A 144,179-nucleotide genomic window follows, 5' to 3' on the forward strand; every position below is an offset into this window, starting at 1 on the left:
ATAGCTTTGATAGTTTAGGGGAAAAGTTGACCTAAACATAAAACTTAACCAAGAAATCTGATATTTTCTAAGTACAAAAGGGGCCATTAATCTTGCAAAAAGCAAGATGGAGTTATGTTTCTTGCTATACAGGGTCAGCTTATGATGGTGAACAAGTATTCCAAGTTTCAAAGCAATAGCTTTGATAGTTTAGGAGAAAAGCTGACCTAAACATAAAACTTAACCAGGCAACGCCGACGCAGACGCCGACGCCGACGCCGACGCCGACAACCGCTCAAGTGATGACAATAACTCATCATTTTTTTTCAAAAAATCAGATGAGCTAAAAACCTTGTGACCTCTCTAGAGGCCATACTTTTCATGGGATCTGTATGAAAGTTGGTCTGAATGTTCATCTTGATGATATCTAGGTCAAGTTTGAAACTGGGTCAACTGCTGTCAAAAACTAGGTCAGTAGGTCTAAAATTATAAAAATCTTTTGACCTCTCTAGAGGCCATATTTTTCAATGGATCTTCATGAAAATTGATCTGAATGTTCACCTTGATGATATCTAGGTCAGTTTCGAAACTGGGTCACGTGCGGTCAAAAACTAGGCCAGGAGGTATAAAAATAGAAAAACCTTGTGACCTCTCTAGAGGCCATATTTTTCATGAGATCTTCATGAAAATTAGTGAGAATGTTCACCTTGATGATATCTAGGTAAAATTCAAAACAGGGTCACGTACCTTCGAAAACTAGGTCAATAGGTCAAATAATAGAAAAACCTTGTGACCTCTCTAGAGACCATATTTTTCAATGTATCTTCTTGAAAATGGGTCAGAATTTATATCTTGATAATATCTAGGTCAAGTTCAAAACTGGGTCACATGAGCTCAAAAACTAGGTCACTATGTCAAATAACAGGAAAAACGTCATACTCAAAACTGGGTCATGTGGGAAGAGGTGAGCGATTCAGGACCATCATGGTCCTCTTGTTAGGAATAAGGTATTGTGAAAAGTGCATTATGATTTTTCCCACACTGAACCGTGGAAAAACAGGTTTAATAGAAATCTTACTTTTGAAAGTATGAAATAAATGCTTTTAGTTTTGGACATATAATTTGATTTTTGTTTTTGTTGGGTTTTAACATTACACCAACACAATTATAGGTCATAGACAATTTTCCAGCTTTTGATGACGGAGGAAGACCCCAGGTAACTATCTGGGCATTATTTCAGGCACGGGCGAGCACCTGGGTAGAACCAGTAGCTATCGGTGAGTCAGCTGGAAGGCTTCCTCAATAAAGTCTACACCCCAAGCCAGCTTCGAACCCAAAATGGTGAGTGGCAAGTGATTTGAAATCAGTGACATTAATCACACAGCCACAGAGGCCACTGTATAATATGACATTTCTATAAGAAATATGTGGTATTTAACCCTTATCATGCTGCACATGACTGAATCTGCCTTTGTGTCCAGTGTAGGTCATGATCAGCCTGCACATCCATGCAGTCTAATTATGATCTGCACTGTTCGTAATTCAGTCAGTATCTTTTTTGGTAAGCACCCCTTTTAACAGTTATTGGTAATGTTCAAATTGAAAGATAGGCCAAGTTCATTGGAGAAATTTAGCAAGGTAAGGGTTAATTGTATACAGAGTAAAAATGAAACATGCTCAAATATTTGACCTTCAAGGGTGAACTAGTCGTTGGAAGATGGGTCAAGCACCTTATGTTGATGGACACAATCAGTAATATCCTTCAACGTGATATATCTACTGGACATGAAATCTGGGGCTCAAACACGAGTCCTTTAGTAGTGACCTTAACCTTATGTCTGTAAAACTGGAGTATTGGTACTGAACAACAACTGGATGAAATAAACATTCTACCAAAGTTTGAAGAATATCCTTCAAGAGATTTCAAGGAAGGAAATCTGGTAAAATCTTAAGGAAGGAAATCTGGTAGTTCACCAAAACAACATTTACGCAGATATTTTCTAAACTGTGGCTGGTGATTTCAGAGAGCGATTTCTCAAACAGTCGTTAAAAAGAAAACTAGTCACTTATATTTTTACTCATTAACACGACCTTGAAAAATTTGGTACAGGGTTGCCCAAGGTGCTTTTCAAACTTTTTTGAAATTAGGTCAGCTTTTTCAAAGTATAACACTATCAAAATCTGTCAAATTACCATATAGAGAAAACTGGCCCCATCCTTTGATGGCTATGACTAATCGCATAATCACAATACCTAAAAGGAATTTTGACCAACTTCACCTTGGGAATATTGTTTCAAAATTGTTTTGGAACTGGGCCAGCCTTTCCTAAGGAAAAGATTTTCAATGTTTTCTATTTAGAAAAAGTCAGCACCAACCCCTGAAGGCCATGTTCTTCTTTCAAATATGAAACAGAATGATTTGGAAGAATTTGGTCTCCTAAGGAACATTTCTGTGAAAGTACTTTGAAATCGGGCCAGTGGTTTTTGAGGAATTTTTTAAAAGCTTTTCCTTTTGGTTACCATGGCAACCAGAATTCTGCAGAGATGACATAGATTTTAAAGGATCTGAATGGGATCTACCCAAGGAACAAATTGGTTAAAATTGGCTCAGTGGTTTAGGAGATGCTCTTTAAAGAAGTTGAAGACGACAGAAAGTTACCAGCAATTCTATGAACTTAACCCTTACCCTGCTGAATTTCTAAAAGAACTTGTACATCCTTCAATATGGACAGTACCATTAACTGTTAAAAGGGGTGCTTACCTAAAAGATACTGACTGAATAGCGTACAGTGCAGATCTTGATCAGACTGCATGGATGTGCAGGCTGATCATGATCTACACTGGTCGCAAAGGCAGAATCAATCGTATTCAACATAAGAATTTAACACGAGCACTTAGTGCTTAACAGTATACTATATGGGCTAAAAGCATTTTCATATTTAATCGATAACACATCATACTGATACTTTTCATTTAAATTTCTAATGAACAAACTTCCAGAGGTATGATCCAGAAGTGAGCACATAAATATATGACATTATGACAATATGATGTCATACAATAAAACCTCTGCATTTTTCTGTAAATTTGGTAATTCTATTTCATAAATGATGGTTCAATTAAGAATTTAAAATAAAACCTCAAAATTCTGTTGTGTAATATTTTGCAATAGTAATGTAAACTCGAGTTATCACAGGAGTGACGAATTATACCCCCACAATATGGCCTTGTCACAGAACTAAGCCAACGTCAAAGCTGAACTTGCTTGACCTTTGACCTACTGACCTCAAAATCAATAGAGGTCATCTGCTGGTCATGATCAACCTCCCTATAAAGTTTCATGATCCTCAGCCCAAGCATTCTCAAGTTATTGTCCGGAAAAGATTTAAATGACTTTTGACCTTTGGAACCCTAAATAATTATGGGTCATCCGCTGGTCATGACCAACCTCCCTATTAAATTTCGTGATCCTAGACCAAAGCGTTGTGAAGTTGTTGTCCGAAAACAGTTTAAGTGTTCCGGGTCACTGTGACCTTGACCTGTGACCTCAAAATCATTAAGGGTCATCTGCTGGTCATAACCAACCTCGCTATCAATTTTCATGATCCTAGGCCCAAACATTCTCAAGTTATCATCTTGAAACCGTTTAACTGATCTGAGTCACTGTGACCTTGACCTTTGACCTACAGACCTCAAAGTCAAACTTGACCTGTATTTAATGATGTTACATCTGTGTATCAAAAATTATGATCCTAGGCCCAAGCATTCTCAAGTTATCATCCGGAAACCGTATAACTGTTCAGGGTCACTGTGACCTTGACCTTTGACCTACAGACCCCAAAGTCAAACTTTACCTGTATTTCATGATGTTACATCCGTGTACCAAAATATATGATCATAGGCCCTGGCGTTCTCAAGTTATCATCCGGAAACCGTTTAACTGTTCAGGGTCACTGTGTCCTTGACCTTTGACCTATTGACCCCCAAATTCGAACTTGACCTGTATTTTCTCATGTTACACCTGTGTACCAAAAATTATTCAAATCAGTCAAGGTTTTCATGAGTTATCATCCAGAAACCACAACAAGAGCTGTTCGTAAGACAGCACGCTTGACTTTTCTCAGTGCTTGACTCTGAATTAGAGCTTTGCCTGTAAAAAAATTCCAAGTTAAAAAGGGACATAACTCTGTCAAATTTCAAATCAGAGTTATGGGAATTGTGTCTCCTGGTGTAGACTTTGATAGTAAATAACTATTTTGAGTTTCAAGTCAAAAGCTTTGATAGTAACAGAGATATCTGACTTTATCAAAAACCTTAACCAAAAATTCTAAGTTAAAAAGGGGCATAACTCTGTCAAAATTCAAACAATAGTAACAGAGATATTTGACTTTATCAAAAATTTTAACAAAAAATTCTAAGTTAAAAAGGGGCATAATTCTGTCAAAATTCAAAACAGAGTTATGTGATTGTTTCTCCTGGTGTAGACTCTGATGGTAAATAAGTATTTTAAGTTTCAAATCAAAAGCTTTGATAGTAACAGAGATATTTGACTTTATCAAAAACCTTAACCAAAAATTCTAAGTTAAAAAGGGGCATAACTCTGTCAAAATTCAAACAGAGTTATGAGAATTGTGTCTCCTTGTGAAGACCTTGATAGTCAATTACTAGTTTGAGTTTCAAGTCAAAAGCTTTAATAGTAACAGAGATATTTGACTTTATAAAAAATTTTAACGAAAAATTCTAAGTTAAAAAGGGGCATAATTCTGTCAAAATTCAAAACAGAGTTATGGGGATTGTTTCTCCTGGTGTAGACTTTGATGGTAAATAAGTATTTTAAGTTTCAAGTCAAAAGCTTTGATAGTAACAGAGATATTTGACTTTATCAAAAACTTTAACCCAAAATTCTAAGTTAAAAAGGGGCATAATTCTGTCAAAATTCATATCAGAGTTACGGGGATTGTTTCTCCTGGTGTAGACTTTGATAGTAAATAAGTATTTTAAGTTTCAAGTCAATAGCTTTGATAGTAACAGATATTTGACTTTATCAAAAACTTTAACTAACGGCGACACCGACGCCGGGGCGAGTGCAATAGCTCAACATTTTCTTCGAAAAGTCGAGCTAAAAACCAACCAACCGACCGCCAAGCTCACTCCTATAAACGCCCCCCAAACTTCGTTTTGTGGGGGTATAATAATAACAGAAAATGGACCAAAATGCTAAATTAAAGTTAAATTATCGGAGTGAAATTTTGGAGTTGAAATAATAAATGTGTTCCTCTATTTTATCTGTGAATAAAATACAGGCAGTATTAGTACTTAATCATTGAACATCCAAACTCATGCCTATATTTTCCACATTTCTTCTTTACAATATAGCTATAATATAAACACTTTTGATATACTAGTATGTAACAATGGTCTTTGAGATCAATCTTGACAAATGAACCTGATTTTTCCTCTTTTTTTAAAAAAAATTAATTTCACCAATAATATTTTACGTAATTTCATGTCAACTCACAACCTGTTCAATTAACAGATTAAAGAAGTCAGACCTAGACATTTTGAGACAAATCTGGGCCAGTCCAAATTATACCAACAGACAAATGGACAAAGGGAAATAATTCAAAAAGTTTCCAAATGCATCAAAAACATATTACAGCGCAATTATCTAAAAAAAAAAAAAAAAATACAACTGAACTTCAATATGTCGAAAATTTAAAGTGTTGTTTTTCAAAATCAAAATAGAATAAGAATAAGGAAATATCCTTCAGTATGAACACATTTATTCATTTGCAAATTTTTAAGAGCATATTTAAGTACATATTTACATCAATCCTTTTTCATGTACAATATAACAGCACAGCTTACATGATCAATAGTAACACACTTCTCATATTTTCAATATTCACATTTCAGACTGTTAGCCTGAATGCATTTTCTGTTAAATATCTCACAATTTTTTTTTTTAGTTTGGTTTAATTATAGTTCTCCAGCTGTTGATGGCGGAAGAAGATCCCATGTGTATCATTGGGCACTGCTTCTGGCACCTGGAACCACTGACATTAAGGATAATAAACAAATAAAAATTTAACAAAATATAAGATGGGTACCGTGCTATTTCAATAACCACATTTGGTTTATCTAAAACTCTTCACAACTTTTAATTCATTACATCTATTTTTGTTGCAGTCCAATGCCCACAGAGCGTTTACAACAAAATAATGAGTCTTCAATGGTTAGCATATTGTAATGTTCGCCTTTTTGTTTTGATAACTAAAACATAACAACTCGGTATCATTTCTGACCTCACTCCATTTAACTCAGCTGTACTGAATATTAACGGAAAAGCTGTTTCTATGCCTATTCCTTCACACTGAGATCATTATTCCCGTTTTAGTACCATTTTCCAGTACTTTTTCAAGTCAACATTTCCCCATAGGCCAGACGAGATTCTTCAGTATCCGCCCTCATAACTGTCATAGTTACCTCCCCCTTGAGGAGGTGGTGGCGGGGGAGGTCCTCTCATTCCTGGGGGAGGGGGTCTCATACCCCTTGGTGGAGGTGGGCCTGGTGGTCCTCTCATACCAGGGCCTCGGGGCGGTCCCATACCTGGAGGAGGTGGACGCATTCCTGGAGGTGGGCCTCTCATACCTGAATACAAACCAAACAATAATTTTGATTTTCTCAGCCTTACACAAAGATAGCTAATATAAAGCTAATATAGAGCAACTTGTTCAATGATATATAGCGGAAGTGACACAATTTCAGCCTTTTTAATCTTTAGCCTGCTCAATTTCTAAAATGGACTGGTCTATCATTCAATCTGGATAGTACCATTTATTATTTGAAGGGGTGTTCACTGAAAATTTACTTACTGAATAGCAAACAGTGCAGACCATGATCAACCAGGATGTGCAGTCTGATCTTGGTCTGCACTGGTCGCAAAGGCAAAATCACTTGCCGCCAACAGGCTAAAGGTTAAAAGAATTGTAATCTAAATTCTTTAGTTATCTTTCACTTATACTTTTTCTCAAATCTATAAATCTATAAAAAGAACTATGTACTGTTACAATTTGTTAAACCAATTTTAACTTTATCTTCAACATTCTACATGGGTGCTTTATTTGCTTAATCCAAGTTTTCTCAATGACTTTTATGAACAAATTTCAATTTAAGCCAAAAGTAAATATTATTTACCAAATGGATACAATGGATTGTATCCCATCCTTATAACGATTATTAAGTACAGTATCTTACCAAATGGAGGAGGAGGCAGTCCACGAGGAGGTGGACCTCTCCAGCCTGGGGGTGGAGGTCGCATCCCTGGGGGCGGGCCCATTCCTGGCGGAGGACCACCACCCATACCCGCTTGTTGAGTTGATGGTGGTTGGGGTGGGAAGCTTCCCATCTGTTGTGATGACGATGTTGGGTTCATGGGCGGAGCTGGGGGAGGGGGTATACCTGAAAATATGAAATTTATCAAAAGTTTACAAACTTTCTTACAAGAAAAATATTCACCAAATGGTGATATTTCTGTGATAAATTGGATATTCAATGCAATTTTCCCTTACACAATAACCTCTATTTTGTTGTTTCTTAGCTTCTGTTTGTCTCGTTTTTTGGCTAACATAGTTTTTCAACAGTATTTCAGTTATGTAACAACAAGAAGTTAACTTCACCAGTATTTCCGGATTTGTACCAGTACACATCTGTTCACTTCAAGTAACTTGCCAACTGTTCCACAAGAATCACCAATTGGAGGATGAATGTTTTTCAGACACAATGTCTTCAACCAAATAGTCACGAGGAACATACAACTCGCCCTGGGACTGAATTGAGGACACTATTTCCACAGATTTCTTCTTCTTCAGCAGGCAGGCAATTCATAACTTATAATAAGTGTTATATTCATTTTTCTACCATACATGGCATGGGTTACAGGACTCTGTCTTGTAGTTTTGTTTATAGTAGGGTATATAACAACTAAGACTACTAAATTACTCTTTATATAAATCATCCATTTTTAAGACCAATGTATATATTCAATACATGTTTACTGAGCTAATAAGTCAAAGAAGGAGCTGCGTTCAATAGACGCTTGATGCCCCCGGTGGCATCCTTGTCGATACAAAGCAACCTAAGTCCAAAACGAGGTCAAGTTCAAACTGAGGTCAGGTGATGTCTGAAGATGAGGAATGGTCACAGGTTACATCTGCATTAATATCAAGTCATTCTAGTAAGGGGTATTGATGCTAGACGGAACGGTCCCATTTGGTTAACCTCGTATGGATGAACGAACGGACGGACAGGACAGGACAATCACTATATGCCTCCCGCATCAGTAGATGCCGGGGGCATAAAAATAAAACTGAAAATAAATTTTTTTGATGTCATGTAATAATAGAGTCATGTCCTTTAGACCTCATTCAATAGTTCTGAATACTATTTGGCAAGCCGTTCAATAAGTGTATAATATAAACCAGACAGTAAATATTACATAAATGGTTTTCCTACATGTGTCAAAACCTCAACCTGTTCTGTTTCGAGACTGTGAAATCCAATTATGACATGTATTTTGCGGCAAAATACTTTGTGGTTCTGGCAAAAACAAATAACGCACCAGGACTTAAATCTGTCAAACCAAAACTTCAGTATGAAATAAACAGGAAATTAATTGGCTTGCTGGAATTTAATACAACCAGGAAACAAAGCATCCTATGAAAATTGATAGACTTCAAAGTATGCAAATTTTTTTTTTTAAATATAATTAATAAAACACATGAAATAACATGCTGTGTCCTGAAAGGCAATATGACAAAGGCTTTAAATCACAAATTTAAATTACAGTTTACTTCCTCTCTAGGAGTAATAAATTCACTTGTGTTTTGTCTTTACAAGGATATCGTTTACAATGTCATTACTTTATTGAAAACTGTACCATGTAGCATTAGTGTTCAGTGAAACAATTGAGAAAATATAAGGCTTCTGCTATCTACAATTAAATAAGTGCACTGCCTTGCGGGTGCAGACGCTCATCTGATTTTTTTTTGTCTCTGTGTAATAGAAATATTGTCCTACCCATGATTTTCTTAAAGTCCAAAAGGGGCCATAATTCTGCAAAAAACAATGTAGAGTTATGGTACTTTCTGTGCAGTGTCAGCTTTTAATGGCGAATAACTGCTCCAAGTTTTAAAGCAATAGCTTTGATCGTTAAGAAAGTTGACCTAAATGCAAAACTTAACCAAGAAATCTGATATTTTCTAAGTCCAAAAGGGCCCATAATTTTTGCAAAAAGCAGGATGGAGTTATGTTTCATGCTGTACAGTCAGCTTTTGATGATGAACAAGTGTTGCAAGTTTTAAAGCAATAGCTTTGATAGTTTAGGAGAAAAGCTGACCTAAACACAAAACTAACCAAGAAATCTGATTTTCTAAGTCCAAAAGGGACCATAATTCTTGCAAAAAGATGGTTTCTTGCTGTTCAGAGTCAGCTATAGATGTTGAACAAGTGTTGCAAGTTTCAAAGCAATAGCTTTGAAAGTTTAGGAGAAAAGCTGACCTAAACATAGAACTTAACCGGGCAACGCCACCACTGATCAAGTGATGACAATAACTCATCATTTTTTCCCCCAAAAAATCAGATGAGCTAAAAGTTACATGTATTAATACATGTACATTTTGTCAGACTTTCTGATAAAGTTAGCTATTTGCTTGAAGATCAGGGCGTGAGGTTATAGACCAGTTTTGAAACTCAAAAATAATCTCATTGGCTGATTCTGAGAACAATTTTTGAAATTAACTAATGGCAAGGCTGCATTCAGTGATTGGTCTCAAAACTCAAATTAATAATCTTGAAACATTTGTGTAAAGACTAAAGGTCAAGTATCAAAGATTGATAAAGGTGTGCAGTTCATCTGGATTCCTTACCAGCACTAACCAGTTCACCTAAAGTAACAATTCATTACTTTATCATGACATCAGGAGATCTAACTGACCAATCAGAGAGCTGCATTTTCAAGTACCTGCCAGTTTCCACTAGGGTAAAACGAAGTATTTTTTACAATGAACATATAGTGAAATTAGAAATAAATATCACACTATTTCAGAAATCAAATGAAATTTTTGACTGCAAATGCCCCCCAACGATGCAACAAACTACAAAACTTCAAAGTTTCATTGAAATATTATATGGCTTTAATACTTTGATTTTAGTTTAAAGTTTGAGATTTTACACAGGGAGTCTATGACAAAGTCCGAATAAAATCTAATCATTACCAAAGTGAAATAAGTATCATTCCGCAATGTTTCGAGCATGTTAAAATTATGAATGGTACTGAGTGTCCATTCATTGCTTCACTGAAATCCCTCCAATAGTTTGAGGAGTAGTCCAGGAAAACATATGGCAAATGAAAAAGCAAGACAAAATCCGTCTGCTCACATATTGGCAGACATAACACTTACCAGGCCTTGGAGGCATTCCTTGTGGTGGCATATTTGCCATTGAGCTTGGGGGAGGTCCAGGGGGTGGAGGTCTGCCCATTCCTGGTGGCATAAATGGTGGTGCCCCCATTGGTCCTGAAACAAAAAAACTTTGTAAATAACGATTGTCAATACAAGACAAGAATTATCTATTTTGTTTAAACTCAAATATTAGACAGTTCTTCACTGTGATTGTAAGCATCATGAACTTTCAGAAACTAGCTAAGAATCTGAGTTATATGCACCAGTACTGGGAATCAGGTCAAAAATTTGCACATCAGTTAATAATTAAAACGAAATAGTCTGATCCGTCTTTAATCATGATTCATAACAAGTGCTGTTTGCAAATGCCTATCCGAGGCAGACAGGTATGTAATATTTAATGTTGTAACCATGACCTTTCACCAAATGACCTCAGAAACACAGGGGTCACCTAGTGACTACACGCAACCATCAAATGAAGACTTACAGACAAAGTGATGTTTGATTATTCAGCCTAGAGGTCACTGTTACTGTGAACAATACTGCAAGGAATGGAATTCTTAGAACAACTTTGGTAACGGACCACGTAAGGAACATCCAGTCTCATCAACCAAATATTTTCATAGAAGATGTCGCTTGAAGAAAAATACGGACAGGACAGACAACTGACAGTGAGTGATCAAAACAGCTCACCGTGAGCACTTTGTGCTCAGGTGAGCTAAAAAAGCTGAAGGTAGAGCATGGGTAACGACAATCAGAAATTTCTCTGCAAAAGTTTTCTCATTATGTTTTCTTGGCATTATTCAGCAGTTAATCACATGGCTTTCCGCAGCAACTGGAGAATACCAAAACTGTGGATAGAAAATATATAACTGAACAGAAATTGTTATCTCGGGGTCCATGACCTCAAAACAACACAAGAGGGCCATGATGGCCCTATATCGCTCACCTGAGTAGAGTTGCTTACTTGAACAAGATCTAGGCCTTCTGGTTTATTTTTAGCAAATTTATGAAGATTTCCCTATGTACAATCAAGTAACCCTGGGGCGGAGCCAATTTAACCCCAGGGGTCATGATTTGAATTTTTTTTGTAGAAGTCTACTAGGCCATGCTACATGTCAAATATCTAAGCTCTAGGCCTTCTGGTTTATTTTTAGAAATTTTCATATGTAAAATCAAGTGACCCCTAGGGCGGGGTCAATTTTGACCCCGGGGTCATGATTTGAACAAATTTAGTAGAGGTTCACTAGGCAATGCTACACGTCAAATATCTAAGCTCTAGGCCTTCTGGTTTATTTTTAGATTTTTTTTTTGAAGATTTTCCTATGTAAAATCAAGTGATCCCTGGGGCGGGGTCAATTTTGACCCCTGGGTCATGATTTGAACAACTGTAGTAGAGGTCCACTAGGCAATGCCACTTGTCAAATATCAAAGCTCCAGGGCTTATGCTTTTTGAGAAGAAGATTTTTAAAGAATTTCCTATGTAGAATCAAGTAAACCCTGGGGCGGGGTCAATTTTGACCCCGGGGTCATGATTTGAACAAACTTGGTAGAAGTCCATTAGGCAATACTTCACACCATATATCTAAGCTCTAGGGCTTTTGGTTTTTGAGAAGAAGATTTTTAAAGATTTTCCTATGTAAAATCAAGTGACCCCTGGGGCGGGGTCAAATTTGACCCTGGGGGACATGATTTAAACAAATTTTGTAGAGGTCCAATAGGCAATGCTACAGGTCAAATATCTAAGCTCTAGGCCTTCTAGTTTATTTTTAGAAATTTTTTGAAGATTTTCATATGTAAAATCAAGTGACCCCTGGGGCGGGGTCAATTTTGACCCCGGGGGTCATGATTTGAACAACTTTAGTAGAGGTCCACTAGGCAATGCTACATGTCAAATATCTAAGCTCTAGGGCTTCTTGTTTATGAGAAGAAGATTTTTTAAGATTTTCCTATGTAAAATCAAGTGACCCCTGGGGCGGGGTCAATTTTGACCCCGGGGTCATGATTTGAACAAAACTGGTAGAGGTCCACTAGGCAATGCTTCACACCAAATATCTTAGCTCTAGGGCTTCTGGTTTTTGAAAAGAAGATTTTTAAAGTTTTTCCTTTTGGTTGCCATGGCAACCAGAATTCTGTATGGAATTCAATTCTTTGAACAATTTTTAAAGAAGACCATCCAAGGAACATCTCTGTGAAGTTTCATCAAAATTGGCCTGTTGGTTTAGGAGGAGATGTTGTTTAAAGGAAAGTGTGGACGGACGGACGGTGAGCGATCACAATACCTCACCCTGAGCACTTTGTGCTCAGGTGAGCTAATAACAATATAGAATATGTTACCTGCACCTGGTGGAAGTCCGCCGAATGGTGGCATCCCTGAGGGAGGTACTGGCGGAGGCATCATAGGAGGTGCTCCTGACGCTGGTGGAGGTACTGGGGCTCCCATAGGGGGAGGTACCGGAGGGGGCAAAGAAGTCTGTGTTGTTGAAACTGGCCCACCTACAAATCATTAAAACAGAATATATTTTTTTTCATACATCTTAACGAAGTCTATTGATACTGGTCCACCTAAAAAAAACATATAGACAGAATAAATCTTTTGATAGATCTTACCCTAAATTTAAAACACAAGATGACTTAAGCATACTCGTACTAGACAAAGTCTTGTAAATACATGACTAATGAATATTTATCAATAGCTAAGGAAAATGTTCAATTTTTTTATTTATTTATTTGGGTTTTACGGCGCACCAACACAGTACAGGTTATATGGCGCCAAACAGGACTACAAATTTTGGTTTCACATCTCATTTACATCGAAATAAAAACATGAGTTATGTTAATGCCATGTTAACCTTTGATCTCAAAATGTGAACTTGACTTTTAAGCTAGTGGTCTGTAAGTTGAGCATGACACATTGTCTAATTTGAGGGAACATTTTTTGTTTAACTTACAGACTAACTTACAGACTGGACAAAAGTAAAATCACTGTTGACCTTTGACCTCAGTGTGACCGTGACATTTATGTTAGCTGCCTTGGTGTTGTGCATACAGACATGTCCTCTCATTATTAAGGAAAATTAGTGCCAAGTACTATAAAATACTGTGGTGGATGGCAGAGTTATGAACTGGACATGAAAGTGTGGACAGACTGATGGACAGAATGACTGACTGATTGGCAGATGGAAAAGTGCAATTCTAGCAATTCTTTAGTCCCCGAAACTGATTTTCAACCAGTTGGGGACTAATTACCACCAATAAGTTTATACCATTTCAAAGAAAAACAGGTTTTTACATACTTGTATGCCCTAATAACACAAATATTACATTAAAGAATATACAGTTGAAACTCGATTTCACAAACTCGCTTATCTCAAAATTCTGGCTATCTAAGTATCTTGAAGTCATTTTGAAATCCTGCCCCGAAAACACATGCACAAAATATCACTTTAATTTAATTATCGGTTATCTTGAAACAAAAACCTTGATCCCTTGGAATTTGGGATAACAACTGTATGTACCTGGAGCTTGTCCTGGAGCCATCTGTTGTACAGGAGGAGGCGGGGGTGGCACTACACTGCCAGCCGGGGCTGGGGGTTGCTGAGGGGGAGGAGCATCTGCAAATAACTGATGAGGTCTGTCTGTTAGTGATAATGGATTCTTTGCTGCCATCATGCGTTCTGTAACGAAATCATATATAAGAAATGAGAAAGGTTCATCAAAAATAGAATCAAATCATGTGGACACAAGTTAGTCAGTGAAAATATAACAGCTCTTTACATGATGTTAGAAGTACGAGTATGGAATAACGAGGGTATCCATTTCAACAGATGAGACTGAGCTTATGAATACATCAGATACCCAAGTTTTTTCAGTATTTTATTCATTTAGAATCAAAGTTAACCAGTAAGTCAGGAAAATTGACAGTAAAAGTAAATCGTACCACAACTGTAAATTTTTTCATAATAATATCATAGAAATGAAAAAAAATGGATTCATAAAATCTATTCCAACTTATTAAATTCACTTTTGGCATAAAGAGCACTCAAAATGAATGAGTTAACTACAGGCATAGGTAAAATATAATTGCACTACTATGAAACATTGCTTGCTCCAGCTGGAGCATAAAGACTGTGATCTCTGGGCAGTCTTCCTTATTTTTCCTGTTCTGGTTGCTCAAAATCTTTGATAATTCAGGCATTTTGCTCATGTCCTCAACTCTGAGCAATCAGCATTCTACTGCATGTCTTGATAGACTGAATATGTCTAGAGGATTCATGTAAAATATCATGTGACGATTTAGCAAAATGACCTGTTTAAGATTGCGCTATTGGCATTTTACAAAATTGCCATTGAAAGAAAATAGTTCAGAATACTGCTTACAAATTTATTATTCTTATTACTGTAAAATCATTAAATTTCGCGGGCATGAAATTTTGTGGTTGTGTCAAAACAGCAATTTCTTGGGGATATGAATTCGTGGATTTCAACTTTTGAACATAAAATGAATGGGAATTTTACTTGTTCGTTGGGATTAAATTTCATGGATTGACTCAACCACGAAACCCACAAAAATTAGTCCCCCACGAATATTAATGATTTCACAGTATATAGTATTATTTTTGCGGAGTTATTTTTAAATTCAAGGCTATTTACGAGAAATTAGAGCAAATATCTGTAGTTTTCATTTCAAATTCTGCAACTTTTCCATTCCTTTTTCCAGTTTGTGCAAACTTTTCTATTCCTTTTTCCAGTTTGCATGAACCCGTATTTATTGATGTAAGAAAATATACAATTGAACTAAGAACTGACCTGCTGCTGAACCATGTCTCTCTCCTTTGGAATCTTTTCTGAATGCGTATGATATACTGATAGCTCTATTGCACAAAAACTGTCCATTCATTGCTTCTATGGCTGAATCGGCTGCCTCAAAACTGGCAAAGTTGATGAAAGCATAACCCTTAGAATTCCCTGTATCAGGATCTCTCATGATCTGAAACAACACAAATTTTTCCAGCTAATTTATACATTATACCAGATTTACATAGCGCCCTTTTCATGATAAACACATTCAAAAGCGTTTCACATAGCACAAAGGCAGCCATTCAGTGCGCCAAATTCATCCTCTTCTAGTACAAACACAGAGCAATCTGACTAGAGGGACAGTGTGCAACAATGCCTCCTGAACAGAGAGAGAAATCCTTTTTAAGATACAAACCTGACTTTTTGTAAGGCTAATTTTAATTATATTTGAGCTTTCAATGAATTTCATCTCAAGGATATGTTCAAAACAACACCTGTGAATGAACTTAACCCTTACCATGCTAAATTTCTATAATGGACTGGTCCATCTTCCAATTTGGACAGTACCATTTATCATTTGAAGGGGTGTTTGCTGAAAATTTACTGACTGAATAGCGAACAGTGCAGACCATGATCAGACTGCATGGATGTGCAGGCTGATCTTGGTCTACACTGGTCGCAAATGCAGAATCAATCGTCTCCAGCATGGTAAGGGTTAACCACTCTGCCACAGTGGATCCTATGCAGAAGTGAATGTCCCTGCTTCACGTAAGAGAAGTAAAACTAGTTTCCGCACTTTTGTTATGATGAATGTACTTGTCCATGATTTTTATTAACTTCAATTCAATTCTGATGTCATGTGACTTTTTTAACAAGACTTTAACAAGAGGAAAAGCATCAAAGACAAGAAAACAAGTTATTTCCTCTATACAATAAGCCTGTGAGATGAAGGTCTTTTTTAAAACACTTTGCCAAATCCCAGTGTGCACATAGCTTACACATGGTCTGTAAAAAACATCTGCTATAAAATAATACTGACACTTTGTGCCAGATAATCTTTGATGCATTGCATGTTATCGAAAATATAATCTTGTGTACGGTACCAAAAAGTCACATTGGTTGGCCATCTCAATAATATACCACAATTCCTAATTTGACGCCCCAGAATTAGAAGGGCGTAAGTGTTAGTTACGCCCTTTTATGAATCATACATTTTTTGAAACTACACACCAAGGGGCATAATTCTGTAAAAAAAAATTTTCGTCACAAACTGCTGTGTTGACCAAATTCACCAATAATAAAAGGGCGTAAGTGAAAAGTTTTTCAGAATCCTAGTAACAGAAGGGCGTATCTGCACTTAATTGTTGTACCAGAAAAGTCCACCTACCCCCTTAGAATTAGAAGGGCGTATCTGTCATAGACAGTTTTTTTCGTTTTGCCGAAAAGTATGATTTTCAATTTACGCCCTTCTAAATCTGGGGCGTTGAATTGTACAGTGCTTAAAAAAAAAGCTGCCTTGGTAATTTAATCATTTGTGGTATCATATAGAAAAACATCCAAGTTTAAACACAGTAATAATCAGATACACCACTGAATGACCCCTCAACTATCCAGTATTGTATGGTTACTCAAGGTGACTGGTATATCATTTGTAATGTATGAAACAGTAATTCCAATATTCAATCACGTTTTACAATAAAGCACTATGTATAAATATGGAGAGTGGGATAGAACCAATTGAAATTGAGCGGGACGTGATTTCCTCTCAGACTTATTGAGTTTTCAAAATTTCTGATGTGCAGGTAGCAATGTTCACATACAAACCCTTTCTGAGTTCCATCCAGAATATTCTTACCTTTGGCGTTTGTAATATCACACCGAAAGCACTAAATGTGTCGTAAAGTAGTTTTTCATCCACTTCAGGATCCAAGTTTCCAATAAATATGTTGGCACCTACGTCAAGATTCCTCTGGTTTGCTGAGGCCTAGAAAACACACAATCACAACTTACTATGGCAAACAAATGTAAGATCTATCCTGCAACTGCAAGCTGAGTTTATATCTAAATGCAAAACATTTTATTTTATAAAAAAAATTACCATTTTGTTAAATTCAAGCACATTTTTTTTGGTCTTCTATTTCTAACAGTTTTAGTATATTTCTGATTTTTGTCTTATGAAAAACAATTTACATTGTTTGTTAGTAGAGATACAAGAACACAGACATACCATATCATATGGCGACTTTCCAGTTCTAATGATAGAAGATGACCCCTGGCACCCATCTGAGCATTTCTTTTGCCCAAATACTGAGAAATTTGTTTGTCACTGAGCCCGCAGTTTCACACAAGATTTTTATAGTTCCCACTATAAATATATAGGGCAAAGTGACCATGTCCATTGGCGGCCATGTTTTTTGACGATTCAGAATAATTTGAACAATCTTGGTAGAAGGTTATATAGGAACCAATTGTGTGAAATTATTTCAAAATTGGACCAGCAGTTTAAGAGGAGATAATATTTGAAGATTTCCCTATTTTTAGCTCTGCGGGGCCCCTATGTGCAACCAAACAAAATGATTTGAACTATTTTGGAAGAAGACCACCCAAGGAACATTCAGGCCGACTTTCATCAACTTACATCAAAGTGTTTTAGAGGAGATGTCATTTGAAGAAGTATGGATTGATGGACTGATGCCGTAATGTCAGTGATCACAATAGCTCACCCTGAACACTTTGTTGGTTACTATTACAGCATGACCGTTACTTTCAACAAGAGCACCACCTTGCGGGTGCAGATGCTCATCTGATTTTTTTGTCTCTGTATAATAGAAATATTGTCCTACCCATGATTTTTTAAGTCCGAAAGGGGTCATAATTCTTGCAAAAAGCAATGTAGAGTTACGGTACTTGCTGTGCAGAGTCAGCTTTAAATGGCAAATAACTGCTCCAAGTTTAAAAGCAATATCTTTGGCCATTAAGGAGAAAACTTGACCTAAACACAAAACTTAACCAAGAAATCTAATATTTTCTAAGTCCAAAAGGGACCATAATTCTTGCAAAAAGCAGGATGGAGTTATGTTTCTTCCTATACAGAGTCAGCTTTTGATGGTGAACAAGTGTTGCAAGTTTCAAAGCAATAGCTATGATAGTTTAGGAAAAAAGGTGACCTAAACACAAAACTTAACCAAGAAATCTAATTTTCTAAGTCAATAAGGGGCCATAATTCTTGCAAAAAGCAGGATGGAGTTATGTTTCTTGCTGTACAGAGTCAGCTATTGATGGTGAACAAGTGTTGCAAGTTTCAAGCTGACCTAAACATAAAACTTAACTAGGCAACGCCAATCAAGTGATGACAATAACTCATCATTTTTTTTTAAAAACAAGAGCTGTTACTAATGGTGACAAATGCCCCCGCAGCGCCTTGACCTTTGAACTGGTGACCTTGACCTTTGACGAAGTGACCCCAAAGTCAATAGGGGTCGTGTACTCAATAAGCACTATAAGCATGTAAAGTTTGAAGGTCCCGGGTGCAGTGGTTCGTGAGTAAAGTGCCTTCATGCAAAAAGTTAACGTTGGCCCCTGTGACCTTGACCTTTGACCTGGTGACCCAAGTTAGTAGGGGTCGTGTACTCAATAAGTACTATCAGCATGTGAAGTTTGTAGGTCCTGGGTGCAGTGGTTCGCGAGTAAAGTGCCTTCATGCAAAAAGTTTATGTTGGCCCCTGTGACCTTGACCTTTGACCTGGTGACCCCAAAGTCAGTAGGGGTCATGTACTCAATGAGTACTATCAGCATGTGAAGTTTGAAGGTCCTGGGTGCAGTGGTTCGCGAGTAAAGTGCCTTCATGCAAAAAGTTAACGTTGGCCCCTGTGACCTTGACCTTTGACCCCCAAAGTCAGTAGGGATCGTGTACTCTGTGAGTACTATCAGCATGTGAAGTTTGAAGGTCCTGGGTGCAGTGGTTCGCAAGTAAAGTGCCTTCATGCAAAAAGTTTATGTTGGCCCCTGTGACCTTGACCTTTGACCCCAAAGTCAGTAGGGGTCGTGTACTCAATGAGTACTATCAGCATGTGCAGTTTGAAGGTCCTGGGTGCAGTGGTTCGCAAGTAAAAAGCCTTCATGCAAAAAGTTAACATTGTGACTAACGAACAAACGAACGGACAGACAGTTGAAAACTTATATGCCTCCCTTAGGGGGCATAAAAAAGCCAGATGAGCTAAAAATAAGTAGATAAACTGGGGTGTCTTAATTACCTTATTTACTCTAATGGGCTTCCCATACATTTTGATCATGTTCATGATTTTGATGGCATAGTCTGCATCCTCCTCCCCCATAAATTCCACAAATCCATAACCTTGATGTGCTTGTGTTACTCTGTCTTTTGGCATATGAACATTCACTGAAAACATAAACAAGTTTAGATATATCAAAAACATTGTTGAAAATTTTAGATTCATTGCTTCTGAAAACAAGTAGCTGCGTTCAATAAACGCTTGATGCCCCCGGTGGCTTCCTTGTCGATACGAAACAACTCAAGTCAAAAACGAGATCAAGTTCAAGGTCGAACTGCAGTCAGGTGATGTCTGAAGATGAAGAATGGTCACAGGTTACATCTGCATTAGTATCAAGTCATTCTAGTTAGGGGTACTGATGCTAGACGAAACGGTCCCATTTGGTTAACCTCGTCAGGGATATAAATTAACACTCGCCCAGTCGCCCAGTGCGACCAGATTTGAAGCTGGTCGAGTCAATTTTCCAAAATAGTCGCCCAGCCGGCGAATGGCTTTGGATTCACCTATTAATGTCAATATTCTGGGTTTTTCCGAGACTGTCTTATTAATATGCACTACGTCACTTAAATCGACCAATCAAAATTACCGATATATACTACGACCAATCGGAATAGGCGGATCATTTACTCCGACACTAACAATGGCTGCGCCCATAGAAATACAGCACTAGAAAGTAGAGAAAGTAGAGGTTTACTGAAGGTTGTTAAAGAGCTTAGAACGGCCGGTCGTGGGGACAAAAGGAAATATTATCAGGATTATTTAAAGACCTAAAGGCCAATGAGGACTTTTAATGAAAAATGGGCTGTTAACAGACCGCGGCTGCATAGAACACCGACCGCAACATGGTGTGTACTTTTTGTACAAGCAATAATTTCATAATTGTGAGTGACCTGTAACACGACAATGTAACAAAATACTACAATTCAGGTGTCCATAAGCGTGCAGCCTCTATCAAAATGCCCATAAACAACCCAAATCCTCTAGTGCTGCAAAAATCATTCAAACTTTAAGTGCGTCTGTGTTTGAGAGTCTGTGTCCGAATGTGTGAGTTTGATGAGTGTTCTGTAATTATATTTAAGAAATTGATGTATTTTGGCAGGAAGCAAATTACAAGACTTATCATTAATTATGTCGATCTAAACTGCTGTTAGTATATTTTCCCGCTAATAATAGCTGGGCCCCTAACTTTTAGGCTGGGCCCCTAGAATTTGCCTGTAATGAGCCCAGTTGGCTAACAGGGTCTGAGTGTTAATTTATATCCCTGCTCGTACAGACGGACGGACAGGACAATCACTATATGCCTCCCGCATCAGCAGATGCCGGGGGCATAAAAAACAACTGGAATCTTTCAACTTCTTACAAAAACTAGAGTTGCTTTTGAGAAAAGCGCATGTCTCCCACAACTGCGGCCTAATCATCTAAATAGCAAGTCAGTCTTTATATACTGTTTACTCACTACAAATATACCTTTGAAGAGTAAAAAGGCCGATTCTGGGTAATTCAAGGGCCATAATTCTGGAGTGCCTCGGGCGATTTGGCTAGTTAATGAACCTTGTCGAGGAGTTATGGTAAAAACCATTTGGTTTAAGTTTGGTGAAGATCGGGTGAGAAATGTTGGACTTATAGTGCGGACGAGAATAAAAAGGCCGATTTTCGGCAATTCAAGGACCATAACTCCAAAGTACCTGGGCCGATTTGGCTAGTTATCGAACTTGGCTGCGGACCTATGGTCAAACACATTTTGTTAAAGTTTGGTGATGCTCGGATGAGAAATGTTTGATTTAGAGCGCAGACAAGAGTAACAAGAGCTGTCCGTAAGACAGCCAAGCTCGACTATTCGAAATATTGTCCCAGAAGCAGGAAAATATTACCCAAAAAGGTTAAATATCAAAAGAGTTTTAAGTTCAAAAGGGGGCATAATTTGACCAAAATGCATATCAGTTATGGGACTTGCTGCTATCAACTAGTTTTATAACCCCGAAGGCACATGTGAAGTTTCAATTCAATATCTGCATTAGTTTTGGAGATAGAAACTCGCATGTAAAACTTTAACCAGAATTTTCAAATTCCAAAAGGGGGCATAATTTGCCTAAAATACATGCCAGAGTTATGGGACTTGACCCAGTGAGGTTGGTAATTGATCTAGAAAAAGAAAAAATAAGTTTCAAATCTATATGCCTTTTAGTAATTGTATGTACTTGCACGCAAAACTTTAACCAGGATTTTTCTAAGTCCAAAAAGGGGAATAATTTGCTCAAAATACATGTAAGAGTTATGGGACTTGATCCAGTGAGGTTTGTAATTGATCTAGAAAAAGAAAAAATAAGTTTCAAATCTGTATGCCTTTTAGAAAAAGCTGTATGTACTTGCACGCAAAACTTTAACCAGAATTTTCTAAGTCCAAAAGGGGGCATAATTTGGCCAAAATGAAGGTCAGAGTTATTGGACTTGCTGCTGTCAACTAGTTTTATAACCCCGAAGATACATGTGAAGTTCAAATCAATATCTGCATTAGTTTTGGAGATAATAACTTGCATGTAAAACATTAACCAAATTTTCTAAGTCTAAAAGGTGGCATAATTTGCTCAAAATACATGTCAGAGTTATGGGACTTGACCTAGTGAGGATGGTAATTGATCTAGAAAAAGAAAAAAATAAGTTTCAAATCTATATGCCTTTTAGAAATAGCTGTATGTACTTGCACGCAAAACTTTAACCAGAATTTTCTAAGTCCAAAAGGGGGCATAATTTGGCCAAAATGAAGGTCAGAGTTATGGGACTTGCTGCTATCAACTAGTTTTATAACCCCGAAGACACATGTGAAGTTTCAATTCAATATCTGCATTAGTTTTGGAGATAGTAACTTGCATGTAAAACTTTAACCAAAATTTTCTAAGTCCAAAAGGGGGCATAATTTGCTCAAAATACATGTCAGAGTTATGGGACTTGACCCAGAGAGGTTGGTAATTGACCTAGAAAAAGAAAAAATAAGTTTCAAAGCTATATGCCTTTAATTGATGGCTGTATGTACTTGCATGCAAAAACTTATCCAAGGTGTGACGCCGACGCCGACGCCAGGGTGAGTAGAATAGCTAGACTATTCTTTGAATAGTCGAGCTAAAAAGGCCGATTTTTGGTAATTCAAGGGCCATAACTCCGAAGTGCCTGGACCGATTTGGCTCATTATCGAACTTGCCCTACTAGAGCGCATGCATATTCATCAAGTCAAAAGGACTCCTATACTTCTCAGACTGCATGCGCATTCCTGGAGCCAAAAGGACCCCTATACTACTCATGCCAAAAGGACCCCTATACTACTCATGACCTCTCATGAGTAGTATAAGGGTCCTTTTGGCTCCAGGAATGCGCCTAAAATCTGAGCATTTTTCGGTAACTCAAGGGTCATAATTCCAAAGTGCCTAGGCTGATTTGGCTAGTTATCAAACTTGGCCGAGCACTTATTGGCAGACACATTTTGTTGAAGTTTGGTGAAGATCGGATGAGAAATGTTCGACTTAGAGTGCGGACAAGCTTTGTGACAGACACACACACACAGAGACTGGAGTAAATCAATATGTCTCCCACACCACTGTGTGGTGGGAGACATAATAACCATAAGCGGGAATTATAACCAAACATGGATATTTCAAAAGGTAATTGGCCTGCCGGGATAAGTTGCGCCATTTTGACATCATTTTATTCCGTGCAGTTGCAATAAAAAATTCAATGACATCAATATCTTATATGATTGACCGATGTACAGTTCAAAGATTATATGCCTTGCACACCTGAGCCATATCATTTCCTTCTCCATGTTGAATGAAAATTTCTATGTTATTTCCTATCTATTTAGGCTACTCTTGTTTATATATATCTTTTTTATGGTTTCCATATTCCAAATTCTGTATCCATTTATCAACTTAACCATACTACCAATACTTTAATCCTTACCCTGCTAAATATCTAAAATGGACTGACCCATCATTCAATTTGGGCCATACCACTTATTATTCAAAGGGGTGTTCACTGAAAAATTACTGACTGAATAGCGAACAGTGCAGACCATGATCAGACTGCACAGATGTGCAGGCTGATCTTGGTCTGCACTGGTCGCAAAGGCAGAATCACTTGCCGCCAGCAGGCTAAGAGTTAATATTGTCATTGACGATGGCAGCCCTCCAGACAGAAATAAGATATAAAACTTGTTCACTTACCTACAGGTCCTGCCTGTAGAAACAGCTCCCAGAGTATAGCTTCAGACACTTTCTCATCCAACCCGCCAACATAAACTGTTGCATCTGAATAGCAAAATTTACAAAAAGTTTTTAAAATTCAAATTTTTCAGTTTCTTACTGCATGCATGCCACTTCACCAAGCAAAACAGGCACTTGACTCTGCCAGAATGTCTTGACACATGTTGTGAAAATGAATTTTGGTGCCATCATTTATCTGCCTAGAGGATATTGCCAAATCTGCCTAAAACAACATATTTTGTTTTAATCATCAAATTCTGGGGATGCAATGCTTCTGATGCAAGAGTCCAGTATTTAAATGCTAGGTCTAGATTCCTAGTGTGCCTAATGTGAAATAGCATCACTTAGATAAATGTCAGAATAAACATGAAATGCACATGTATGCATTATTTCAGACTGAAATGAGAAGTGCCCATGCAATTAATAATATTTTGACATGCCAGATTCTCTTCACTGTTTAAATCCCATATAAACAGCTGAGTGTTTTGCAACAATTTCAAATCAAAAATACCCCCTCCCCATCTGGTCCCTTCAAATAACAACTGTCCCCTCCCATTTATCAGTAAAATACCCCTCCCTCAGCTTGAGAACTGCTTCCAAACTACACAAAAAATATGCCTACTCCTTCCTGCTAGACACACTTTATTTGTAAATTACCCCTCCCCAGTCCAAAAAAACTGCTTCCTCATAGGTCACTGGTGTGGACATTTTTCTGGAATAATATGTGCGGATCCAGTGGAGGGGGTGGGGGGTGGGGGGAGGTCCAGCTGTCTGGACCTCATAGGAAAATTCTAAAAAAAAGAAAAGAGAAGAAGGAAAGAAAATGGTTTTTCAAAAAGGCAACAGCAGGACTGCATTCAAAGTGTATGTGACAGCCTCCTTTTTTCTTGTACAGGTCCCACTCTGGGGCAACATCGTACAATGGTGTATGTACAAGGTGGTGTGTGCAGTGCTCAATTATTTACAGTGCAGAGTAAAATCTGATAAAAACGACGTTGCAGCTTAGTGGGATGATGTCACCAAACACTCTTAAAGGCCTCAATGCTGTCGGCCATGAATGATGACTTCCTGTGGGAGCCAGTTCCATAGTCTGGTGGCAGTGGCAAAGAAGGGGTGAAGGAGGATCTTTGCCACAAAACGGAGGATAGAGTCTCATTGAGTGGCCACGGGTGTTGATAGAGGTAGGATGGAAAAACCTCGCTGGTGGTGTTATGTGGACAAGGCCGTGAACTATTCTGTAAGTCATGACCAGCTTGGCATTGGAGTGACGTATATGGAGGGGTAGCCAGCAGATATCAGTCACCATCTGGCTAGTACTGCTAGTGGTGCGGTAATCGCCCTTCACAAAACGTGCTGCACGGCGCTGGACGGCCTCAAGTTGGTCAATGTGTGAGGGTCCCAAGCAGAGCTGGCATACTCTAGAATAGACCTGACGAGGGTCTGGTAACACTGTGCCTTGACTTCCTGTGGGCAGCTCATCAGGTTCCTTCTTAGAAAGGCAAGGCTGTTGTTTGCCTTCTTGGCTGTGTTGGCGATGTGGGTGTTCATAAAATGTTTTAATTTGGGAGTCCATGGACTCCCATGGCTGCTAATTTAACGGTCCCTAATAATTTTTGGGGGTCCACAAATTACTGATCTTGAAAATAGACATTATTACTATAAAAATTTACCCTAAAACCGAATGAACTTGTATCTTTTTAATTTAGATAGCAGCTGATTCAGTATTTCGGAATGGTATCTTTCAAAATGACATGAGCTTCTCAATTCAGACCGAGAACAAAAGGTGTGGTAGTCTTTTTGTTACGATCAAATAGCCAGTAACTACCGGCAATTTTAAAAATGTGTCAACTCGTGTCAATTATGTCATTCACAGTTTGATCTCGGTTAAAGATAATACTCGATCCTTAATTAGTATCATAATTTTTGTGATTTATTAATATTTTTTTTATCAAAATACATTAAATTTTAAATTTATATGAAATTAATTTTGTTTAAACAAAAAAAAAAATCATTCGATCTTTTACGGAACGTAACGGCAATCTTAGATTTTAGAGGCGACAGTTAGCGCGGAGAGTAGTTTCCCTCTACCAGAATGGCAAACATTGGTAACAAAACTTGTTCTGAAGTGGTCCAGGGGGTCAAAAAACTGCACATTATACATGGGTATCTGCGCAAAAGAGGCTTGAAGCCTTCAGTGCAGAGGAGTTTCGTGACCGATTTTACGGGTCCATTGGACGCAGAGGCATTAAAAAAATGCGAGTGCAAAGCAGTAAAAGCGTGTCACGGACGCAGAAAACCTGCGTCCGGGAAAACCCTGTACAACCCCGACGTAATTCATATTATGCAAATTATCTTAAAGAAACAAAGAATTTTATTTAATTGAAATTTAATTTTATTATTATACCCATATTTAGGTGAGCTCATAAAAATGTGAAAATAAGGGGTATATTGTATATGAAATTGCAGTGGAAAAGGTGTCTTTAAGCCTGTTTTATTGACAACCCTGTACTTGTACACGGCCAACATCCACAAAAAACGCATCAAATTATTTAGTGTATAAAGCCACGTTTGTCATTGTAAGGGTTCAGTCGGACCCCACTGAGAAAAATGGCTGGATCCGCGCATGAATAAGTCATTGAACTAAAAAAAATAATATGAAAAGTAAGAAACTAGAATCTATATTTTCTTTCATTTTTAAACCATGAACAATACATTTATTCTTTAAACCTAGCTTAATAAGAGATCATTCTCACTTTTAACAACTGTGATAGCGAGCATAGCTCGCGAGCAATTGCGCGAAGCGCAATTGCGAGCGCGTAGCTCGCCTTACGGCAATGTGTAGGCGAATATAACAAAGGTGTGCCGAATGGGGCAAAGTGATGTAGCTGAAAAATTTTCCTCTTGTCTGGGCGCCGCCATTTTGGGTGCCGTCATTTTGGGTGCCGCCATTTTGTTCTACTTCCGTCAAAGTCGGGAAAATTGTTTGTTTTTTTTTTAATTTTATATTTGAGTTACAATCTCTATGTTCATTAGGTGTCTTTATTTTTAAAAAATTTATGTTATGGAAATAATTTCAATTTTGCTTTTATTTTTCAAAGTGCGTGTCCCTAGACGACAGGTGCTCAGAGGAAATGCTTTGTTGGCAGTGAATACAGAACTTCATTTGATTGCTGAATATTATCCATCACTCAAAAATAATGCAAGAAAGATTTCCAGTTGGTAGAAAAAAATATGATTTTCTTTTAAAAGATCAAGCATTGGCCAGAAAATGGGATAGAATATCATAAAAAAGCATAAAGCAATAAGAACGCCACAAACAGGTAATGACGTCACCGTGACACCGGCTTTCCATAAATTTTGCAACGTACGATATTCGCTGTTACAGGTATAATGACACTAAATTTTTGTTTCTTTTCAAGTGAATAGGTTCTCGGAATTGTTTTAAGCAGTGAATAGTTTCTTTCACGTTTAAGCTACGCTCGCTCAGAGGATTTGCCTTTTTCATATTATGACTTGTGCCACCTGTTAATTAATGTGCGGAGTAATGCTTCAAGTTGAACATTCAAGACAAAAAAAAATGGGGAAACACTACTTTCTATAGTTTTGTCGGCCATAACCCAAATGGGGAAACACTACTTTCTATAGTTTTGTCGGCCATAGTCCAGGCTTTGCACCACTAAAATTATGACTCTAATATACTGACTAGAGGTTAGGGTTAGGTCGACTATGGCCACAGTGGTTCGTTTGCCCTATGGAAAATAGCCTTACCCAAAAAAATGTACCCCACCCACTTTTTTTAATGTCTATGCGGGATATTTCCGCACGTTAAACGTTTAATTTCGAAATTTTGTTAAATAAACCGGAAGATATATTTTCAAACTCATTCTGTACACAAACCTATACATTATAACTATGTAAATTTGTTTTAAATCGCGATCAAACCTTGATTTCTTTCTGCAATCGGCCCGGCAGCCATGTTTACGACGCCATGCAAACGTAATATAATGCTGGCTAAAACTCATTCAGTATCGTAGTCGTCACTGATCTCAAAAGCGGCAAGAAAGATTTTAGCGAAAAGAGCGTCAAGAAGGTATCGTTTCATTTTAAGTCATTTTTATTGATAATAGTGATTGTAATTAAATGACTTTAGACATTATACCGATATAAATGTCGTTTTTACATAACAATATCTTCAATCCGAAAAAAAACATACTTAAAGTTAATCATTACGCCAACGACTTCTCATCATTATTTATCATTAATTAATTTTCTTGCAAATATATGAGCCGTGCCATGAGAAAACCAACAGAGTGGCTTTGCGACCAGCATGGATCCAGACCAGCCTGCTCATCCGTGCAGTCTGGTCAGGATCCATGCTGTTCGCTAACAGTTTCTCCAATTCCAATAGGCTTTAAAAGCGACCAGCATGGAGCCTGACCAGACTGCGCGGATGCGCAGGCTGGTCTGGATCCATGCTGGTCGCACACCCACTATGTTGGTTTTCCCATGGCACGGCTCATATGGTTCTCATTTATTGTCGATATCTTTTAATTTTTGAACAAATAACAGTGAATAAGAAATCGTCTCTTGTTAATTATAACTTCATTTCAAAAAAATTTATTAAAAGAGGTTATGAACCAACTGTTTTGATACACACTTCGTGTTTAGTTTTCAATACATTTTACATGTGTATGCTACGCTTTCCAGTTTGGCAGTTTTTAAATCCCATCGCGGCGGAACTGTTCTGGCTGGTTTCGTCAGGCCCTTAAGGTTTCTCTTGATTCATGCATTGAGTATATGTATGCGTTTTGGGTTCTTATGTTTTTTTTTTATATATAAACACAAAAACATTTTTTTGTGTTATACATAGCATACCTTCAGCTGTCATTGCGCATGTTAGGGAGTCATCTGGTACAATCATTTACTCCTAATTACTCTGTCTTGTGATCTTGAAATATGGTGGAGGTAAGAGTGAGGTAAAAGTGAGGTTAGACCTGTGCGCACCATAAACCAGTTTAAGCTCCCCAGTGGTGGTTTTGCCACTGAACGTTCTGTGTATGTGCGTATGTGTGCGTGCCTTTTTGTATGTATGCTAGTCGTGTGAACGTCGGTGTGCTGTGGGTTATGTTTTAGGGATGCTGCGTTTGTTGAACGTGAATCTACTTGTTGGATATTAATCCCCGTTTTTAAAGTTCAAAACTGTGTTTTTTTGTGCCGTGTGACAGTCGTAAAAAAGTCTTCCTGTGCATTCAGTCAGTGTTGTTATATTTTCATTCTTCACGGATTACATTCTAAAGTCTGCAGCTGTCAAAGATGAGGATTATTTTGTACCACGTCAAGGATTCTGTATTCACTGACATCGGGGTCCATACTAGCTATCCCGTCCCTTTGTATTTGCAGGTACCTACAGCGCTTTTTCAAGTTTGTATTGAACTGTCGCTTAACATTTTTATCTTGCCCATTTGAAGTCGATGGCTTCTCTTTTCTTCCCAAACACCAATTTTCACAGAATGGTATTACATTATAACACGAGTACACGTAATAGAGTTATCAAATTAATTCTTTCACCTCTTCGGTTTCACTCTGCATCTTCGGTACATCTGCCTAAAACCAATATTTCTTTTTTAGACATACACCGTCTATCAGCCTTTCTCCAACGACTTTCTGCTAAGTCATTTTATATTTCTTGTACAAATTTAGTTGTTTTTTGTTTTTTTGTAAGAATCTGTGAATCTGTCTGTCACCTTTAAACTCTGCTATACTGAAGAAACAGAAAATAAAACATACATTTTTTCCGCAAAAATATAGAGGGTACCGTTCTATTAACAAGTTTCTTTCTAAGAGGTGCGGTTGCTGCAATCATTTATCGCTCAGGCCCCGTGTTCACAAAACATTTTTCGGTCTCAGCTGAGTTTGAGTTTGAAATTTTAATATCAGTTTTACTAAAACTTCATGGTTAAATTCCAAATGAGACTGACTATCAGTACTAATCAGTCACTAATTAGTACTAATTAGTCACTTTACTAATTTTAAACATGCTACTTAGATATAAATGACAAATAAAGTTTCGTTATCAAACTCAGCTGAGACTGAAAATGTTTTATGAACACGGGGCCAGGTCTACAATTGCTTTAACAATGTTAATAGCAGAATTTTCATGTGAACAGGCTCAATCAAACCGAGCCTGCAACATTTTCGTTCATGTCGTGTTGAGCGACATGTGGTTTTCCACTTTTTTTATTTTAAATTCTGACATTGATTGAAATACGTACGACATGGTTGGTTGAAGTACTGACGCGAAGCGCGTCCAACTGTGGTATTCAGTATGTTGTTCAAACTGGGAGATCTTTGAAACTTCATTTCAGCGAATATTCGTGAAAAATGCGCAGTCGAAAATCAAGTGTACTACCTTTTTGTACAACAGTTCATATTATGTCTGACCATACATTTGATAACATTTTAGCCAGTAGAGCAAATCGTATGCTGGTACGATATAAATTCTATTTCTAGTTTTGAAATTAAGGCCAGATATTCAGCAGAATTTAAATGGATAAAAAATTGCAATCACCTTTTCCATTAGGCTTAAATGATAATATACACCAAGAATGTAATGTCTTTAAAAAACCTGACATTGATATCTTTTCTATTTTCAATATTAAAAAAAAATTTCGTATCATGGAATTAGACAAAATGGTAATATTAAGCGCAAATCTAAAGTTGATATATCTGTCGCAGACCTTAAATTTAATTCTTTCAAACCCTGGTAGACAACCCATGTTTTCTTGTCTCGCATCTTTATCTATTCCGTCTCTTAAAATATTAGACGAGGAAGTAGACCAGTTCGTTATTCAAACAGTTCCTTTTTAGACTGTATCATATCGTATTCAGAGTAACACAACACATTCTCAGTCCACATATTGACACTCAATCTGACCATGACAGATATTTTCACATATTTTTTATTAGTAAATGTATTGACTTCATCGATATACCCAGCAATTTTCGAGATTCGCATGTCATTGATTTTATGGCTAAATATTCAAGAAATTTCAAGAAGTTTCCATTATCTATCGGAACTTTTTGTGTTAAACGGTGTCATCGCGAGAATGCTGAACTCAATGCTTTAACGTTTTGGAAATATAATCTTTTTAACATTGTCGATTCTCGTACATGTATAAAATTTTATATGACAATTCCACCTAAATTCAAGTTTACCTTAAGAAATCTGAAAAAAGAAATCCAAAATTTCATTCTATGTATGTTTTAGTCCCAGCAGAAGATGTGGTCAACATTATCAATATCATTTGACGCCTGCACTAGTTAATTGTTTTACGAAACAAACCAAAGAGTACTATAGCTTATATATACTGAGTCCTTCTGTTGTACATCATTTGGTTACTAATGACGTCATTGCAAAATTGGTACAGATGATCATCCGCAATTTAAACTTCCAACCAAGTGTTGGATTTTAATCTATATTAACAACCATATAAAGTTCGTTTCATCGTTAAATTAAGCTCTTGTACAATTACCAATATTTCTAAATTATTAACATCATGTCATATATGTAAAACCCATATGAAAAGACTTAACGATAAAGTATGCCCGTAGAACCCGTGAGAAGAACATATTAAAAAAAAAAAAAAAGAAAACATTTTTCAAATAAAAACGATTTACCGATAGTGATTGGATTTGAAAGAACACATATTTGTATTACCGTAGTCCCGTTCCGTGTCCCACTCTCGTATGATCCGTGTACAAATATCCAATACTATTTATAGCATATTACGACAACATTTTGTACATGTATCCTCCAGCATTTGATTGGTCAGACGATTATTTGTTCGGATCATAATCGCTGATTTCCGTGGAATCTCGTTAAAAATCGTAGTTAAATGGGCTATGTCCGCGAACAAGTCCAAGATAGGGTATACGGGTCAGCTCCGTATTCTTCTGGGAAAATCTCCTACTCTATAAATAGAACATGAGGTCATTCCAGTAGATCCAATATACCATTTCAAATACAATGTATAATCTTCTCACGTCATTCTAATCCGGACAAAGTGAAATCAACACAAGATATTACAAGCTTTAGTAATATCAGGCCAAAGAGCTATAAAAATAAATAGATCGGCAACTAGACAGGCATATAGAGCAAATCTCGCTAACATCCCGTGATAACTGAATGAGATCTCGTTTACCGGAAGTGACACTTTCTCCACGCGACATTTTGTATGCGAAAGCAATTATTCAACGGTAAATTAATTATCACCGTATGACCACGCTTCTTTTGATGGCAAGAAACGTGTACTTTGTGTCTTAAGACTATTTCACATTAAACTAATGTTGTTTTAGAAGCCAACATGTATTTTAAATGTAGTTTTAGAGGTACAAATTGTAACTCCATGCTCGCCGATGTTTGTTTTTACTGAGATAACGCCGATTCACGCTCTGACACGAGATCACGCGAGATTACAGCCAGTTGCCATTATGTGTATTTTATACTTCTTTGATCAGGCCAATATTACTAAAGTGCTTTTCGCCCAATCGCAATGAAAAATAACCGTGTATTTAGCTGGTAAACTGCAAACAGAGGTGCTTCGCTGCCAAATTCGTTCAGATTTTGGATAGGATGACGGTCTCGATTTGAAATTGAAATGTACACCAGACAAAGTGAGAACCGCACACGATGTTACAATCCTTAGTTACTAAAGTCATTTTCGGTCAGTTGCAGTGAATCATAACTGAGTCTTTAGCTTGTGAACTGCAATGAGAGGGGGTGCAGTGCTTCTGAATTTGCTCAGGAGTAAGGTTTGGACGAAAACTGAAAATGTGAGAACTGCATATGATGTTACAATCCTTAGTTACACTGTTCCTAAAGCTCTATTCGCTAAACTGCAATGAAAATTAACTGTGTATTTTACTAGTAAACTGCAATAAGAAGTATTTTGCTGCTTAATTCGTCACGTAGTTAGGAACGGATGACGTTCTCTATTCGACAAAAATGAAATTTTACAAAGGACAAAGTGAGAACCTCGCATGATATTGCAATCCTTAGTAATATCGGGCCACTACTAAGTAAAGTGTTTTTCGCTCAATTGTATTTCAAAAATAACGGTGTATTTAGCTTGTGAACTACAATAACCTTAGGATGGCCAGCACATATTTATGCGTTCCTGCCAGGCATATATATGTTTTTGACAACCGATGTAACTCATAGCAGAGTTGGAGCGGTCTTCTGCGCATGCCCGAAAGTGATTATCAATTGTAGCGCACGGCAAAAATACGCATATTTTTGCATGTCCGCACGCATTTAGTGTACAATTTGCATAAAATACTGACTAAAGGTTAGGGTTAGTATCACCATGGTTATAAAATATATACATTTAAGATATTTTCGTTCAAATTTAGTTAATCCGGTATGTACCGGAGTCTGTAATTTATACTAGCGCTCCAAGTCTGCATTGAGTCACAGTCTGTGGGCGCATTCGGCATACAAGCCCGTGTAACCGTGTAACTCTGACCAGATCACCCGAGTTCACCTGAGTGACACGAGTAACAATTGTAGTCCGACCGCTTTATCGAGTAGCTGAAAATGATGGAGAACGTTACCTATATGCTAACAGTTCAAAAGCTTCTGAGCTGTAACAATAATAAAGAATAGTTGCTACTTTTGACACATAATAACTTAATTTTCCAAAATAAACTGCTGATCAGACAAAACAGTATCCCTCGTATCAGAAATTATGTTGAATTAGTGGACTTTATGTTTTATGTATGTGATATAGTGCTGTTAGTTGATTACATTGCCGCTGCGTGTATCTTACATAATGTTTGCATTTTCAATGACAATACAATAAGTGATTTTTGTGAAGAAGCTAATATAGATATGTTTGATGGCCATTATGAGGGCAGACAATCTGTTAGAGATGAACTGGTACGACCTCTGTCAGAGTGAAAAATCGGACTGGATTATTATCAATCGACATTTCAGATTCTAGGATCAAGTAACACTTGGAAAAAATGTTCAGCCCATATTGTTTAATAGACTAGAAATTTCTATTTTATGTTGATTTATACTTTAAATTATTACAGAAGCAAGAGCTACAACTTATACTAATCCTCTTATGTCTACACATGACTCTACTACCCCGAACTATTTCAAATTAAAAGGGTGTTTGGTATAATTATTTCGTTTTTTTTATTGTTCTAACTGAAAGAAGGTTTGTCGGCAAGTAGGGAGGTAGAAACTTTTACTTAAAACTTCAACATCCATGTGTGGCTTCTTTTGTGGATTATTTGTCCTTATCACTCATTTTGTGTTCTAAAGACTAGATGTTTTTTTCCAAAAGTTGTCCCATGTGAACCTAGAAAGAAAACTTACAAGCTTTAAGAATCAGATCGAGAACCCTCGAAATATGCTTGACAAGGATGTTACTGTAAGAAGCAGATTTCTCAACCACTGTCCTATTCAGCAGTATTTACAGATGGGGGCATGAATGCCAGAAAGAGCATTTCAAAGTTACTCTACATTTAGAAGAAAGTAAAAGGTTTCAAAAGAACACAGACAGTTCGCTCCACTATTTGAAGGCAACTGTCGATATGAATAATTTTCGATTCTAGAACTGAAATAATGATTCAAGGATTATTTGACTTGATTCTAAGATCTCGCTTTACAACCTAGCACCGCCCTTAGACAAGAGCAACTTGATGGTAAAATTTTAACCGTCATTTTCTTACTACAAAAAAGGGACATAACTTTGCCAAAATTAAAGTAAGTGTTATGAAACTTGATGCTTTTATCTGGCTTTACAACCCTGAAGACATGTGAGAAATGTTAACCCAATGCTCCCATCAGTTTTGGAGATAACAACTTGCAAGCAAACAGAACAAAATCTATGCACAAGAAAGAGGGCATAACTTGTCCAAAATTAAGATTATGGGAATTGATGCTTTGGCTTTCCTTAACATCACTGGAGACATGTATGGAAGTTTCAGTCCAATATCTGCATTAATTGCCGAGATAGTACCTTGCATGCAAAACTTTAACCAGCTTTTTCTAAGTTTAAACAGGGGGGCATAACTTGACCAAAGTTCAAGTAAGAGTTATGGAAGTTGATGACATGTCCTTTACAACATGGAAGACATGTGTGAAGTTTCAATCCAGTATCTGCATTAGTTTAAAAAAAACTTGCATGCAAAAATTTAACTCTAAAAAGGGGTCTGACTCAAGTAAGAGTTATGAGGCTTGTGATATGTTGATATGACCTTATTTTACAGACCCGAAGAAATGTGTGAAGTTTTAACCAAACATCTGCATTAGTTTGGATATACTAACTTGCATGTAAAACTTTAAATTGCACTTTCTAAGTCCAAAAGGGATATAATTTTGTCAAAATACATATAAGAGTAATGGGACTTGATCATCTGCGGTTAGGTAATGACCTTAAAAAGTAAAAATAGGTTTCAAAGCAATATGTCTATAAATGAGACCCATACTTTACATAAGATTTGATCAAGAATTATCTAACTTGATTATTTTGGTAGGTCTGATGAGCGCAAAGACTTGTTTGAACTTTCAATTCAATATCATCTCTGGTTATTGAGATAAAGCCTTGATAGTAACTGCACCCAAAATTTTACAAGTGTAGACGCCTTGTTTAAAGTGTTAATGCATTCGGATACGATTACCCGACTTTCCCAGCTTCAGGAGGTGGGTAGAATTCGGGTGACACAACTACTATCGCCCGGGTTACACGAGTTATACTCGAGTTATACCCAGGGTGACTCGGGTTAGCTCGAGTAAGTATGCCGAACGCGCCCTGTGACAACACATGAAATGACGTCACTCGACCTTCAGCTATTTCCGGAAGTAAAAGAAAATGAAAGTAGAAATGCTAAACTTGAAAACGAAAGCCGTATTTTGATTGGTAGATAGTCAGGGGTCACGTGCAGGGGTCACGCTGTCTAAATGTATGCGCGTGCACTTTTTTTTTGCTGTTGTGGAATCAATTTTCAGCACTTTCTAACGAATTTAAATTACTTGGGCATTAGTACTGCATGTCAACTTTTCATCTACAAAAAGATATTTGAGCATGGAATAAACACAAATCCCACAGGGGTTCGTAACGGACCAAGGGTACATTGATGATTTTGGAACTTTATCAAATCGCTCGAAAGGTCGTTTTTGATGTTGTCTGAGTGTCAGTATATGCCTCGGATGTACGATATAACCGTATTTGAGAGCTGCAGACCTAGACATTTCAGAAATATTTTCAAAATAAATAAATGTTGATTCTACGGAAGCGTGAAAGGGCCATCAGACGCTAATACGTTTTAATACATTAAGGCTGCGGAAAGGATATGAGGTGCTACGCTGCCGAATTTGTTCAGTAGTTGAACAGGATGACAATTTAGACAAAAATTGAAATTTTACACCAGACAAACGAAGAACCTCACACAATATTACAAGCCTTAGTAATATCAGGCAACTGTTCATTCAATTCCGATGAACAAATACATGTAACTGTGTATCTGGCTTGTGAACTGCGATAAGAGGTCCTGTACAACTGAATTCGATTATTATTGAGGACAGGATGAGGGCTCAATTTGGACAGAAATTGAAATTTTACTCAGGACAAAGTAAGAACCGCACACGATATTACAAGCTTTGATAATATCGTGCCTCTAGGACTTAATTGCTTTTCACTCAACTGCAAAGAAAAATATTTAACTTGTGAACTGCATTGAGTGTTAATGGTGCAACGCTGTGGAATTTGTACATGTGCGGCGCTGCTGAATTCGTTCAGTAGTAAGGGCAGTATGACGGTATCAATATGGAGAAAAAAATGAAATCGAACATCGGACAAAGTGAGAACCATACGATATTACAAGCCTTAATAATATCGAGCCACTGCGTTTTTGGCTCAATTGTAATGAAAAAAAAACCTGTTTATGAAGCTTTTGAAACTGCAATTAGAGGTTCTGCATTGCCGGATTCATTCAATAGTTAGGGTAGGATGACGGTCTCAATTTGAACAAAAACTGAAATTTTACACGAACAAATTGAGAACCGTACACGATATTGCAAGCCTTAATATTTTTAGTGGTTTTCGCTCAATTGCAATGAAAAAAAAATAACTGTGCATTTAGTTTGTGAACTGCAGTCGGAGGCGCAGCACTGTCGATTTCGTTCAATAGTTACGGCAGGATGGCAGTCTCAATTTGGACAAAAATTAAAATTTTACACCCGACTAAGTGAATTACAAACCTTAATCATATCCAGCCATTGTGACTAAAGTGCTCTTTTGCAATGAAAAAGGAATGTGTATTTAACTTGTGAACTGCAATATGAGGTGCAGCGCTGCCGTATTTGTTGAAGAGTTAAGGCAGGATGATGGTTTTAATGTGGACAACAATTGAAATTTAACACCGGACTAAGTTAGAACCTCACACGATATTACCAGCCTTAGCAATATCTCGTAAATGTGATTGAAGTGCTATTTCGCTTAATTGAAATAAACCAGTAACTGGGTATTTAGCTTGTAAACTGCAATTAGAAGTGCTGAGTAGCGGATTTCGTTAAGTAGTTAGGGCAGTATGACGGTCTCAATTAGGAGAAGAAATGCTGTTTTAAACGGACAAAGTGCGAACCGCACACGATATTGCAAGCTTTAGTAATTTCGAGCCACTGTGACTGAAGTATTTTTCGCTTAGATGCAATAAAAACTAATTGTGTATTAAGCTTGTGAACTGCAATTAGATGTGCTGCGCTGCCGTAGTAAGGACAGGATGACAGTCTGAATTCGAATAAAAATTGGATTTTCATACCATACAGAGTGAGAACCGCACATGATATTACAAGCCTTAGTAATATCAGGTCACGATGACTAAAGTCTTTTCGCTCAATTGCAATGAAAAAAAAAACAACAAACAAACAAACAAAAAACAGGAGATGATATATTGGTATACTTGTGTCTTCGTTGCAGACCCTAGTCAAACAGACATTCTGATGGGGTTTCATGAATATTGGAGAAAAAACATTGTCTTTATAGAGTGAGCAGAATTTTACTGTTGTATTTAGTGACCTAAATATTGACTTATCATGACCCATATGCGAAATTTGTATATGGAGCAGAGAGGTCTAATACGTATCAGTTGTTCCAGGTGGAATGAAATGTATTGTATACACAAGGTTGTGGTTAAATTCAGACTTATGTAATTGTTCATCCGGAGTGACTGAGTTTCAAACTTCTCTCAGATGTAATCAAGACCATTATTCTGATAAATGACTAATCAGGCGAATCTCCCCTTATGTCTCTCAACACTTTCCGATTTACCGTTGATACATGCAACTTCGCATACTATTTAGATTATTTTGTTAAATAAAACACGATTTAGCGTGAAATTTCTTAATGGGCTAGGGGTAAAATATCGTCAAATATTGAAAAATAAAAGTCGGTGACCCCTCAGTATTTATATGTCTGTTAGACGTACACATACTGTGAAAGAACATACCAAAGTTATACGTTTTTTTATCGAGCCGATTTTTTATAAACTGGATTTTAAGGTAAAATTTATAACAAAACTTGATGGAGTTTTTCCGTTCTGACGTCACAATATCGTCTCTGACGTCTTAAGCGTCAATCTTATTTCGCTGAATTTTGTACCACTGAGTAGCATTTTCTAAATTCAAAGTGACAATTATTTTGTAGTTTTGATTATTATGACATTCAGAGCGCAGGAAAGGAAAAATGCCGAGAGCATTTGGAACTGGGTGTTGCACGAAAAGTGACGTCAGGGGCCATGTTTGTGACACAATAGCAAAAAACTCGAACAATATGGCGACAGAGAAAAATCGGAACCTAATCGCATATATCCTGAATTTTGTATAGTATAAATTTCAGGACGAAATTCGGAAAAAAAAATTGGGGCGCATACGAAAGCGTTTGCAATGTAAAATCATCTCAAACTTTTATGGTCATTTTTTTGCCATTTAATGGTGGCACGTTGCGATATTCCTGACCGACGATCTGTGTAGTAATACCATAATAAAACTAATTCGAATACTAGTTCGGTGGGCGGTAGTGACGCTTCAAGCAGCATAAAAAATACAATTGCTGCCTGTATTAATTGTGCAAAGATGATAAATATATACATAACGAAAATCTGTCTGGATTTCAAAGATTGCCTGTAGCGTTTTTTAAAACATGTTGAGTGTATGTAAAATGAAAAAAAAACAACAAAAAAATCAAATAGAAGTTAATATCTAAGCAATATCAGAAGTACAAAATGTATGTACTTGTAAGTGGTTAGAATAGCTTATTCGTTCATCAAAACCCTTAACTATGGTGGCTGATTTCTGTCATTTCGTTCTGGCGAATTGGAGCAATTAGCGCGCCTAGCTATTTCTCGTTCTGGCGGACAAGGCAATTTGGGTACAAGAATCGCGATATTATAATATAATTTTAACAAGCAATGTCACAAACGATGTATTGTTCAATGTATATACGTGTAGACCTATGATACACTGTGTTAAATCTGATATTATGCAAGGAATACTTTAAATATTACACACAACTGTCTAATGTAGCAAACGACGTATGTACCCAGTACCGAGTATGAATGTCATATAAAATAAGCAGTATCAGGATACACGGACAGACACATTCGGATAGACACGTTTCCATGAGTGGACAGAACGTGTGTCTAGAACAAGAAGTATCTCTGCGCCAGAGAAAGTCTTGATGCTGGGGGGCAAGTCAGGTGTTCTTTTTCTTCTTTCCCATCTTTCTTCGTCACAATATGCACCTTGTAGGAGTACGGATCCACTGAAAATAGTATAGAAAGCTTGGTTAATGGTACATAATCTACTACAACAAAAGGGAAGCCTGATTCGAAGTTTAGAAGAGATCGTATGAGGCTACTCATCCACAGACCACGAGTCCGATCCACAGACAGGATAAAATGTTCTCCGCGACGAAATGTCAAGAGTTAAAAAACTGAAACCATTCGTCCGGATCATTTATTCACAGAGAACTAATTTGTACATGTAAGAAATCCGTTTTATGACAGAAAGAATGATTGCTTTATATGTTATTTTTCATTTTCGTTTTTCTTTCAACGGGATTTCAATAATAAAACGGCACTAAATGCACTGAGTCCATTCTAAAGTGTGTTCCAGGATTCCATACATTATCTGTTCGATCGACAGCTGGGCTTACTGCTACAAAAGTCAAAAATGAACAGCGAATAATTTTGGGATTTAAAGTGTCACATAGTACACTCGCCTCGCCCAGGGATAGAACTGGTAACCATTAAATGTATAGTGCAAAGTTTTCCTTCTATTAAATTAATGGAAAGGAATTGAAATATTATTTCACACTGATCCGATTGCCAAAACAAAATCAAAAGTCAAACTAGCGGCTGACAGAAATACTAGAAACCTGTGAGTATTGGTAGGTAGTTGTTCAGAACCATATTCTGTTTTGTAAGCTGTCTGCAGCCGGTCACTGGTGCAAGTCTTTTACTGAGGCCATAGGTAGATACAACATCTCGAGATGCCTGCAGAAAAAGATTAAATTTGTCAATTATGAATACATGTATTCTGTAGTACTCCTATCTACCAGCAAACCAACTTGCTCAAATATATATAACTTAGATTTGAGACCAGTCTCGGGAAAAACTGTTCATATGTTGGCTTCAAAACAGTCAAGTTTGTGTTGGAAACAGATTGGACCCTGCCTTTTGCACCCACATCCATTCTAATCCACCCAAACACTATGTTTTTGTCCCTCAATCCATTTTGATTAGTTAGCAGATCCTGTTTTTTTTATTGCACCTCCATTCTAATCCATTAAAGAACCTTGCTTTCTTTCCCTCTTTCCATTCTAATCCGTCAGAAGACCCTAACGTTGTGCCACTACCTCTACCCATTGTAATACGTCAAAGGACATTTCCCCTACCCCACTGTAACCCCTCGAAGGGTTCGCAGATTGAAGACGTATATTATGCGAGACTGGTCCCATATATATTTAGATAACAGATAATAAACAGGGTTTGTTAAAACTGAACACTCCAGCACGTTTTTCCTTTTGATGTTTCTATGTTTTAAATATTACACAGTTATTGACATCACAAAGGATACCACTTGCTTGTTGATTTATATAAAATATACTTATGAAAACATTTATTTAATTGTTTTCTACCTGTGAAATGAAGGCGACAGAGTGAGTACCGACAGATTTCCCGTATGCGCCGAACATCTTCCTTTGTTTCACAGGTTCAGGTGTAGGTATAGATGCATTTGGCATACCTATGGTAAGTAAAGTCAATATTATGACCTAATAAAAATGAAAATCACTGTTACTTTTTTTTCAGTCCAGTACATACACAGTCAAACCTGTAATTAAGCTGAAAATCTAGAGAATGATACAATCTGGCTGTTTAAGATAAGTTGATATAAAAACAAAAATAGTTTGGAAAGTAAGCTGATTGGCTACTTTAGGCAAGCGACTGCTCAATACATGTGGTTCCTAAGGTATGTTCAACTGTACATTTTCATTTTTATGTTTGTTTCAAGATGTTCCAGTTAAAGACAGCATTAGATCACACTTTTTCGCTCTTTCAATCTCTTTTTCTTTCTTTTGCAATACTAATTTTGACCGAAAATTGTTCATTAAAACAATGTTACATCCATACTTTAGATACTGTTCAATTTTAACTGTTTTCTTCTTTGTATTTAACATTTAATTAAACTATTCAGACCAAACAACATCTTAAGTTTCTATTTTAATAACTCTTACAATAAACGATAAAACGAATGCTGTTTTTTCTTCTCACTTAGCCAGTACAAACGATAAAAGTCACCAGTATACCAAAATGAAGTGAGGAATTCCACCACTATATTATATATAACAGTAACAACCAGTGATAACTTACCCATCTGGCTCCACGCAATTTGTCCTCCTTTCAGGATAATTTCTGGTTTAGCGCCGAAGAAAGCTGGGTTCCAAATGACAATGTCTGCTAGCTTTCCGATCTAATTACACAAAAATATAAACTTATTTTTGATATTTTATAATTAAACTTTCAAAGGCTTTAATAAAGACTGCCTGCGATAGTTTTAGCAAAATTACGCAGTAGAGTAATGTTCCATGCAACACCATAATTAGTATTTTGCTTAGTTTTGGGAACTCAGTTGTTTGTACACACAGAAGTGTATTTCGTCTATATTAGCAAGACATCACTATTGAAAGCCGTTCTTCATTTTTGTTCTAGGCTTGCAGTGGCAATTTATATAATTATCATGAGATTTTATGTTGTGTTAAAGTGATGATACTAACCTCTACGGATCCTATGAGAGAGTCCATTCCATGGGCTATTGCTGGGTTCACAGTGTACTTGGCAACATACCGTTTAATTCTCATATTGTCATTTTCTCCCTGTGCCAGTATGCAAAATATGAATAAGTATGAGGAAGTACTTTCAAAGAAAAAACTCTCCATGTTACCGCTAAAATGTAACTGTGTCATCTGCGTTTTTTCCTCCAAAGACTAAAGGAATATCGACGGGTTATTTAACGGCAAAGTAATGCCACCTACATTCCCAACAAATCTCCACTATTATTACATTCCTTTGTTAAATACCTATATTCATGTTCTTTCAATTTCACAAATAAATGAGAACTCACAGAAACTGAAATCGATACTGCAACCGATTCCTAGCAAGAATCTTACTGCAGCTTTCTTATTTACCCTCGGTGTTGAGTTGATGCAACACAGCTTGCAAAATGCAGAATACATATTAATACATATACAACGAACTATGGTCTTTGTGCGTTGCACAACGATTTCGTTTTGCATTGTTACAATGTCATATCCAAATGTCTGTAATCGAGAATGTGTCGTACAAAATGCAGCACCTACAACTTTGTGATGTAAGAATTAGCATGCAAAACTGTCCATAACTAACTGTAAAAATATGTTTTGTGGATTTTGACACGAGAATTCAAATTGGTCACGACGCAAATTTCGAAGTTCGACAATTTTACCTTTTCTTCAGCAAGACGTCCTCGGAATAATTTCATCTTGTCTGCAGTCTGCCACGTGCGCGTTATCACCTCACCGACACGACCCATTGCCTGAAAAAAAATTAAATGCAATGTAAAATATTTTATATTGTACTTAGCCTGGGTATAAAGTCTAAAAAAATAACTTTTGTTTTCTTTCGGGAAGTTGATAACATCAGAAACTCAATCAGAACTTAATACCAGCCAATTCAAAGTTGTGTTGCAGAGATAATAGCAGACAACTGAGGCATCGTTCAAGCGTTTGTACTTTACTTTCCTTCAAAAATAGATTATGATTATTACTGAATTGCATTGAAAGATGATAACGCCTATGGTAACTTTACTACAGTAAGTTGTATCTATAAAATGTTGAAATCACACGAACATATCACGGGCGTAGGCGTAGGGCGGTGTGAGGGGAGGCAGCATGTGCACAGGCAACCAACTTTGTCCAAAAACTAATTTTTCACAGAAAAAATAACAGTAAATGAGGGGGGGGGGGAAAACATAAAGAGAGCGTTAAGATGTAATGACTTTATGACGACTTCCACTTTTTTGGTTGTCAATTTTTTTTTCTAGAAAAAATGAGTAGGCTTGGCTGGGCGGTCCTCCCCCTACGCAAGTGATCTGAATAAAAATATAGATCATTATACTTATATGGTGGTATTTAAAACTAATTTACGCTCGAATCTGTTCAGTTACCGATATATAGTGATATATAGACGTTTTATTGTCTTATTAAACATTTGTTTATTCTAATAAGAGTTCGTACATACAGCTGTCTATCTAAACGGTACCTGTGAGTCTGAGGCCATGATGCTGATTGCGCCCATGTCATGCAGAATATCTTCAGCGGCTATTGTCTCAGCTCGAATCCGGGATTCAGCAAAGGCAACATCGTTTTTGATGTTCCTGTAAGTGTTAACATGTATTCTAGTGTTTAATCTGTATCGCTTTTAAAAAATGCTCATATACAATTTACCTTATGTACGTCTGATTACTTTCACACAGACCTAGTTACATGACGGCTTTCAAGTTTTACTGCCGGAGTAAGACCCATGTATGTCTCTCCTAGATCTGTTCCAGGAAGTGAAAGGCATAAAATAACTGATCTTAGCAAATTAGTGTTCGAACCTACTGAGGTGAGGGGCAGGTGGTTCAAAGTCTGCGGTCATAACCACTCAGCCATGGAGACCCCTCAAAGTGCAATAAGGATGACATTCATCAATAATCAGGTTTAGTTGTAATAAATTTCATAAGTAATTGTCTTCAGACCAACGATTACGGAATACGCTCCAAGTAAAATTGTCTTGAAAGACTGTTAAAGACCACCTATGATACAGATAACCAGCAAAGAAAATCTGTATTGCTCCCTGCCCTTGTTTCAATGTCGGGAAGACTTTACTATTTTTTTTGAGAAAGGATGAAAACAGTGAAATTCAAACATACTTATCTAGATGATGACACACCATAAGCATGTCAAGATGTTCGTCTATTGTATTTGCAGTGTACGGTCTGGTAGGGTTTGTTGAGGAAGGTAGAACATTTTTCTCGCTACACACACGTATTATATCAGGAGCGTGACCTCCGCCCGCACCTTCAGAATGGTACGTGTGGATAGTTCTACCATTGAACGATTCGATAGACTCTTCAACGCACGCGGATTCATTGAGTGTGTCGGTATGAATAGTCACCTGAAAAGACAAGAGGACCATGATGGTCCAGAATCGCTCACCTGTCCCCAAAGGACCCAGTTTTAAACTGAGTATGATGTCGTTTTTTCTATTATTTGACATAGTGACCTAGTTTTTGAGCTCATGTGACCCAGTTTTGAACCTGACCTAGATATCATCAAGATAAAAATTCTGACCAATTTTCATGAAGATCCATTGAAAAATATGGCCTCTAGAGAGGTCGCAAGGTTTTTCTATTATTTGACCTAATGACCTAGTTTTTGAAGACACGTGACCCAGTTTTAAACTTGACCTAGATATCACCAAGGTGAACATTCTCACCAATTTTCATGAAGATCTCATGAAAAATATGGCCTCTAGAGAGGTCGCAAGGTTTTTCCATTTTTATACCTACTGACCTTGTTTTTGACCGCACGTGACCCACTTTCGAATTTTATCTAGTTATCATCAAGGTGAACATTCAGACCAATTTTCATGAAGATCCATTGAAAAATATGGCCTCTAGAGAGGTCAAAAGGCTTTTCTATTTTTAGACCTACTGACCTAGTTTTTAACCGCAGCTGACCCAGTTTTAAACTTGACCTAGATATCATCAAGTTGAACATTCAGACCAACTTTCATACAGATCTCATGAAAAATATGGCCTCTAGAGAGGTCACAAGGTTTTTCTATTATTTGACCTACTGACCTAGTTTTTGTCGGCACATAACCCAGTTTCAAACTTGATCTAGATATCATCAAGATGAACATTCAGACCAATTTTCATGAAGATCCATTGAAAAATATGGCCTTTATAGAGGTCAAAAGGTTTTTCTATTTTTAGACCTACTGACCTAGTTTTTGACCGCAGTTGACCCAGTTTCAAACTAGATTTAGATATCATCAAGATGAACATTCAGATCAACTTTCATACAGATCCCGTAAAAGATATGGCCTCTAGAGAGGTCACAAGGTTTTTTTATTATTTCACCTACTGACCTAGTTTTTGTCGGCACGTGACCCAGTTTCAAACGTGACCTAGATATCATCAAGGTGAACATTCTGACCAATTTTCATGAAGATCCATTGAAAAATATGGCCTTTATAGAGGTCAAAAGGTTTTTCTATTTTTAGCCCTACTGACCTAGTTTTTGACCGCAGTTAACCCAGTTTCAAACTTGACCTAGATATCATTAAGATAAACATTCAGATCAACTTTCATACAGATCCCATAAAAGATATGGCCTCTAGAGAGGTCACAAGGATTTTTTATTATTTGACCTACTGACCTAGTTTTTGTCGGCACGTGACCCAGTTTCAAACTTGATCTAGATATCATCAAGTTGAACATTCTGACCAATTTTCATGAAGACCCATTCAAAAGTTTGCCCTCTAGAGAGGTCAAAATGTTTTTCTATTTTTAGACCTACTGACCTAGTTTTTGACTGCAGTTGACTCAGTTTCAAACTTGATCTAGATATCATCAAGATAAACATTCAGACCAATTTTCATACAGATCCCATGAAAAATATGGCCTCTAGAGAGGTCACAAGTTTTTTCTATTATTTGACCCAATGACCTAGTTTTTGATGGCACGTGACCCAGTTTCAAACTTGACCTAGATATCATCAAGGTGAACATTCTGACCAATTTTCATGAAGATCTTCTGAAAAATATGGCCTCTAGAGAGGTCACAAGATTTTTCTATTTTTAGACCTACTGACCTAGTTTTGGACCGCACTGACCCAGTTTCAAACTTGACCTAGATATCATCAAGTTGAACATTCTGACCAATTTTCATAAAGACCCCATGAAAAATGTGACCTCTAGAGTGGCCACAAGCAAAAGTTTACGGACTAACGGACGGACGGACGACGGACGCTGCGCGATCACAAAAGCTTACCTTGTCACTTTGTGACAGGTGAGCTAAAAACACGTAACTTCGGAGAAAAGGTAGACAATTTTGCCCAAATGTATACCTAAATAACCTTAACTAATGTATGTATTGTATTTCACAAAGGAATAGAAACAAAATGACTAGCAGAAGATGATCTTCCCGATTCAAACTGTCGATACTATGGTGATAAAGATCTTAAATGACTACATTTCTTATCTGGAACGCGGTAAAATATTTTGTTTGCAACCGCAAGGTTTGTATAGTGAAATCGTCCCTACACCAACTTTATAAACAAGATGACCATGATGGCCCTGAATCGCTCACCTCTTCCCACATGACCCAGTTTTGAGTATGACATCGTTTTCTCTATTATTTGACATAGTGACCTAGTTTTTGAGCTCATGTGACCCAGTTTTGAACTTGACCTAGATATTATCAAGATAAAAATTCTGACCAATTTTCATGAAGATCCATTGAAAAATATGGTCTCTAGAGAGGTCACAAGGTCTTTCTATTATTTGACCTATTGACCTAGTTTTCGAAGGTACGTGACCCTGATTTGAACTTGACCTAGATATCATCAAGGTGAACATTCTCACTAATTTTCATGAAGATCTCATGAAAAATATGGCCTCTAGAGAGGTCACAAGGTTTTTCTATTTTTATCCCTACTGGCCTTGTTTTTGACCGCACGTGACCCAGTTTCGAAATTGACCTAAATATCATCAAAGTGAACATTCGGATCAATTTTTATGAAGATCCATTGAAAAAAATGGCCTCTAGAGAGGTCAAAAGATTTAAATAATTTTAGACCTACTGACCTAGTTCTTGACCGCAGTTGACCCAGTTTCAAACTTGACCTAGATATCATGAAGTTGAACATTCAGACCAACTTTCATACAGATCCCATGAAAAGTATGGCCTCTAGAGAGGTCACAAGGTTTTTTTATTATTTGACCTACTGACCTAGTTTTTAAAGTCACGTGACCCAGTTTCGAACTTGACCTAGATATCATCAAGGTGAACATTCTGACCAATTTTTATGGAGATCCATACACAAGTATGGCCTCTAGAGAGGTCACAAGGTTTTTCTATTTTTAGACCTACTGACCTAGTTTTGGACCGCACATGACCCTGTTTCGAACCTGACCTAGATATTATCAAGATGAACATTCAGACCAATTTTCATACAGATCCCATGAAAAATATGGCCTTTAGAGAGGTCACAAGGTTTTTCTATTATTTGACCTACTGACCTAGTTTTTGATGGCACGTGACCCAGTTTCAAACTTGATCTAGATATCATCAGGTGAACATTCTGACCAATTTTCATGAAGATCTTCTGAAAAATATGGCCTCTAGAGTGGTCACAAGATTTTTCTATTTTTAGACCTACTGACCTAGTTTTGGGCCGCACGTGACCCAGTTTCAAACTTGACCTAGATATTATCAAGTTGAACATTCTGACCAATTTTCATAAAGAACCCATGAAAAATGTGACCTCTAGAGTGGTATTATTTGACCTACTGACCTAGTTTTTGAGAGCACGTGACCCACTTTCGAATTTGACCTAGATATCATCAAGATGAACATTCAGACCAACTTTCATACAGATCCCATGAAAAATATGGCCTCTAGAGAGGTCACAAGGTTTTTCTATCATTTGACCTACTGACCTAGATTTTGACGACACGTGACCCACTTTCAAACCTGACCTAGATATCATCAAGGTGAACGTTCTGACCAATTTTCATGAAGATCTCATGAAATATATGGCCTCTAGAGAGGTCACAAGGTTTTTCTATTTTTAGACCTACTGACCTAGTTTTTGACCGCACGTGACCCAGTTTCGAACTTGACCTAGGTATTATCAAGATGAACATTCAAACCAACTTTCATACAGATCCCATGAAAAATATGGCCTTTAGAGAGGTCACAAGGTTATTCTATTATTTGACCCAATGACCTAGTTTTTGATGGCACGTGAGCCAGTTTCGAACTTGACCTAGATATCATCAAGTTGAACATTCTGACCAATTTTCATGAAGATCTTTTGAAATATATGGCCTCTAGAGAGGTCACAAGGTTTTTCTATTTTTAGACCTACTGACCTAGTTTTTGACGACACGTGACCCAGTTTCAAACTTGACCTAGATATCATCAAGTTGAACATTCTGACCTTTCATACAGATCCCATGAAAAATATGGCCTCTAGAGAGGTCACAAGGTTTTTCTATTTTTAGACCTACTGACCTAGTTTTTGAGTGCACGTGACCCAGTTTCGAACTTGACCTAGAATTTACCAAGATGAACATTCTGACCAACTTTCATAAAGATCCCATGAAAACTGTGACCTCTAGAGATGTCACAAGGAAAAGTTTACGGACGGACGCTGCGCGATCACAAAAGCTCACCTTGTCACTTTGTGACTGGTGAGCTAAAAAACAATTCTGAAACGCAGCGTTAATTCATGTTTTCATTCAAGTCTCATTTCTTTACTTCAGTTTTTTTAAGACATGTTACCTAGAATACTTACCACAGAACGACCGATAAACTTTGATTTGATTCAACATACTAATTTTAGGGACATTCAAATACACTTAAAACATTACACACAAAAATACAGTGATTCGATATCTCCCAGTCAAAGGACAAGTATAAAATTGAAAGAAACGATATTGACGATCTGATAGTTCTCGTGTATACAGTACCATGATGTTGTATCAGTGTTTACCAAAAGTATTTTTGTATTTAGTTGGAATTGGCCTCCATCTCCAGAATTATGTTGCCCTATCTGGAAATTCTACAGGTCCAAAATTTCAGTCAACATAGGGCAGCGATCAAAATGCAATGTTCAGTGACCCTACAAAATTGTTGACCCCACTTTGATATGGCTAAAAGATCTCTCTATAATAGTTAATGGAATTTCCTTAAGACAAACCTCCGTTACTGCAGAAAATTTGCTTCATTAAATTAAAGTACAGACCTGTACGTCATATTTATCTGCTATCTTCAGGCACGTGTCAATAGCCATTGGCGTTGTTCCCCAATCTTCGTGAAGCTTTAACCTGATAACATAGAAATAATAACACTTATAAAGGACATTTGTTATATGAGCCGTGCCATGAGAAAACCAACATAGTGGGTTTGCGACCAGCATGGATCCAAACCAGCCTGCGCATCCGCGCAGTCTGGCCAGGATCCATGCTGTTCGCTTTTAAAGCCCATTGGAATTGGAGAAACTGTTAGCGAACAGCATGGATCCTGACCAGACTGCGCGGATGCGCAGGCTGGTCTGGATCCATGCTGGTCGCAAAGCCAATATGTTGGTTTTCTCATGGCGCGGCTCATGAGATTCCGAAGTTCCTATTTTCAGACTGACATTTGTCACATAAATAAAAGGATATTACATAATTATTCCATTTTAACAACTGCTTCGAAACAAACGTTTTTTTGGCCATATTATACAAAATATGAGTCATTTTAACAACTGCTTGGAAACAACATTTCTTTTTCCGCCATATTATATAAGTTTCATCTAAGTCTATTTAAAGTAACCGTCGGTTATTTACAAGACAGACTCATCAAGAAGAACGCTTACTTATCATTTTGAGGTTTAAGAGGACAGAGCAAGATAAGAAAAGGCACACATTCCAGAAGTAACTCATGGCTCTTTTAAGTACAGAGTGTGAAGCACACTACATGGGATCTCGATTTAAAGTCAAATCCAAAAAGACTTTTAGTCAATTTTATTAAGAGTCCAACCTCCGATCGAATGAGAACACATAACTTTACTAGCACTAGTCACTGAGCTGTAATGAACATGGAATTACCCGATAGCTCCAGCTTTTATTTGCTCCTCTAAATCCTGTGCCAGACCATCGGACCAGGAAGAATTGCCCTTGCCAGTGAAGCCAAAATTGAGCGGGAAAGCATCCGTGCTCTGCAGCATATCTCTGTAAGCAAAAATGCAAAACTTAAGTTTTATCCCAAAGTAGGCAACGTAAATGCACTTGTCTTTGTTTTTCTTTTACAGAGATTCATATGTTGTAACCTGCCGCCAGCTTGTAGCACCATTTTGTTCTTTGCATGTTAATGACAGCATCATAAAAATGGAGGGTGCGACTGTCGTCAGACGTAACGTCTTTAATTGACCCGTCATCAGAAACACCGGCTTTGCCTGCATGGGAACCGAAATCGCGGCGGAAGGCGCATTATATTTCTATGTTAAAACTTGAGTATACCTATAAAACTTTCCTATCACGGTGAAAATACCATGCAGAAACTGTCGCTAATGTATAAAGCGCTAGGCCCAGAACTGTCACATTAAGTCCTGTTGAAGGAAAATCAACCAAACGAAAATACACAAATTGGACCGACCTGATATGGTTAGGACCAGGGGTGCAGGTTGTAGCGTTAGTTCCTGTAGCCGGGCCCGTCCCTCCGCCGAACATTGTTGTTATACCAGAGGCGATAGCCTCACGTGCCAGCTGTGGACATATGAAATGCACGTGTGCGTCCAGTGCCCCAGCAGTTACAATGAGTCCTTCAGCCGCTATTGCCTCTGTGCCAGCACCAACAACCATACCCTAGACAACACCACAAAAAGATTTTTTCCGTACTTTATTTTATCACGGATTGGCACCTGGGTAGAACCACCGACCTTCCTCACTTGAAGAATTCAACGCCCCGAGTGAGGCTTGAACCCACATCGGTGAGGGGCAAGTGATTTGAAGTCAGCGACCTTAACGACTCGGCCACGGTGGTCCCCACAAAACGTTAAACGCCTCTTTATTGAAAAAAAATCCCGTATCATACTTAATCAGACGAGAATAAAATAGTTATTCTCACTTTATAGGGAGGAGTTTGAGCTCATTCAGTTTTACTAAAACACATTTTAAAGTATGAATTGTTATCAGGCAAAGCAGGAAAAATACAGTTTTCTCATTATTAGCTTTTGCAATCATTTTACTAATAAAGATCAGGATATTGTCAAGAGACAAACTTGGTGTAACAATATAAAATGAAAAACAAAACTTTAGATGTGAAACTGGTACAAACCGGTGTAACGCCTTCCATTACATCTGGGTTCCCTGCTTTACCTATGCCAACGATGTTTCCATTCTGAAAATGACAAGTGAAATATATATCACTACCAGTTATTGTAAACAAAGCAATGTATTCACTAGTTTCTTTAAAGTTGTATAGAATTGTATTCAGGCTTTGTTTTTTAATTGAGCCATGCCATGGGAAAACCAACATAGTGGGTATGCGACCAGCATGGATCCAGACCAGCCTGCGCATCCGCGCAGTCTGGTCAGGATCCATGCTGTTCGCTAATAGTTTCTCCAATTCCAATAGGCTTTAAAAGCGAACAGCATGGAGCCTGACCAGACTGCGCGGATGCGCAGGCTGGTCTGGATCCATGCTGGTCGCAAAGCCACTATGTTGGTTTTCTCATGGCGCGGCTCAATTGTCTTATCTATAGAATAATATTTTTGACTTTCCTACCAACAGATGGAAGTAAAACCATTGTCTAACAGACACAAAAATCTTTGCGTGTTGTTGTTCATTATTTCGTTCATTTTTCATAACATCCAATGTCATTACCTCCCTGCTTGCAAGATGGCGGGAAGAGGCCACAGTATTTACATCCTTATGTGACACCTTGATGACAGCATCAACAACTGAAGTGTTTGTTCGTTTCAAAGACAGTTAAGTAAATCCGAGTCCAGGTTGAGATTTTCACCCAAATGAAGATATACCGAGCTGTTAGACAACTCTCTAAGAGCAGGATTTCCTTATGAATGTCCTTAATGGGCGTGATAAAGTTATTTTTTATTTTAAGCTGAACCGGTATTTTCAAGTTTGTATGGCAAACACATTGTGCACACGTAAAAAATAGTCCTTGACCGGATTATTTCAACGCGGTACCTTATTCCGAATGCTCTGTCACATAGGTATGAAAACATTCGTTATCCGCCATACGTAAATACGGACAATTACATTGATTCCAATATCTGCTTTGCCAATGCCTGTTTTAGAATCGGCAATTACCTTGATTCCAGTGTCTGATTTGACAATGCCTATATTAGAATCGAAATTACCTTGATTTTAATGTCTGCTTTGATAATGCTTTTTTACAGAATCGGCAATAACATTGATTCCAACGTCTGCTCCTACAATGCCAGTTATAAAATCGACAATTACCTTGATTCCGATGTATTCTTTGATAATGCCTGTTATGGAACCGGCAATAACCTTGAATTCTTATGTGTGCTTTGACAATGCCTTTTACAGAATCGGAAATTACCTTGATTCCAACATCTGCTCTGAAAATGTCTTTTATAGAATCGACAGTTACCTTGATTCCAATGTCTGCTTTGATAATGCCTGTTACAGAATCGACATTTACCTTGATTCCAATGTCTGCCTTGATAATGCCTGTTATAGAATCGACAATAACGGCATTTGTGATAACTGTGTCCAATACGTCCCACTGCTGATTTGTCCTGTTCGCTTGCTGACCCATACCTTCTCGGAGGGACTGCGGACGTGGAGCGTAGTATAGTAACATATAACAAACATAAGTACATGAGAACTATTTAAGTCTCTGGTTAAAGTATTAAAAGATTTTTTAACGAAAAGAACAGAACTTTCAAATAAGCAGACGGCCATTTTATGATTAAGACTACGCTTTGAAAAATGAATATATTTAACACAGTCCCTTTTACACTATCAGATATCTAATTATACAAAATATATAACGAACATATTCAAAATGAGAAACTCAGGCTATATTCTTCTAGCAGTCTAGATATGCAAGAAAGCAAATTTTAGTGTATGATAAAATCAAAATCACCTTTCCTCCTCCGAACTTTAACTCATCTCCATAAACTGTGAAATCTTTCTCAACTTCTAAAACCAGACTGGTGTCCCCAAGTCTCAGCTGTGCAGGAAATTAGAGAGAAAAAACATATCTCATTAAACAAATATTACCAAAATTATGCCCGCTCGCTTATAAGACATGCGTGTCTGTTAGAAGTATTGCCAGACTAATAGTCCAAGCAGTTCTTCTACTACATGTACATGTATTAACATTTTGAATATGGAATCGGTGTAAGTGCGAACTAAATTAATTAACTGAGGTATTCAATTTGGAATTTGTTCCTATACTTTAGCAAGATTTAAGTCTTTATTTGATACAGCATTCCTGAAGTATCCAGGAGCTACTGTGAAAAAATATATATAATTATACGCACCTTATCCCCGACTGTAGGTCCGTACAGATAACTATACTGTCTGTTGGTCAAGGTCATTGTCTGTTTGGGTTTTATATCACTCTAAAAAAGATACAGGCCCCGATATCTCTAACGGTCTCAAGTTGAAATATTAGCTAAAGTCTGAGAAAGTTCCGAGTCAACTTGAGACTTCTCATGTGACGACAAGTTCAACTACTTGTATAATGAACTTTTACAATTGAACAGTTTTCGGCGTTTTAAGATTATCAAGCACAGCACGTTGAATATGCGCATATTAGAGAGCGTGGGTCTTAGTAATGGAATGCGAAGCCCTCGGAAAAAGCCCTGTGTAGACAGATTCGTACCAGATAATTTTAGCGCATTTTCTACAATACATGATTGCCCCCTAAACTTCGATTTTAACACTGACAATTTTATTATTCCTTCCAAATTACACGTTAATACAAAATATGTCATTTTCGTTAAGCATGAGAATTATTAGTACTAAATTTCTAAAAAAATTAACTTCATCAACCTGTTTCTTGTTTCCAAAATTGCCGTCTGCCACTCGTTTCATAACGAGGCTGAGATTGTTATCGCTTATTTGACCATCACACAATCCATTGCCACCTCGGACAATTCTGTAATTTATCAGTATGATATAAAGTATAGTTAATTTTCTTCTATTTTACATCAAATTTTACACCATGACTGACGCAGTACATGTACAGAGCTTTTCTCCATATTTTACAGATGACATAGTACATAAATTACTAATTCTATCAACTCAATAGTGTCGCATTGTCTGCTTGGGTTTTATATCACTCTAAAAAGTTTTAGAAAAAGGCCCCGATATCACTAACGGTCTCAAGTTGAAATCTTAGCTCAAGTCTGAGAAAAATCACAACTTGAGACTTCTCATGTGACGACAAGTTCAACTGCTTGTATAATGAACTTTTACAATTGAACAGTTTTCGGCGTTTTAAGATTATCAAGTACTGCACGTTGAATATGTGCATATTAGAGAGCGTGCGTCTCAGTAATTGAATGTGAAGACCTCGGAAAAAGTCTACACGTTCGGTTATAAGTATGGCGGCTTTCCCCTTAAAACACTGATTCGACAAAATTAGGCTTTAGTCATATCATTTCTTTCTTTTTTTCAAAATAAAATGTCAGTTCCGATTAGTGTTACCAGTTAAAGAGGTAGGAGAAATTCTAGGGAAACTCTAAACTTTTTACCGACGGTAATTTTTAAGGCATAGACAAGCAACCTTACTCTCGCTAGAGAATTTTATGCCAACCTGTGTAATGACCATGAGATACAAAGAAAAAAATCGAACAGGAAGTGGACACAAACCGATTTCCACCAATTTTAACAAGATCGACGCTACGTTCTTCACCAGGCTCAAATCTAATTGACGTACCGGCTGGTATGTTCTGAAAGAGTACGAAATACAAGTTGCTCCGAACAGACAGTCAGAGCAAGAGGGCCATGAAGGCCCTGTATCGCTCACCTGACCTATTGACCTAAAGATCAAGATTAACATTCTGACCAAGTTTCCTTCAGATATGGTCATAAATGTGGTCTCTAAAGCGTAAACTAGCTTTTCTCCGATTTGACCCGTTGACCTAGTTTTTTACCCAACATGACCCAGATTCGAACTTGACCTTAAGATCATCAAGATTAACATTCAGACTAAGTTTCATGAAAATACAGTCATAAATGTGCCCTCTAGAGTGTTAACAAGCTTTTACTTTGATTTGACCCGATGACCTAGTTTTTGACTCCACCTGACCCAGTTTTGAACTTGACCCATAGATCATTAAGATCAACATTCTGACCATGTTTCATTAAGATACGGTCATAAATGTGGCCCCTACAGTGTTAACTAGCTTTTCCTCTGATTTGACCTGGTGACCTAGTTTTTGATCCTACATGACCCAGATTCAAACTGGACCTTGAGACCATCAATATTAACATTCTGACCAAGATTCATGAAGATACAGTCATAAATGTGGCCTCTACAGTGTTAACAAGCTTTTCCTTTGATTTGACCTGGTGACCTACTTTTTGATCCCAGATAATCCAATATCAAACTCCTCCAAGATTTTATTGAGGGTAACATTCTGACCAAGTTTCATTAAGATTGGGCCAAAATTGTGACCTCTAGAGTGTTAACAAGCTTTTCCTTTGATTTAACCTGGTGACCTAGTTTTTGACCCCAGATGACCCAATATCATACTTGTCCAAGATTTTACAGAGAGTAACATTCTGACCAATTTTCATTAAGATTGGGCCAAAATTGTGACCTCTAGAGTGTTAACAAGCTTTTCCTTTGATTTGACCTTGTGACCTAGTTTTTGAACCCAGATGACCCAATACCGATCTCGTTCATTATTTTATTGAGGGTAACATTCTGACCAAGTTTAATTAAGATTGGGCCAAAATTGTGACTGCTAGAGTGTTAACAGTCAAATTGTTGACGACGGACGGACGACGACGGACGACGGACACAGGGTGATCACAAAAGCTCACCATTGAGCACTTCGTGCTCAGGTGAGCTAAAAATTTAATATTCAATTTAAGTTCAAAGGGTATATTTAATAGCTAGTGAAGACGGAAAGTTTATACGAAAAACAATGGATATTGTTGTGGAAGGTTAAATGCTGAGCTTATTCAGATTTACACACATATATATATATTTAAATCAAGAAAATATCTACAAAATTTCTGCAAGTATAAAATAAACTTGATAGAGGCCTTGTAGAGACGGAAAGACCTGTCTCAGATTTAAAACTTACCAGTCGGAAACCATATGATGCAGCCCTGTCAAAGAAAAGCCGCTTGTTAGTCTCAATGAAGTTATAGTGGCTTCCAACCTACAATATACAAGTTGATACTATAGTGGCTTCCTACTTACAATATACATGTTACCTACAATATGCTGAACTTCTAGTGGCTTCCAACCTAAAATATACATATAAAGGTATAATAGTACTAAATAGATAAACAAGCAGCACTTCAGGGCTAGTCAGACAATAGCAGAAAGAAAAAAAAATCTCTTTTTTTCCCAGTTAAAGTGGCATTTTCATGTTTTATGTAAGCCAGTTCCTGATTTCATTTCATTGTGGACATATACTTGTCATTTTAGCAGCATTTTCAAGGAAATTTGTTTGCATTTATAGACATGTAAACAAACCTTATTACTTATTACACATGTGCTCATACCCACATTTTAGTTGTCAGTTTTATAAGATATTCCATAGTGTTGACCCGTCAGACAAATAATCTCTCTTAGAGGAAAATGGGCCTGGCTATGTGTCACAGCTCTCAGAAGACTGTTAATCTTATATAGAACATATAGCAATTCTATTTACTACTGTATTATCTAAACATCACAAATAACAACAACGACGGCCTGGAAACCATGAAGAGAAACTCAATATTTGATTTCATGCAAAAATAAATAATTTCTCAACGGACCAGTCACCTCATACTTGATGCAGAAAATGTTAGATAAACCGCGAACAAAGTATTTGTTTCGAAGATTTACAAAATCATGTAAATAAAAGTAAAAGGTAGTTCTTTTTTTAAGGCGGTGGTGGTGGTGGTTGGGTGGGAGGTGGGGGGGGGGGGAGAGAGGGGATGGTAACGTCGCACCGACACAATTATAGGTCATAATAATAATAATAATAATAATAACTTTATTTTCTGAAGGTTACATACTAAGTGTACAAATACAGATATTATACAACTTATTTCCAGTATGGCCTTCAACTGATATACATTTACACATACACACAATCATACAGTCAATTTATAATTAAACATTTATACAAAAAATACACATATCAGAATTACTTAAATTTTCTGGACAAACACATCTCAAATTAAAGAAGTCTTAAATAAACGTAATGTAACAATAACTATGTTTTAAAAGAATTACCATGCGTCACAAAGATTATACATGACAATTAAGATGTACAAAAAAGGAAGTCTGTCCCATAAAATAATAAATAGTTCCAGATTTGAATAATAAGATAATATGAATATTATTATTATTGGAAACGAACTCAGTAACATCAATTCAACAAAATTCTTGTAATTACAAGTAATTAATTGCTAAAAACTATTGTAACAAGAGAAAATTCTTTAAATCATGCTTGAAAGTAGTTACATGTATATTGTTTTTATGAAGTTTAATGTAAGAAGGAAGTGAATTCCATATGTCTGTTAAGAAAAATGCAATTCTTCTAAGTAGAGCAATTTTTGAGTTTAGTTTATTGGCCACGGTACTATATAACGTGGGATTGCCAAGACAGAGTTTCATCGATATATACACCTAGAACTTTCTGACACTTCACGTTTTCAATGACCGAACCGTCTAAAATTAACTCAAGATTTTTAGTAGGTTTTATTTTGACTCTAGTGCTCAATACCATACATTTTGTTTTTGAAGGATGAAGTGACATGTTAATTTATTTTACACCAATTATGGACACTTATTAGGCTATACTGAAGTTCAGACTGAATTTTTGTAATACTGTTGGCGGATTTATGTAAGGTGGAGTCATCGGCATATAGATCAATGTTGGTAGTATTTGAAATTAACGCCATGTCATTGATATATATCAGAAAAAGCAGGGGTCCTAGTATGGATCCTTGCGGGACACCGGATTGTACTGACATTCTTTTGGAATGCAGCTTCTTTACTTCTAGAGTCTGTGTTTGATTAGCTAAATAAGATTTAAATATATCCAATGTTCTGTCTGTAAAATGGTAAAGTTTCAGTTTATAAATCAGTATTTCATGATCCACCATATCAAAAGCTTTCCTAAAGTCAAGAAAGATAGCCCCTACATACTCCCCATAGTCAATGTCTTTTAGCCACGTTTCTATTAGGTATGTTAAAGCAGTCTGACAGGAGTGGTTAGGTCTGAATCCTGATTAATTTTTGTGTATTATATCTGTTCGTTTAAAGAAGTCCTGTAACTGTGTAGCAATGTGACGTTCAAATATTTTAGATATTGTATTAAGTATGGAACTAGGTCTATATGGCGACTTTCCAGCTTTGGATGTTGGAGGAAGACCCCAGGTGCCCCGTGCATTAATTATCCCATCACGAGTGGGGCTTAGTTCATCAGAATTTATATGAACCTATTTTAGTCTCGTTAACTGTTACTTAAAAACAATAAAAAAACTTATATATTTCATATCTAACTCTTCACTTGCTTAAAGAGGGAGGCTGGCTCACAGTTAATGTAAAATATTGAATATGTTCAAACACACACATAAAGTTTGATATGAAATTCAGAGAAAACTGGTATTAGAAGTCTGTAAACCCATGTAGAATGCAACAGAACAAAAACACCCCTTTGAATGATAAGCGGTACTGCTCAAAGTGAATGATGGACCAGTCCATTTAGGAAAGTTAGCAGGCTAAGGGCTTCAAACTACCATTTATCTGAAACATCTTCAATCGCCAAACTTGAATGGGTAGGACACCGATAATTTTGGAGCGGAGAGATGTATCTCTTCACGTATTCAGATTTAATGACCCGGGAAGGATATCTTTTTAATGAATGAAATTGAAGATGTCACCCGATCATTATACTTACATTTCAATTTGTAAATACATCAATGCAACCATCCATATCTAACGAGGTACAACTATACTTGATTATCAATGCGACTTGTTGGTGCCTTATTATGGAAGGCCGGTGCGCCATACAAATTGACAATGCCAAATATCTATCGCAAAATTATTAATGTCAAATACTGGCTTTGAATTGACAATTGATGAAATATGCTAATTGTTAACAGTAAAATGCGAGTCAATTCATGTTAATTGCTTATCGTTAAGTGTTGTTTTTTTTTAAATAAAGATCTCAGTGTAACACTTGTTGTATGCGTCCTAAAGGTCATCAGATTAAGTTTTCTTTGTTAACATTATCTTATTTAAAACTCTTTCTCAACAGCTTCGGTCACGTGCAGAGCATAATATTGCCTCAAATCAATTTAACATAACACTAAATGGTTTCCACTAACAAAAAGTTACATCAGATACAAATCAAATGCAAATGTGCTTCACTTTTATATTAACAATGTCCATATAGATATCACATTTGTAAACAGAGAATTTAACTGCGTACTCGCTCATCTTAATAACACTGAATAAACAACGCTTGTTAGGATTGTTTGTTTGAAAGTTTATTTAACCTTAGCTCTTAGCCTGCTGGCGGCAGATGATTCTGCCTTTGCGACCAGTGCAGACCAAGATCAGCCTGCACATCCGTGCAGTCTGATCATGGTCTGCACTGTTCGCTATTCAGTCAGTAAATTTTCAGTGAAAACCCCTTTGAGTAATAAGTGGTACTGTCCAAACTGAAAGATGGACCAGTCCATTATAGAAATATAGCAGGTTAAGGGTTAAGACTGCTGTGGCGGCAAGTGATCCTGCTTTTACGATCAGTGCAGACTAAGATCAGCATGCACTGACCAGTCTGCACTGTTCGCTATTCAGTCAGTAAATTTTCAATGAAACCACCCCTTTGAATAATAAGTGGTACTGCCCACTTTCAACTATGTACCAGTCCATTTTAGAAATTTAGCAGGGTAAATGTTAAAGCCGCCACCGGCAACCCATATCAGCGACTCCTCCAGAAAACGTTTAGAAATCTTAGTGTGATAAAGGAGACGCTCTAATTCCAGAAGCTGATACGATACCTCAGCATGCCAAGGTAAATCACCCGTATACATGACCCCAATGCCCTAATCCCAATGTAAATTTAGTTAGAGGTGCACTGGACCACCGAGTCCGCTCTTGACGCTCGCTCTTTGTGCAGAGAGATCACTTTCACAAAATACATATTTTTCAGTTTATGTAGTGTAATTACTTATATACAAAGCAGTCCATGTCTGCACAGTCTTTACAACATGATGCACTTTCAAAGACAATGTCCTACCTTTACAGAAAACCTTCGTAAAGTTTCTATGTTTAAAGTTAGTGATGGCACCATCTCTTAAATTGTTACGGCAATCAATTCCATAGAAAACGTCATCGCTCCCCTCTTTCTTTTGCGGTCAATGTCAACGGCATCATTCTTAAACGCATTATTTGATCACTGTTTATAAACTTCACTGTTTATAAACTGCATTTGTAAACCTTCTGAAACAATATTCCCAGTACTTGTACTGACAACATTTGTAACTAAATTATATGTTCCGTCTTACCTGTATCGGGCGATCGCATTTACTGACAACTTTCAAAGATATTCTATCACGGCCTTTATTTAGTTCTATTGTTCCTTCTTTCGGAATTCTCTCGCCAGGTGTCACTTTCACCGGAGCTACAACATTAGTCTCCTCCTGAAAATGTAACAGTGTACAGTTTATTTTCAGGATTGTTTGGCGAACATTTAAAACTATTTCCCAGATGTAGCGGTAATGATTTTAGAACTGTTGTGAGAGGTCGATACAGAATGAAGGTAACTTATAATGATTTTCAAAACACCAATAAAACGAGTACTTTATGTGCGTAGTTGTTTCTGAAAACATGAACTTTTTCTCAGTAGAACTCTTATAAACGAATATAATAAAACCTAGCTCAGTGACCAGTCTCACAATGGTCGATTTAAAGTGTGAGAACAGATTTGAGACTGGTACCCAAACTCAATTCTTATAACATCGAGCTTTTGTCCAGGGCCCGACAATATGTAGTCGGGTCATAAGACCCAGTCCTTGAACTGCAGCATCTGAATGTTTGTTTGGCTAACAACTATCATCTAAAACTGACCAATTGGCATATTCCAGTGTAATTAATTATAGTACTACCGGCACTGGAAATTAATCATTTTGTAATGTTCTGGGACTAGAGGCAAATGTGGAAACGCATGAACACGCAAATTTTCATCTTTGTGCCATTCGGAGAAGACGACACTTCCTTAATGTGGACAAGAAAAGTCATCAGATCTCACATAAAGTAATGTTTTTTTGCCATTGATAAAGGATTTTCATATTAAAGTCATTTTAATGCGAAAACATATAAGGAAAATAGATAAATGCCCCCACCCCTTATTCAAGAGACCGTGTTTTCATATGAACCTCTAGGATTGCGATAGCACCTTTTCTTTCGTGCCACGTGATGGATTTTCAAGCAGCTTAGTATAGATGGTTCAATGCTCAAAGCTTCCAGCTGTAATACATTTAACATGAAATAATAATGAAATAAAAATGGACTTTGCCTTATTGTCCCATGTTTTGTTGAAGACTTCCAAGTTAGGAACCGGAAGAAAACTTCCATATAAGGCAATTCCAAGGTCACCGTCCTGACGATTTATCGGGCTGTGAACTGTTACCTAAAATAGATAAAAAGATCTTAGTTTGAGCCTATGTAATGTACGCTGCTCGAAATAAATGAATTCTACAATAATTCTAACACTAAAATATTCAACTTAGTTTAATAATAAACTTAACAGTAACATAGCGTTCAATGTTCCCGCGCTATCCTTGCAAGACGTTACTGACTCTGGAATCAGGCATAAGTACAATATATTTCTATCAAATTACTTGGAATAGAAGTTATTAATCAAGAAAATTTGAAATCATTCAAATAGTGCGTTTGCTTTATACAAACAGAGAATGTATATATAATTATATATAAGTACATTAAAGGGACTAACCCACACGTTTTTGGCGAAAGTGACTAGTGGTACAAACTTATTGAAGTAAGATTTTTGCAAAATATTCTTATAAATAACCAAAAATATTGTGCAGGAGGTAGTAAACCGTTGCAACACTTTTGAAATAATGCAGAAAATTTATATTCTTCTGGCATTTTTATCAAAATCTAAGTTTTATTTTCAACCACTTTATCATTTTTCATTGTCACATATACATTCTTTGCCAAACTTTGTGGAAATGAACATGTTGAAAAATTCCACCCATACTGTGGGTGAATACCTTTAAATCTTTGCTAAATTGTCAATCAAGAACAGATATGTCATATTTTACTTGCTTTTTTCGTCAATTTTAATGGAAATACAGACTTATCGCAGCTAAACTATTTCAAAACATCAATGATATGTTAGTTATCAAGACGAGACGATCTTGATGTGTTATAAACTCACTGATGTAAACAAATTTTGTCACAGATATGATTGGTTGTTGATACTTGTTCATTAAATACTCTAATTGAATTTTCTCTACCGTACTCACTAGTATTTCGAGTTTTCCTATTTTGGTACAAAAATACCTTAAACATGCGTCTTTATAAATAAAACAGAAAGGTAAACAACGGTTTTGAAGAAACATGACATCTGCTCAGTTGGTTTATAGTCAGTTGTACTCCACACCTTTTAGCATGTAAGGAAGTTTTCTGTCACTTGTGGAGAACAAGTCATGAGTAACTCGTTTGGAGTTACATAACCGCTATTAAACATTAAAATATTCTTGAAAAGTGGGCTTATTTTCGAGACAGACAGACAGACAGACGGGGACAACTAAATTGTTTGGGAGTTTCGTTTACCGCTACGTTAATTGTGCTCTAGAAGATAAAGTAAATGATTTGTTGGATACTTTACCAACTTAGTGCCGTCCGGAAACGTTCCTTCCACCTGTACCTCACCGATCATTTCAGGGACCCCTGGCAAGACCTGTCTGTAACCTGTAGAAACACAAAACTCATTCAAGAACCCCTTGCAACTGTAAGCTGTAGAGTTACAAAAATGATTAAAATAAAACATCAATAGTGCATCCGCACCAAATACACTGAGGGAAACTTGTATAATAAATAAACCCTTTGTCTTACAGACGTCACAAAGAAATATCAATTTATTCTTTATTTCTGAAGCCGTTTTCTTTTTTTTTTTTTTTTTTTTTTTTTCTTTTTTTTTATTTTTTTTTTTTTTTGGTAACCCCGTTTATTTCAAATTGTATACATATATAGATACATATAAACACATGATGCAAACGTACATATATAGATACATATAAACACGTGAAGCAAACGTACAATTACATAAATTAATAATGTAAATATCAAGACATATTGTTCAACATGTAATCTTAGTGATCTATTATGTATACATATTTTTATAACTACTTCATATACTATCTTAAGTCGTATATTATCATTGACATTTGTTATCAGGCAATTTACAAATTGGGGTAATATTTTACGAAAATATGATGAAATGTGTATGAGAAAAAAAATTAGACAGGAAAAAAAAGAGCACATATTTAACAGAAATATGCGCAAGTTGTTTAAGAAAAAAAAAAAAGAAAAGAGGAAGAAAAAAGTGAAAAATGGGGGAAACTGATTTAATAAAATGAAAAATCCCTTAATAACTCTTAGTAGACAGTTATGGTTAGCTCTATTAATAAAAGATCGGAATTAACAAGTTTTTATTTTTCAATATTTTGGTATTATTAAAGATGATATTTTGGCAGGTTAGGAAATATTTTACTTTGCTTTATTTCTTAAATTCTGTTGTTAATTTTTGCTTAGTTATCTATCGTTTCGATAACTTGAGACCAATTCTTTTCGAATTCAGATATTTTATTATTTATGGCTGAAATGTATTTCAAACTTATAAGTTTATCTTTAAAATAAACCTTGAACATTGGTATAGAGAGGTACCTACAACAGTTTTCTTTAAACTTTGTTTTATAAACATAATACTTTAGAAGTAAAGCAAGATAATTTCCAGCTCGATTGGTACAGGTATCATACGAAAAAATGAAATTTTTTTTCTGTAAATTAATGTCAATATTAAATCTTTCTTTTGCCCAATTACTTAAGTCAAATAAAAACTTATTAACATGTGCACATTCAAATGTTAAATGTTCTATTGTCTCTTGTTGTTGACGACAATATGAACATAGATTGCTGTCGACTTTATTTATTTTATACAAAAATGATTTAGTTACTAGAATGTTTTGATTTATCTTAAATTGAAAATTTTTTAGTTTGACTTCCTTGATTGTTTCTATATTTTTGCAAAATAATTTAAATTCTAATTCTGATATATGTCCTAATGTTTGGTTCCATTTATTTGGTATGTATATTTCCTTAATTCTTGTAATGGTATTATAAAAAGAGCTACTGCCCTTTTTATCTTTAACAAGTAATCTTAAGTATGGGTTAATATCTACGTTGTATTTGTGGACAGCTGTTTTATTATTTCTTATCTTTTCTTTCCACTCGTTTGGTATATTATTCATAATTCTATGTAGGTCTAAAAATGTACCATTTACTGAATATATACGTTTTAACTCATCTATCGTATAAAAATTTCCATTTTCATTTAGAAGATCTATAACATTGATAATCTTATTCTTGTACCAATTGTTATTCATATATGTTTTGAATCTGAAGTTGTGATTATTCCAAAGAGGAGAATATAAAATTTGTTGCAGGTCTGTAATATCAATAGATTCACAAAGACAGTACCAACTTTCAAGAACGTCTTTCCAAAATGGATTTTGTATTCTCCCAGCCATTAACTTGGCATAACTTGCACCTAAAGTGAAAATGTTCTTGAAAGGAAAATTTATTAAATCTTTCCAAGTATCACAATTATTCAATGAAAGTCTTCTTAACCAGCTCAGCTTCAAACTATGTATAAATGTGTTAATATTTATCATCTTTAAACCACCGGAATCGACATCATTTGTTATAATTGATCTCTTTACTCTATCCGGTCCATTATTCCATAAAAATTTAAATGCTATATTATTTAATTGATTAATTAAGATTGACGGGGGATTTGGTAATGCTATAAACAAATGCACAAATTTCGAAATTACAAAGCCGTTTACTGAAGCCGTTTTCGTTCTACCCTTTTAATGCAAAAGAATTAAGATATTTCAATTAGTCCCTTCTGCGCCTTTTATGTTTCAAAACGTGTTCGTTATATCCGCAGTTTGTTATAAACTTACGTTTATAGCCGAAATAGCGAATAAATTATTTAAGAACAGTGTCTGTACTGCAAAATGATTATAGTGCACGCCGACTGACCATAAACTGAATTTCACTTATTGGCATTTTTGTAAATATGCATTGGACTTTATGATTAACCTATAAATTCACTGAAGCTGAAAAAATTATGTTTACCTCATTTATTCGTGTTATTTACAGAAAAAACGAGTTAACTGAAGTAATTCTGAATCTGATAAGATATTTCACAAATCATACTTCGCGCCTGGGAATGTTTGCCGGGATCTAATTTGTCATAAGTATGTTTTTTTCATATATCATCAATAACTGTTTTTGATTATGTGATAACATTAACGCCATATCTTTGATGTATGCCACTGATTTTACTGAATTACTGAATTCTCTTTAGCATAATGTAGAAAGGAAAAGAAATCAAGGGAATGCCTCAGACAAGGTTGTAATTCATGATAAATTAGACCTAATTATTAGAAAACATTTGTTTTATTACGAATGGCCACTCACCTAACATCTCCCTGCCTTTAGACATCATCTTTGCCTCTCATCTAACATCTCCCTGCCTTTAGATATGAACTTGGCCACTCACCTAACATCGCTCTGCCTTTAGACATCATCTTTGCCACTCATCTAACATCTCTCTTCGTTTAGACATGAACTTGGCCACTCACCTAACATCTCCCTGCCTTTAGACATCATCTTTGCCACTCATCTAACATCTCTCTGCCTTTAGACATGAACTTGGACACTCACCTAACATCTTCCTGCCTTTAGACATGAACTTGGTCACTCACCTAACATCTCCCTGCCTTTAGACATGAACTTGGCCACTCACCTAACATCTCTCTGCCTTTATACATTAACTTATTCACTCACCTAACATATCTCTGCCTTTATACATCAACCTATTCACTCACTTAACATCTCTCTGCCTTTGTACATCAACTTATTCACTCATCTAACATCTTGCTGCCATTTGACATGAACTTGGCCACTCACCTATCATCTACCAGCCTTTAAACATCATCTTTGCAACTCATCTAACGTCTCTCTGCCTTTAGGCATGAACTTGGCCACTCACCTAACATCTCCCTGTCTTTAGATATCATCTTTGCCACTCATCTAACATATCTCTCTGCATTTATACATCAACTTGGCCACTCACCCAACATCTCCCTGCCTTTAGACATCATCTTTGCCACTCATCTAACATCTCCCTGCCTTTAGACATGAACCTGGCCACTCACCTAACATCTCTCTGCTTTTAGACATGAACTTGGCCACTCACCTTACATCTCCCTGCCTTTAGACAAGAACTTGGCCGGTCACCTAACGTCTCCCTGCATTTAGACATCATCTTTGCCACTCATCTAACATCTCCCTGCCTTTAGACATGAACCTGGCCACTCATCTTACATCTCTCTGCCTTTACACATGAACTTGGGCACTCGCCTAACATCTCCCTGCCTTTAGACATGAACTTGGCCACTTATCTTATATCTCTCTGCCTTTAGACATAAACTTGGCCACTCACCTAACATCTCCCTGCCTTTAGACATGAACTTGGCCACTCATCTAACATCTCCCTGCCTTTAGACATGAACTTGGCCGGTCACCTAACATCTCTCTGCCTTTATACATCATCTTATTCACACACCTAACATCTCTCTGCATTTATACATCAACTTATTCACTCACCTAACATCTCTCTGCCTATAGACATCAATTTGGCCACTCAACTTACATCTCTCTGCCTTTAGACATGAACGTGGTCACTCATCTAACATCTCTCTGTCTTTAGACATAAACTTGGCCGTTCACCTAACATCTCTCTGCCTTTAGACATGAACTTGGCCACTCACCTAGCATCTCTCTGCCTTTAGACATAACATTGGCCGGTCACCTAACATCTCTCTGCCTTTAGACATGAACTTGGCCGGTCACCTAGCATCTCCCTTCCTTGAGACATGAGCTTGGCCGGTCTCCTAACATCTCTCTGCCTTTATACATCAACTTATTCACTCATCTAACATCTCTCTGTCTTTATACATCAAATTATTCACTCATTTAACATATCTCTCCCTAAAGATATCAATTTGGCCACTCATCTTACATCTCTCTGCCTTTAGACATGAACTTAACTACTCACCTAGCATCTCCCTGCCTTTAGACATGAAATTGGCCAGTCGCCTAACATCTTTCTGCCTTTAGACATAAACTTGGCCACTCACCTAACATCTCCCTGCCTTTAGACCTGAACTTGGCCACTCACCTAACATCACCCTGCCTTTAGACATGAACTTGGCCGGTCACCTAACATCTCTCTGCCTTTATACATCATCTTATTCACTCACCTAACATCTCTCTGCATTTATACATCAACTTATTCACTCATCTAACATCTCCCTGCCTATAGACATCCATTTGGTCACTCATCTTACATCTCTCTGCCTGTAGACATGAACGTGGTCACTCACCTAACATCTCTCTGCCTTTAGACATAAACTTGGCCACTCACCTAACATCTCCCTGCCTTTAGACATGAACTTGGCCACTCACCTAGCATCTCTCTGCCTTTAGACATAAACTTGGCCACTCACCTAACATCTCCCTGCTTTAAGACATGAACTTGACCTCACACTTAACATCTCTCTGTCTTTAGACATAAACTTGGCCACTCACCTAACATCTCCCTGCCTTAAGACATGAACTTGGCCACTCACCTAACATCTCCCTGCCTTTAGACATGAACTTGGTCGATCACCTAACATCTCTCTGCCTTTATACATCATCTTATTCACACACCTAACATCTCTCTGCATTTATACATCAACGTATTCACTCACCTAACATCTCTCTGCCTATAGACATCAATTTGGCCACTCATCTTACATCTCTCTGCCTTTAGACATGAACGAGGTCTCTCACCTAACATCTCTCTGACTTTAGACATAAACTTGGCCACTCACCTAACATCTCTCTGCCTTTAGACATGAACTTGGCCACTCACCTAGCATCTCCCTGCCTTTAGACATGAAACTGGCCGGTCGCCTAACATCTTTCTGCCTTTAGACATAAACTTGGCCACTAACCTAACATCTCCCTGCCTTTAGACCTGAACTTGGCCACTCACCTAACATCACCCTGCCTTTAGACATGAACTTGGCCGGTCACCTGACATCTCTCTGCCTTTATACATCATCTTATTCACTCACCTAACATCTCTCTGCATTTATACATCAACTTATTCACTCACCTAACATCTCCCTGCCTATAGACATCAATTTGGCCACTCATCTTACATCTCTCTGCCTGTAGACATGAACGTGGTCACTCACCTAACATCTCTCTGCCTTTAGACATAAGCTTGGCCGCTCACCTAACATCTCTCTGCCTTTAGACATAAGCTTGGCCGCTCACCTAACATCTCTCTGCCTATAGACATCAATTTGGCCACTCATCTTACATCTCTCTGCCTTTAGACATGAACGTGGTCACTCACCTAACATCTCCCTGCCTTTAGACATGAACTTGGCCACTCACCTAACATCTCTCTGCCTTTAGACATGAACTTGGCCACTCACCTAGCATCTCCCTGCCTTTAGACATGAACTTGGCCGGTCACCTAACATCTCTCTGCATTTATACATCAACTTATTCACTCACCTAACATCTTTCTGCCTATAGACATCAAATTGGCCACTCATCTTACACCTCTCTGCCTTTAGACATGAACCTGACCACTCACCTAACATCTCTCTGTCTTTAGACATAAACTTGGCCACTCACCTAACATCTCTCTGCCTTTAGACATGAACTTGGCCACTCACCTAACATCTCCCTACCTTTAGACATGAACTTGGCCACTCACCTAACATCTCCCTGCCTTTAGACATGAACTTGGCCACTCACCTAACATCTCTCTGCCTTCAGACATAAACTTGGCCGGTCACCTAACATCTCTCTGCCTTTAGACATGAACTTGGCCGGTCACCTAGCACCTCTCTGTCTTTATACATCAACTTATTCACTCACCTTACATCTCTCTGCCTAAAGATATCAATTTGGCCACTCATCTTACATCTCTCTTCCCTTAGACATGACTTTAGCCACTCACCTAACATCTCCCTGCCTTTAGACATGAACTTGGCCACTCACCTAACATCTCTCTGCCTTTATACATCAACTTATTCACTCACCTAACATCTTTCTGCCTATAGACACCAATTTGGCCACTCATCTTACATCTCTCTGCCTTTAGACATGAACCTGGCCACTCACCTAACATCTCTCTGCCTTTAGACATGAACTTGGCCACTAACCTAACATCTCTCTACCTTTAGACATGCACTTGGCCGCCACTCACCTAACATCTCCCTGCATTTAGACATGAACTTGGCCACTCACCTAGCATCTTTCTGCCTTTAGACATAAACTTGGCCACTCACCTAACATCTCTCTGCCTTTAGACATGAACTTGGCCGGTCACCTAGCACCTCTCTGTCTTTATACATCAACTTATTCACTCGCCTGGCATCTTTCTGCCTAAAGATATCAATTTGGCCACTCACCTAACATCTCTCTGCCTTTAGACATGAACCTGGCACTCACCTAGCATCTCTCTGCCTTTAGACATGAACTTGGCCACTCACCTAACATCTCTCTGCCTTTAGACATCAACTTGGCCACCCGCCTTACATCTCTCTGCATATATACATCAACTTGGCTACTCACCTAACATCTCTCTGCCTTTAGACATCAACTTGGCCACTCAGCTAACATCTCTCTACCTTTAGACATCAACTTGGCCACTCACCTAACATCTCTCTACCTTTAGACATCAACTTGGCCACTCAACTAACATCTCTCTGCATATATACATCAACTTTGCTACTCACCTAACATCTCTCTGCCTTTAGACATCAACTTGGCCACTCACCTAACATCTCTCTACCTTTAGACATCAACTTGGCCACTCAACTAACATCTCTCTGCATATATACATCAACTTTGCTACTCACCTAACATCTCTCTGCATATATACATCAACTTGGCTACTCACCTAACATCTCTCTACCTTTAGACAACAACTTAGCCACTCACCTAACATCTCTCTGCCTTTAGACATCAACTTGGCTACTCACCTAACATCTCTCTGCCTTTAGACAACAACTTAGCCACTCACCTAACATCTCTCTGCCTTTAGACATCAACTTGGCTACTCACCTAACATCTCTCTGCATATATACATCAACTTGGCTACTCACCTAACATCTCTCTACCTTTAGACAACAACTTAGCCACTCACCTAACATCTCTCTGCATATATACATCAACTTGGCTACTCACCTAACATCTCTCTACCTTTAGACATCAACTTGGCTACTCACCTAACATCTCTCTGCCTTTAGACATCAACTTGGCCACTCACCTAACATCTCTCTGCCTTTAGACATCAACTCGGACACAGTTAGTCCATCTCGGATATACTCTTGTACCTGTAAAAACAAACGGAAACTAAATTTAATGTTTGAACGTATCAACATATGACTTTGTTCTGTAAAAATGTTATGCAAAGAAGGACATATGTCGAAAAGGGTTTGTTAAAGTATATTTATTATCACTCCTGCATAAAACATATGTAGAAACAGGAACCAGTTTTCAATGTGTACTTTACTTTAATATTTTATTACGGTGGCATGTTTAGGACATGCATTTATTTTTCTAAGATTAAATTATTTCGTGCGCACGACATCTTATCTCTCCTGATAAGATGTCGTGCGCTCGAGATAGATGTCGTGCGCTCGAGACAAGATGTCGTGTGCACGAGATAATTAAATCTTAAAAAAAAAAATGCATGTCCTTAACATACCACCGTACCACCATGTGTTATCAACCCCATCATGTTCACTAAGATGGAATGTTATACCGGAAGTCAACGTCATGTCTGCGGTCAGACAGTGGTTGCATATCACATGTAAAATATGATCGATATAAACATGTTCCCATGTTAGACATGCATTTCACAATTGTATAAAACAAAGATGATAATCCGAGTTGCATACTTACCAAGCTACAGTCTCTGGGAGAAATAGCTGATAACTTACCTGTGCTGCTATCAAAGCTACTGCCTCAGGGTGGTTGAGCCTTACACCACGAGCCAGGCGTTTCTGAGCAAGAGCCCCACACTGGTGCACCAGGAGACTTTCCTGCTCACGTGGGGAAAGTCGCATTTTTCAGTTTCCTGTAACAGATAAAAATGAACACTAGAAGACGGAAACTAATGTTATGTTGGGAAACGTGGGTACAACGTGAGCCAACGTAGAACAATGTGGCTGAAACGTGATCAAACGTGACAAATTGCGAACTGGAAATTTTAATTTCGGACATCTTCAAAATTCGCTGTTTAAAAAAAATACTACAACGTGGCAACAACGTGCGAGAACGTAGTACAACGTAGTATAACACAGCAAAAACGTAACAGAACGTGAACATGGTGCGTCCGGCCTGTTGATATTGCCAGAGTCATAGTGTCAGTTTTGGCCGCCACGCACAGCTACGTTGGTAATTTAGGCCAGTCAACGTAACTAGTTTTAGCTGCACGTGGTTGCAGCGTGGCGGCAACGAGGCATAACGAAAGACAGCGTAGAACAACGTGGCGACAACGAGGCGACAGCGTGGAAGCAGCGTGGCGGCAGCGAGGCAACAGCGTGGCTATCAAGTGGCTAGCGCGTGGCGACAAATTGGCACATCGTGGCACCCAGGTAAAATTTCCATAAAAATGATTGTCAAAAACGGCGCAAAACGGCGGGGCCAAAAACGTAACACTATGACTGGGGCATCGCTGCTGTAGAAAAATCGAAGGTAGAGCTGATCTGATCCCCGTGTTGTATGTACATGCACTTTTTGAGACACTGATGTACAAAGTTTTAGGTGCTTTATTCATATTTTGATATGACAATGTCAAGAGCCATAACTCTTGTTTAGTGAATGAAAGAGCCAACACACCCAAACTTCACCCGCTAAATAGCATTACTTCAACAGCTCGGAGACTTCACCTGGTTTGAGAGACATTCTCTGGATCTAAACATTGTCTCTCGTTGGAAAGACAAAATGTCTTTCGATCGAAATACTTGAATAAGCTTAAGTGTTGAAAAGTCATGAAATTTTAATTAAAATTCGGTTATAGTATTTATTCATTCAACCAACTTGTTATATCAACATTTATAAGCTTAACAAGAAACGCATTTTCATAAAAGTTTGCTTATGAACTATATAATGCTTAAACAAATTTCCAGATAATTTGGGCTTTGAAAATTCCATAACAGAAAGAAAATTTTCAGTCTTTAGAATAAATTTGCGCATTCTAAAATAGTGATTTATTTATTATTTCATTGAGTTTTACTTCTCGAGCGATAGACAATGTTAAGATCGAGAGAATTTCTCTCAATCCAGGCGAAGTCTCCGACATGTTTACTGTTTGATGACTCTAGGTCGATATGCGCTACAAAAAAATGTCATACGGACGGACACACCGACGGACAAAATTTTCCAAAAAGGTTTGTCGAAACCAAAATTCGAACATAAAATATCAGCCAATATGCGAATGTCCACTTCATGTCAAGGAAATATACCAAGTTTTATTTGAATTGAATAGAAAAGTAGGAGGAAAGTTGACGGACTAACGGACGGAAGGAAAATTCAGACACTAAAACTTAAGGACGGTTGCGGCAGTTTTGGGTAAAAAAAATCCAAGTAATAGAATTTGTTCAAACTTTGTATATGAACACAGTGTCATGTTAGAAACAGAATTATGAAAAAAAAAATCGAAGGTCACCATGCTTCTTAAGGAGTTACCTGCCCTTGAATATGCAAATTTGAAGAAAAATAAAGTTTTAAGGGCAGATAACTCCTAAACAAGCACGGTAATATGATTGTTTTTGCATTTTTTCTGTTTCTAACATGAGGCTATGTTCATACACAAAGTTTGAACAAATTCTATGATTGTGAAATTTTTGCCCCATCTCTCATACACGAAACTTGGCAGAGAGCGTCTTTAACGGGCCTTCGACAACGGGAGCATAAAAGGAACTCAACCATAAAGATGGCACATGCTAATGTTTAGTTGATGAATATGAGGGGCGGACTCATTTTAAAACCTTGCATATGCATGCACGAGAACAAATGAACGTATATGAATGAATACGAAGATGTTTACCAGCAGTAAAATAAACATGGGCCTCATTATAGAGAATGGAAAGTTTGAATCAGTCCATTCATAAAGCAAAATAAATCCGATATTTAATACAAACTTTTCGAATCCCAAAACTGAATACATTGAAAACAGATGATAAAATAAACTCTGACGACTGAAAAAAAACAACAAAAAAAAAACACGCTTACCTCTATCGTCCGCGCTGTATATCCAAATATTTAAAACTAAATCAAGCAGGAAGCAACGGTATTTAACGCGGACACTATTACATTCACTTTAAAACCTCTTTTAGTTGAAATACAAACCGCTCGTCATCAGGTAAGATAATGTTATTTTAGACGCATCAATAACCTTGCTTTATCTAAATAACATTAAGCCGCGCCATGTGAAAACCAACATAGTGGCTTTGCGACCAGCATGGATCCAGACCAGCCTGCGCATCCGCGCAGTCTGGTCAGGATCCATTCTGTTCGCTTTTAAAGCCTGTTGGAATTGGAGAAACTGTTAGCGAACAGCATGGATCCTGACCAGACTGCGCGGAGCCATTATGTTGGTTTTCACATGGCGCGGCTCATTTCTGGATTTTAGACGTTTAAGTTTAACACAGTTAAAACACACTTTTCATTTATGTTTATACATGTGAGTGTATGAATATTTAAATTTGTATAAATTTATTTTTACGTGTGTATGCACTATATTTACACAGAATGGAGATAAGCACGAACACGGATAAAGATAACTGTACATTTATACAAGGTTAGTGGATTCATTATTCATTTAAATATGTGAAAATTTGATTTTATGCGTTATTTTACTGTAAAATGATAGCTTATATGTTGTAACGGTATACCCAGTATGGAAGGCCGAAGCGCCGCGGTAGTTGCCAAGTTTTTCGTCCATCCATCAAGATTCAGTAACTAGAAAAGCATGGCAATTCATTTGATGTACAGTAGGATACAGTTTCTAATGTGGCGTATCAGTTTTTGAGGCATGCATATAAAAAAAGTATTTCTTGCCGGCGTAGCTTTATGTGATAAAGATGCTTTTTCGCTATAAGTATAGTCATCCAAAATGTTTGAATTAATTGGTATTGTTTAAGCCATGTTTTTCTTGGTTTTCTCCCAATTAAAAAAAAAACTCTTAGACTAACAGTTGTTACAATGAAATAGAAACTTTAAAGAAATGTTTGTTTTAATTTACGGGCCATTAGCTATTCTAGTAGGGTATTTTTCATTGATAATTTCAGATATTTAGACACAGAAAAGTTTCACAATTTCATTTTTTTTTTGCTTTATTTGTCAGTGGATTATTATAAAACTTTCGAGATAAACCAGTTAGCATGTTTTCGAAACATTCTGCTATTATTAAAGTGCCGGCCGCTCAAACCGGGGCTCGTGGGTTCGATTCCCACTGGGGTAAAGACCACGTTTTCTCATATGACAGATCGTACTGGTTTTTCCAGGAAGCCATCTTTATATAACTCCTCCTGGAGAGCTTTAGCATGATGTACGTGTGTACGCTGTATCTGGATCTAAAGAAATAAAGCCAACATTTGCGATTAGCAATGTATAATTTTAAGATATATACAAATCTACAAGAAAAAAAATATCCGAATTGCGCAGAAGTGTTGATACAAACAAAGAAGTATAAATTATTTTTATAGCTATTTGATACAAACCAAGGTTATACCACTTTTTCTGTCAATAATTTAATCACTTATTTTCAATGACATTATCGTGTTTGTATTACAGCAGGTACGATCAAAACGAACGGTTCTGGACACACGCATAACCACGGAGAGAATGGACATACCCACGAACACGGGCACACACATGAAGTTCTTGATAATCCGGGCAAATACACAACACGCGACAGACCTGTCTTTAGATCTGACTGGAAGCAGGTAATAAAATAAACTTACTCCACTATGATCTTAAATTTTCGGGGGAAAAATTCAAACCTCTATGGAATTTGTTAACATATTCTAGGATTTATGGTTGAGAATTGGGGACATCACTATAATAAGCGATTGATCTAATACATTGTTACATAGTTACACAATATCTTAAGTTGTCGTGTGAAAATTGCCCCGACTTGTCAAATAAGAAAAGTTAAAAAGCGTTATACATTATGCGACGTTTCATAAAGATACACAATTTGGAAAAGTAGCATTTGTTTTAGTATAAACACTTCAATTTAACTCCAGTTATATATGTAGAAGGTTCACATAAATATTTACAGTGACACGCCTTTTATTTTACATCACATTTATACTACGCGGCTGGCGCAGTATATATAATTCTACATCACATTTCTGCTGCGTGGCGGACGCAGTATATATAATTTTACATCACATGACAGATATAAATCATCCACCCACTACTATACTAAACGGCTTTGGTACGCCTCTTTCTTTTCAGAGGGCTTACACGGTTGGTATCGGTGGTCCTGTAGGGTCCGGAAAAACAGCCCTGGTTCTGGCCCTTTGTAAACATCTCCGAGATATGCACAGTGTCTGTGTGGTTACCAATGATATATTTACAAGGTAAGTTTTTTCTCCCTTTTGTAAATGGTTTCTTAGAGTATACTCCTCACAGACTTAATATTTTAAAAAACCACTTCATCTGTATATCCAGTATGGGTATGATTAATTATAAGTGTCGATATACATATGAATTTTGTCAAGAAACTCAATCTCTTTAAAATCTTAGAAACCATTATTATCAGTATCAGCTCGTATCTACACGGGTACATTACAGTATCAGTAATTCACAAAACAAAACTTCGTTTTATATTCAAGAAATATATCGTTTCCCAGCATAACATAGAGAAAGTTGATAATTTACACAAGAATTCCTTTCATGAAACGGCCAAGACAAAAATGTGCTTCTTCCGCCGGGTTACACCCGTAGGTTTGTGAGCGCTAAGGTAGACACGGTTCATTTGGTTTAGGAGAGAACTAACCAGACCCATGAAAGTAATTTTACGATAATGACTGTGCAGAATATCAGACATGCTTGTCTACATTCCAGAGAAGATTGGGAATTTTTGGTGAGAAACAAAGCTTTGCCAGAAGAGCGCATGCGTGCAGTGGAAACTGGCGGTTGCCCTCACGCAGCCATCCGCGAGGTAGGTAATGCTTAGAAAGGTGACTGGAAAATATATCAGGATCTGATGTGTTGAAATTAAACTTATTAAGATTATTTCCGTTTTAAAACACAATTTCATGGCAAAAGCAGGCTTGCATTTGCATTGGATTTACAAGATTACTAGTAAAATACATGTGTGTTTTTTCTGTTTCTTAGAGAAGAAAGCAAAATTTTCTCGCAAAGACATTCATGACGTAATCCACACTAGATTTCAAATACCGAATGTCAAATGTCAGCTGTCAAATGATAAATGTTGTGCGGTAAATTGAATAAAGTGTGTATTTAATAGTGCGTATTTAAATTAAGAGTTAAAAATACGTTTATTTTTTTTTATTCTCTATTCCTAAAACAATGTGGATTTAATAGATATCATCTGGCATTTAGTATTTATCGTTTGACAGTTAGTATTAAATATTTTGTATTTGACATTTAATATACAGTTACTGACTTATATTGAGGTCAATATGTGTTTTTACGGACCTGTAAAAATGATATTGACCGAGGACGCAGTATCTATCTAAAAGTAAAAGTATCTAACTCATTTCAACCAATCAAATGAGCGCGTTTGAGAATGGTATATAATATCATAAAATAATTGACAATCAGCTCTTTGTATTAAGCATTTAATGTAAAATATTTGGAATTTGGCATGAAGAATTTGGCATTTATCAGTAGGCATTGCTTGGCGCTTTTTCATGTTGTTTTTACTACACAATGAATTTGTTTCCTTTTTAGGATTTTTCCCTAAATCTAGAAGAGGTGAAAGAGTTGACACAAGAGTTCCATCCAGATCTGGTGATCATAGAGTCCGGGGGAGATAATCTTGCAGCTAACTTCAGTCGAGAACTCGCTGATTACATAATATATGTCATCGATGTTGCCGGTAAGCTTTAGCCTGCTAAATTTCTAAAATGGACTGGTCTATCATTCAGTTTGGGCAATACCCTTTATCATTCGAAGGGATGTTCACTGGAAATATGCCGACTGAATAGCGAACAGTGCAGACCATGATCAGCCTGCAATGACGTGTCTGCACTGGTCGCAAAGCAACATCACTTGCCACCAGCAGGCTGAAGGTTAATTACAACATTGCCGATTGATTAAAATATCTTTTTTCCATTTTATTTAATATTTAGGGAGATGACAATTCAAAAGAGCATAACTTTCATTTTATGGAAATATATAAAGTATGCCAATAAGATTTACATTAGTTAACCTATTGGCCCGAATGAAGATAATCCATCATTTTATCAAAATATTTACCAGAAAGTTTATAACATTGGAAATGATAATGTTATTTTTTGTGGTGACTGGAATTTAGTCATTGATCCCAGTTTAGACTATGAAAACTATGTATCTATCAACAACCCAAAAGCAAGAAAAATTGTAACGAACTTAATTGATAATGAACATTTTATTGACATATGGCGTATTTTACATGATAATAAGAAAGAATTCACATGGCGGAGAAAAAACCCAACCGTAAGCAATCTAGACTTGATTTTTTTCTAATAACTGAAAACACCATGAACTTTGTAACTGATTCTAATATCATCCCTGGTTATAGAACCGATCATTCAGCTATAACACTCAAATTAAAATTGAGTAATAATGAAAAAGGAAAAGGCTACTGGAAATTTAATAACTCATTACTGAAAGATGAAGACTATATAAGTTTGGTTAAAAATACCTTAAAAAATTTAATTGAGTCGCATACGGTAGTCAATCAAAATGAAAATATACCAGTAGAAGATGACAACTTTAATCATCAGCATATCAATTTAGATATAGACGATCATTTATTTTTGGAAACATTTTTAGTCATTGTCCGTGGTGAAACTTTCAAATACTCATCATATAAGAAGAAAGAAAGTATGAAAAGGGAGATTGATTTAGAAAAAGAAATTGTTTCAATAGAAAATGATATACAAAACAATTATAACACTATAGATAACATGATATTTGTCCAACTTCAAGAAAAGAAGACAGATCTCGAATACTTACGGAGACATAAGTTAGAAGGTGTTATGTTAAGATCAAAATGTAGATATGAAGATCTAGCTATTTTTTAGGTCTAGAAAGTAGAAACTTTATAAATAAAACAATTAACAAACTCATAGATGAGAATGGAAAAGAACTTTTTAACACTAAAGATATTTTATCTTATCAGAAAGAGAACTATGGCAAATTATATAAAAACAATTTTATACCATCAGATGTATCGTTGACTGAAAGTTTTGGCGAAAACATAATTAAACTTTCTGATATGGAATCACAAAAGCTAGACTCTGAGGAGAAATTTACCCTTGACGAACTCACTCCTGCAATAAATGGTATGAAAAAAAGCCCCGGTCTAGATGGATATACTGTAGAGATTTTTAGCTTTTTTTGGAAAGACATTGCACATTTTATCTTGCGGTCAATTAATTTTGGGTATAATAATGATAGATTGTCAGTAACACAAAAACAGGGTGTTATTAATTGTTTACCAAAACCGTATAAAAATAGACAATACCTTAAAAATTGGAGACCAATATCCCTTTTAAATGTCATTTATAAACTAGCTTCGACAGTCATTTCGAACCGCCTTAAAATGTTTTTAGACAAAATAGTTCCCACCGATCAGAAGGGATTCATTGCAGGCAGATTCATTGGAGAAAATATAAGATTGATTTATGATATTTTGTTTGAAACTGAAAAACAAAATATTCCAGGACTATTGTTATCAATAGATTTTCAACAAGCTTTTGGTTCTATTTCATGGGATTTTATTCATAAAACATTAGAATATTTCAATTGTGGACCTTCCTTTAGAAAATGGATAAAATTATTTCAGCAAGGAAGTGAGACTTGTATTTTACAAAATGGGCATTTGTCAGATTTTTTTCGATTAGAAAGAGGTTGCAGACAAGGAGATCCAATATCTCCTTATCTTTTTATTTTGTGTGCAGAAATACTTGGATTAATGATAAGAATGAACAATAATATTTCAGGTGTAACTGTTAGTAACAAAGAATATAAAACGAGTCAATACGCAGACGATACGCAATTGTTTCTAGATGGAACTGAACAATCTTTACGTCACTGTTTGAGTACACTAGACAAGTTTTATAAAATTTCGGGATTGAAAATAAACATTCAAAAGACAAGAGCACTTTGGATAGGATCATTGAGTCAGTCATTGATAAAATTATGTCCAGATTTACATTTAGACTGGTCGCAAACACCTCTAAAAATATTAGGTGTAACTTTTTCTTCACATGTCAAAGATATTTGGGATTTAAATGGTCCCCTTGTTTTAGAAAAATGCAAAGATTTGATACGCTCGTGGTCAAAGAGAAACTTAACTTTATTTGGCAAAGTAACGGTTATCAAATCGCTTGTAATTTCGAAATTTATGCATTTGTTTATAGCATTACCAAATCCCCCGTCAATCTTAATTAATCAATTAAATAATATAGCATTTAAAGGACCATGTATGATAATGCACGGTTTTAGCCCCCAAATTTTGAAGAAAATGAAATTAAAAATACATCTCAACGTTACGAATTATTTGAAACATAAAGGATTAATCTTGCATTTTTTGAAGTAAAAATGTAACAGTTTTGCGTTAAAAGTCATGATCCATGGTCTAGTTTCATGTCATCAACACAGATTTTGTACATTTTTAGACATTGTCATGCACTTTATCACAAAAATACGATACGAGCGCAGGGGAGAACAATTTTAGTTTTTGGATATATTTTGAGGATTACAAAAACACGAAGAATGATACATGAGAAAACATTGTTCTAATGTGGACTCATAGTAAATTTCGAACAAATACTGTATTTTTATCGGAAAATTTTACTCTAAAAATAGCCATTTGAAGGGACAAATCTCTTTAAAGGTAAGAAAAAAACAGGTGTGACGTCATGCGGGAAAATAGCGTTTGTTGTCAAGATGGATTTCTTTTGAAATTATTGGTAAATTAGACAATTTGGCAGTATTTTAAATGTTGTTATTACTGTTATAAACAATGCTCTCGATGATATTTAAACAGAGTAAATTGGTCTACGCATATATTCGCCAGTCGGCTCTAATTTTGGTGGATAAGCGAGTGATGGGCAGTAGGTCAATCAGCTGATCAGAATAGAATAGAATAGAATAGAATATTCTATTAAGCCAATCAAGGGTCATATATAATGACATGTATAATCAGAATTATAAAACATACAAGGAGGGCATAATTGACAAAAATATAAATAAGGACATGAAGGCAAATAAAGCTCCATTCGTACTCTTACGACACAATTAACATAAGCTTATGACAATGAAAAAAGAAGACAAGAAACAATTACTGAGATTGAAGTAAATTCCACAGTAAACTATGACTTTCATTCATTGTTGGTGCTACATGATCTGACTAGTAAGCTAGCAAGAGAGTTCTTTTATTATACATATCATGTATATATATAGAAAATATCAATAAAAGCCAGGATCTTCAGAGGACGTTAACCATATAAATTTTTGTTCATTATTTAACAAAGAAAAGTTTCTATGTGGACCAATCCGTTTCTGGATGATACCTGAGGTACGCTTGAGTCTAGGATCATGAAAGTTGATAGTTAGGTTTGTCGTAGCAAGCAGATGACCCTTATTGATTTTGAGATTAGTAGGTTCAAGGTCAAGGTCACAGTGACCTGGAACATTTAAACGGTTTGCGGATGATAACTCAAGAACGCTTTGGTCTACGATCATGAAAGTTGATAGTTATGTTGGTCATGAGCAGCAAATGACTCCTGTTGATTTTGAGATCAGAGGTCAATGTCACAGTGACCCGGAACAGTTGAACTGTTTCTGGGTGATAACTCAAAAATACTTGGGCCTAGGATAATCAAAGTTGATAGGGAGGTTGGCCGTGCAGATGACCCCTATTGACTTGAGGTCAGTAGATCAAATGTTAAGGTCATACCCGGAAGAGTTGAACCGTTTCTGGACGATAACTTGAGAATGCTTAGGCCTAGGATCAGGAAACTTAATAGTGTGGTTGATCATGACCAGCTAATAACCCCTGTTGATTTGAGGTCAATAGGTCAAATTCAAGGTCACACTGACCCAGAACAATAGAACTTTTGTGTAGAGTGACAAAATAATTTCTTAAATGGAACTCTATCATAAAGGTATTGAATGGACTCCATGATCTAAAAGGATCAGAAAATATATCAACACTAATTCCAAGTAAGGGGAGCCTTTTTATAGCCGTCACACGGCACTTAAAAACTGCTGTTGTGCTGTAAGAAGATCCCTTGGAAACTTAGAATGCAACCAGGCTGAGTAATAACAGACTCGGTTTAACTGAGTCTATGACATAAAGTGTACTGTTAAGCTGAAGTGGGTACAGCATAAGTATTTAAATTTTACTTGATCTTATTGCGATATACTGTTTGATCCGCCAATTACGTAATACGATTTGCGTTAATTTTTACTTGATTTTGGAAGACCCAGAAAGAAGCTATACACTAGATATCATTTCCTAATTACTCCATCAGCAAATAAAACCAAACTCAAAATTTCAAAACTTCGCATGTCCTAAATTGATTAAATTTACAATGGAAAAAATGCTATCATAATTTGTTTGCAGCAAGTTATGACTATTTTTTTCAACTAAAAGGTTCATGTTACAGACCTTAAGGTTATGAAATTATTGCTGTATGTTGTGAAAGGTATTGTCTTATATTCAAAGAGAAATCATGCATAACTTTTCTAACGGAAAAGGTTGATCAAACTTGCAAAAACAACAAAGTACAATTTAAATTAAGTTACAGTGGGCACAAAATAATCTTAACATTTATCGTCCCTTTACGCTATATGTTTTGCAATTTAGAGGGCAAAATATCATTTCTCTGTACATCTGCATTACCCAAATACTGTTTAACTTGCTGAAATAAAAGAAAAGACAATTTCAAAAGATATCGTTGGATAAACATCTTATGATCATCACAAATAAACGTTAGTGACAGGCTAACAAAACATTAAACAAAACTGGATGACATTAAATGTAGAAAGGAATGTGTTGCTTTGTATTAAATCGAAGTTAAAATTGCTGAAGTTTGCTGAAGGTAAAAATCTATTTATCTAAGTTTTCTTTGAAAATCAGATAACAAGAAAAGGATTTTATCATTATTTTTCATCAGAAACAGTCTCCACTTAAACATATTTTTCACGCAATTTCGCATCTTGCAGAAAATTACATTTGTAGATATTCGTTTGTCATCAGTTTGCAAATCTTAACAACAGGAAAATAATAAAAGGGCTGCATTCTTTTATAACTACGGTGCCCCTAAAGTGACATGTTACGCACTTTTTTTCCACTTAGGTAATGTGAGACTTTTTTTATTTCGTTTAAACGAAATCATTTCGTTTTAACGAAAAAACTATTTCGTTTAAACGAAATCATTTCGTATAAACGAAATAACTATTGTTAACGAATTAGTTATTTCGTTTAAACGAAATAACTAATTCGTTTAAACGAAATAGATTTGGTAACAACAACAAATGTTATTTCGTTTAAACGAAATCATTTCGTTTAAACGAATTAGTTATTTCGTTTAAACGAATTAGTTATTTCGTTTAAACGAAATCATTTCGTTTAAACGAAATAAAAAAAGTCTCACATTACTTAAATGGAAAAAAAGTGCGTAACCTGTCACTTTAGGGGCACCGTATATAACGAACGTCACGACATTCTCATCCCACCGGTCTTTCCCCGTAAAATGGTTTGGTGTCACTCTTAATTAGGGTTTTGGAGCGCACATTGTATACTAGAATGTAAGTATGTATTTACAAATTCCAGATTCAACTCCTTTCCATGTGTATGGATAATAAACTTCCGCTTAAAGGGAACTCGTGTTTGAAACCAATAAGCATGTAATGCACAGCGTCTATGTAAAAAACCAAAGCATGTTTCTACACTCATAGACATTTATAATCGGTCACCTATGATTTTCATATATTTTCTTTAAGAATACGCTGAAAATAAAACAATAAAGTATACAATCAATTTATTCAATGTCTTAATAACAATATGGGCAGTTTCATTTTATTAGAACATTTGAGATTTGGTAACAACAACAGTTTGAATAACAACACCCACACTTTTCAAAGGAGTTTATAAAATATTATGTAATAATAACCATTTTCGCATACCAGAGGTTTACTATGGTTTCCTAGCTGAACCTCTGGTATATTTCGCTGATATTTTAGTTATGTTACATTACAGGTAAAAGGTTATAAATTTATTTATTCATATTTAGCAATACTTTACTTAGATACTGTTTGATCATGAATTCGGTGTGATAGGCTGAAACCACTTCCGGTAGTAATTGCGCATGCTCACCAAGTAAATGAAATAAATAAATCTGAGGTTCGATTTGGGACTGTGACGAACCTCTGATTTATTTCAATGAAAAATAGCAGACTTGGTTTAGTTGAATTTGTTCGTGAGAGGTAATGAAGTGTGAAACACATCTCACACAAAGATCACAACCGCCACCCTACACTAGAACCGGCTAGTTAAACTTCTGGCTATTTCGCCGATATTATTTTATCAGCGTGAAGTTGGCAGTACAGCAATATAGAAAACAGCTGAAACTGTAGTAAGTAACAATATGTAACTGCTGGCAGCGACATACACAAAGAAATGATAAAGCATGTCGTAGACACATTATTTACCTGCTGGCGATAACATCTGTAACGGGCTGAGGAGTGTTCGAATCCCGACTCGGCACTTTTCCCGCCTCATTATCGTGGAAGAAGCACGGATGTAAAATCATTGCACATAACACTTGGCAACAGAACATAACAAGTCTTTGGCAATGTCCGTAAAAGAAATGACCATTGAGTAATTTTGTAACAAAAAAAAATGAATATCCTTGGACGTTGCACTTGCGCGATCCAATAACATTAAATTTAATAAGAACAACTGAACGCGCACGAGACTTCGTTTACAAGTTTGAAGATAGAAATAGATTAAGAACGCTTCAGTATACGATACGGACAAATGTATGTGCGAAGGGTAGGTTTGACGGCCTATTACACATCTGTATTATGCCATTCCCATCACCTAACTGTAATACAGCTTTATTAACTGTTGTAACTGCTGGCAGTGGTAGCAGTTAACTGCTGTAACTGCTGACAGTGGTAGCAGTTAACTCGTGTTAGTACACACGATGAATTGCTGTCAATGCTGGAAGTTAACTGCGATACGCAATAAACTGCTGTAACTGCTGGCAGTATGAACAGTTAACTGTTGTAACTGCTGGTAGTAGCAGCAGTTAACTGCTGTAACTGCTGGCAGTAGGAGCAGTTAACTGCTGTAACTGCTGGCAGTAGCAGCAGTTAACTGCTCCTACTGCTGCTACTGCTGTACTGCCAACTTCACGCTGATGTGATGATTTCTCTGGTCGTCATTTTGAATGTTATTTCTGATGTCGAAATTCCGTTGATGCAAAGAGAATTCGTGTTGAGCGAGAAATAATGTTTTTTGAGAAACACTTCTTTCTTTTTCATCTGTTTCTGATAAGATCTTCCAATCTTGTTATAAAGTTATAAATAAATTTTACCGGTTTTGTTGCTGTTTATTTCATTCATTTTATGAGGCTGCCTTATATCAGAAAAATCCCGAAATTGTTTATTTTTAAGGTGGCGATAAAGTACCACGTAAAGGCGGACCTGGTATAACACAGAGTGATATGTTGGTGATAAACAAAACCGACCTTGCTGAGGCTGTAGGAGCGGACTTAAAGGTGGGCATGTATTACTTGGGTCCAACGTCTTAAAGCTAGTTTTAATACATTTTACAAAACTGTTGAAAAGTTAGGCCATTATTTTCTGTGTCAGTCAAAATTAAAATGAGATTAGGAGGGGTGGGATGTGTGCAGACATTTACCATTGTTCTAGAAATCCTGTATGTCGAACTGTGGCGATTGTTGATCGACTTTTGCATGTATGTATCAACTTTTTTATGATATGAGCGACCTGCAATTTTGATTGGACAACCATGACCAGTATATATATTTCAGGTTACGAAGGTTATGTCGAATCCCAGTCTGACTAAAGTACATCTCCTATTACGCTACGCATAGGATCTGAGAAGGACCTATTCATAGCCTCGTTCTGACGACCCTTTCGCTAGCCAATCAGAGCTTAACTTACAACATTTTGCAAATCTACCTGTAGCCTTGACTTTTCATATATACAATTCTTATGTCATAATGTGTCAGATAGCCGGTTAGCTCAGTCGGTAGGCCACTTGCTTTGTAAGCGAGGGGTCCCGGGTTCGAGCCCTGGAATGACTGCACATTTTTCTTACTCTTTGATATTCGAACAAGTCTGATTGGTTGAAATAAAAATAGCAATACTGGAAATCCAAAATATACAGAAGACGTATGTGAATGTGTCGTTCTCAGATCTTCGTTTAGAAGATCAAGTACTTAAGTCAGATTGTGTCGAATCCTTGAGTAAACAGTCATATTTTGACACGTTGTATGTAACTGGAAACCATCTGTTCATCTTATCTTAATGTTTTGAGATTTATTATTGTTTAAAACATAAGAAACTACTTTAAATGAACTTTTTGTCCTGTTCATTTGACCTGAATGTCAACTTCAGACTAGAGTAGTACAAAAGGGTTGAAGGGCATTTAAGTTGCGCAGAGCCGTGACATCCTCACATTCCGTGACATCCTTACATACAAAAATTGAGACGCAAATCACGGAAAGCACAAAAATTCTTTTTCAGATTATTTATTGTTATAGATCTATACTATTTATTCCGACCCCTTTGAAAAAAAGGACAACCTTGCTTTTGAATTACAATTGTACATTATCAGTAAACATCTTTAAGGTCTTAATATCTTATAGGTCGTTAACCTACAAAGCTGTACATGCTCACAAGAGGAGTGAATTACTTCGGTATCTTTGTCATCAAAATGTGAAACAAAACATAAATCATTCAAAATAATATTTGTTTAAATGTCTGTACAAATTGTTAATTTTTACCATACTGTAACACAGTTCGTCATCTCTTTTAGCGTTACGGCAACATTGCAAAAAGTGTATTTACAAAACCAGCGTATAAACTACAAACGTTATTTATACTATCACTGAAATTTTTAATTGTTGTATTGAAAAGACGACCTGTTGTAATGGCTCATTTTAATTGATTAATGTATTGTCTATACGTAGCAATTTTTGAATATACATCTGTCTGTATGTCTAAGAATATAACCATGCAGCCAACTGCAGATTTATTCAGTGGGTCACTTAAATTGATACATACTTTAGACATCTTGCTTTAATTAATTTCTAAGGTAAACTCTAGGTGAATCGATGTTAATTTCACAAAATCTAGAACTGAATATCATCACACTGGCCATAGCTTTATCAGATCAAGTGGTTCCAACGTTGTTTGAGCGGTGAATTTTACGCCGATCAGATGGAGAAATATGGCCGATACTACAAATTTCCGGAATTGTAAGTATGAGTTAAAGGAATTTCTACCCGTTAGATAACGAATCAATGAAAACGATGGGTGCACCTGGAGCGCAAATGTGTCTATATTTTAGCACATGTGTCTATTTAGCTGAGATTTGTGTCGTTTATTAAAACACTTCTGTACAGTCCGGCGGGGGAAGGAGATTTTTGACAGTTTTTGACAATATCGCCTCAAATTTAGTGTTTTTCGGGAGCAAGTAACTGTTAAAACACTTTTTATGTAAAGGGCTACCTCTTAAAGCAAAGCGTGTGTATTTTCATAGAATTATTCAGGGTTGTTTCTGAACAATCGGCCGAAAACCTAATACAACGCCGTTTCGAGTGGGTCGCTATGCAACGCAATCAAGTGGATACCGTTCTGTGTCTTACTTGCGAAGTCTTATTCGTCTTAAAAACAGTCATTATTTTCAAAGTCTAACATGAATAAATTAATTTGGAGAGTTTTATATCATCATAATGATCCCGCCATTTCTAATATATTGTACTTTTACATTTTTATGCTCACTTAACATTTCACATATTTTTGCGGACATTGTCAAAAAACATCAACACATTTATAAACATAAAGCAATGATGAACATCGAACAATATCATTAAGTAAATAATAGTATTAGTTCGTTAAAACAAGAACCAGTTCACGGATATTTTTTCTCCTCCACGAATGGAACTGAACAGCATGCCGAAATCGGGTTGACTCTTTAAATCAGTATAGTTACAGTTGGTCACTTTTAATCCCTTAAAACCAATACATTGTGATTTCATTACTGATTTGTTGTGCATTTAAGCTGTTCATACAAAAAATAAAGTTTGGTCCATGATAAAAGTATTGATCGGTTGTTTGTATATATTTTCATTCATATTCCTGGTGAAACGTTCATTTATTTTCAGAGAGATAAATCACAGAGACCGTTAAAATTGGCCAGGGAAAAGGCAAGATTTTATTTGTCCTCCAGAAAACAGAAACGATGTAATAAAACTCTATGGCCGCCGTTTAAAAATGAAAATACAAATGAAATACAGACACCAATGAAAAAAAAAAGTTTTGTTGGAGACAGTTAAATAGTACAACTGTAACACGTCTCTCTTAGTATTGCTAGTCCGTTTATTTTCTTTCATTGGTGTCTGTATTTCATTTGTACATTTATACCACACCCATTAAAATCCGTTCACTTTAGCTGTGTCTATCCCTCGCTACTCGTGTATACTAATACAAAAATGGTTGGAAGAAGGTCAGCATACGCCGTTGAAATACGGTCCTATATCAAGAATCGTTGTACTCTTGGCATAGGGTGTAAAGACATTTTTGATGATATATGTTCTGTTTATGGGCATAATGAAATATCTTTTTCGGCAGTTATACGTTGGTTTAAGAAATTCAAATGTGGGTTAGTTTCAACAGAAGATGAACCACATGGCCGTCGGCCGAAAACAGCAACGTTTGCCAAGATGGTTGCTAGAGTGAAAGAAATAGTTGCTACTGATGCAATATACTCCGCTAGGCAAATAGCTAGTATGATTGGCATCTCATAACAGCAGCTCATACAATTCTGAAACGTAATTTGAAAATGAGGAAGATTCCCCAATCTGTTGACAGATGAGCAGAAAAAAGGCACGCGTGCAATGCGCAAACTTGTTGCTTAAATAGTTTCCAAATTACAATGCACGATCTTTCGCAAATGTCGTCACTGGTGACGAGACATGAGTTCACTTTTTCGAGCCCAAACGAAAGATTCAGAACAAAAAAACTGGGCAACAAATCCTGGCAAAAGACCATGCATTGCAAAGCGGACCATGAGTGTCAAGAAGGTAATGTATGCCATATTCTTCACAACACTGGGTCCTGCCATTCAGGTTGCTGTTCCTAAAGGCAAATCCGTAAATTCGAAGTTTAACAAGACTAAAGTTTTTCGGAAACTGAAGAAATATTTCAAAACTCTAAGACCCGCAACTGGTTTGGCCAATGTCAGATTGCTACATGAAAATGCGTCATCACACAAGGCGTCTATTGTACAAGACTTTCTGAAGCAGGAAAAGGTTGTTGTGCTCCCTTCATCACCCTCCTTATTCGCCTGACCTTGCCCCGTGTGGCTTCTTTTTGTTCCTTAGGCTCAAGAATACCTTTCTGGTCGAAACTTTGTGCAGCGCAAATACCTCGGTTCTGCAATATTCCAGTGTTTTCATAGTATACCTAGAAAATACTACGAGAAAGGCTTCAAGGATTGGATTAGAAGACTGAAATTTTGCAAATCTGTTGGAGGTGAATACTTCGAGGGGACCAAATAAAATTTTAATTGAAATCTATCAAGGATACATTTTTATGTGCTCAGATGCATTCATATTTGAACAATCCTCATAAAGAGTCAACCCGCTTTTGGCATGCTGTTCAGTATACCATTTGTGGAGGAGATAAATGTCCTTGAACTGGTTCTTGTTTTTACAAACTATTACTACCATTTACTTAATGATATTGTTCGATGTTCATCCTTGCTTTATGTTTTTGTGTTGATGTTTTTGACAATGCAAAAATATGTTAAATGTTAAGCGAGCATAAAAATGTATTATATATATTTAGTACAAGATATTTTAAATGGCGGGATCATTATAATGATATAAAACTCACTAAATTTATTCATTGTTAGGCTTTAATGACTGTTTTTAAGACGGATAAGACTTCGCAAGTAAGACACAGAACGGTATCCACTTGGTTGCGTTGCATAGCGACCCACTCGAAACGGCGTTGCATTAGGTTTTCGGCCAATTGTTCAGAAACAACCCTGAATAATTCTATGAAAATGCACACGCTTTGTTTTAAGAGGTAACCCTTTACATAAAAAGTGTTTTAACAGTTACTTGCTCCCGATAAACACTATATTTGAGGCGATATTGTCAAAAAACTGTCAAAAATCTCCTTCCCCCCGCCGGACTGTACAGAAGTGTTTGAATAAACGGCACAAATCTCAGCTAAATAGACACATGTGCTAAAATATAGACACATTTGCGCTCCAGGTGCACCCATCGGTTTCATTTGATTTGTTATTTAACGGGTAGAAATTCCTTTAAATCATACTTACAATTCCGGATATTTGTAGTATCGTCCATATTTCTCCATCTGATCGGCGTAAAATTCACCGCTCAAACAACGTTGGAACCACTTGATCTGATAAAGCTATGGCCAGTGTGATCATTGACGATTCAAACATGCCCGTCAACCTGAATCTTTAATTTGAATTTTTTATTCCAGGTGATGGATAGAGATGCAAAACTTATGCGACAAGATGGTCCTACGATATTTGCACAGGCAAAGCACATGGTCGGTATACCGGAAATAGCAAGCCTCATTCTGGAAGCGAGACAGGAAGCTACACAAAATGGCGCGTGATTACAGAAAACTATTCAGACAATTTTAAGCTACAGACAAACACGGACACAGAAAACGTGATTTTTCAGTATGCAGTTCTAGCCTCGGAAGTAGGATAAAAAGCGATATGATTACCAAAGACAAAATACATTGATACGTTTTGTACAATATGCACATGCTTGCCTGCATAATAATATCGTTGATATAGCTGCAAATATTTTCCTTTGTTTATGATGTGTTAGTGGGTATATCTTTTTTAATATTTCGAGAAAACCATATTATATTGAAGATCTCTATATACATACACAGGACGCATTTGAACTAGAACAACTTGTAGACACTTTATATCAATGTATGTTTATAATAAATATTCTGCTGTATAGTACTATACTCTCTTGAATGATACAAACACTATTATGATTTTGAAATATACAATTTTTTAAACAAACAATTCATTTTTGTGTAGCTATGTTGTATTTATGGCCACTCTACCACGTGATACTCTAAACTTGTAGGTTTGTCAGATATGGTAACCTCTGTTATATGCAGACCTTCTGTACAATTCTGCGTGGCAATCTGTGACGGATAGAAAATAAAACATAGTACAGAAATAAAACATAGTATAGTAAATATCTTGCTAGATCTTGACAAGACATACGAATGTTTCATCAGAGCTTATTTCGAAAACCTGTATAAAACCTCGAGTGTTTCTGAGCAAAATCTGGAAATTGGGCAAGGACAAGACTACAAATCGTCTCTAAACACCGTTTTATAACTTAAGGCCCTAACGCAAGCAAAAAGTAATAGTAACAAAAGAAATATGTATTAAGAAAACGGGACCAGTACACAATGGCGTGTTGTCCGTATGTCCTTGTTCAAAACCTGCTGAGGTTCCGGGTTCACTATCTTAACCGGGATATTGTTTTCTAGGTGATTTGGCTCGTGTTCACAAACCAAGCCAAGACTACCGGGTAAACCTTTTTTTTCAAGTAAATGGTCTCGAGGGGGAATTCTTAAAGTTACAAACATAAGACCCCGACGGAAATGAATAAACTAAAGCAAATAGGCTGGGTCAACTGTTTCGTCATATTTAAGTATTTGATTTAGCGCCAGTACCGGGGTCCTGTCGCATGTGTTTTGTGTTTATTCCCTAGGTGACTAAGTATATATATTTCACAAAATTAAGTGACTGTCACTTTTGTCCAGCCCGCTTGCGGAGAGCTCGATATATACGCCACTTTCGGTGTATTGTGCGTGCGTTCGTGCAGACCATAACTTTGACATGCATGGACCAATCTTGTTTATATTTGGCTTGATGGTTTATCTCAATAAGAAGGCGTGTCATGCGTAAACCCTATGTTCCTATCTCAAAGGTCAAGGTCACAGCAGGAGGTCAAAGGTCAAATTGAAGTTTGTCCGGAGCATTTCTTCTACATGCATGGTGGGATTTTGATGTAACTTGGTATGAATGTTCACCATTATGAGACGGAGTATCATGCGCAAGAACCAGGTCCCTAGGTCCAAGGTCAAGGTCACACTTGGCAGCTGGCGGGCTCGACATTCTGCCCATGGGTTTATTTGTTTCTATGTAGCTGTAGAAAAATTACAAAATACTCACATGTATAACCTGTTGATTACATGCGAGTAAGATACCGGCTGCCTGTTGGTAGGTTGACTGGTGGTCAAACACAGCTACAGGTATGTACTGCGCTAACTGATTGCAATTCTCCGTCACCTACGTATTGTACATGACATTCACGTTAAAAGTATCTCCTTTATATATAATGCGTACAGATTTTTATTAAAAGCACATCTGACAGTACAGATTTTTTTCTTACATTTTTCTCATTTCATGAGTTGGACAAATTAATTAATAAAACATGTAAAAAGTATAGGTCAGCGTTAGTTTTCAAGTCAATGCACGCTCTATTTTTAACAAATGCAAAGCTATCAAAGGTATGCAAAATTCTGTTAAAAGATTTTGTCTTAACCTTCTGTATTATCTAAACATTAAAGCAGATTTGATCAAAATTAGAAGCACAACGAAGTCACAACAATATGAGCCGCGCAATGAGAAAACCAACATAGTGGCTGATCCGTGCAGTCTGCTCAGGATACATGCTGTTCGCTTTCAAAGCCTATTGCAATTAGAGAAACCGCGCGGATGCGCAGGCTTGTCTGGATCCATGCTGGTCGCAAAGCCACCATGTTGGTTTTCTCATGGCGCGGCTCATATAGTATAACCAGCTGAAAACGGTGATAGGTCACGGGGTGCCTTTGTAAGGGAAATACCTTTTTTACAAATTAAGCTATAATTGCCAAAACAATTGGTCTGCGACCGTCAAAATTTGCCAAACATGCTACTTTTTACCATGTTTCTTTATATAAATCTGATCTGTTATAAAGCATTCCACCTGAAATCAAACATTTTCAAAAAAAAATTATATGGTTGAAAACTTTGCAACCAGGTATCCAGGTTATGCAAAGCAATTGCACCTTTATTTTCACGTGCAAATTGTAAGTTTGTAAGTTGTAAACGATCGGTCCCGAAGCTCAAGCGTCTGAATGGTTCCGATCTTGACCAATGGCGTCATAAAGTATGAATTATGAAGTAGGTGTTAATATTTGTGAGCCAGTGTTGGACGACGTGCAGGTACAGAAAAAGAGTAAGTAACCCTTCACTCTGTTTTGCATCTTACATTGATATATCAACTTACTTTGATTCCTCTCAACCATAAAGCCGGATCTGGTGCGGAACAAAAGGCCATCACAGCAGCATCAGCGTCGTGGTTCACGTTGCCTGGACATTTCAAAGAGCTTTGTATACCAACGTTTTTCTTGTATGCAATGTCAGTGAAAAGTGCAAGTTTGTTGCATTGGGATGGTCTTGCAGTTGTTGTTATAACTACAGTATTGTAAATATCTAAATTCAGGCACGTCTTCACAAAATACTTTTGTCACAAAAATCCTGACAAAATACATTGATCTTTGGTTGACCATTTGAGTACTGGACCTCATTTACCTACATTTTTTAACGCTGCGGCTGTTGCAAGATTGATATATCAAAAAAAAAAAGCCATAGATTTTGGCGAATGCCTACCAAACAACCAAACTCCAACTTCCTTACCGGTACAGTGGACACTGCCACCACGTATGAAGTCGGATGAATTTCATTTTCATCATTTTATGTTGTACAAAGTTTTCATCTCAGTAGTTAACGTTCCGCCATGTTAGGATCACATGGTTGTACCAACGTCATGTGGTTTGTTTGGAGGCAGGGATGATTGTTTGACAATATTCCTGCGCGGAGATTGCCATACAACGTATGAAGATATTCTCTTCATATTTTTCCAAGAAAATGGTAATGGTGGCATATAAACCTAAATGTTCGTGTGTCACGTCCAATATCCTCAACTTTGCGACAACCTTCCGAAAGGAAAAGAGGTTTCAAATAGCTTTAAAGACGCATTTTCTTAAGTCAGATGTTGATTTTGTCCGTGACGTAAGTCGAACTTTTGACCAAACAATCGAACTTGGGACCATACGATCGAACTTGGGACCATGCAATCTGACCATACAATCAAACATTGGACCATACAATCAAACTTTAAATAATACAATAATCGAACTTTGGACGATACAATCGAACATTGGACCATACAATCGAACTTTGGACGATACAATCGAACTTTGGACGATACAATCGAACTTTGGATCATACAATAATCGAACTTCTGACTGTACAATCGAACTTTGGACCATACAATCGAACTTTGGATCATACAATCGAACTTTGGACCATACAATCGAACTTTGGATAATACAATCGAACTTCTGACTGTACAATCGAACTTTGGACCATACAATCGAATTTTGGATCATACAATCGAACTTTGGACTGTACAATCGAACTTTGGATCATACAATCGAACTTTGGATCATATAATAATCGAACTTTGGACTCTACAATCGAACTTTCGACCATGCAATCGAACTTTGGATCATACAATAATCGATCGAACTTTGGACTGTACAATCGAACTTTGGACCATGCAATTAGCAATTATATTTGTATTTAAGAAACGGTACTTACGTTTGTCTTCCTTCTCGGTGACGAAATTCGGACATGGATTTACATTGGTATTTGAGTCGTTAATTACGTAACCAACCTGTCGAAATGATAAGAAAATAGAACATTGTTTAATGGATAGCAAAACAAGTATTCAAACATGCATTTTAACTATTCTCTCACGCACTATTTACAGTATTGGGTAATGCTAAATTAAAGCCATCTAACTGAATTAAGGGTTCACACTCTATAGAACTCTGGCCGCATATTCACAAAACAATTAAACAGCTTGAGATTTTTCGAAGTTCCTTTTTATATAAAAAGTCAAACATTTTAAGTTATCTTGTATATATTTGCCGTTACTGGAATAATTTTGTTAATTTTGTGAAAAGTCCCAATCAGTAGTTCTTCATAAGTAAATAAGACATACTTGTGCTCTTGTCGCTGTGAAATTACCTAACATACTGCAGTAAACGACTTTGAACATTTAAAATGATGAATAATGGCACGCACTGCATTAGACTTCATTTTGAATTCTTTATTTTAATCTTAATTATGGTCTTATTGTACCCATTCTGTAAAAAAAAAGAAGAGAAAAACTTTCATTTATGTCAAAGAAATAAACCGCGAACATTTTGTAGTTATTCAGTCACACGTATGTATCTTTTTAAACCGTTGTGACTGTGTTTTTCTGTCTTATTTGACGTTAATACCTGGTGATAATGCAGAACTGGTAGAAAGGCAGCGGTATGGTACTGCTGCTGGTAATATAGTTTGCAATCCCCATGGTACATGTTTCCGATCGGGATGGAGTGAGTGCTGGGGCGCTCGTATATTGGCAAATCGTTGTGCTGCGTGCAGACACACTGTTGCTGAGTGTGGACCGCAGACGGGTATTTATGTGCAGGTGTTGTGTTATCTGGTTGGCCTGTTGTAGAACTTGTCCATTTCAGTGCTGCCAGAATAGCAAGATATGTGTAGATTGTGTTGTAGTAATCCATTTGTTTGTTGAGAACTGGAATTCAACAGAACAATCACGACTCTTGTACGAATTTATAAATATGACATGATTAATAGTGGATATGTATGTTGGCATCTTTGAGCATTATCTTTAAGGACGGATAAATAAAATCTTAAAACCAGATTTTAGCCACTAGATTTATGCTTGCAATATTTTAGAAATAAAATGATTTGGTATTCACTCATAAATTCATTAATAGAGATAAAAACGTCCGTGTATTTATTACTTGCCCTGCACGAACAGACTCAACCAAATCATGTTTGTTTTTATCTTGATTTGTTGCATTCCATGTTTCCAAAGGATCTGCTTGTTTATTATAAAACTATGCATTTACATATAAGCCCAACACATTGGAAACTTTTTAAGAATAGATTACGAGAGATAAATGACTCGATTACTTTCAAAGTAAGACAGTGGTGTGGAACTCCGATCGAGACGCTGTTACGGCACAAACTAATGGTCGCATTACAATTTTTTATTGACTACCAAAATTCGGCCAACGTTTGGTAATGACTGCCAAAATGCACTTCAAGATGTATGTTGTAAGATTTCATTGAATTCAGCGTACTTCGTTAGTTGTGTTGACAAAATAGAAAAAAATGAAAGGAGGTACTACCTTCTTGAATGATTCATAAGAGGTTTTGAGGTTCTCTTCATTTTTATACCCCACAAACTATGCTTTCTATACTCTGACGTTGTATTTTATTTATGGAATTGTGTTATAAAGAAGCATACGAAACTTCACATACAAGTGAAAACGAAAACACTCACCTAATTATATTAACCTTGCACTGAAAACTACAGAGATAAGCTATAATTTTGGACGAACTTAGAGAAACAATTTGCTATCGGACTAAATGATAACCTATAAATGAATGGCGATAGTAAACGTAAGTCCAGCGCCGCTTCCGGACTAATCGGACCATGGTTATTTTCATTACATATGTATGTGAGTTGTATCATTGTTTTCAGTGTGGCTGTATGCATGACATAGTGAATGTATACATGACATTGTAGATGAATGTATGACATAGTGGATGCATTCGTGATATTGTAAATGTATACATGGCATTGTGGATGAAGAAATGACATTGTTGATGTATGCATGTATATACATGACATTGTGAATGTGTACGTGACATTGTGGATGAATAAATGCCATTGTGAATGTGTATATGACATTGTGGATGAATAAAACCTTAAGGTATTGGACCCGTAATAGTAATGTTTAAAAAATAGCATTTGCTTGGTATATTCTTAAAATTGACCATGTTTCGCGCTGTGTTGCAAATTCTAAACAACTTTTACCGTGCCGTTTTTTGTATATTTTGTATAATTTATGGTATTTCTTCAAGCTCAAGTGGAGACAAATTTCAATGTGATGGCCACTATCCAAAACGTTTGCAGAGAATTCATTACAGCATTAATTTTGACAAAAGGAACATCAAACTACATGTATTGTTAAACAATTATAAAACACAAAATAAAACTGTAAATATCATATTTTCTAAGGTGCCTCAAGTAAACAAATTTAATGAGAGAGTAACTCCAACATTGAAAAATTAAGGTCGAATCCTGTGGATCTGTTTTGAATTTTCTTACTTCATTCAAAAATAACCTTGCGGCAGAAGTAAAACCTACCTGTATTTCTTCCACAATATGTAATCTAAAGAATGAAGGCAAAATAGAGAACTTTTACCGCATGTTACTCAGTATTTTTAAAGATGTCTAACTCTACCCCTCCTGTTTCAGAATGTAAATTCACTTTGAACAGCAAGAAATTGCTTATAAAATGAAAATTTTCCACTTTTGTACAATACAGCCATAATAAGTCTTGAAAGAAGTAAAACCTTACTAGAAAAAAGGAAAATATGGAGAAAAAAAATTTTGGTCCCAGTGGGGCTTGAACCTACGCCCCCCTGGAAATTGAAGTCAAAGTAGGTTTATGGTAGGAATTGAATACTCTTCAAAAAGGAGGTACTCTGTTACGGGTCCAAAAGTGGCAGGAGTCAGTTAGTTTCGCATTTGGCCCGGGTACGTTTTTTAACTAAAATACATAGATGTACTTTAATGACATTGGTATCAAACTGGTTATTTACAATGTTTAGGGAACCAAGGATTACTGCGAACGAGTTATTATAGTGTAAAATAAATATATGCTTGAACAGAGTTTCCTAGCTCTGTGTAGACGACCGAGTCTAAAATCTTACCTGAGGTAACGGAAAAGTCAGACGAAACAGAAACTGTCATCCATCCATCCATCCATCTAGACTGGCTCCCGTCCCTATGTTTGTTCTTAGTTACATATATATGTTTATTCATTAAGAGGGAAGTAACTCCAGCAGGTTGTTTCTACATTGACATTTTTTATTGCCCCTGGCTCCGAACATAGGGACTGGTGAAAGTTGGCTTACAGTGTCTCACAAATTTGTGAGACAAATTCCCATTAATTTCTTTTACTGATAATCAGCTGCTATCACTGTGACATCTTATCTAAGGGTTTCATGTGCTAGCCACCATTTAATGAGCCGAAGCTAATTTACCGATTTATGGCCTGCCCTCAGCTTGTAATGGCTTATCAGGCAACAGAAATGTGCTTTCATACAAAAGGGATGCATATTCAACAGAGGATTTATGATCTATTTTCAAGAATTAGATCATTATAAAGTACACCTTTAATAGTGAGATGGGCGAATCTATACTTAAAGGACTAAAAAATTTAAAATAATTATGAACAAATAAGACCAAACCAAGAGCATGTTGTAAAAGGGTATTTCAAAGAAAATGATGTTTTATTCTGGCAGTGGCATTTTAAAGCTTAACTTTTAAAATTGCCCCATTTGCATTTGATTTTTTCCATAATGACAGCACACAATGTACCACCTCTTTTGGCTCTTGTGAAATTAAAAAAGAAGGTGTGAAGGCAGGGTATTTACAGGATATATACAAAGGAAAAAATGAAGTAAAATATATGTAACAGAAAAATCTGGTTAAAGTTTGCGTGCAAGTTACTATCTGCAGAATAAATGCAGATATTAAATTGAAACTTCACATGTGCCTTCGGGGTTATAAAACTAGTTCATTGCATCACGTCCAATAACTTTGGCATGCATTTTGGTCAAATTATGTCCCCTTTTGAACATAAAACTTCTGGTTAAAGTTTTGCTTGCACGTTACTATCTCCAAAACTAATGCGCAGATACTGGATTGAAACTCTAAATGAGCCGTGCCATGAGAAAACCAACATAGTGGGTTTGCGACCAGCATGGATCCAGACCAGCCTGCGCATCCGCGCAGTCTGGTCAGGATCCATGCTGTTCGCTAACAGTTTCTCCAATTCCAATAGGCTTTAAAAGCGAACAGCATGGAGCCTGACCAGACTGCGCGGATGCGCAGGCTGGTCTGGATCCATGCTGGTCGCACACCCACTATGTTGGTTTTCTCATGGCACGGCTCAAATATATTTTAACATTTAGGGTAACATTTTCCTGCTTCTGGGACAAATACTTTGAATTGTCGAGCATTGGTTGTCTTACGGACAACTCTTGCTATTTCAATTACATGTATTTGTTTATTATAATATTTTCACAATTTTCCAATGTATGCCCCATATAAACGTACATTTAAAAAAAAATCTGTAGGATATGCAACGCGCGAGTCATACGTAGTCGAGTCATAAGCACAATTTCTACAGCAAATTTCGCTGTAATCATCTTCCGAAATATTAATACCCAAACTTGCTCAATAATGTACCATAAGTCTGTTTTTTCTTGACCATGAAAGAAGCGCTGTCTTTCTTTTCCGTTTTCTTTCATTTCTGCACATAGAATACATTTGATTTTTTTTTTGATGTAAGGGTTCATTTTACCATAACAATTTCTTGAGGTGGAGTTTCCATAATTAACAATTAATAAAACGTTTAATTCATAAAAATGATCCTGAGTTTATGTTAATTCAAAGTAATTATCCACATACAATATTTTCACACTTACATTTACTATTAAACTGTTGAATCATGAATGGGCTCAATATTATACTTTTCCAGAAAATAACAACATCTTGGATGTTTTCTCAAATGACCCTTATCAAATTGGTAAGGAGAACTTGTCATTAGGTAGGATAGTTAATTGCCTTACAATTGATAGGGTTCTCAGTAGTTAACAGTTTACAGGGGTTACATTGGCCAACTTTCACCAGGCTGTATGGTTCAGCCATCAGATAAAATGTGCTATTTTAGAGGCTTAAGATTTTCTTATTTTGCTTGCAGTATTTATATAAAATAATAACAATGCAGCCAGGGAGCCAGGCTACCATCCATCCAGCCAGCCAGCCAGCCAGCCAGCCATCCAGATTTGCGGAAAAGGTAAACAGTTATGAGACACTTTTCTTCCCATTATTTTCGTCTGGTCACATGCTATAACAATATGTAATAGTTATAGTATGTGTGAGAGTGTGTTACCAGGATATATCAGAGCTAGGGGTACATCGAGGGTATTTTTCTCTGCACATATCGTCGAGGCCGGTAGGCCGAGACAGATATGTGAAGAGAAAAATACCGAGATGTACCCCTAGCTCTGATATATCCTGGTAACACACGAGCACTACATATTATAACTGTTTTATCGCATAGTTTATCATTAAAATTTATATATTATTTTCATTTAAATAATTGTTTATTATCATTTTTCCTATTTTGATTCCCTTTCTGCGCCGCGCTGACTGAAACACTAAAACTTCTGTTTTAAAAATGTGTTCCCCAGATAAAAGTACCCAACAAATTTCTGCATGGGTTTTAAATCTTTGCATTTCAGTGGCCAGACATATTGTAAAATTTGTTGTTTGGTTTGTAAAAAAAAAATTCAAAAGAAAAAGAAACATTTGAGAAATCTCAGAATTTTCCGATATATTTCTGAATTTGGCCACAACTATCAATGTTTTTAAATATTCTAGTTTATTTTTTCTTTTACTTTATAAAATGTAGGTGGTTTGTGACAATTCTTTCTCTGTGAACTGATAAACTGGAGTAAAATCATCTTTTCAATGAAAGGAAAAATATACTCCCTTGTTAGGAACCTCAATAGAGAAAAAGTGTTTCTGATATATAACGAACAGTTTTACTGTGGCCGATATATATCGGAACACTTTTTTTCTTATGAAACTCCATAGAGATTTCCGTTTGAATATATATCGCAAACAGTTTTTTTGTAAGATATCAGCACAGTTTTTGTAGTAATAATGTGTGTACTATGTATAACATGCTGCAAAGATCAAAGGAAAATTGCCGCACTATGCGAAAAACATATATTAGGCCCGTCATTCCAGAAGAAACATGGAAGGTCGCAAAAGGTGGGAAAGTTCTGATCTACAATTTGAGGGGTTACATGGCCGATTCGGTGCACTATACGTTGCATATGAAAAATAAAAGATATGGTGCTGGGTGATGCGCTTAAGTAGAGTCCGACTTTCACAAAGCTTATCCGCATAGGACTCAGCGTAAATAGGACCTCACACGATATTTGAAAGACCTTAGAAATTCGGGCGCTATGACCTAGATATATGTCCAGGTTCATTCCTTTCAGTCTTTCAAAGCGCATCGGTGATTGAGTCTAGGATGAAGGTCGAAAATCGCATTACAAGTGTGTTTTAATGTCGGGCCACAGTGGCTTATGTTTTGTCCCTCCGTGAAGTTGAAGGTTACCTTTGAAGTTAAGCTCTGATCTACAATTTGAGGGATACATGGGCCGATTCGGTGCACTGGTTTCGGCAGGGTGAAGTATCATCGGATAAAATCATATATTTACAGAGCAAATGTTTTCTATACGTTGCATTGAAAAATAAAAGAATGGTGCTGGGTTGATTACGTAGAGCTTCAGAAAGGGGGGGGGTGGGGATGGGGGGGTGGGGGGGGGGGGGAAGGGGGGGGGGGGGGGGGTTGAAAAGCTGATCCTCATAGGACTCAGCGTAAATGAGGACCTCACACGATATTGAAAGCCTTAGTTATTCTGGCGCTATGACCTAGGATATTATGCAGTGGTCAATTCTTGTCAGTCTTCCCCAAAGCGCATCGGTATACGAGTCAAGGCAGGAACGGAAAATCCTTACAAGTGTGTTTAATGTCGGGCCACAGTGGCTTATGTGTGTGTCCTCCGGATGTTTGAAGGTATACCTTTGAAGTAATGCCTGATCTACAATTGAGGGTTACATGGCCGATTTTCGGTGCACTGGTTCGGGCAGGGTGACGGTATCAATCGGAGTAAAAATCATATATTTTACAGAGCAAATGTTTTCTATACGTTTTGCATATGAAAAATAAAAGATATGGTGCTGGGTGTACTAGAGCTTCACAAAGCGTATCCGCATAGGAACTCAGCGTAAATGAGGACCTCACACGATATTGAAAGCCTTAGTAAATTCGGGCTGCTAGACCTAGGCTATATGTCAGTGGTCAATTCCTTGTCAGTCCTTCCCAAAGCGCAATCGTATACGAGTCACGGCAGGAACAAAATCGCATTACAAGTGTGTTTTAATGGTCGGGCATCAGTGGCTTATGTGTTTAATTGTCCCTCCGTGATGTTGAAGGTTATACCTTTGAAGTTAATGCTCTGATCTACAATTTGAGGGTTACATGCCGATTCCGTGGCACTGTTCGGGCAGGGTGACGGATCAATTTCGGAGTAAAATTCATATATTAACAGACAAATGTTTTTCTATCTTGCAATATGAAAAATAAAAGATATGGAGCTGGGTGAGTACTTAAGCTTTCACAAAGCTTATCCCATAGGACTCAGCGTAAATAGGACCTCACACGATATTGAAACCTTAGTTAAGTCGGGCCTGCTATGACCTAGGATATATGTCAGTGGTCAATTCTTTTCCAGTCTTCCCAAGCGCATCGGTATTCAGTCAAGGCAGGAACGAAAAATCGCATTACAAGTTGTGGTTTTTTAGGTCGGGCCACTGTGGATTAGGTTTTGTCCCCTCCGTGAGTTGAAGGTATACCTTTGAAGTTATGCCTCTGATCTACAATTTGAGGGGTTACAATGCAATTCGTGCACTGGTTCGGCAGTGAACGGTATCAATACGGAGTAAAATCATATATTTACAGAGCAAATTGTTTTTCTATACGTTGCATATGAAAAATAAAAGATATGTGGCTGGTGATTACTTAGAGCTTCACAAAGCTTATCCCATAGGACTCAGCGTAAATGAGACCTCACACGATATTGAAAGCCTTAGTAATTCGGCCTGCTATGGCCTAGGATATATGTCAGTGGTCAATTCTTTTCAGTCTCCCCAAGCGCATCGGTATACGAGTCAAGCAGAACGAAAATCGCATTACAAGTGTGCTTTTAATGTCGCCACAGTGGCTTATTTGTTTGTTCCCTCCGTGATGTTGAAGGTATACCTTTGAAGTTTAATGCCTGACTACAATATTGATGGGTTACATGCCGATTCGGTGCACTGGTTCGGGCAGGGGACGGTAATCATCGGAGTAAAATCATATATTTACAGAGGCAAATTTTTCTATACTTGCATATGAAAAATTAAAAGATATGGTGCTGGTTGATTTACTTAGAGCTTTCACCAACAAAGCATATCCGCATATGACATCAGCGTAAATGAGACCTCACACGATATTGAAACCTTAGTAATTCGGGCTGCATGACCTAGGAAATATGTCAGTGGTCAATTTCTTTCAGTCTTCCCAAAGCGCATCAGGTATACGATCAAGGCAGGAACGAAAATCGCATTAACAAGTGTGTTTTAATGTCGGGCCACAGTGGCATATGTTGTTTGTCCCCTCCGTGAAGTATGAAGGTAATACCTTTGAAAGTTAATTCTACTGATCTACAATTTGCGGGGTTACATGCCGATTCGGTGCACTTGGTTCGGCAGGGTGACGGTATCAATTCGGAGTAAAATCATATATTTTACAGAGCAAATGTTTTCTATACGTTGCATATGAAAAATAAAAGATATGTGCTGGGTGATTACTTAGAGCTTTCACAAAGCTTATCCGCCTAGACTCAGCGTAAATGAGGAACTCACACGATATTGAATGCCTTAGTAATTCGGGCTCTTGACCAAGGATATATTGTCAGTGGTCAATTCTTTTCCAGTCCTTCCCAAAGCGCATCGGTTATACGAGTCAAGCAGAAACGAAAATCGCATTACAAGTTGTTTTAATGTCGGCCACATGGCTTATTTTGTTTTTGTCCCTACCGTGATAGGTTGAAGGTATACCTTTGAATTTAATGCTCTGATCTACCAATTTGAGGGTTACAGGCCGATTCGGTGCACTGGTTCGGGCAGGGTGACGGTATCCATTCGGAGTACAATCATATATTTACAGAGCAAATGTTTTCTATACGTTGCATATGAAAAAATAAAAGATATGGGTGCTGGGTGATTACTTAGAGCTTTCACAAAGCTTATCCGCAAGGACTCATCGTAAATGAGATCCTACACACGATATTGAAAGCCTTAGTAATTCGGGCTGCTATGACCTAGGATATATGTCAGTGGTCAATTCTTTCAGTCTTCCCAAAGCGCATCGGTTATACGAGTCAAGGCAGGAACGAAAATCGCATTACAAGTGTGTTTTAATGTCGGCCGTGACAGTGACTTATGTGTTTTGTCCCTCCGTGATGTGAAGGTATAACCTTTGAAGTTAATGCTCTGATCATAATTTGAAGGGGTTACATGGCCGATTCGTTGGCACGTGGTTCGGGGCAGGGTGACGGGATCAATTCGTAGTAAAATCATATATTTTACAGAGCAAAGTTTGCTATACGTTGCATAATGAAAAATAAAAGATATGCTCAGGTGATTAACTTAGACCGCTTTTACAACAGCTTATCCGCATAGGACTCCGCGAAATGAGGACCTCACTACGATATTGAAAGGCCTTGTAAATCGGGCTCTATGACCTAGATATATGTCAGTGGTCAATTCTTATCATGTCTTCCCAAAGCCATCGGTATACGATCAAGGCAGGAACGAAAATCGTACATTACAAGTGTGTTTTAATGTCGGGCCACAGTGCTTATGTGTTTGTCCCTCGTGATGTTGAAGGAATAACCTTGAATTTAATGCCTCTGATCTACAATTTTGAGGGTTACATGGCCGATTCGGGCACTGGTTCGGGCCGTGTGACGGTAACAATTCGGAGTAAATCCAGATATTTACAGAGCAAATGTTTTCCTATACGTTGCATATGAAAATAAAAGATTGGTGCTGGGTGAATACTTAGAGTTTCACAAAGCTTATCCGCATAGGACTCAGCGTAAATGAGACCTCACACGAAATTGAAAGCCTTAGTAATTCGGGCTTGCTATGACCTAGAATATATGTGCAGTGGTCTATTCTTTTCAGTCTTCCCTAAAGCGCATCGTATACGAGTCAAGGCAGGAACGAAATCGCATTACACAGTGTGTTTTAATGTCGCCACAGTGGCTTATGTGTTTTGTCCCTCGTGATGTTGAAGGAATACTTGAAGTAATGCTCTGATCGACAATTTTGAGGTACATGGCCGATTCGGTGCCACTGGTTTTCGGGCAGGGTGACGGTATCAATTCGGATTAAAACATAATTTACAGAGCAAATGTTTTTCCTATACGTTGCCAATCTGAGAAATAAAAGATATGAGTGCTGGGTGATTACTTAGAGCTTTCCACAAGCTTATCCGCATAGGACCTCTGCGTAAATGAGACCTCACACGAACATGAAAGCCTTAGATAATTCGGGCTGCTATGACCTAGGATATATGTCAGTGGCAATTCATTTCAGTCTTCCAAAGCGCATCGGTATACGAGTCAAGGCAGAAGAAAATCGCATTACAAGTGTGTTTTAATGTCGGGCCTCAGTGGCTTATGTGTTTGTCCCTGCCGTGATGTTGAAGTAACCTTTGAATTAATGCTCTGATCTACAATATGAGGGTTACATGGCCGATTCGGTGCACTGTTCGGGCAGGGTGACGGTATCAATACGGAGTAAAATCATATATTTACAGAGGCAAATTTTTTCTATATCGTTGCATATGCAAAATAAAAGATATGTGCTGGGTAAAACTTAGAGCTTTCAACAAAGCTTATCCGCATAGGACTCAGCGTAAAATAAGGACCTCACACGAATTGAAAGCCTTAGAAAATTCGGCTTGCTATGACCTAGGATATATACATGGTCATTCTTTTCAGTCTTCCCAAAGCGCATCGGTATACGAGATCAAGGCAGGAACGAAAATCGCATTACAATTGTTTTAAATGTCGGGCCACAGGGCTTATGTGTTTGTCCCTCCGTGATGTTGAAGGTATACCTTTGAGTTAATGCTCTGATCTACAATTTGAGGGTTACAAGTCCGATTTCGGTTTGCACTGGTTCGGGCAGGGTTACGGTATCAATTCGGAGTAAAATCATATATTTACAGAGCAAATGTATTCTAATACGTTTGCATATAAAAATAAAGATATGGTGCTGGGTGATACTTAGAGCTTCCACAAAGCTTATCCGCATAGGACTCAGCGTAAATGAGGACCTCACACGATATTGAAACCTTAGTAATTCGGCTGCTATGACCTAGTATATATGTCCAGTGGTCAATTCTTTCAGTCTTCCCCAAGCGCAACGGTATACGGTCAAGGCAAACGAAAAATCGCATTAACAAGTGTGTTTTTAATGTCGGCCACAGTGGCTTATGTGTTGTCCCTCCGTGATGTTGAAGTATACCTTTGAAGTTAAGCTCTGATCTACAATTTGAGGGTTACATGGCCGATTCGGTGCACTGTTCGGGCAGGGTGACGGTATCAATTCGGAGTATAATCAATATTTACAGAGCAAATGTTTTTCTATACTTGCATACTAAAAATAAAGATTGGTGCTGGGTATTACATAAAGCTTTCACAAAGATTATCCGCATAGTACACAGCGTAAATGAGGACCTCACCCGAATCTGAAAAGCCTTAGTAATTCGGGCTCTATGACCTAGGATTATGTCAGTGGTCAATTCATTTCAGTCTTCCCAAGCGCATCGAATAGAGTCAAGGCAGGAACGAAATCGCATTACCATGTGTAGTTAATGTCCGGGCCACAGTGCATATGTGTTTGTCCCTCCGTGATGTGAAGTATAACCTTTGAAGATAATGCTCTGATCTACAATTTGAGGGGTTACCTGGCCGATTCGGTGCACTGGTTCGGGCAGGGTGACGTTATCAATCGAGTAAAATCAATATATTTACAGAGCAAAATGTTTGTCTATACGTTTGCATATGAAAAATAAAAGATATGGTGCTGGTTGATTACTTAGAGCTTTCACAAAGCCTTATCCGCATAGGACTCAGCGTACATGAGACCTCACAGCGATATTGAAAAGCCGTAGTAATTCGGGCTGCTAAGACCAGGATATATGTCAGTGGTCAATTCTTTTCCGTCCTTCCCAAAGCGCAGCGGTATACGAGTCAAGGCAGGAACAAAATCGCAATTACGAGTGTGTTTTAATGGTCGGGCCACAGTGCTTATGTGTTTGTCCCTCCGTGATGATGAAGGTATACCTTTGAAGTTATGCTCTGATCTACCAATTTGAGGGGTTACATGGCCGATTCGGTGCACTGGTTCGGGCAGGGTGACGGTATCAATTCGGAGTAAAATCATATATTAACAGAGGCAAAATGTTTTCTAAACGTAGCATATGAAAACTAAATGATCTGGTGCTGGTGATTAACTTAGAGCTTTCACAAAGCTTATCCGCATAGGACTCCGCCGTAAATGAGGAACTCACACGATATTGAAAGCTTGCTTAGTAATTCGGGCTGCTATGACCTAGGATATATGTCAGTGGTCAAATTCTTTATCAGTCTTCCCAAAGCGCAGCGTATACGAGTCAGGCAGGAACAAAATCGCATGACCAGTGTGGTTTATTAATGTCGGGCCAAGTGGCTTAATGTGTTTGGTCCCCTCCGTGATGTTGAAGGTATACCTGTTGAAGTTAATGCCTGATCTACAATTTGAGGGGTTACATGGCCGATTCGGTGCCCTGGTTCGGGCAGGGTGGACGGTATCAATTCGGAGTAAAATCATATATTTACAGACAAATGTTTTCTATACTTGCATATGAAAAATTAAAAGATATGGGCTGGTGATACTTAAGCTTTCACAAAGCTTATCCGCATAGGGACTCAGCGAAATGAGGACCTCACACATATTGAAAGCCTTAGTAATGTCGGGCTGCTATGACCTAGGATATATGTCAGTGGTCAATTCTTTTCAGTCTTCCCAAAGCGCAATCGTTATTCGAGTCAAGGCAGGAACGAAAATCGCTTACATGTGTTTTAATGTCGGCCAACAGTGGCTTATAGAGTTTGTTCCCTCCGTGATGTTGAAGTATACCTTGAAGTTAATGCTCTGATCTACAATTTGAGGGGTTACATGCCGATTCGTGGCACTGGTTCGGCAGGGGACGGTATCAATTCGGAGTAAAATCATATATTTAATGAGCAAATGTTTTCTATACGTTGCATATGAAAAATAAAAGTTATGGTGCTGGGTGATTACTTAGAGCTTCACTAACGCTAACCCGCATAGGATCAGCGTAAAATGAGGACCTCACACGCTATTTGAAAGCCTTAGTAATTCGGGCTGCTATGACCTAGGATATATGTCAGTGGTCAATTCTTTCAGTTCTTCGGGGGGGGGGGGGGGGGGGGGGGGGGCTAAAGCCGCACGGTAGACGAGTCACTGGCCCAGGAACGAAAATCGCATTACAAGTGTGTTTAATGTCGGGCCACAGTGGCTTATGTGTTTGTCCCTCCGTGATGTTGAAAGGAATACCTTTGAAGTTAATGCTCTGATCTACAATTTGAGGGGTTACATGGCCGTTTCGGTGCCCTGGTTTCGGGCAGGGTACGGTATCAATTCGAGTAAAATCATAAATTTACAGAGCAAATGTTTTTTCTATTCGTTTGCATATGAAAAATAAAAGATATGGTCTGGGTGGATTACTTTAGAGCTTTCACTAAGCTTATCCGCATAGGACTCAGCGTAAATGAGAACCTCACACGATATTGAAAACCTTAGTAAAATTCGGCTGCATGACCTAGGATATATGTCAGTGGTCAATTCTTTTCAGTCATCCCAAAGCGCATCTGGTATACGATCAAGTCAGGAACAAAATTCGCATTACAAGTGTGTTTTAATGTCGGCCCCAGTGGCTTATTGTGTTTGTCCCTCCGGGATGTTGAAAGGTATACCTTTGAAGTTAATGCTCTGATCTACATATTTGAGGGGTTACATGGCCGATTCGGTGCCCTGATCGCAGGGTGAACGGTATCAATTCGGAGTAAAATCATATATTTACAGAGCAAATGGTTTTTCTATACTTTGCATAAGAAAAATAAGAAGATATGGTGCGGGGTGATTTCTTTAGAGCTTTCACAAAGCTTATCCGCATAGGACTCCAGCGTAAATGAGGACCTCACACGAATATTTGAAAGCCTTAGTAATTCGGGCTGCTATGACCTAGGATATATTCAGTGGTCAATTCTTTTTCAGTCTTCCCAAAGCGCATCGGTATACGAGTCAAGGCAGGAACGAAAAACGCATTACAAGTGTGTTTTAATGTCGGGCCACAGTGGCTATGTTTTGTTCCCTCCGTGATGTTGCAGGTATACCTTTGAAGTTTATGCCTCGATCTAACAAATTGAGGGGTTACATGGCCATTCGGTGCACTGTTTCGGGCAGGGTGACGGTATCAATTCGGAGAAAATCAATAATTTACAGAGCAAATGTTTTCTATACGTTGCATAAGAACAATAAAAGAGTTATGGTGCTGGGTGATTCCTTAGAGCTTTCACAAACTTATCGCATAGGACTCAGCGTAAATGAGGCCTCACACGATATTGAATAAGCATTAGTAATTCCGGGCTGCTATGACCTAGGATATATGTCAGTGGTCAATTTCTTTTTCAGTCTTCCCAAAGAGCAATCGGTAAACGAGTCAAGCAGGAACGAAATCGCATTACAAGTGTGTTTTAAGTCGGGCCAGCAGTGGGCTTAGTGTTTTGTCCCTCCGTGATGTTGAAGGTAAGACCTTTGAAGATAATGCTCTGATCTACAATTTTGAGGGGTTACATGCCGATTCTGGTGCACTGGTTCGGACAGGGTGACGGTATCAATTCGGATAAAATCATATATTTACAGAGCAAATGGATTTCTATACGTTTGGCATATGAAAAATACAAGATATGGTGCTGGGTGATTACTTTAGAGCTTCACAAAGCTTATCCGCATAGGACTCAGCGTAAATGAGGACCACACACGATATTGAAAGCCTTCGTATTCGGGCTGCTATGACCTAGATATATGTCAGTGGTCAATTCTTTTCAGTCCTTCCAAAGCGCATCGGTTAGACGAGTCAAGGCAGAACGAAAATCGCATTACAAGTGTGTTTAATGTCGGCCACATGGCTTATGTGTTTGTCCCTCCGTGATGTTGAAGGTATACCTTTGTAGTTATGCTGCGAGTTGATCTACAATTAGAGGGGTTACATGGCCGATTCGGTGCACTGGTTCGGGCAGGGTGACGGTATCATTTCGGAGTAAACTCATATATTTACAGAGCAAATGTTTTCTATACGTTGCATATGAAAAATAACGATATGGTGCTGACGGGTGATTACTTAGAGCTTTCACAAGCTTATCCGCATAGGACTCAGCGTAAATGTACTCAAACACGATATTGAAAGCCTAGTAATTCGGCTGCTATGACCTAGTATATATTCAGTGGTCAAAATTCTTTTCAAGTCTTCCCAAAGCGCATCGGTATACGAGTCAAGGCAGGAACGAAAATCGCATTACAGTGTGTTTTAAATGCGGGCCACAGTGGCTTATGTGTTGTCCCTCCTGATGTTGAAGGAAATACCTTTGAAGTTTAAAGCTCTGATCTACAATTTTGAAGGTGTTACATGGCCGATCGGTGCACTGGTTTTCGGGCAGGGGCGGTTATCAATTCGGAAGTAAAACAGAATAGTTACAGAGCAAATGTTTTCTATACGTTCTTAGAAAAATAAAAGATATGGTGCTGGGTGATTACTTAGAGCTTTCACAAAGCTTATCCGCATAGGACTCAGCGTAAATGAAGGACCTCACACATATTGAAAGCCTTAGTAATTCGGGCTGCTATGACCTAGAATAAGTCAGTGGTCAATTCTTTTCAGTCTTCCCAAAGACGCATCGTATACAGTCAAGGCAGGAACGAAAATCGCATTACAAGTGTGTTTAATGTCGGGCCACAGTGCTTATGTGTTGTCCCTCCGTGAATTGTTGAAGGTATACCTTTGAAGTTAATGCTCTGATCTACAATTTGAGGGTTACATGGCCGAGTTCGTGCACAGTTTCGGGCCAGGGTAACGGTATCAATTCGAGTAAAATCATATATTTACAGAGCAAATGTTTTCTATACGTTTGCTATGATAAATAAAAGATATGGTGCGGTGATTACATTAGAGCTTTCCACAAAGCTTATCCGCATAGGAACTCAGCGTTAAATGAGGACTCTCCACGAAATTGAAAGCCGTAGTAAATTCGGGTTTTTTTGGGGGGGGGGGGGGGGGGTGGGCTATGACCTAGGATATATGTCAGGTGGTCAATTCTTTTCAGTCTTCCCAAAGCGCATCGGTAATACGAGTCAAGGCCGAACGAAAATCGCATTACAAGTGTGTTTTAATGTCGGGCCACAGTGGCCTATTGTTTGTCCCTCCGTGATGTTGAAGTATACCTTTGAAGTTAATGCTCTGATCAACAATTGGAGGGTTACATGGCCGATTCGGTGCACTGGTTCGGGCAGGGTGACGTATCAATTCGGAGTAAATCATATATTTACAGACAAATGTTTTCTTATACTTGCATATGAAAAATAAAAGATATGGTGCTGGTGATTACTTAGAGCTTTCACAAAGCTTATCCGCATAGGACTCAGCGTAAATGAGGACCTCCACGATATTGAATGCCTTAGTAATTCGGGCTGCTATGACCTAGGAATTATGTCATGGTCAATTTTCTTTTCAGTCTTCCAAACGCATCGGTATACGATCAAGGCAGGAACCGATAAATCGCATTACAAGTGTGTTTTATTGTCGGGCCACAGTGGCTTAGTGTTTGTCCCTCCTGATGTTGAAGGTTATCCTTTGAAGTTAATTGCTCTGATCTACAATTTGAGGGGTTACATGGCCGATTCGGTGCACTGGTTCGGGCATGTGACGGTATCAATTCGAAGTAAATCATAGATTTACAGAGCAAATGTTTTCTATACGTTGCATATGAAAAATAAAAGATATGGTGCAGGGTGATTACTTAGAGCTTTCACAAAGCTTATCCGCATAGGACTCAGCGTAAATGAGGACCTCACACGATATTGAAAGCCTTAGTAATTCGGGCTGCTATGACCTAAGATATACCCCAGTGGTCAATTCGTTTCAGCCGTAGCAAAGCCCACCGGTATACGAGTCAAGGCAGGAACGAAAATCGCATTACAAGTGTGTTTTAATGTCGGGCCACGTGGCTTATGTGGTTTGTCCCTCCCTGATGTTGAAGGTATAACCTTTGAAGTTAATGCTCTGATCTACAATTTGAGGGTTACATGGCCGATTCGTGCACTGGTTCGGCAGGGTGACGGTATCAATTCGGAGTAAAATCATATATTCACAGAGCAAATGTTTTCTATAAAGTTGCATATGAAAAATAAAAGATATGGTGCTGGTGATTACTTAGAGCTTTCACAAAGCTTATCCGCATAGGACTCAGCGTAAATGAGGACCTCACACGATATTGAAAGCCTTAGTAATTCGGCTGCTATGACCTAAGATATATGTCAGTGGTCAATTCTTTTCAGTCTTCCCAAAGCGCATCGGTATACGAGTCAAGGCAGGAACGAAAATCGCATTACAAGTGTTTTTAATGTCGGCCACGGTGGCTTATGTGTTTGTCCCTCCCTGATGTTGAAGGGAAACCTTTGAAGTTAATGCTCTGATCTACAATTTGAGGGGTTACATGGCCGATTCGTGCACTGGTTCGGGCAGGGTGACGTATCAATTCGGAGTAAAATCATATATTCACAGAGCAAATGTTTCTATACGTTGCCATATGAAAAATAAAAGATATGGTGCTGGGTGATTACTTAGAGCTTTCACAAAGCTTATCCGCATAGACTCAGCGTAAATGAGGACCTCACACGATATTGAAAGCCTTAGTAATTCGGGCTGCTATGACCTAAATATATATGTCAGTGGTCAATTCTTTTCATCTTCCCAAAGCGCATCGTATACGAGTCAAGGCAGAACGAAAATCGCATTACAAGTGTGTTTTAATGTCGGGCCACGGTGGCTTATGTGTTTGTCCCTCCGATGTTGAAGGTATACCTTTGAAGTTAATGCTCTGATCTACAATTTGAGGGTTACATGGCCGATTCGTGCACTGTTCGGCAGGGTGACGTATCAATTCGGAGTAAAATCATATATTCACAGAGCAAATGTTTCTATACGTTGCATATGAAAATAAAAGATATGGTGCTGGGTGATTACTAGAGCTTTCACAAAGCTTATCCCATAGGACTCAGCGTAAATGAGGGCCTCACACATATTTTAAACCCTTTGTAAATTTGGCTGCTATGACCTAAATAAGCATGGTCAAATTTTTTCCCCCAAAACCCTCGTATACGATCAAGGGGAAAGAAAAGTTACAATTGTTTTTTAAAGTCGGCCCTGCTAGGGTTTGTCCTCCCTGATGTTAATATACCTTGAATTTTAACCTGATCTACATTTAGGGTTTCAGGCCGTCGGGGGACTTTAACAATGAGTCGGATGTTAGTTTATATTTTATAATACATACTAAATCCGGTATAATATAGATTCTATATACTAATTAATAACAAGTAATGGTTTATAATGTGAGAACATTTTTTACTTATTCTGTAATTATTACGTTTTTACTGAAAATGAAATTCGTCTCCTAAAACATTACAAAATAACATCACATATGCATTTCTGGTATGTAAGATAGCTAGTTTATTATAGACTAATAGCGAATGTATAATATTTAATGCCTAAAGCTGCTCACACATTTAATGTCTTGATATTTGAACTTTAATTAACAGAATTAAACCACGTGGAAGGTATGGCATTATCAAATACACAGTGTTTTCTGAAACAAAATTTGATGTTGTGTATGTTCTAGTCACTGATTATGTGATAAAAATATCTTAAAGCTCTTTCTGTTGTAGCATATCATCCTTTTATTTAATATCTTTAATCTTATTTGTAGAAGTTTGTGTATTAACATGGTGTATATGTCATATTTCCAAAGACATAAATCGTGAAAAATGCTAAAAATGAAAACCACATGCCATTGGATATATTAATTTAAAGTAAAAGAAGGCGGCGGTAAGTTTTAATTTGATGAATGTGCTTTTGTCATCATAATGTTGAAAGCTTATCGATGTACTATAAAATTACGCTTACAATACTTCTACTTTTCTTTCTGTCAAATCTCCTGTCAGTACACACGGCTACTTTATATACCCAAACTTGGCCAAACTTTGACTAACTTTTGCTGTGTGCGGTTTGAGATTTATCACAATATATCTATATATATATTTATCAGATATATATATGCACTACTGTTCCAAAATGATATCATAATTTGTGAAAGTTCATTACAGTGATCATTCTGGAATCGTAACAGTACTGATAATTTGATTTGACAGTTTTTATTAAAAGTTTATATTTGCAGCAAAAAAGAATAAAATATTTGAATCCAACATTTCAATCGTGTATTTACTTACTGACAAATGAACAAAATGTGAAGTTGACATAATTCTACCGTATGGAAATATATAATTATTTTCCAAGCACTTCCTATAATTGCACGCTGTTGTACCCTGCAAGCACGTTTTCAATCTTTTGGAGTCATTATGACATCACTTTCGCGTCATATTGAAAATTGTCAATGACGTTTTTAGTTTATTGCAGAATGTTTGTTGTACTCATTGATCAGCTTTATTATCATTATTTTTAGAACTAGAATTGGGTAACCATTACAAACAGTGCTTGACAGTTCATGTGATACGCAGGCTCCATAACCTCAGATCCCCTTCCTAAATTCCAGTTTGTTTAGTTCTGCCCATTGTTTTCTCGTTTGGGGTAAACCCTTTACTTTATCTGGGGACCAAACGCCGCTCTTCATGGTATTACACGCCTCAACACGTGTATCATTGAAGGTTCCATGTTCATCGCCGTTTGAATACATCTGCGGATGTCTCTAAATTGCTTTTTGTACTTTTAGCATGTTTAAATGTTGAGTTCTGCTCAACCAGGGGCTAGAAGGCGTGGACGGTAGCATGCATTTCCACTACCGTCCATGAACAGTGCTCAATCAAACCGAGCCTGCAACATTTTCGTTTTTGTTGTGTTGAGCGACCTGTGAAGTTTCAACTTTTCTCTATTTTGCTATTCAACGTGTACCCCGAATTAATTTTTAAATTATCTAAGTTATGAGGAGGGAGCATAAACTCATACTAACAAAATCTCAATTTCATATTTCGCAAACAAGTAAACATTAACGTTTCACATAGCGAACATAAATTAACTGGTGACAGGGGAGAAGCCGAAGACCAATAATTCATACACATGGGGTCTTTCTTCTGTGGAAGAGAAAAGAAATCAATTTTGGAAAACTGGAATATATTTCATTCAAAAGTATTTATTAGAAAGATATTCAATGAAGAGAATTGTTTAGTGATTGACCGGTTAAGAGCGTCTTATTGTACTTTTCTCTGTTAAAACACTTTTACGCTAGAATGACGTCACATTAACGTGCGGTGACGTCCATGTTTTTGTTGTGACCAAGAAAGAGCGCTACTATATTTTATCTACTGTTTTAGATTAACGGCATATTAGAATCGAAATAATTTATAGCAAAACCGTGTTTAAACACTATCTATACACTCTGGCTGTAATACGTCGTACAAATAATTTCACTCGGCTGCGCCCTCGTGAAATTATTGAGCCCGACGTTTAACCGCTGATCGTGCATAAAAAGTTATAAAACACTCTTTTGCTATAAATTATTTCTTAAATAGACCATATCGAGAACCTTGCGTTCACCAGACCAGGCAACAGTTCAAATTAAGTGTATTAGCAGATACCTTTGAAATACAATGAGTCCAAAATCAGTAGAAGTCATTTACTAAAGACAGGAAATCATCATCTGATTTCAATGTCTGTAATTCAAAGTTATTTAAAAGTGGAAAAGTGTAAATGACTAAAAAAAGGGAACATTAAAAAAATGTTCTCACTTTTGCAAAAAATGTCTTTCTCCCTACAGAACAATTAAAGACAGACTATTGGTATGTAGAATTCGTATTACTATTTAAATGATAATATCAGTAGTTATGTGACAGGTATTGACTTTTGTGCAATCTAGTTAGTGTTTGGACATAAATAGTTAAATTTATCTTTTGTCATGATATAAGTATTGCTATTGTTCTGGCCTTTGTCATCATGATTCAGTTTAATCTTAATCTATAGTATAGTGCCTCTTTAGTCTGTGCTTTTAAATGTAATTTTTTTCCGCATTTCACTGGACTTTGCTATTGTGGCATTGTGGCGGTCTTTGCTTCAAAAGGATTTTTTTTACAGATTTTATACTTCTTCGGTTTACTGCAAAACTTTCTTTGTGTGCATTCAGAATCTTTGTCATCTAACAGACCAAAGTTTCTGTTCAGTCAGATATAGGTTGTTTAAAAAACAAGGTCACAAATCATCTTCTGAATATACGCATTTAAGTGTTTTGCCAGTTTTATATACATGTACTTATATCATTTTTCATTAATCATTACTCTGACTAAGACAAGAGTTTACCAGTATATTCATACGAAGACATTATAAAACAGACGGTTATCTAACCAGGTGCCTCGGTTCATGTTCTTCAAATTGTGTCATCGATGGTTTAACTTTCATCATTAGCAGAAAAATCGCTATATTACCTAGAATAAGTGTGTCCGTGTGAATAAACACTCAACAAAATGTACACAAAACATACAAATTCCATAACAGTTTTAAACAAAGATATACATGTACGAAATTGTTCAACTATGAGCCCAAATGTATTTCCTACATATTTTATTATGTTTAATCTTACAGCCGTATTTTCGTTGCAAAGAGGACTATCTTTTCTGTTTGTTAAATTAGGACAAGCGGTACTTTTTATAAAAGTTGTCGAGCGGATGATAAAATAGTGTTCCTAAAGTGGCATTACCTGCGGAGTTAAATGCATTGCTTGTGTACAAGATTCGGCTGTTTTATAACCTGACGATCTATAATTTTATCTCAAGAAAATAATGTTTATAAAAGTCGTGATGTTTGCATAATGAATATTCTTCGTATTCCTGACAGGATATAAGAAGATAAACGTACTTATACTATAAAGCACTTCAGACTAATACGGTAATTTATTCGAATACATGTACAGATTTATGTAAATATGTGCGTGTGCGTGAGCGTGCGTGTGCGTGCGTGTGTTCGGGTTTAACGTCTTTTTCAACAATTTTTAAGTCATATAAACGACGGTGTCTACTTGTAGCAGTGAGCACAATGCCCTAATTTATAGTGCTGCCTCACTGAAATATCACGCCGTTGACACGTGACATGATATCCCATCGCAGACACAGGGCTGACCAGTCCTAGCACTATCCTCTGAATGCTGAGCGCCAAGCGAGGAAGCTACTAGTACCATTTTTACGTCTTTGGTATGATGCGGCCAGAGATCGAACCCACGACCTCCCGAACTCGAAGCGGGCGCTCTACCACTAGGCTACCGAGGCGGTATCACACTTTTAGTGGTTCACTGGTAGTTCAATGAAATATAGTAACACCGAGAAAGCAAATGTTCTTAATATCCGTTTTCAATTTATTTTCGCTTCATCTCCTCTCTCAGCCCGCCCGCTTAGCTCAGTAGATACAGCGTTGGTCTACGGATCGCGGGGTCGTGAGTTCGATCCTCGGGCGGGGCCTATGTTCTCCGTGACTATTTGATAAACGACATTGTGTCTGAAATCATTAGTCCTCCACCTCTGATTCATGTGGGGAAGTTGGCAGTTACTTGCGGAGAATAGGATTGTACTGGTACAGAATCCATGAACACCGGTTAGGTTAACTGCCCGCCGTTATATGACTGAAATACAGTTGAAAAACGGCGTTAAACCCAAAACAAACAAACAAAATCATCTCCTCTCTCGCTCTCTCTTCCAGAATTCATGTATGCATACTATCAAAGACAAACTGTGCGACTCTGAATTCTCCTTTCATCTCAAAAATAATATACCCCTTAATCCATGTCAGACATCTTTATTAGTTTTAATGGCATTCTCAAACTGTTGCAAATCTTAATAGATAAAGCTGCTTGTCCTGACAACGTCAAACCAATTGTCCTTAAAGAACGTCGTTGTAAAATTGCACTTATCTTTTGATCCAAAATTTTCTTGAATCACGTACTTTGCCATCCGATTGGACGAAAGCAAATGTTGCCCCTCTATACAAGAAAGGAACTCATAGTGATTCATCTAGATATCCTTTCGACTACCGCTATCGTACACCGACGCACTACCTGAGACGCCAAATGCAGACTATATTTTTGGGGTTCTCTATTACCGCTACTGTTTTGCAGGCGGGCTACCGCAGACGACTAATACGTACCAGAAAAATGGGGGTGCTCATTTCCATAGCGCATAATGCAGTATTTGGGTAAAAATTGTATTTTTTCGCAATTGAAAATAGAAGGAATTAACAAAAATATACTACATTTTTACGCTGCGGTAATTTTTATGTAAAACGGTTGCTACACTACAGTAGTTATGTCCATTGTGTGGTTATTGGTATAACTACACTGTGGCACAACTGATAGTTTCTTGTTTCCTGCAATAGTCTACTATGGTATTTATATGCATATTAAACAAACAGTTAATGTTATTTATTAAAAGTCACATATTTAAACGGCCACTGCATCACTGTGGCAGTACATGCTATTTTATGTGAATATGTATTAATACGCTGCGGCACTCTCTTTGGTTTCGCATGCCCTGCATTAAACTACTGTGGTAATCGGGGGAATAAATAATGCCTACAGGATAAGTTTTTAATTACTAGTATAATCCTTTCGCAGGGTAACTTTCTCAGCACTGTGGAAGTGCACTTAATTTCATTTAATATGTATAACTACACTATGGCACTGCCTTAAAATTCAAGTTTCTCACCAAAGTCTACTATAGTTCTTAGTAACAGGACGAGTAAAACTACACTGTGGTACTACATTGAAATTCGTTCTTCCTGCAAACGTCTACTGTGGTAATTATTTTCAGAATGGTTTGGTTGCTGTACCACTTCCTCCCTATGTCAGCCCCTCCCCCTCCCCAATCCCGTCTAACAAGACATATGCATCCCGACTCCTATACCTAGATCCTCACTCCCTGTAATTACTTTAAGTACCCTGTTTTTCCAGGCACCATAGTGCTTTGGAATTCCCTTCCAGCACAACTTGTGCAAGCTCCAACCCTGAACAGTTTAGGCAGGGTGTAACCAATACTTGCACACAATGCTTAACATGATAGACCTGTTTCTTTAAACTGCTTTTATCTGTAAATCCTTCTTGTTTTTAACACTATCAACTGTATTCATGCTTGCAATACACATCGTGTATTACTTTTATTCTCCTGTCCATTCTACTTTTAAAATTCTTGTACAGGCGCGCAGCTGCACGTAATACTAGTAAAGAGGAGTGATGCAGTATAAAAAGATAAATAGATAAACATTTAGTTAATAGTATGTATTAAAGAGAGGCTTTAAATATTCGTTTTAGCAGATGCAATTTCTGCATATCTTTGGAAGTTTAAAAGTTTTAATTAGAGGAAAAAAAACAAGTAGAACTAACGAGGAAGGTTGTTGAACATCTGGTTGATCCGTATAGTGCTTCTAGACACTTCCTTTGGCACAGCGTTCCTTGCCAGCTCAACTCATCTTTGTGGGTCTTTTAATAAGGGCGAAAATTCTTGCCATATGATTTGAAACCACAGAAATTAGTCCGACAGAAGGATGTTTCGGCATGGATAATGTAATACATGTAATACATTATAATTCCTGGTTTCGGTTAGTACAATGAACAAAGGACAGCATATGGCACGACAAATCAAAGATGGAAACATGGTAGCTAGAATATGGAAGGTTACCGTTCAGGAATTAGGAAACCCAAACAAACGCAGGTAGTTGATACCATTGACCGAGAGTTTGCAGACTCGCATGAAATTATCTCAATGTCAGGGCGAACAAATGCTTGTCACTTTTGCAGTATGAAGAAACTAAAGACCGCCGGTGGTCTCCGGACACCAACGTCATCATTTGGTTGTAAGTAATGTAAAGACAATTTACGCAGGTATAACAATACTCTTCTTAAACAGTTATATTGATCTAATGAGTAGTTTTAAAGTTTTCATGGTATTATTGAGTCATTGCTATGTTACGTGAACGTACTTTCTTTTACTCCATGTATATAAACTGGGTCTGAGTCAACAAATCGCTCAAATCCAAAAATGTACTCAAATATTGCTCTGGGTTAAATTTTTCGAAATATTTAAGCATGTCAGAAGAAGAAAAGTCTGTTATTGCATTATATATTCGACTGCTCTTAACAGGTTAATCTTCTTAGTACAGGATAAGATGTTTCGAGAAATCCAGCCCTTAAGTACAAAAGCCAGTTCCAGAGAAGTTGTGCAATAATTGTAGTTGAAAATCAAAATGTCTTGCTTACATAAAAAATATTTGTCATCTATTTTCAGGGTTAATCCCCGTGATCTTTTAAATAATACTTTCAGGTAATGCTTTCTTTCGTATCATGCGTCCAGAACTGGGATTGGCTAACTAAAGGACAAGTCCATACAGACCTCCAATCCGAAAACGTCCGTAAAACTTATGGCAAAAAGAGCAAAACTGGAGACTCCAGAAAATCGATTTTAGTATATATAACCATTGCAAATCACTAAATGTTATAATTGATACGTTTTATTATTGCTGATTATTACTACATTTTAATAAGAAATCCATTCCTTCAATTTAACTACATAACGGTTGCAAAAAATCACCCAGGAAGGTACATATTAAAATAGAAACACCCCGTAAAATGCCAACAAAATTATCTTGGAAATCGACGAAGAAGAAATGACTGTCTGACAAGCGGACATTAAACATAAACTGGAGAAAGAAACAGACAGTGTCTAAGATTAGTGACAACATTACATGGTGTACACATTTTTACTTTGTTTCGTGTGTATATGTACGTTATGTTTTTAGTACGAATGAGAAAGTTTGATTGATTCATCTTTTGATAATTTATTTTCACATGCAATGTACTTTTCTAATAGGAGCTGTCTCAAGGGAAAAGGGTTTAGAGTTAAAGTTTTGATATTCAAGAAAAACATGTTTCATAAGGTTTGGCTTCTTGTGAATTTTGATACACTGTAATATGGTATAGATATAATAATTATACAACCGGGCATATTAAATATAGACACATAACTAACTTAATAAACAGTTCTACCGATGACATGTTTATCACAGTGAATTTTGGACATTTTATCTTTCTATGCGTCATTAACAATGCTAATTACCCTACCCCCACCCCCTTGCCTTTAGAGGGCTATTCAAAAAGTACATGTATATATAGATTAACGGTTATTGTCGTAAGTTGTTGACAAAATTGTTTCATTCTTACTCAGTTTAAACGGACTACAGTACAAATTTAACTAAAAACAGGAATTATTTCATGACTTTTAGTGAACTTTTTGTGTAACATTACATATGCTCTATGTTACCTTTTGCGATGATTTGTAAGTAATGAATGATCCTCATCTGTTATAGCTTTTACAACTTGCTTTCGTTTAAATATAATTTTTTTCATTTTCTGTCAAATGTTTTTGTTTGCTTTTAATGTTTTACTTTTAGTCTCCTACCCGTTTCTCCGGATCGGAGTATAGGTAGACTGTCTATCATAAAATTTAGTCCAAAATACGTTGTTCAGGTTGTGTAGCATTTGATATATGATTCTTCTTACTCATACCGGTTCATAGGAGATTGCCTGTACTGTAGTGTTTTCATTCAGTTGTTAATTTTATTGTTTTATTTTATTATTTTCTGTTATAAAAATGTTTTTGTTGCATTTTACTTTTAGTCGCCTACCAGTTATGTCAGCGGATCGGACCATGTAAACGCGTCAACTATACGTTATTAAGGTTCATTTAAATTTACTTATATTCATAATCTGTTTTTGTGGTGTATACGATGCAAGTGCCAAAACAAAACTCAAAAATGTCGAATGACACTTCGTGGTAAAACTTATAATAGTAGTTAAAAGTGTCTTTTTCTTAGTTTGTTATGCCTTACTGACTTTCAAACAGATTTTAAAATAACTTAATTTATTAATAGCATTATATCTAAATTAGAGCGTATCCCAGTTGCGAGCTGTATTCCGTTGATACTTTTTTTCTTTAAAGTCACAATTAAGGTATCCATTGTTTAATCATATTATTAAGAATTATAAGATCTCATTTCACCGAAAGCACATTCATGTACGGTTTTGGAAACAGATCATTTTAGAGTCTGTTTTTGTTTGAATTTACGGCCATTTTCAACATTATTCCAGTTATATCAGGCAGCCAGTTCAACTAACCATCGTTCTGGAAAAGACCAGTACTAGACGCAAGTCCGTATGCAAACTGCCTACTTTCTCACATAAAAAATCCTAGTCGGTAGCACAGCTCGAACCTGCGACCCTCCATCAGTGAGAGGATTCAGAGATTACAAGTGCACGAATGTATCTCCTACATTACGGACTCAGACTATAAATTAATATAATGAGTATACAAAGGCACATGTGAAACACTGAATACTGTAGCATTTATAAAGCATTCCGGAGTATCCACGCATTATAATGCATAATGCATGGAGCTCAAAGTTAAAATTACCATTGTGTACTTTGGGATAATTTAGATGCATTCTTACCTAAAGTTTGAGTTTTAAATTTGAAAAGGACAATACTTCCATAGTGGATATATTTACACACGTCTAGTATGCAAATGGAAGAAGCGATGTGTGCATATGTATTACCGTTGCAGCGTAAAAACGATGAAGCGTTCTGTAGAGAATTACCACAGTGTATATATGTATGTTCCATGTGCAATAACAATTTAAGATATTACTGCCGTAGTGTATAAATGTACACTATTTCTGATTACCACAGTGAAATTTTGTATTTCATGGAAAAAAGTTCAGAACTACCGTAGTGCCACAGTGAAAGTAACTGGTGAAATGTTACAAAACGCATCTGCGGCAGACCGTGGTTTTCAGACTTCTAGAATGCCGGAGCCGCATAATGCAGACATAGTAAAATAGCTTTAAATACCGTAGCGTAAAAATGAGTAATTAATTAAGTTTAAAAACTGAGTTCGGTAATTACCGCGGCGAGCAACCATCAAAACTAATGAGTATTTTGGAGAGTAATGATCCTTTAATCGTCTGAAAAGGATTTCTTATCAAAAATTGCGATAACAATGATTTTAGAACACTATTGCGCATGAGACGTTTGGTTTTGTTTTTAAATTTTATGGAGACCTGTAATTTGTTGCGTAATATTATTTAGTATGTCATATGAATGATTTAACTTATTAGTTTAAGTGATTTTATACCGTTTTGTTAATAACATAAATGAAAGTTTACACTTCAGATCAAATTCTGCAATAAATAAAAAGCATTCAAATTCCCCCCAGATACAAAGAAAAATTAAAAAATTCCGGTAGTCCTACGCTGTACGATGTCGGTAATCTGGACCCTCGTTTTAATGGTACGTTTTAGGCGTCTGCGGTAGTCAGTCGGTGTATGATAGCGGTAATAGCGACCCCCGTTTTTATGGTACGTATTAGTCTGCTACGGTAGCCGAAAGGATATCGTCCTATCACATTAACATGTATTCTCTTTTAACTGACTGAACAAATTATCGCATCAAATATTTCAACCCATTTTACTATGTATACCATTTTGTATGAACAAAGCACGGATCCAGAGAGCGTCGCTCATGTGAAAGGCAATTCCTTTATTGAAGCAAGAAGATATATCTTCACGTGGCGTTGCTGTATTAAATAGTAAACAATGCTACCAGCTAACCACCGTCGTTCGTATGACTGAAAAATTGTTGAGAAAGACGTTAAACCCGAACACACACACACACCCACACCCACACACACACACACACACACACACACACAAATTCAGGGAATAGTTGCTTTAAAATAAGAGTTTTTAACCTGTTTTGATGTTTTTTAAGCTATGGTTTTGCATAGATTTATGTTAGTGTAAATGAAAATTTCTTTTTAACAAAAAGAAAGTTTATGGATTAATCAGTGTACTAATTATCAAAACACTACCAAGAAAGTGCAACAGATTATTATTACAAATTATTACTTTTTCAGATAACACCTTTATTTAAATAGTGTGTCGAAATATTAGCAATAATACACACATTAAGCAGGTTTTTATTAATCATAGGTATTTCAAACTTCTAAAGTTCAATTTTTTTTTCAAGACCTTAATATAAAGTAGACTGATCACTAATTCTTGTTAATATTAATATGAGTTTTGAATTTTCAAAAAATGGTAGTATCTTTCAGTGGAACTACTGAAAATACACCAGTGTCAGTCCAAGTGCTCTAACATAACTGAGCCTACTTATGACATGTATTACAGATATTTACCCATTTCAACAATATATATAAATTAGAATGTACAAGTACATTAATTTTCTGTCTTTAAGTTCAACAAATCAATGTTATTTTGTACTGATTTATGTTTTCCCTTTTGAGGAGTATTACAAAATATTGCATAGAAAATTATTTTAACTTATCATACTTTCAGAAAAAGTTTTGTTAATTGAAATGTTGAAAAGTTATATATACACCTTAATTTTCTTACAATATTTGCCAAAGCCCATTTTTTAACGTGTTGTATTGTTGTTGGGGCTGGCAGTTGCATTGAATAATGTATATATCAAACATGATTCAATGTTTTTGAAAGTTTTAAATGTGTAACAAAAAACAATATTTTAATCAATTTTAAGGATATTAACCAAACATTCAAGTGTTCAGTTAGAAAATTATTAAATGTACATGTAACTTGTACAGTACCTTTTTATATTGTTACATACTTAAATAAAATGTACGGATAACTTCTTCAAACAATTCATTTTCTTAATGCAATCATTTTCATCTAGTTGTGCAGTAAAAATAACAAGAAATTTCCAAAGAGTCTGTTAAACCCTAACAAACAGTACTATCAACTGATTAATGTTTATCCTCTATTTGCTTCACCCGGTAGAAGCATGAGTCATTTATTGGTTACATAGGTAGATTATTTCGGCCAGCAGTCACACCTTCTTCGTCTTGATTTTAGTAACGTTTTTATAAAGTTAGTCACACTATTTACTTTACATTTCACATTTCATGCGGAAGGTATCAGAGGCTGCACTGTGGACTGGATTCATTTCTTCTTAATAGGCAGAACTCAAGTGGTTATTCTTGAGGGCGAGAAAGCTATAGTTCCTGTGACATCTGGTGTGCTCCAAGGGCCAGTCATTGGTCCTGTTCTCTTTCTTTGATATATAAATGACCATGTAAACTCCCAGGTTGTTATATTCTCGACATGATAAGTATTGCCAGGGTCTCAGAGATACTTCGTGGGGATGCAAAGGTTCCTCCCTTTTAAAATGTCTGTGCTTTGCACACATAGTGCATGGCAGCACAAGGTAGTCTGTAATTTGTTTAGTCATCCTCGGTCAAAACATAATATCTCTAGCACATTGTGTCGTCTTGTCGACTCCCATGTAGCCAGTACGAACAGTTTTGATAAAATTGGGACCACTTTCTTCTGTCCCATAAAAACGATGTCGTTATCACAGGATAATTCGATCCTTTGATTCCAGTACTCAGTTACCGATGCTGGACAGTCGTGTCTGTTGTCAGGCAAACCGTGAATAATTGTTTGTATTTGACTGTAATCAAGATATGCAATTTTAAGTTGTCAATCTCTTTGTCACTTACTGGTAGTGTTTGTGTCGTAGGGTAAAATAGCGGTACCTGTACATCCTTTAATGTTTTGGTTGTTTTATTTCATTTTCCCCGTTAATGTCCAGTCTGGTGTTCCGTACTTTTGCCAAATTCTCCAATATTTATATATAGTCTAAGAGAAATAAATCATCGCCTCCTTTACTAATCTTACTAATATTTATGCATGTGACTTATTCCAACCAATCACGATCTGGTCAATCATAAAAGGTAAATGTTTTGAAAACGTTTCTATTTTAATACTGTGCAAATAGAGCCAAATATCTTTGGATATATTGTACATATATTCAGATTTATCTATAGTAATGGACTCATATTTTTGAACATTATTATTAAACCCATTATTGAACATTAAAATTCTTTGTCATCCGACCCAACCCCTCATACAGCCATGTAGCCAAGTCGTCTTTAACATTCTTGAGCTAGCAAGGAGCGAAATAGAAGGGTGACAGTTGCAGTACAGTAAGGACGCGTGCACGTCAAGTTTAGGAAATTTCTGTGAATAACTTCAATGTCAAAATGCTGTAACTGTAAAAGCATTCTTAGTTACCATGGAGGGGCACTGCAAAGTGTTTTTATCATTTTCGTTTCGATAGACAAATGGTCAGATTCGACAACAGTGCGTTTCCTACAAAGTATTGCTGGAATCTGTTGCGAGCGTTTCCCTTTCTCTGTGCACATAGCATTCACGGTGGTTAAGCTATTCTGACTTTTTCGGATCAATCAGCGTCCCCCGACTATTTATGATCAGACAAGGGACGATTTTTATCTTTATAGAGCCGAATAATGGACAAGGAGCCGAAAAAATGAAAAAGAATATCAATTACCATGGAATTGTAGAGGTATAATATATGAATAAAAAATAAGTCCAGTCAGACGTATCAGTACACCAGTGTCATTATTACTATATTGTAAATCACGACCACTGACAGGCTATCTCGTCATACTTTTTCTTATTTTAATTATATACATATGATTGGTAATCCTACAGAAATGTTGATGGAATATTTGAAGGAAATACGGAACACGCCAATCATTTTACTCAATACATGTCGGTCTTCAATGAATATATGTATAACCGTTTAAAAATGGTGTCTATAAACAACTCATCGAGCATTGCTAGCATCAAATATTGCAAATATAGCGGATATTAGAGTTGCAGATGTATATAAATTGCAAACAGATGAAGCTGCCCGCCGGGAGTACACATCCTTCAGGTAATATACCAAGGCAACACGGTTTATTTACTTTGCCGTAACATATCAAACATTTCTTTTATTATAGATGACTATAATAAAATTTGACGTTTGCAATGTGTTGAATTTGCAAATACTCTATAATAAGAGGATTCCATTTTATAGACGCATTTTGGTGCGTATTACAGACGCATTTTGGTTCGTATACACAGAAACGCAAGTAGAGCTACATACTACGGTGTGTCTATCATGTATAAAGCGGTACGTTATCGGAGAGTTGTTGGAATATAAAAGATAATAGGTAAGGGTAGATTTCTCGGAAGCATTTAGCACCAAAAACACAGCCTCATAGCGACACATTTGCAAAGTAGGCCCACAACAAAAGAAGCTGTAATGGAAATATATTACAGACAGTCGCTTAAAAAATCTAACAAGTACATATGAATTTATGCCAAATGTAGATAGAGGGGGAGGAAGTGGTAAGGGGTAAAAAGGGGGTGGGGGAGAAAGTTGAAGGGGAAAACAGAACAAGGATGAATATACAAAGGGAATGCTACGTTCCTTAATCACAGTTACACTACAACGTAAACCACAGTAGCGCGCAGACATACATGTACTAAAGATAAACACACAACCACACCCAACTAACATAGAAAAACAGACAAGTAAGATACAAGAACACAGTAGGGCACCGCTTTAGACTCAAAAGCACACAAACTCACCCCTATAAGCAGGAAAGAAAAAACAATCGTGTACCGCCTTAGGATTCCGGCAGCCAAAATAAAGGGGAGCCACGAAAACTAACTCAAAGTAAAGGGGGAGGGGATGCAAAAAGGAGCGCAAATGCAAGGGGAAAGTCTTTGAAACAATAACATTTAGCACTGAGGTGAGAGATATTGAGATTTTAAGTTCTATTCTTTATTATAGTCTCACCAACGTACACACAAATAATAAAAATAATAAAATGTACACAAACATAAAATGTATACGGCCATTATAAAATTATAATTACAGCAGACTATAATATCACAGAAAATATCCAAACAACACATTAATAAGCATATTCTATGTCAAAGATAAACAATACATAACTTTTTGTGTTAATTTACTAAATATCACAAATTGATATAGGACCGTGATTTTTCATCTCCAAACATCTTGCTTATACACACAACGCCACGTTTTAAAGCGCAGCTTCCCCAAAGCCTCCCCAAAGCACAACCTGAGCCACACTTTGCTTTCAATATCGCTTTTGTAACTTAAATGCATTAAAAGACTTGTGGAAATAACCATATGCATTCACATCATAAGTTGCAACATTTACAAAATAAGAGAACTAAAATCATATCTCCATTTATTTAACACATCTTAAATAGACTAGAGCACAGTTTTATCATCTGGTGTATTTTATTGTGGAATACGTTTTATTCTTAGTTTGACTAACCCCAATTTCCCGAGTAGATTTATAAAAATATTTTTATCAACCTTACATTCATGTAACTACAGTGGCTGATTTGTGCCATTTCTATATATCGTTCTGTCACAGCGCTCAAAGACAAACGTCTGAATATCGCCCCGCCAAACGTCGCCACGCCGAATGTCGCCCCGACGAATGTCGCTCAACCGAACGTTGCCCCGTTGAATGTCGCCCAGCCAAATGTCACCCGCCGAACGTCGGCGCAATAACAACGTTCGGTGGGGCGCCATAACGACGTTTGTCGTTGTGCCGCTGAAACAGAACGAAATAACGAAATGGCACTAATCAGCCACCACATGTAACAACTTAATCTGAGTGTTGTAATATTGTAGCAGTACTGCATCATACCTACTCTTTAAGGTCGAACGGTCAAAATGTTTATATATCTTAACATGGCCTACCTTGAACGCATTCTTTAAATTGTCAATACAACAGCCACTTTTTCTCTGCAATACACAGCTATGACCATAGGCCAATGAATGACACATTCCACCATAATGTACATTTTGTACTTTGTAGTTGCATTTATAATCACTACGCATGGATATTGCTTGTATATATTTGGTATCTATTCTGTGAACTATGATGTGTGAAAAATTTAGACAGGAAGAGAAAGATGTGACTGCATGTACTTATTAGTTTGTTATATTACTTTATTCTATTTCGTAAGTCTTTCTTCTTAAATTACATATTATACTGCTTGGATATTCATAGCAACGCAATCTATTCACCAACAACCTTTTTTACTTCAACCTTTGCTTTTTCGTCCATTACAACAATTTCACGTTCTTCTTTCTCATCTCGTGCCCAATGCTGTAATTCACCCGACCCAAACATGACGAAAATTATTGCTCCAAATGTGTAGACTGCGGCTGTAATATAGAAGACTGTCTTCCACTGTTCTTGTGTTTTCTAAATATAGATACAAGCAAAAAGGATAAAACCTGAAGAAAGGAGTTTATTCGAATTAACTTTGCACTCATATTGAATTATCTTAATGGGTATAAAGTACTGTAAAGATTGAATGAAACAGAACTTTCTTCTTTGTTTATCATATCGTTTCCATAAAGATATCTTAACATCTCCAATTCCCAGTTCTTCAGAAAAATCTTATTTTAAGGATGAGTTTTACCAGTGCCAAATGACAAGTTAAGAAATAGAAAACTCAAATTGGAAATAAAAATGCGGACACTACGAATATAGTATTAACTAAATGTGAGTCCATAGTTCACTGGTACCCAACGTCTTGTCACTGTACGGTCGTATGTTACTTGTTGACAATGCAAAACGAAATAAATTTTTAAATTTCCTTGGATTGGATGTTTGAGTCATCTGGAGGGGATGATCGATTAAGTGGAGATGTTTAGATACTACAAACTATAACAAGTTATTTTAGAGGTAGATACTATAAACAATAACAAGATATTTTAGAGGTAGATACTATAACCAATACCAAGTTATTTTAGAGGTAGATACTATAAACAATAACACGTTATTTAAGAGGTAGATACTATAAACAATAACAAGTTATTTTAGAGATAGATACTATAAACTATAACAAGTTATTTTAGAGGTAGATACTATATAAACAATAACAAGTTATATTAGAGGTAGATACTATAAGCAATAGCAAGTTATTTTAGAGGAGGTTGGGAGTTGGGATTCAATCTAAAATACAATCTCAGGTGCACAACTTCCAATGCTGAAAAACATTCCTATAATGTTTCATGACACCAAGTCAAATATGTCCTGAAATATATTTGACACAATTTTTTATGCACTTTATGAATATTTTTGACTAAGCCAAGCGCCATAACCAAGGTCTTGCACAATGACATCCCAAGAAAAACCCAGGTGCACAAAGTGACATGCTAATTATTATTCATTCTTTGTTTCATGATTGTAGATTAAATATTCTTAAGAGATATGCAGGACAAACTTTTAAGCACTTTATTATATCTTTTAATAAGTCAGGGACCATAACTCGGGTCTGACTAAGTGAAAACAAAAACAGAACCAGCGGCACAACTATATAACAATTCTGTAATATTTTATACCCCTAGGTCAAACACATATTGAAATACATGCGACACAAATTTTTATACTTTTTGACTAAATCAAGGGCAATAACTCTGGTTTGACTAAGAAACTTCAGGTGCACAAATTATATAATATGCTGGATAATAATTCTTTAATTTTTTTTTACTCTAGGTCAAATATGTTTTCAGATACGTGCAACAAAATATTTTAAGCCCTTTAAAAATATTTTTGACAAAGTCAAGGGTCATAACCTGGTCTGGCTGAGTGAAATTCAAAACAAAACCCCAGGTGTACAACTTCACATGCTCAATATTATTCCTGTAATGTTCTATGACCCTAGGTAAAATACTTTTGAAGATACATGCTAAACAAACTTTTATTTTCTTTCATGCACAATTTTCATTATTCAACACCTCAAAAATGGGGGTGGGGGCAATGTAGAAAGTTTAGCAAATTACATCTTCTGTTATTATTCCAATCACAAATGGTGTGAAAAAGCTGCAAAATGAACCGGTTGTGTTTGAAATTGCTAGAATGATACCAGCATATCTTGGTGCAATGTCAACAGGATTAACCACAAAACCACTCCCATACATGCATCCAGACATAGCCAACCCAAATGTCAGCATGGTAACGGCAATGACCGAGTCGTCAGCCACAGTTCCAAGCAGTACTATAAGCAGTGCCGGTAAGATACTGCCTTTAAGAAAGAAAATAAAGAAACAGTGACACACATAATGGGCTGCATTTAAAGTTACATAAACACTTTTTTGTTCATTTCAGAAACAATAAAAGATAAATGTATTTTTATATTAAGAATCAAGGGTTTAATGTTGAATTATACGATTTCATTAAGAAAACACTACTAAGGCAATGCAAAATGTAAAAGCTACTGGTTTTTTTTAAATATAAAAGGGTGTAAACTGTCTTAAACAGTGCTTAAACATCCAGTCAGAGATCAACGCAGGTACTGCTAATTTCATTGATTCATTTGAAAACGTATTACCTATACTGTTAAAGATTTTCCTTGCTGTCGTAGTTGAAATGTAGCCTCGTTTCATAAGAAAGTCAGCAAAATTGGCTGAAATGTTGGCAACGATCCAGAATCCTAGGTACGGCAGTGAAGCCAGAAATCCGGCCTGAAACAGAACAGTGGATAATGTGCTAGTTGTAAGCACGGTAAAAGTAAACGGAATGTTTAAAAATATATACAAAATAACAAGTTATTCATTATAGATAAGTCAAAACTAAAAGATATACCTTTTGGATATCAAAGTGTAAAACATCCTTCATATAGCTCGGAATGTTTGTCAGGAAGGTGGTTGTTCCCCATTCAGCACATGTATTCGTTACAATGATTGCCCACACAGGTAATGATGTGAATATCGTTGACCAAGGCGTACACGAGGAGGACTGAAACCATGTCTTGGCAATGAGTCAGTGTTAAACAAATATTATGATAAAAAACAAAAGATTAATTAGAATAGTGTCAGCTTCCTACATATTCGGTTGGTTTTCCCATATAATAATCAAATCATGTAACATTTACTAAATTGACTTAAGGTACCATTTGAATGTCCGTATAACAGCTATTTCGTAAACTAAACAAATTATAATTATTATCAAAAAGAGTAGGATTGAGATTTCAAACTTTAACAAGATGCAGTAAGAATAGAAACTAATTTGCCTTTATTTTATTGATTAAGATATTAACATAGAGCTGTCGGGTAGTTAATTGCAATTTTAAAGTCTTCTGTTTAAGAAGAAGCTCATCATTATTTTTTTCTATACATAATTTCCCAAGGATAGCCAGTTTTTAATATTTGTAAATATAAGTTCAAACAATACAGAAAAAAAAACAACGTTTTTACGGTACGTTAGCTGGATACTGTTATAGAACTGTACAGAATAAACGAGCTGATATATGTGTTGGTTTAATTGTTTTGTTCGATTCTGTGCGTTAGCAATAAAGAATAAAACGAAATAAAATATTTAGGAAAAATGGACTTGACAATTCATATGATAACCTTATAATTGAAATATTTTACCTTTTTATTTATATCTAACTCTGATTTCAGCCTGTCTATTATGTATTCTTTCTCACTCTCAGAGATCCTGGGATGTGACACTGGGGTGTCTGACACAACAAACATCCAAGTACAAAACCATATTACACCAACGGAACCTAAAATCTGTCTTTGTTGTATACATTTTTTTGTCATATTTCATAGTCTATAAATAATAACTCTATTCTATGAATTCACTTCACTATATCTTTTGTAAAATACCTTGTAATGAAATGTAACATTTTCTGCAAATGTATGTATACAGTATTTCCATATGATAACGCCATATTTACAAATATCTTATACTAATAATCATGTTTCATTTCATTTTTCTTTATTATTCAAAAATATACCAGTCTTACCTAAAACATAGAATATACTAGGCCATCCGCCATCAAAACCGTCAACACACAGGAAACCACAGAGGGGAAATGCTGCCATTACACCAAGCTGAGTGCCTGTTTCGTTGATGAATATAAAGTAATACTTTATACAGCATATGCGCAATCGAAGTTCAGACTCGTGTATCTACTTTATTCAAAATTAATGACCATTAAAAAACCCATAATACATTATAATCGCTGAGAAAACTACAAATTAATGTGGTTCTGTTGATCTTTGACTTTGGAATTAAGTAATAATGTTGGAAATATGTCTTAAATATATAAATAAAATCATACCAGAGTAGACAAAACCAACGGATGTACTTCGTTGTAACGGCGGTATCCAGAAAGACAGCAATGTGTGTAGACAAGGAAGCATTACACCCTAAAGATGTTTACATGTTGTGTATTATTTATCTTATATGCATAATAAATATAAGCATCTTAATTAGTGGTGATTCTTTTTCTGTGCTGTATGAAGTATGACTTCTTCACGTCAATGTCGTATTCGGATAAGATTAACTAACTCGAATTTAACTCACAAGAAAATAACTAATTATATCAAATATGATAAATAAGCATATACAAACCTCACGAATGTTGATTTTTTAATTCACGTTAGCTGATGTACAAGTTAGTTTAAGCAATAAATAATATAAATTGACGATACGCGCATTGAAAATATAGTATGTGTAAATAATTTCGAAGGATTTTCATAAATAGATATTTATGTTTCATTTGTGACAAGATCATTAATTAGGCAGTATATCTTAGGGCAAACTGACATGTTAATAAGCATGTTTGAGATGATCCACTAATGACATTCACTACGCCACTGTTTAAGGACAATTATATAATATATCAGCTAGAAAGCTGTAATTTGCAATAAAATTTATGTTTAGTGTACAAAATTTACTATTTGCTCCAAATCTGTCTCTTTTGATTAAAGTTTGTTACTTTACCTGACATATTCCAGCAATAGCTCGCATAACTATAAGCAGAACAACACTTGTGCGTGCTGCCAAGGGCGTGAGCAGGGTTGCAGTAGCACATAGAAACATGCTCCATCCGTACAAGAGTTTCCCGCCGTATTTTCCCGCAAACCAACCACCTGGTATTTGTGACAGCACATAGCCAAGAAAAAAGGAACCCAATATTATTCCTTGAGTCTTTTTGTCCCAGTCAAACCTATCATCTTGTTTTGACATCTGTTTTGCAATAAACACAATGTGAGTAAAGTTTAAAAGAACGGATAATGATGGACTGATAACGCGATGGTGTTGGTGCGAAGACATTATTACGAAGACACGACTCTAAAATGACAAGATGGCGGTGGAGCAAAGACATTATGACGAATACATGATTTGAATTTTAAAAGACTACGTGGTGTAAGTTCGAAGACATTATGATGAAACACAACTCTAAAAGGATGTGATGTTGTAGGGGCGAAGACGTTATGACGAAACACGACTCTAAAAGGACAAAATGGTGAACGAGCGAAGACATTATGACAAAACACGACCCTAAAAGGTCAAGATGGTGTAAAGGCGAAGACTTTATGACGAAGACACGATGGTGTTCGGGAGAATACATTATTATCCCGTCTTTCTACTGAAATTGGCGGCTGTAAATGATGCAGTTAGATACATATACTTCGTGATTTGAAAATTAAATTTTACTTCCGTTTGAACACTTTTAACCTATTTTTGTTGAGTACAGTTGATTCTACAGTAATAGCTGTTTTGGAATTTTGCTCTCTCGTTTGGCCTCTAGTTTTATATAAGGACTGCTTACTAATATTTTATGTAAGGGATGAAAAATTAAGCAGAAAATTTTGATAAAATTGGGGGAATCGGGGGAGGGCAGTGTTGGGTCCTAATTAACAAATGGTATAATGGAAGAAAAGTTAAGAAATACTCCTTGCGTTAGCATAATAGAGAGTGTGGCTAAAAGTAGTTAGTATGTGTGCTGAATTGTAAGAGCCAAATTGCTATAACAAAACAAATTGATGAAAGGAAGAGTAAATGTGTACTAAAACACTAAGAAAAGCAAAGACAGGAAAAGTAAAGCGGCAGGATCACGGGAAAAATTTCAGGTTAAAGGGGTTGGTAATTTGGAGAGGGGTAAACTTTTGTGTATCGAATACAAAGAAATAAGAAAACGTCATGAGGAAAATAACGGTATTTCTTTCACTTAGTTGGTGAATGGTAGGTATGAAATGGAAAGAAGGGAGTGGGCTAGGAATAATGTGCTGTCGGTTTCATTATAGAGATAGAAATTTGGAATATTTTGAAAATCCGAACTTGTGCGAACACACTCTCCAATACACATACTATATCTGATTTCAGTGGTCTCTGTTTGTAGCAAATCATTAACAGAAACATGTATATGCCTTACAATAAAAATCCGTTTGAGTCTTAATCATAACAGCGCAGAAATTAAGACGATATAGTAAAACTGAAAATCATTACAAATCCGAACCGACGGAGACACCAATTTCACGTTTTAGAATTACAATGATGCATCTTGCTTTATCTATACTTGCTTAGGTTGGTATCTTTTGAAATAATCAAAATATTCAAGATGCAGCTTTTTTTCTTTATTTTAGTCAGTTATTAGTACGCATACACTACACTGAGAAATGGCGTAAAATGAATGCATTGTAGATTCAAATAGCGAAGTTTTCTGCTCTATAGGGCAATGCTTCTTTTCTTTCATTGCAATAATTTGGCTGAAATTACATAACAGATCTATGGTTGACATTTAGGAAGCATTTATATTTATTTATAACATACTAGTAGTTGAATTACTGAATTACTGAATTTGTCATTGAAACATAGGTCTAACACCGTCAATACAATTTGGGATCTCATTTTAACTGATTTTACAATGTTCTTGTATTACTGAAAATATGTCTCTCCCAATTTTCCTTTGAATGTTATTTAGCACTGACAATATTCTATAAGAATATGTAAGTTACATACATTTAAAACGGGTTCTGGTGTGTACTACAGCCATTGAAAATTTGCATAAAAAAGCAAAACATTTATTAATTTCACTAATTATTTGTAGGTATGCAGACACTAAATAGGGAAATGGCGTGAAAAACTGTTTAGTCACATTAAGGCGGATTGAAATATTTCTCTGATTGTTTGCTATAGAGCATTTTAATCACTTCATTGCATTTTGTTTTGCTGAACTGGCATGACAGATAATTGCTCAACATTAGGTAGCATTAACATCATGAAACTGAAGTCATACTCCACGTACCATTACAATTTGAGGTCACACTTTTTAGCTTATTTTACAGTAAGTGTGATTGTTTTACTGGAACTAGTTTTGCTGCAGCAAGAATGACTTTGATTTTTGTTCAGTACTGACAATATTCTTCAAGAAAATGTAAATTACACAGATTAAAAAGAATGGGCCATGATGTGTTCTGAATAAAGAAGACAAGTTATTTAGTGCATTGACTTTGCTACTACTTCTGCTTAATACTTCGGTGATAGACCTTAACTTTAATCTGATAATGAGTTAACAAAACTACCTCTTGGAAAAATGTAACTACTAACCGTTTCGTTTTCACAAGTATAGTTGTTATTTTCTACTCCTGCTATTGACTGAATGCAGTTCTCGCTACTTGAAACGTTCGAAGTGTCTGTCATGCATACGATAGCTACACTCATGTTTACACGCTGTGCGTATGCATTCATAGCGCCAAAGAATGCGACAATAATGAAGGCAAAGCGGCAGGAACACAAAAAACGCTTTCCACCTTTGTCTAGAGTCTCTAAAAGATAAAAAGACCATAGAGGTAGAAAGATATACAAGGAGTGTTCCGAAAGTAATGAAACTGGGTCTTATGCTCATTTTTTGCAAGAAATCCCGTTTATTTAAACTAAATGACTTCACACTTCCCTATTAGCAATTAACTGGCTAGTACTTCAGCTACATACGGGGTTATTTTGGCCAATATTTATTGATATATATAAGGCGAAAAGGACAAACATATTTCGTTAAAATTTCTAAGGTAATGTAAGATGTCGTAACTCGTTATAAAGTCCTATTAAAACATCTTTCTTCTTTTGAAAACGTTGATTTAGGGGTATTTACTTCATTATTTACTGCATTTATTTGTATTTCAGTATCATCTGAATGCATATCTTAACCTTAGTTTTCACTACGTACAAACTTCAGTCTTCGCAGAATTTCTAAATCAGCAGTTTTCTGACCAAATTGTGTAATCATGACTGTTTTCTCATTCCAAAGTTTTTCATACGAAAAGTTATGTACGGGCTTTCATATCTCTCTATACTAGGGCATACATAACTTTAGAATCAGTGTCAACTTTGAGTGCGCTATTTGTCCACGAACATACAGGCATTTCCAAAGATAAAAACGTAATGAGATTTACAGAAACAGAATAACATGATTCCACTTTGTTAAATTATGGAATCCAACTACATTTTTACAGCCAGCCAGACAAAGCTTCTGCATCAAATCAGCTGGTAATTGCTAGTGGATATGAGTCCTTTTAAAGCTTACGGATCACAGTAATTTATTATTTGATTCCGGTTAAATGTGTACTGAATTTAACTAAACAATCAGTCTTTACAACTATCTTCCAATCCTTGATCTAACTTAAGATATGAACACAAGCACATACTGGTAGAATATCTTTTCGAACATCCCTGATAATTGAAAATTTTTGTCAACAATATCTTTGATCCTACCTGCCATTGCGTATTACTCACGACATATTATTTTGGATATAAATATAACTAAGGAAGTGTCGAAATAATGAGGTTGCTAAATACAAAATCGCAAAAAGATAGGTCGGCATTAATTCTCCCGTATTGAGTGTATGTACGGATTGCATGTACATTATTAAACCTATGTTAAACATAACCTTAACCTTTAGTCAGTATATGGTACAGTCAATACGTGCATACATCCAACAGGGGCGATTAATAATATTACACTGTTTTTATCAAATTAAGACTATTGACAACTCATTAAATTTACCTTCTTTCTTTATATCAGCACGTTCTTTCTTCACTGACGGTTCATCTGTAGTCATATGTATAGTTATATTTTTTTCCTGGGCTTAAATAAAAACAAATGCAATATAATATATCTATCTAATTTAACAATTTTGAAATGATCGAATTTGTGTTTATACAGAACTAAAATGCGACAGTGTTTAGCTAATGTTTCACGTATATCTATAAAGTTGTTTCATATGTATTTGAGTGCATACATATTTTAATACACTTCTGACTAATATCGTTGTAATTCACGTTTCTTTCTTTACATTTCTTTAAGCAATTCACCCACAGTTTGGTCGAATTTTTTCAACAAGAATGGTAAAAATGCAAGAAGAATATAAATTTTCTGCATTATTTCAAAAGCGTTGCAACGGTTTACTACCTTCTACATAATTCTTTTGGTTTTGTATAAGAAAATCTTGCAAAACTCTTTCAATAAGTTTGTACCACTAGTCAATTTCAGAGTACTAACTTTTTATTTTTCGCCTAAAATGTGGGCGTTAGTTCCTTTAAAGCAAAGTCTAAATCAATTAGTTGTTCACTTGAAAGGTAAATTAAGACGATGTGTCATACTTGACTGATAGATGATCCTCAACATGACCACATAAGCAAAACCGAAGATATGCAGAGAAATAAAAATTTCCATGAATGCTTCCTTCATCTCTGATCATACTTCCCTGAACTTTTAGTGAAACTCAGATGAGGGTCGCTATTCGCTGGTATTTTAAGCCACGACCTCTGCATCGCGAAGCCGGCGATCTACGCAAGCATCACTCTCTCTTTTATACATTGCATTTGCCTACTAGAAATTTTATATATAATTATTATGATACGAAGGGTTTTCGGAAAATTTCGGGACAATGCCGTAACATTTTCTTTTTTTAATATTTTTTACACAATTCTTTAAACATAAACATACATAGCTCCATATACTTTTTACTCATTCTCGGAAGCAAATTTACAAAATAAAAAAAAAAAACACGCTAATTATTATTACCACAGCAACATTAGGTAAACGTGAGCGGGGTAACTAAATGTATAAATAACTGCAGAAAGTAAAACACTTTCAAATTTTAACTGTTTTATTTTCAATTTAAGGTCTTTTTTATCATGGGCGTTAATTGGTATATGTATCATCATTATCATCATCTTCGTCATTATTATTATTATTATTATTGCTGTTTTTGTTCTTCTCATCATTGTTGTTTTCCTTAGTATTATCATAAACATAATCAATTGTACTTTCATCAGAACTTTATTCCTTTCATTAAATAAAGCGCGTGATAAATGCAAATACATAAGGGATGATTAAAATGCATCAGTTTGTTGTAAAAACGGAAATGCCGTCAAAGTAACGACAAAACTCAATAAAACGACTTTTCGCGAAATTCGAAATCAGTTAAGATAATATTGTGTCTGTAATCGCCAACTAATTTAAGAAATGAAAGACCTTGACAATACATACCTCACTCGAAACGTAATTTTAAAACCAATGTAAAGGATGAATTTATAAGTCAGCGAAATACAGATGGTATTTTAAGAGCCAGACGCAACAGAAAGAAAGAAAAGCCAGCAACAAACTGTTGACGAAAACAGTAATGATTTCATTAAAATTTACACAATAAATTATTAAAGTAACTGAAACAAAGTCTTAAATACAACATATCCAAAGACTAAATGAAATCACAACAGTTTTGGTTTTGTAGCTTTTAAAATTTCCTAAATTTTATCAATGAAAAGCACTTTGAATGAATACTAATACTATATAATATCCAAGAACACGTTCGTATAATTCCAACAACCTGAAATATAACTGTAAATCTTAATTCAAACCATTATTCTGAGAGTTACTCTACATGGAAATTAAATCTGCAATTTAACTTAAGCTAAGAAATTAGCCCCATATATCATTCTGAATTAATTCACTCTTTTTCTTAAGGTGATGGACCCGTAATGACAATCGGCAATTTCCGTGTGATTACATATCCTCCGTATGCGATTTCGGCCAATTCAGAATTTTTTTTTTATCACAACCGGATAATGCCGAAATTGCATACATAGAATACGTAAACGAACGGAAACTGCTGATTGTCATTACGAGTCCACTACCTTAAGCACATATATCAACGTTTCTACACTGAAAGACTATTACAGAATTTTCGATAATACCAATCCATACTAAGAAATTGCATCAGGTGTCTGTTACATGTAGGCTCAGGAAATCCTGTGAAAGATTTTACTTAAGCTTCTATAAGTTCTACTTGTCACTTTCCCGCATCATTAATATGAAATGTTAAAATTTCATGACAGAATTAACATTTTGCAAGATTGGCTGTTAGTTTTGCATTACTACGTCGGTCGAAAAATGACTTAATTATCTGTTGATGGTCGTTCCATGCTTTGCAATACATAATTATATCGTCGATTTATGCGTCGCAGTCATCTAGACCAGATATCATCACAATTAAATGCCTGGTGAGTTACCCATTCCATTGCACAACTTTGTATTTCTATAAGCCATCGGCTGCAACGAAAGCTGATATCTCTGTCACTCTTGTCAGTAAGTGAATATTTTGAGAAGATCAAATTATATCACATATCTTGCTTTACCAATGTTGTCTTTACTTTTTATCATTCCTTGTGGGAATACCAGGAAGTGAGTGCTTATACACATCAATCAATAGTAAACTGTTTCAATTCCTCTCTTTCAGGCGGTTCCAAGGGAGTAATTTCCTGGGAAAAACTCAACAAGATGTCCTTGTTTTCAAGCTTTGCTAAACCGGGATCAGGTTTTGAAAACTTACACAGTCTACTGGTAACTCAATATACTCCTTAACATATTTATATTGCACACTTGTTTTTGTTTCACGCCTCCGAGAAGTAGTATATGCACTGAAGTATTGTGCGTGTCATGGTCTTCCAGGGAAAGGAAATTGTGTAAGGTACTTACTGCCAGTTTTAAAACGCCTTTCTTCAGCATTCTCACCATACTTTAGCTTAACTTTGTGCTGACAGCAGATTACATATCTCTACCTTACATACATTTGTTGACTTGCCTATGAAGTCAGATACATAGATCTACTAAAACAAATTGAAAGAAGTGTCATCTTCAGACAAGAGCTTCTCTTTCAGTAGTTTTAAGGGTCCTCGAGCAGAAAAACTAAAACACTAATTAAAATGGTCTTAATCCAATATTGTTCTGAACAGATACTTTGACAGCAAATTGATATATACCATCATCCCATCCCTTTCCTGTGTCCCAACAGTATGACCTTGGCGTGTTTTTCAGTGTCTGTTGAATCGGTCTGGTTCATAAGATGAACTCCTAAATTGTGAGATCTTTAACTCATGCATTGTGTATTGGGAAATTTATCCCTTGATCAGACTGTACTGATTGCAGTACAATGACAATTGTCAAGAAATCCCCCACCTCCCCCAAAAATACAGCAATCTTGCCCTTTTATTACTTAAAAGAATGGCTTCCGGGAAGCGTGGTGAAGAAAACATGATTGTTTAAAAGTACTAAGAACCTGACTTAGTTCGTGGTAAACACGGTAAACACAAAATATAATGATCATACGAAAAAGGTCGTAAAAAGCCGGGAAAGGCTGTAAAAGAACTTTAGGTTTTGCTTTTCTATCACCTGACAACTATAGGACAATTGACATCACACAGAAACGCCTGCTTTGAGGCCAAGCTAGTATAAGAAATTCCAACCCCTCTTTGACGGGTCGGTATTATGAATTTTTTAAAGCAACGAAATGAAACCCCGAAGCTTTTGAACCCATAGAGGCTGTTTTAAACTTGCTTTCTGTGCGAGCACTTCCAAATGCAATGGCAAACTGAGACTCAGCTATTGCAACAAAGTAACAAAAAGAGAAAATTTCTAAATGAAAGTTGTTTCATTTTGGCGTAACTGGTAGAAGGTGGATGCCGAAATGAAATTTGTTTCATTTTGGCGTAACTGGTAGAAGGTTGATGCCGGTAAATGTACTTCGTATATCTTTCAGTCTCAAAAATGCTGACTATTATCACAACAAAAAAGGGACAACTGACTACCTTTTACCAAAAGCTAACCTTGTTAAGGCCTAGAAAAAGATAAATGTTCTTTTGGGGATTTTCTTATTCAGTAGGATTTTTTCGGAAATTATGTTTGTATCAAAAAAGAATACAAATAAGGGGGTTATGCCTTTAGAGCATCAGTAAGTTGATTTCTAACATCAGTGACCATATTCAAAGCATAAAAAGTGTAGTTTTGGAAAACAAAATCTCCAAGGCCATAAAACATTTAGGGTCGGGCCAAACATTTAGGGTAGGTCGGGAAATAAACAATTGTTTTAGGCCTATTTTTTTTTATTATAGATTTTGTTTACATCTACCTAGCTAGAAATGGGCGTTTGGAGCGCTGAAGTTATAGTAATACTTCTTGGAGATGTGACTTTGGCTGGTTTGCAGTCCGCTCATTGTCAGCTAGGAGAACAGGAAGTCATCATTTTCAGAAGACGTTAATTTTCCTTAATTGAACGTACACACGCATTGCATTTACATTATTAAATTTAGGTTCAACCTAACACTAACCTATAGTCAGTATATTATACACTCAATGCGTGCGTACATCCAATAGGTGCAAATTAATGTTCTGTTCTTGTTCTAGTAATTATAGCTGAGCAAATCCACGAATGCGTAAATTTTTTTGAGTCTTCCAGGAGTGTCTGAAATGTTTAATTTTTGGGGCTAAAAGAATGAACGTTTAGGAAATTCCCATTGAATATGCTCTTCTAGGTTAAAATAATACGAATGCAAAGTTGCAATTTTAAAATTCTTGCTGCTGGTCAGATATCGAAGTTTATATTTGATGATAAAATCAATATATTCTAAACGTATTAAGACAATCAAAAAGTCGCTATTACCACACTTGTATGTAATATTTCTTTCAAAGTTTTAAAAAGTAACGCAAAACCCTGTTACGAAAAATATGGATAGAACAGAAGGATACATTCTCGATTACTTGTCGCTATCACAAATCTCAAGTTTTTAAGTTTAATCAGTGAAAGTGTATACAAATATCTTATTACCAATTGTAGATATAAAACCTTAAACTTTCTTTCTAAACTATTTTATAGAAATCCGTAATGCAAGTTATACAATAACAATAAATGTTTCTAACTGAAAGGAATGAAACATGTCTCACGAAATAGAGCTAATTACACTATATCTACCACTTCAACATCCAGTCTAGTCCAATACTGTGATAAATTTGTCTGAAATGTTCTGCTTCAAATGTGGCAAAAGAAACGTAACTAACCTTATAGGAATCTTTCACTGGTTGAAAGTGCGGATGGAAATGGTAACTGCTTGGGTGGTAACGAGGCTCTACCGAATTAGCACAAAAGAGTTACCCGAGGGCCAGATATTTCCATCCGCAACTTCAACTAGAGATAGATTCTTTTTGTTTTGCATGTCGTGTTCTTTAATTAATAAAAGAAATACAGTAAGACGAATGATGATTTTCTTTTGAGCACTATTTTAGGGTGTAAGACAAGTTTTTCTCGCAGCGGCAAAAACACGGAAAAATCCTGTCTCCTCGTTACCGCCTAAATAGTTACCCTCGAGACAGATATTCCATCAGTACTTTCAACCAGTGAAAGATTCTTTGATATTACACTGTTTTATCAAATTAAGACTGTTGAAAACTCATTAAATTTACCTTCTGTCTTTATATCAGCACGTTCTTTCTTCACTGACGGTTCATCTGTAGTCATGTTTGAAATCATATTTTTTCCAGGGCTTAAATAAAAAAGATAACGAT

At 36.6% G+C, this 144,179-nt stretch overlaps 5 protein-coding genes across 12 annotated transcripts; 1 reads left to right on the forward strand and 4 right to left on the reverse strand.

Moving 5' to 3' along the window:
• Positions 1-5,745: 5,745 nt before the first annotated feature.
• LOC123527216 (splicing factor 3B subunit 4-like) lies at positions 5,746-27,789 on the reverse strand. Its single transcript, XM_045306543.2, has 10 exons — positions 27,727-27,789; positions 23,746-23,829; positions 19,493-19,638; positions 17,095-17,223; positions 15,249-15,429; positions 13,958-14,116; positions 12,777-12,935; positions 10,440-10,553; positions 7,237-7,440; positions 5,746-6,630 (listed from the first exon to the last, which is right to left on the reverse strand). The coding sequence occupies exons 1-10, from the start codon at positions 27,758-27,760 to the stop codon at positions 6,434-6,436; spliced, it is 1,407 nt and encodes a 468-aa protein (XP_045162478.2). The 5' UTR covers positions 27,761-27,789; the 3' UTR covers positions 5,746-6,433.
• An 11,106-nt stretch (positions 27,790-38,895) lies between these two features.
• LOC123526760 (urease subunit alpha-like) lies at positions 38,896-74,160 on the reverse strand. 6 transcript variants are annotated; one of them, XM_053523235.1, is made up of 24 exons: positions 74,022-74,160; positions 71,726-71,862; positions 71,050-71,116; positions 63,247-63,329; positions 61,909-62,022; positions 60,899-61,033; positions 56,467-56,544; positions 55,022-55,101; positions 54,200-54,305; positions 53,686-53,766; positions 53,286-53,372; positions 52,839-52,970; positions 51,485-51,547; positions 50,804-51,012; positions 50,257-50,379; positions 49,410-49,491; positions 44,303-44,547; positions 43,651-43,765; positions 42,836-42,925; positions 42,129-42,227; positions 41,725-41,824; positions 40,992-41,098; positions 40,230-40,347; positions 38,896-39,614 (listed from the first exon to the last, which is right to left on the reverse strand). In XM_053523235.1, the coding sequence occupies exons 2-24, from the start codon at positions 71,849-71,851 to the stop codon at positions 39,493-39,495; spliced, it is 2,562 nt and encodes an 853-aa protein (XP_053379210.1). In that variant the 5' UTR covers positions 71,852-71,862; positions 74,022-74,160; the 3' UTR covers positions 38,896-39,492. The 6 variants fall into 6 exon arrangements, with proteins under 6 accessions (XP_053379210.1, XP_053379214.1, XP_053379211.1 ...); XM_053523239.1 differs by lacking the exons at positions 71,050-71,116; positions 71,726-71,862; positions 74,022-74,160 and adding an exon at positions 71,009-71,048; XM_053523236.1 differs by lacking the exons at positions 71,050-71,116; positions 71,726-71,862; positions 74,022-74,160 and adding an exon at positions 70,271-70,343.
• LOC123527217 (urease accessory protein UreG-like) lies at positions 74,064-91,340 on the forward strand. The gene is made up of 8 exons (XM_045306544.2): positions 74,064-74,151; positions 74,540-74,589; positions 75,585-75,736; positions 76,254-76,378; positions 76,866-76,962; positions 77,718-77,865; positions 85,665-85,768; positions 90,759-91,340. The coding sequence occupies exons 2-8, from the start codon at positions 74,541-74,543 to the stop codon at positions 90,894-90,896; spliced, it is 813 nt and encodes a 270-aa protein (XP_045162479.2). The 5' UTR covers positions 74,064-74,151; position 74,540; the 3' UTR covers positions 90,897-91,340.
• Positions 91,214-96,992, reverse strand: LOC123527218 (uncharacterized). 3 transcript variants are annotated; one of them, XM_045306547.2, is made up of 6 exons: positions 96,737-96,992; positions 95,658-95,959; positions 94,969-95,044; positions 93,593-93,675; positions 92,494-92,610; positions 91,214-91,451 (listed from the first exon to the last, which is right to left on the reverse strand). In XM_045306547.2, exons 2-6 carry the CDS (start codon positions 95,943-95,945, stop codon positions 91,353-91,355), a joined length of 663 nt encoding a protein of 220 aa, XP_045162482.2. In that variant the 5' UTR covers positions 95,946-95,959; positions 96,737-96,992; the 3' UTR covers positions 91,214-91,352. The 3 variants fall into 3 exon arrangements, with proteins under 3 accessions (XP_045162482.2, XP_045162481.2, XP_053379216.1); XM_045306546.2 differs by having other exon boundaries at positions 93,593-93,780; positions 96,737-96,989; XM_053523241.1 differs by lacking the exon at positions 96,737-96,992 and adding an exon at positions 96,364-96,666 and having other exon boundaries at positions 93,593-93,780.
• Positions 96,993-128,178: 31,186 nt separating this feature from the next.
• Positions 128,179-138,062, reverse strand: LOC128548157 (sialin-like). The gene is made up of 10 exons (XM_053522578.1): positions 138,056-138,062; positions 136,895-137,112; positions 134,285-134,530; positions 133,620-133,707; positions 133,302-133,397; positions 132,922-133,058; positions 132,134-132,286; positions 131,880-132,012; positions 131,332-131,573; positions 128,179-129,745 (listed from the first exon to the last, which is right to left on the reverse strand). The coding sequence occupies exons 1-10, from the start codon at positions 138,060-138,062 to the stop codon at positions 129,557-129,559; spliced, it is 1,509 nt and encodes a 502-aa protein (XP_053378553.1). The 3' UTR covers positions 128,179-129,556.
• Positions 138,063-144,179: the final 6,117 nt, after the last annotated feature.

The sequence above is a fragment of the Mercenaria mercenaria genome, chromosome 14, assembly GCF_021730395.1.
Source record: "Mercenaria mercenaria strain notata chromosome 14, MADL_Memer_1, whole genome shotgun sequence".
NCBI lineage: Eukaryota > Metazoa > Mollusca > Bivalvia > Venerida > Veneridae > Mercenaria > Mercenaria mercenaria.

Coding starts and splice junctions, on each gene's coding strand:
- LOC123527216 (XM_045306543.2), bottom strand. CDS start 27,760: ATGGCTGCCGGGCCGATTGCAGAAAGAAATCAAG. Junction 19,639..23,745: donor TCTACAGGCAGGACCTGTAG/GTAAGTGAACAA, acceptor TTATGTTTTCAG/TGAATGTTCATATGCCAAAA. Junction 15,430..17,094: donor TGATATTACAAACGCCAAAG/GTAAGAATATTC, acceptor GTGTTGTTTCAG/ATCATGAGAGATCCTGATAC.
- LOC123527217 (XM_045306544.2), top strand. CDS start 74,541: ATGGAGATAAGCACGAACACGGATAAAGATAACTGTACATTTATACAA. Junction 75,737..76,253: donor TTAGATCTGACTGGAAGCAG/GTAATAAAATAA, acceptor CTTTCTTTTCAG/AGGGCTTACACGGTTGGTAT. Junction 85,769..90,758: donor CTGTAGGAGCGGACTTAAAG/GTGGGCATGTAT, acceptor TTTTTATTCCAG/GTGATGGATAGAGATGCAAA.
- LOC128548157 (XM_053522578.1), bottom strand. Junction 134,531..136,894: donor ATACTTGTGAAAACGAAACG/GTTAGTAGTTAC, acceptor ATTGCAAAACAG/ATGTCAAAACAAGATGATAG. Junction 133,398..133,619: donor CGTTGGTTTTGTCTACTCTG/GTATGATTTTAT, acceptor TCAACGAAACAG/GCACTCAGCTTGGTGTAATG.
- LOC123527218 (XM_045306546.2), bottom strand. CDS start 95,945: ATGGATTACTACAACACAATCTACACATATCTTGCTATTCTGGCAGCA. Junction 93,781..94,968: donor CACCGAGAAGGAAGACAAAC/GTAAGTACCGTT, acceptor ACAATACTGTAG/TTATAACAACAACTGCAAGA. Junction 92,611..93,592: donor TATGGTTGAGAGGAATCAAA/GTAAGTTGATAT, acceptor TACAATACGTAG/GTGACGGAGAATTGCAATCA.
- LOC123526760 (XM_053523235.1), bottom strand. CDS start 71,851: ATGCGACTTTCCCCACGTGAGCAGGAAAGTCTCCTGGTGCACCAGTGT. Junction 63,330..71,049: donor TAAAGGCAGAGAGATGTTAG/GTGAGTGGCCAA, acceptor GTGTTTCTACAG/GTTACAGACAGGTCTTGCCA. Junction 62,023..63,246: donor TTCCGGACGGCACTAAGTTG/GTAAAGTATCCA, acceptor TATCTATTTTAG/GTAACAGTTCACAGCCCGAT.